Genomic DNA, 144179 nt, shown 5'->3' on the forward strand with positions numbered 1-144179 from the left:
ATTAGGGGTTGAATGAGCCCAAATAATTATCCATTTTTGGGGCTCATCAGTTAGCTTCAACCAACTCTCATTCTCCTAATTTAAGCTTTGATCTAGTTATCATTCAACAAAATCCAGCACAAGCTTGTCTAACCTTAGTAACCTAAAGCTCTGATACCACTTGATCTGTAATTCATCTAAGACAAATAATTAAGGTATTACAGACTCATGTGCATGGATGTGCCTATGTTATTTTATGCAACGGATCGATAAGATTGCGAAATACACAAGCACTGAAGCAATTAGAGAAAACATAATAGGGAAACATGTAAACACAACAAGTTTAATAAGGATCTCACCCAATACTCTTGGGCTACGTCTTCCGATCCAGCCTTCAGTGGTGGCCTCTCTATTATGTTTTCAAAAGCAGAGTTTTTAAAACAGTGAGCTCAATTTGAGTCTCACACAACAGATAGAAATCAGTATAACTGTACTTGGATCTCCCAAGTCTCTGGAGTACACAAACTCTCCTTACTGAAACTCGACCTCTATTGGTCACAGTAGTATGAGCCCAATCTGAGACTCATACATGACAAGCATATACAGAGGAGTTCGCTTGAATCTCTCAAGCCTTCTCTGGAGTACACAGACTCTCTGACTCTCTCTGGCTCTGTCTAGCTCGATGTTTCCTTTGCATGTCAGCTCGACTTCTTCTCTCTGCTCTCAGCTTTCTGCTTCTAACTTGCTTCTTTCTCCGTTAGTTAGTGGCTTTAAAGCCAATCTGCTTTCTGACTGTTCGTTTCCGCTTCCCGGCTTTTTGGTTCCCCTGCCTTTGTTCGTTTGAATCCCTCTGTTCTGCGTAATCATCACTGTATAACGCCTCCTAGGTCTGTGGCCACCTATTTCATAACGAACTGAGTGTCAGTTCTCTTGGACGTTTTCAAAACGACCATTTATTCTATTAACTCCAAGAATGCCCATGAACCCGACCTTCTGCCAACACATCGTCCACGTCGGACTTAAAATCTTATACAACTCTGCGTGTTAACCCTGTCAAGTCCGGTCATCCATCGGAACACTTCTCTGCCATTGATCTGGAGCATCCAGATCCTACGGTCATCGTTCGTATCGGGAGGGTAAGTAACATGTTGTTTACCTGTCCAATGTGAGCGGTTTTCTCTCCCTTCCACCGGACACGTGGCACCCATTGTGTGGCATCGGACGGGACTCAGTTGAAACTGCTTACCACTCGAAGCCCTTCTAATATTCTGCCGGTTTTTGTGGGACCTCGCCTCTAACAAAATCGGCGTGATATCCGTTACATTTTATAACTTTTCGGGTCCGGGTGCTCGGGGCTTTTCCTTCTCAAAGGGGTTTGCCCGACGATATGCGATTAGCGACCTTGTCACATAATCGCATATCAGAAACCACCCCTGTTTCTCGAAAAGGCCTCCCGTTTTGCTAATTTATGACAGCGCACGTTACCATGGGCCGACGGTCTGCGTGCTTGACTGAGGGTCCTCATTGCTCCACGCTTATAACAAATTGCAACTGTTACGAGGATATCTCTAATAAGCTCGATCTTTATAAGACTTTGAAACTTTGGTATAATTTTAAGAGTTCATGAAAACTTAGAGAGTGTTCTAGGATTCAATTCGGATCACTTAAGTGTGGAACCCCTTCGCGATATTCTATGCTCTATTACCTTTCCAACGGTGCAATAATTGCATCAATTAAAGTTTAAACACAAATTTCCTGCCTCTTGGGAGTTTACTAATTGTGATTTACTACCATAATTCGAGAGGATGCTACATTAGCCCCCATTACTCATGAAAACTGGTTATTCATGTGGTCCCTTTGAAGAAAACACTCACTCCCACTCCCTTGTATTATCTCGAGTTGCGGGAGGTGTTACATGTTGATTTGAATCCATCTCTAAGGTTTTTTATGAAGATCAAATTACAAAATACTATTTTTACAATTCTCTCAAAACTCAAAACAAATGGCACAATCATGTTTTTCTTTTCGAGAGATTTCTAGCAATATAAATTTCACCTTAATCCAAATTTGGAATTGAAAGCTAAGCCCATTTTAATTTTAGCCAATCATCTTAGGCCATGTTAGTATTGAGCTGCCACACGGTCCCTGCTTCGAGCATGTGAAATTTCCATATCAACATGACACGGGGTCCACATCATCAATGTGTTACCATGTGGTCCCTTTCTGGACCAAATGGTGTTGCCACATCCCCCACATGGTTTTGCCACATCAACGCAGGAATGGGGCCCGCTGGGTTCGCCTCTTTTGGTGTTTTGCAACATTTTCCCATTATATCCTATTTGCGGGAAATCCAACTTTGCAATGTAGTTTTAACCTTTAACACTTCAGACCCCCAGATCTTTGAATTCCCCTCATTCAATTCTTGAGTGAATGTGTTATGTATCGTTGGAGGAATGAGACTTAGTGACAAAGAATAAAAAATTCCAAGCAAGTCACCCATCCCAGCACTACTCTTGCCCCATCGCACTTAACTGCAAAGTTCTCATGAAATTAGATGCATTAATATTGTTGTGACCCAAGTTATATAAGAAATGCAACTTCATAAGTGACAAAGGAATATATCACAATGCCTCAGAGAAATATTGTAGAAGAAAAATTATAAAAAGAATTGAGAATAGGGCACAATCCGTAAGAGAAATATTGTTGAAAAACATTATAAGTATAACTCACAGTATAGCACCATGGTAAGAGAGACATTGCAGAAAAACAATAAAAACCAACTCAAATATTTATTAAATGGATAATATACCATGAGACTACATTATGAGAAAAAGAATGTTTTCCTCCTAGGGTCCTAGTGAATTCATGTATTTATACTTTATACGAGTCTTTCCACTGAGAGTCATCCCCTTATAAATTTCAAAATACCATGGGTAAATACCATGGTTTACAAAATCCATGGGTGAAGATCAAAAACTCCGATGGTAAAAATTAAATCTTTAACAATGATGGTAAAAATTAAATCATTGTGTGATTCAGACACCATGGGTAAATACCATGGTTAGAAAATTCATGAGCGAATACCATGGGTGAATATGATGGTAAAAAATAAATCATCATGCGATTATATTCTTGTTTCACTATAGTTATTTACTTATTTATTTATTTTCCATGCATATTAATCCATGATTTTAGAAGCATTGATAGAAAAATAATTCGTAACTATGGTAATTATCATTCACGTGAATCATAATGAAACCTAGCCTTCCAAAAATTTGACAACTCTTAACACTTATAGATCATGTATCCCCAAATCTCCATCATCGCTCAAAAGTAATCCAACCCTGGTTGTATTCAATCTTCGCTAGTGGGAACACCCTTTTACCAATCATGTATCCCCAAATCTCCATCATCACTCAAAAGTAATCTAGCCCTAGTTGCATTCGACCTTCACTAGTGGGAACACCCTTTTTACCAATCGTGGATCTCGAATGCTCAGATCCAACTCTCGCTCGAAGTTAATCTAGTCAAGTCACCTCTAGCAAGTCGTAGAAGTGAGTGCCCCACCACACCTTGGATGCCCAAATACCAAATGTGGGCCACATTGATTAAAGGAAATTCGATCGAGATGAAATTTTGCTTGCACACATAGGTGATGGCCCTTGCCACAATCGGATGCCTGAATCACCAGATGTGGGCTGCGTTGAATAAGGGAAATCCATCTTGGATAGGATATAACCTTTGCACATAGTTGGTGGCCCTTGCCATTGCCGGATGCCCAGATCTTTAAATTTCTATAAAAATTGTTAGCTCTGCTACATGTTGCTGATATTCATAGGACAGAAGTGGGCTTGGTTCTTGGTTTTGCTCAAAAGAAGCTCATACCGATCACTTTCACCTTCCCCTCCACCTCTTCCATCCTCCTTCCACCTCCATTTCCCGGGGCTTGCTATCGGAAATCATATGAAAACCTTCATCCTTAAGCCCCAAGCGCTAAAGTTAAAATCATATATAACCTGCGCTCATATACTCGCACGCCTTCATAAACCCTCCTTTCATTCCTCCAAAACTCGGCGTAAATCCCTATTCTTAAAGGCCTAAGCGCTAAGTTTTAAACCCCATAAGACTGCTTCCACACGACCCTGTGCTTCTGTGACCCTTCATCAGTCTTGAAAAACAATTAACTCCTTTATCGGGTCTGGGCCTAATTGTTATCGCAAATCACATGTGTGTAAAGGCTATACCCCTTGACTTCCACCGATGCGATATTGCGATCACTCCTCCACCGTCCGATCAATCCCGACGAGATCGAACAGCCCTTGTCCATCCCGATCCCATATCTCCTGATACCTTCTGCTGAGAGATCTCCACCATCCATTTATTCGATCGGATGACATTCGCTCGTTCCACTCCCGCAAGCCGCCCGTGCGTTAACTCGCGAGCAAAGCGGTTTTTGTCCCGTCACATCCGCCACGCGTCGCTCGATGACTCGCATCGCTCACCCGCATACCTTTACCGCTCACCCACCAAAAGCAGTGCGATACATACCACTTACTGCCCATTTCGCTCTCATATCTCCCGTGTGTCTTTCCTGACTGATGGCCCGTCGGATCTGTCCGATGGAGATCTGACAGCTCACATTTCTTCACTCTCGTTTCCTCTTGATATCTCCTGCCGAGTCATATCCGTCATTCATCTGCGCAATCCAACGGTTGATATTTGTTCCCGTCATACTCACACCTCCGCCATACCATCCGCTTCCATAGCCTGTCTCGTGCACCCGAAAGACGAAGGTGGCCAGTATTTAGCACTCTGCGTAGTTAATCTTCAACCACCGCATTCAATAAATAGGATGGCCGAGAAGGGAAAGGACTAGCCTTGAGCAGATAAACACATTTATCAGTTATGGAGCTTCTTTCATGCAACACTCCACCTATTCAGGGAGGACAACAGAGCAGCGGAAAAGATCAGATTCATTCATTAAAGCAAGAAAATTGTAGTAGAGATGCCATTAGAGCGTTAAAGCGGTTGGTGGTCCATTATGACCCCTCTGCTCATAGAGCAACAGAATATCTTTGTAATCAAACTCTATATATACCCAGAAAATAGATGTAATCAGAGTTGATGGTTGTAGTTTTGATGTAAGGTTCAACTTCTGGACATTGTAACTACTTTGATACATGCAACGTCTGGTCTTCATTTTCAGCTAATACAAGCTTCTTTTGTTGTTGATTGTGTACTTTCCATTTCTACTCTGTTCTAGGCTGTGCCTGTTATGCATTTGTTCATGTGTTCTTGATATTTAGCATTAGAGGGGCTGTCATCCCACCTCCGTGTTGAAGTCTAGTATGTATCATTGAATGTGTTGTGCAGGTTTCTGTTTACTTAGTGCCAGAGAGCTGTCATCCTGTTTGTGCATTAGGAAATAGATTTGCAGACCTCTTTACTGGTTGCAGCCAGCCATCACATGGTCTTGTGCATCTGCTGGGGTGGCTAGTATTCTCCATGTACACCTAATCCTCGAATTGTGAGTAATTGGTGGTCTAAAGCCTTGTAGTCTGGGGGTGTTCACCCATGTCTGGAGGTAAGCATAGTAGAAGTGGTTATTTGGCTTGAACAAGCATCATTCCTTCCATTCATCCATTTCTAACATTTTGTTGAGTTTGTAATGTTCCCGAGCATCTTTGAGATACAACCTAGGAGAGTTTCTTGGGGTGATAACATTAATTGGCGCCGTTGCCGAGGAGAGGAGATTGAAGCTCAGCTTCCTTGGGAAAACGACACAGTTCCAGATTTTGATGATAGACAAAGTCTAGGCACATTTCTGGTTGTAATCATCTATCTGGCGACTCCACTAGAGGAAGACCAACCTTTGGCGACTCCACATTACAGTCCTGGCTCAGTTTGTGAGGCATACTCAAAGAAATCCTCAGAAATCACCAGCTGTCCCAGTGCCTGACCCTGAGAAGATTGTTAAGCCGAAGAAAACTTTGCAGAAAGGAGCATCAGGATCAGGTAAGCCCAAAAAATCCCATGTATCTCTGTTATTTAAGAAATACCTTCAGAGATTCATAGAGCTCCTTGTTCATTTAGTCCCCCTTTGAAACTTAGTCCAAAGAAAGCATCCCATACAGTCCATCACATTCCTTTGTCTCTGTCATCCATTGCATCGCTTCATACCACTCAATCTACCAGTATCATTCCACCTACCTCAGTCATGGTTGGCCAGCAAGCTCTCACAAAGATTGAAAGAATCATAGCTGCTAGGTATGGACCCCTGGTCTTGCCTGTCCCTTTGAATGCCATGCCTGCGGGAGATTATCAGAAATATATGCCTAAGTTTACTGGTACAGAGGGAGTAACAGCTGAAGAGCACCTTGAATCCTTTTATAGTTATGCTGATAACTTAGATATAAGTGAAAATGATGTGTGGATGAGGGTTTTTGTCCAAAGCCTAGATGGGGAAGCTAGGAAATGGTTCAGAGAATTAACCCCTAGGTCTATAGCAGACATTGAGGCCTTAGATGATGTGTTCCTAAAGCATTGGGGGGATAAGAAAGATCTACTCTACTATCATACTGAATTTGGGAACTTGCACAGGGAGAATAGTGAGCTGTTGTCTGATTTCAACATCATATTCAACCATATGTATAGCAGAATACCAGCTGAAGTGAAACCTACCCCTACTTCTGCTATGCTTACTTATGCCAATGCCTTCGATTCTCAGTTCTGGCTGCTGTTAAGAGAAAGAAGATGTGATTATTTGGCTGATACGCAAGATGCAGCCTTTGAAGTAGAATCAAACATCATAGCTGCAGAGAGGCTCGGAGGTGATGCTGATAGGAAAAGACAAAGGGGTGAGCTCTCATCATCCTCAAATCCTAAGATCGATAAATTGGCCAGGATGATAGAGTCATTAGCATCTAGAGTTTCCAGATTAAGAGCTGAGCAGCATTCTGAGGAAGCAGGAGCTCATTGTTCCTTTTCTCTTCCAAATCCAAATCCATATAGAGGAGCAAATGAGCAGTTGCAGATTTTGCAAAGAAATAAGGATGTAAACGAAGACAAAAGGGTGAAGACCCTTTTTCAGAATATATTCATGGAAGAAGAGCAATTCAAAGAGGAGGATGAGGTTCATGGTATGGAAGATAAGGGCAGTGCCCCTTTCTTAACCAGGGTTGTTTATGAGAAAGCATTATCCATAGGCCCTGCTTATGATTTTGTTGTACCTGCAAAACAACAAGCTTGTAAGTAGAAGTAACCAGCAGCGGATCCCACCATCCTCGAAAAGTTCGAGCCCAAAGCCAGCCCATCTTCCCATGACTATGAAAATCCGCAAATTGAACAACCTGCTGTTATCCCCAGCCCAGTGATCAAAAAGGGGGAAGTCAGTTGCCCATCATCTTATGCTTCTCTGTCTGTCCAAGTGACAATCCCTCATAATTTCCCATTAGGCACTGGAGCAAGCCATAATTCAATGCCCAAGGCTGATATGGATAATCTCAGTCTTGATATTCCGAAGCCTGCCCAGTTGGCCTCCACACAGCTTGAAAGGGCAGTTTGCCAGATCACAGAGGAAGAGGGTGCACAGTTTTGGGACACCTCCTTGGATGTGGATTGTTCTAAGAAAGCTACAGAAGCAGGTGAAGTCTTTGTGTCCTCCACACAAGAATACATTGGTTCACCATTTATATTGATTGTGCAGGCCACAGATGACACAGACAAGTACACAACAGCCATTGTTATTCAGCAGGCGTACAAAGGCTTCCACGAAGAACATCCAAGGATGAGAGCATACAAAGAGGGGGTGAAATATAAGCCATCTCTACCTGATAAGGTCAAATGCCCTAAACTCTTTGAGGTAGAAGATCAAATAAATCCAATTTTGCAGATCTTTGATGAACCGGCTGATAGGCCGGCCGAGAGGAGGAGAAACAATTTTGATGGTCCAGTAGATGGCCAGTTTTTGAAGATTTATGTTGTTTAAGGTTTTCGAGCCTTAATGATTGTAAGCATGTTCTTTTATAGGTTTTAGCGTAGACTTAATTAGACTCCATGCCCAATGGAATACTAGGCAATGTTTTTAAGCTTGTTTTGTATGAAGGCATTGGTCTGCAGTTCTTGAGACCTCACAGGGAGGATCTCATCCCTAGAAGGAGCCAGTGTTAGCTCTGCTACATGTTGCTGATATTCAGAGGACAGAAGTGGGCTTGGTTCTTGGTTTTTCTCAAAAGAAGCTCATACCGATCACTTTCACCTTCCCCTCCACCTCTTCCATCCTCCTTCCACCTCCATTTCACGGGGCTTGCTATTGGAAATCATACGAAAACCTTCATCCTTAAGCCCCAAGCTTTAAAGTTAAAATCATATATAACTTGTGCTCATATACTCGCACGCCTTCATAAACCCTCCTTTCATTCCTCCAAAACCCGGTGTAAATCCCTGTTCTTAAAGGCCTAAGCACTAAGTTTTAAACCCCATAAGACCGCTTCCACACGACCCCACGCTTCCACGACCCTTCATCAGTCTTGAAAAACAGTTAACTCCTTTATCGGGTCCAGGCCTAATCGCTATCGCAAATCGCATGTGTGTAAAGGCTATACCCCTTGACTTCCGCCGATGCGATATTGCGATCACTCCTCCGCCGTCCGATCAATCCCGACGAGATCCAACGGCCCTCGTCCATCCCGATCCCATATCTCCCGATACCTTCTGCCGAGAGATCTCCGCCGTCCATTTATTCGATCGAACGACATTCGCTCGTTCCACTCTCGCAAGCCGCCCGCGCGTTAACTCACGAGCAAAGCGGTTTTTGTCCCGTCACATCCACCACGCATCGCCCGATGACTCGCATCGCTCACCCACGTACCTTTACCGCTCACCCACCAAAAGCGGTGTGATACATACCGCTTACCGCCCATTTCGCTCTCATATCTCCCGTGTGTCTTTCCTGACCGATGGCCGTCGGATCTGTCCGTTGGAGATCTGACGGCTCACGTTTGTTCACTCTCGTTTCCTCCTGATATCTCCCATTGAGTCATATCCGTCGTTCATCTGCATGATCCAATGGCTGATATTTGTTCCCGTCATACTCACGCCTTTGCCATGCCATCCGCATCCATAGCCTGTCTCGTGCACTCGAAAGAAGAAGGTGGCCAGTATTCAACACTCTGTGTAGTTAATCTTCAACCACCGCTTTCAATAAATAGGATGGCCGAGAAGGGAAAGGACTAGCCTCGAGTAGATAAACACATTTATCAGTTATGGAGCTTCTTTCATGCAACACTCCACTTGTTCAGGGAGGACAACAAAGCAGCAGAAAAGATGAAATTCATTCATTAAAGCAAGCAGATTGTAGCAGAGACGCCATCAGAGAGTTAAAGCAATTGGTGGTCCATTATGACCCCTCCGCTCATAGAGAAACATAATATCTTTGTAATCAAACTCTATATATACCCAGAAAACAAATGTAATCAGGGTTGATGGTTGTAGTTTTGATGTAAGGTTCAACTTCTGGAGACTATAACTACTTTGATACTTGCAGCGTCTGGTTTTCATTTTCGGCTAATACAAGCTTCTTTTGTTGTTGATTGCTCACTTTCCATTCTACTCTGTTCTAGGCTATGCCTGTTATGCATTTGTTCATGTGCTCTTGATATTTAGCATTAGAGGGGCTATCATCCAACTAACCCCAATGGGGCCCATAAACTCTTAGTGTTACATCTCCTCGGGTTAGGTTTTTGGTTGTTTAGGGTTTGCTCTTATTGTTCAATAATAAAAAGGCCATTGAGCCTCATTGTAACACAGTTCAGAGGCATGTAGCCACCACATCTCTTCTCAGAAATAAGCTACCATTGCCCGAGCTAGTCTTATTTCCATTATGTTTGTAAGCATATTTCATTTGATATTAATGAAATGAAGTGTTATTTCTACTGCATATTTGTATTTATAGTTATATCTATAATTTGTTGCATTCCTGTTTAAATCTGAATCAGTGGTATCATAGTTGTCTTCTCTTTCTCTGTTTTTCTTTGCATGTCCCCAACGAGGTCGTGATTTAAGGAGTTAGGGCTCGAACTAGTCGAACCTTTGCAAGACCAGCCTCGAAAATCCTGACGGCCTCCCATGGCGGATGAAAATAAAGATGAGGGGGCAGGAGATCCTATCAAAATCTTGCTCGAAGAATCCCTCAAGCGACAAAGGAACGCGATGATGGACAACTTTTCCCAGATCCTTCATCGGCTACCCAAGGGCGATGCATCTACTTCTGGCAACTACTATGGAAGCACCACAACCTTTAAGGTACACATTAACTTTGACATTCTCATATTTGAGGGTCAGATAGATGCAGATGTTATAGATAAATGGTTAAATTTGCTAGCAGGATATTTTTCTGTTCATGATTTTTCTAACTGGGAAAAGATCACTTTTACACTTCTCAAAGCAGCCCCCCACATCAAGGACTGGTGCGAAACCTACTGTGAGTAGAAGGATGAAAGTACGAACTCAATGTTTTTAGCCGCACCCACTTGGAACTCATTCTGGGATGTTGTCAAGGAGCAGTACTACCCTGCTGGGAGCTATGAGGATAAATACATAAAGTGGACAATGCTGCAACAAGGAAGGGTCCAAGTTGTGCCAAATTTTACCAATGTTTTTCATACCTTTCATCCGAAGTTGGGTATCAAGGATTCTGAGAATCATTTGGTTCTCAAGTACCGCGACTGCCTGTACTGGTACATCTAGGAAGAGATGGAATTCCTGGACATCTCCTCACTTAGCACAACATACTGATATGTTGTCAAGATTGAGCAAAAGTTTAAACATAAGAAGTGAGATTTTGGATCTGCAAATCTGAAGCAAGGGAAATGTGCCCCCAAACCGCAGAACAAAGAGCAAAGCCAAGGCGGGGCGACCCAAGACAACCTGCTAAAGCTGCAAGCAAAGAAAAACACCGCGAAGTCAAAGAAGGACATGGGAAAGTGGTGTGAGTTCCATAAGAGCTCCACTCACAACACAAGTGAGTGTCGGGCCAAGCAGTCACTAGTGGCCGAGCTAAAGGCTTCGGAATCAGATGCATGTTCTGACTCTGAGTTAGAACTCGATAAGGGGAATGACAAAGGGAAGCAGATTATCGATGCGAAACCCAACACCACTGTTGCCACCACAAAGATCCAGAAGGAGGAACCCGAAGATCCAGAGGAGTAGGAGCGCCTCTTCCACTCCGAGATGTGGGTAAAGGGTTCCCCGCTACAACTCATTGTCGACAAAAGGAGCCAAAAGAACTTCATTTCAGCAGAGGTCGTGAAGCAACTGGGCTTACCGACCACAACATATCCACAACCGTACACCATCGGGTGGCTTCACCAAGGACGGTATCTTCTCGTGAGACAGTAGTGTCGCCTTCCATACAAAATCAAGCCCTTCACAGATGAGGTATTATGTGACATTGCTCCCCTTGATGTTTGTGATGTATTATTAGGAAACCATACTTATGGAAGTGACATGTTGTGTATGAATCAAGGCCTCGTGCTTTTATTGTTACTTTGGGAAATAAGTTGTACAAGATACCAGAGGTAGCACTGCCTACCGCCATCTCTTTGGTTACTGCAAAACAATGCAGTAAGCTCATTTCCAAAATCGAGAAATTTGTTTTCCTAATGATACACCCTCAGGGAAAGAATAAGATGGTGACCATGACCTCCAAACAGGGCCCCTCCACACGACAACAACAAATGGACATGGTCGTGGAGGAGTGCAAGGACATCTTCACCTCCCCCGTAGGGGTGCCTCTACACTGTCAGGTCAAGCACTCCATCGATCTGACCCCAGGTGTGCCACTGTGCAATGGACCAATCTATCGGCACTCTGTTCTAGAGAACGATGAAATCAAGAGGCAGATTCAGAAGCTGTTGCAGAAAGGACACATCCATCCGAGTTCATCGCCCTGTGAGAGCTCGATCATGTTGGTACATAAGAAGGATGGGACTTGGAGACTCTGTATTGACTATCGAGTGTTGAACAAGATCACTGTCTGGAATAGGTACTTGATCACACGGATTGATGACCTTCTAGACCAACTGAAGGGGGCAAAATATTTCAGCAAGATCGACTTGAAAGCAGGATATCACCAGGTACCAATCGAACCCTCCGATGTGTGGAAGACTTCCTTCAAAGACAAGGATGGCCTTTTTGAATGGTTGGTTATGCCTTTCGGGTTGACGAATGCTCCTCCAACCTTCATGAGGCTAATGGATGACATCTTGTGGCCATTCACTAACTCATTTATAGTGGTATACTTGGATGACATCCTGATTTTCAACCAGAGTTGGGAAGAGCACCTCCACCACATCCGACAGTTTTTCCAAACACTGCGGCAACATAAGCTATGTGCCAATTTGGAGAAATGCATATTTGGCATGACCCGAGTTCAGTATCTGGGATACATTATTGATGAATGGGGGGTGCATGTGGATCCAACCAAGATCCAAGTCATTCAGGATTGCCTAGCTCCAACCACTCTGACAGAGCTGCGCAACTTTCTGGGTCTTTCCAATTTCTATCATAGGTTTGTGTTGGGATTCTCTCATATCACTTGGCCCTTAAGTCAAGTCACCAAGGGAGGAGAGAAAGAAATTTTTTTTTGGTATGAATCTCAATAGAAGGCATTCACAAAGTTGAAACATTGCCTCTGCTCTGCACCAGTGCTCACATTACAAGACTTGCAACAACCATTTGAGATCGAGACAGATGCCTCTGACTATGCTATTAGGGCAGTCCTTACTCAAGAGGGGCATTCAATGGCATATCATAGTGAGACACTTTCAGACACAGTCCAGAAGTATCCCACTTATGACAAAGAGATGTATTCCATTGTGCAGGCTTGCCGACAATGAAAGAATTACATTTTGGGGAAGGAAATGGTCATTCACACAAGCCACCGACCCCTGCAATTCATACAGATACAAGGGAAGTTGTAGAATGATCACCATAAAAAGGGCAACACCAATAATGTTGCAGATTGCCTCACCCGACCACCGATCATGGCATTAACCACCGTGCTCAACTCTTGTAGGCACGAGACTTCTGATTGTCCACTTCTCTACAAAAGTGACCTAGAATTCGTCCACACATACCAGACGCTTTTGGAGGGTCAGCAAGTTCCAGATTTTCACCTCCAGGATGCCTTATTATGCCACCTGGGACACCTTTGTGTTCCTTCAAGCAAGCGTGCCAAGATGATTTGGGAAGAACATTATAGTCGGGCCGCTAGGCATTTTGGGGTTGAGAAAATGGTGGCAGTACTGCAGAAGTATTTCTATTGGCCAAATCTTCGACAGGATGTTGAGAAGTACATCAAATCCTGCACTGCCTGTGCCATTGCCAAACCGACCATCAAGAAGCAAGGCCTCTATACTCCGCTACCTACCCATAGTCGATCTTGGGAATCCATCTCCATGGATTACATGTCAGGCCTTCCTTCTACTAAGCATGGCAACGACTGTGTTTTTGTGGTCATCAACAGATTCTCAAAGATGGCCATTATGGTTGCCTGCAAGAAGAATATCAAAGCGGAAGCCACGACTAAACTCTTCTTTGAACGAGTGTGGGTACACTTTGGGATACCATAGTCTATCATCTCATATCGGGACAATAGGTTCCTCACTACATTTTGGTCCAGTCTCTAGTCGATGCTGGACACCAAGCTCACTGAGTCCACAACTTTCCATCCCTAAACTGATGATCCAGACTTAAACAGGAACGCAACAAATTACAGAGATAACCATAAATACAGAGATGAGATAACCATAAATACAGAGATGAGATAACCATAAATACTGAGATGCAGCGGAAATAATACTTAATTTCATTACTGCAAAATACTGAAATATGCTTACAAACAGGTATGGAAAGAAATCAGCTAGGGCGATGGTAGCTTATCTCTGAGAAGAGATGTGGCGGCTACATGCCTCTGAACTGTTCTCTACTGTATTACAATGAGGCTTGAAGGCCTATTTATTGTTGAGAAACAATGGAAAACCCTTCACATCCCAAAATCTAACCCTAGAAGATGAAACACCAAATTGTGGGCCCCGTTTGGGTAAATTGGTACATCAATTTCCGGGGTCGTAACTTTGGCATACGATCTCTGTTTGACGTGTACGATAGCTCGTTAGAAAGATCTATCCGAGTACTACCACTTTGGGAGGCAACATCGATCCATGGACCCATGTTGCCCCAGATTCCCAAAAAAACGTCGTTTAGGGCCTCAAAACGGCTCCGGAAGTTCAGGACCCGAAAAACTGCTAAAAATAGTAAACTGTGCTATAATTTAGGAAACTGAAAAAGCTGAAAGAGACAGTTGTGGGGGTCCAAATGGGATAGGTGGGTGGCCACCAACATCCACCTCGATCATTCCTCCCCCCTTAGGAAGCAATGGTCCCCATTGCGTTGAGTTCCTCCATCTGCTGAACTTGTCCTGCAATCTTTGATGTGTCCAGTAATGGTGGGAAGCATGGTCGACGATGGTCCATATTGAACACTTGGTGCAGGCAAAGGAATGGAGGAATGATGTGCTCCAAAGTATTGTTCCCCATAGCCTTGGTATTGCTATAAGGACCATGTCGGATTGGTCTGAGCTTCTGATGGGTTCTGGTAAGGCGTTCTCTCTGCAGATGCAACCAGACTTTGTTGCCCACCTGAAACTTGTGTGGTATCTCTGTGGGTGAGGAGAAGTTGTTCCTGTGTTCTGTCATGACCGTATCCCTTTGCTGTTGCTGCTGCATGGAGGTAGCAATGATCTTCCCCTTACTTTGGGAGTGAACTAGACAGATAAATTTCTTGGTCTGTGAGATGAGCTTGCTGCCTTTCTTAGCAGTGATCAAAGATGTGGCAGTGGGTGGGGCTACCTCTGGTATCCTATATAATGAATTACTCAAAGAAATAATGACAACATGAGGCCTTGACTCATACACAGCATGTCACCTCCACAAGTATGGTTGGCCTAATAATACATCACAAACATCCAGAGGTGTAACATCACACAATACCTCGTCTGTGAAGGGCTTGATGCTGTAGGGAAGGCGGCACTGCTGGCGAACTTTGAGATCTCGTCCTTCATGAAGCCACCCGATACTGTACGGCTGGGTGTGGTGTAGTCGGTAGGCCCAACCGCTTCATGACCTCAGCTGAAATAAGGTTCTTTTGGTTGCCACTGTCGACAATGAATTGCAGTGGCGAACCCTTCACCCACATCTGTGAGTGGAAAAGATGCTCCCCCTCTTTTGGATTTGCTGGCTCATTTTTCTGGATCTTGGCGGTGGCAACAGTGGCGCTAGGATCCGTATCAATGATTTGCTTCCCCTTTCCATTCCCCTTGTCAGGTTCTGGCTCAGGTTCGAAACATGCATCTGATTCAAAAGCCTTCAACTCGGCCACCAGCGACTGCTTGGTCCAACACTCACTTGTGTTATGAGTGGGACTCTTGTGAAACTCACACCACTTTCCTGTGTCCTTCTTCGGCTTCGTGGTGTTGTTCTTTTCTTGCGGCTTCGACGGGTTGTCTTGGGTCACCCACTTTGGCTTTGTCCTTTGGGCTTCGGATTTGCAAATCCAAAGTCTCGCTTCTTCTGTTTGAACTTTTGCTCGATTTTGACAGCGTATTGGTATGTTGTGTTGAGTGAGGAGATGTTCAAGAACCCCATCTCTTCCTGGATGTATCTGTGTAGGCAGCCGCGGGATTTGAGTACCAGATGCAGCTCAGAATATTTGATACCCAACTGTGTGCGAAGGGTATGAAAAATGTTTGTGAACTCCGGCACATCTTGGTCTCGTCCCTGCCGCAGCGTGGTCCATTTGATGTATTTGTCTTCATAGCTTCCGACAGGGTAGTACTGCTCCTTGATGGCATCCCGGAAGTCATTCCAAGTGGGTGCGGCTGAAAATAATGAGCCTGTACTTTCATCCTTCTGCTCGCAGTAGGTTTCCCACCAGTCCTTGACGTGGGGGGCTGCTTTGAGAAGAGCAAAAACAATCTTTTTCCGACTTGAAAATTCGTGAACAGAAAATACCCATCTAGCAGATTTAACCATTTATCTACGGCATCTGCGTCTATTTGACCCTCGAAGATGGGGATTCAAAATTAACTTGTACCTAGAAGGGTGTGGCATTTCCAGAGTCGTTGTTGGAAGCCGATGCGTCGCCTCTGGGCAGCCGCTGAAGGATCTGCGCAAAGCTATCCATCATCGCGTTCCTTTGCCGCTCGAGCGCTTCTTCGAGAAAGATTTTGATAGGATCTCCTGCCCCCTCGTCTTTCTTCTCATTCGCCATGAGAGGCTGTCAGGATTTGCGAGTCTGGTCTTGCAAAGGTTCGACCAGTTCAAGCCCTAACTCCTTATATCCCAACCTCATTGGGGACATGCAAAGAAAAATAGAGAAAAAGCAGACCGCTCTGATACCACTGATCCGGACTTAAACAAGAACGCAACAAATTACAGAGGTAACCATAAATACAGAGATGAGATAACAATAAATACTGAGATGCAACGGAAATAATACTTCATTTCATTACTGTAAAATACTGAAATATGTTTACAAACAGGAATGGAAAGAAATCAGCTAGGGCGATGGTAGCTTATCTCTGAGAAGAGATGTGGCGGCTACATGCCTCTGAACTGTTCTCTACTGTATTACAATGAGGCTCGAAGGCCTATTTATTGTTGAGAAACAATGGAAAACCCTGCACATCCCGAAACCTAACCCTAGAAGATGAAACGCCAAATTGTGGGCCCCGTTTGGGTAAATTGGTACATCAATTTCCCGGGGTCGTAACATTGGCATACGATCTCCGTTTGACGCGTACGATAGCTCGTTAGAAAGATATATCCGAGTACTACCACTTTAGGGCCTCAAAACGAGTCCGGAAGTTCAGGACCCGAAAAACTGCTAAAAATAGTAAACTGTGCTACAATTTAGGAAAGTGAAAAAGCTGAAAGAGACAGTTGTGGGGGTCCAAATGGGATAGGTGGGTGGCCACCAACATCCACCTAGATCAACTGATGGCCAGACAAAGGTCGTCAATAGGATGATCGTACACATTCTACGCATGTACAACTCAAAGCATCCACGCATGTGGGATGAGAGTCTCACCTATGTCCAACACAACTATAATCGGCCTCTTCACAGCTCGACTGGCCACAACCCTTTTCAGGTAGGCTTGGGATTCTAGCCATTATGTCTCGTTCATGTGGCCATGCCATTTGCAGCTACTCAAGCAGATTTGGCTCATGTCTAGTCCGAAACCGATAAGGCAAACATCTTCATTGAGCACATCCAACATATCTGCCAGCAGGTCCACGACATTCTGGATAAATCAAATTCCAAGTACAAGCAGCAACATGATCAACATCGGGTGCCAAACAAGTTTCAGGTGGGCGACAAAGTCTGGTTGCATTTGAAAAAGGAACACCTTACCGGAGCCTATCGGAAACTTAGACCACTCCGATATGGTCCTTACACCATTACCAAGGATGTGGGAGATAATGCATTTGAGCTCAATGTTCCCCCATTCCTTGGCCTATACCCAGTGATCAATGTGGACCGCCTTCGACCATACTTCCCACTATTGCTAGACACATCAAACATTGTAGAACAACTCACACCTACAGAGTTAAATCTAGATTGTATGGAACAAACCACAACTGATCGGATCATGGACACACAGATCAAGCACACTCGCCAACAGAAGATCCAATTGTATCGAGTTGTCAAAGCAGGCCAACTCCTTCACCAGGGCAAGTGGCTCACTAGGGACCAAGTTCAGCAGAAGTTTCCTCATCTCATGGAGAAACTCAACGCAATGGGGACCATTGTTTCCTAAGGGGGGAGGAATGATCCAGGAGGATATTGGTGGCCACCCACCAATTCCACTTGGAACCCCACCATTGTTTCTTTCGGTTTTTCAGTTTCCTTAATTGTATCACAGTTTACTATATTTAGCAGTTTTTCAGGTCCTAAACTTCATAGCTGTTTTGAGGCCCTAAACAATGTTATTTTGGCAATCTATTGCCAGGGATTTTTTGATAAAATATTCTCTTCTATTGTAGTCCTCATAGATATCTTTCTAACGGGGTATCATGCGCGTCAAACGAAGATAATATGACCAAGTCGCGACCCCAGGAAGTTGGTTGTCTAACTAACCCCAACGGGGCCCATAAAATCTTGGCGTTACATCTCCTCGGGTTAGGGTTTTGGTTGTTTAGGGTTTGATATTATTGTTCAATAATAAAAAGACCCTTGAGCCTCATTGTAACACAGTTCAGAGGCATGTAGTTGCCACATTTCTTCTCAGAGATAAGCTACCATTGCCCGAGCTAGTCTTATTTCCATTCTGTTTGCAAGCATATTTCAGTATTTGATATTAATGAAATGAAGTGTTATTTCTACTGCATCTTTTTATTTATGGTTATATCTATAATTTGTTGCGTTCCTGTTTAAATCCGGATCAGAGAGCCTCATCTTGGCTCTTCTAAGTTTTCCTGAGAGCATAGTTTTGCTCTTTGTTGTTGCCTTTTAAAGGGTCGTCTCTTCAATCTGTGAGGGGAGAAGGCGAATAGGAATTGCTCTCTCCTTCCACTAGCCTAGTCTGATATCATAATTACTATCAGTAAACTCTTTTGACTCCATTTCACCCAAATCGCATCACAAAAAAATATGTTAGGTAATGGCTTCCTAAGTTTGCAAGTAACTTTGGCTTTAAATTTGGCTAGGTTAGGTCATGGATTTTGAAAATAGGCAAGCAAGTTTCTTCTCTCAAACCAAGGATTTGTAAGGTTGTCCCTCCTTCAATGGTTTTTAATTAAATTTTAGTTAAGATTCAACCATTCATGGTTCTCCACGTTGGTATAATAGTCACAATTAATACTACAAAAAACAGGGGTAAAATAAGGGGATGTTAGAAAACCCACTCCTTTAAAGAAACACCATCCTCAATGTTCTATAAGATAGAACAAAAACAAGAACTAAGCTTTATGGCAATAGCCCTTACATCAAAAACATTTTCCCATGTCCTGAAATTTATGTCCATGGCATGTAGTTCATTGTCCTTAAGGATTCCACAAGGAACAAGCTTAGCTCATTTCTTTCTAGGACACACCCAATGCATTTTTTATCCCAATGAGTATGCACGTGAATCTTTGAAAACTAGTTTATTCAGGTCACCCCTTCCTTGCAGTCACACACCTTCCAAGTTAAATCATCCTCTTGTCTTCCTCCCTAGTCCCTCGGGTGATCCATTCCTTAGAAATGCTTCCTCACATAGGAAGAGTCTTGATGGAGTCTCACATCTAAGGCATGCCTCTGGATTTATCTAACAACACAACACATTTGTCACAACATATCTCATGGTGATCAATACATATCACAGGGTTCCAGTGTCATCACTATAACTTAGTACCTAAGGTCTTTAGCTTCCTACGCTTCTGGTGCGCCACTCTGATATTACTTGTAATCAACATCATATATCATTGTTGGACAATTCAATAGTTCGCCTATATCACAAGCATCCAGTTATCACGGGACTAATCAATATAATTTTAAAATCAAATTAAATAAAAATTTCAACAGGTAATTATTTAAATCGATATTTATCTTTATGGTTATTCTTTGTTTCATTTGTCTCCACGGGTAGCAAGTCCAACTCGTTGTCTTCCCTAAGTAGGACCCTTCATACTCACATCCCAGTGAGCCCTTATATTTCTTCTCCCATAAGTTACTCACCCTTCCAAGCCCATATATTAACCCTCATTATGGCTAGTCTACCTATACAAGGGTTTTCCTACACAGGCCTTCATTAGATACTCACCCTTTCGGCCCTAAGAAACCCGCATTCTAAGAAGTCTACCTATACAAGGATTTTCATGCATGGGCCCCCATCAACTACTCACTCTTTTGGGCCTAGGGAACCCTAATTTTGAGTATTCTACATGTCCAAGGGTCTTCCTACATGGGGTTATTGTTAGATTCTTATAGCCAAGTCTCAATCTTGCATGCTCTATTATATTGTGCATGGAGTCTTATGGCCAAGTATCGTTCTCGTGTACTCCACTGCACTGCTCATGGAGTCTTATAATCAAGGTTTCAGTTATGACTTGTTCCCAAGAGGTAATTAGAGGGTCATGGGGCTACCATGTTACCACAACAATCTTCTTCCTGAGCTCCTTGCTCCATCATTTTACCTATGTCACAACATTCAATTCTCATGAAATATACTCAAAATATTCAAATCAAAAAAAAATAATTCTCCAAATGCTCTTCATTAAAAAGCCAAGTCTCATAAACATGAGAATTTTAATCATGTTGTTGGGCTCTGTTGCAGGTGGTGATATTTGGCCATGGTGGCTTCTATCTCACACCTAATTCTACCACTATTCTTGTAATTTGATCTTTCAATCAGCCAAATAACTGCTAGTACTCAGACATGTGACCTTTTTCATTGCAAAGATTCACAATATCCTAAAGTGGTCTTAGAATATTGCACATTTAATAATTCTATAACCTCTATTTGATTTCAAATAGATTGAAATGAAACCTATCATAACATCATATATGTGCATCACACTTATTCTAAACATTTCATAATATAATCGAACTTTTATTCTAGCAACCCAAAGCGTTAGAGTTGAGAGATAAATATTTTTAAATTCATAGGTAATTTAGTTCTCTATTTTGTTTTGCATGCATTATTAAAGTAATTCCAATCTTTCCTATTGAAGGCTGCATGTGTTAAGCATCCCCCTTCTTGAGCATCCATACAATACATGCACTGACTTTGAAGCAAGATATATGAATTTCAAGGCTATGTGTGTTAACCATCCCCCTTCTTGAGCATCCATACCATTTATGCACTGCTTCTGAAGCAAAATATATGAATTTCAGCTTAAAGGAATTCTTACCCAATTCCTTTCCTTTACCATTTTAGCTTATTGCTTGCCTCACTTACTTGGCTACCATTACAAGCACTTTCAGCCAAAACGTTTTGAAGGAGTCCAACTAGCTTGTAACATACATGTTACTACAATATTCAATTGTCCTTGACATTCTCTCAACTTTAAATATTAGTCACATCTCTATCAATTTAGCTGCGTACAATTTTGAATGAAAATTTCCTAAAAGTAATTGCATTAAATACCCACTTTATGAATTCTAACATTGTCCTATCATTTTTAAAGTTAAATTTTAGCCTCAATTGTTTTCAAATATTTACATGATTAGGCTCATGAGCCCAAGCATATCATATGCACAATGATAGTGGTAGTTAATAACAAAATATCATTCTTTCACACTTTCCTCATGGATATTCAAGGTGATATGGAATCTTTTTTGGTAACCTTGTTGCATTACTCAAAAAATAACAAGTACTATACTATTCACACAGTACTAATATTTATAACTATTATTAAGAATATTCTACAATATTTTATGGAGGCTAAATTCTTATTGTTCATCTAATAATTATTATGTGGATATACTTGTCTATTTTGGAATAGGGCATCCAAAATCTTAATTTAATTATCAATAATTATTAGGTAGAATGTAGGGATTTAAGATCAATAAAATATTTTAGAATATTCACAGTAATATACACAAATCAATGTTTGAGATTTATCTCTAAAGTAGTTACGATCTTTTTATCCTTTTAATTAAATTGATTAATTGAAAAAAATGTCATATGAACAAGTGTTATATGGAGTGAGTTATGGCTTTTTGGGCATGTGGTATGCATAAGGTATGGTATTGGCCCATATTATTGTAACAAGGCCTATTTATAGATTAAGAATCTTTATGGTAAAATGGAAGCAAATCTCCATGTCTAAGAATTTTGTTCCATTTGTTTAATATATATATGTTTAACTTATATATTAATTATTTTAATAATAATAATAATAATAAAAAATTATAATTAGTTAGTTTTTATGAATTTTTGTTTAACAACATGAGATGTATCATGAACTAAGTCTTATATATTTATTATGAATTTATGTTTATAAACTAAGTCTTATATATTTATTATGAATTTATGTTTATAAACTAAGTCTTATATATTTATTATGAATTTATGTTTATAGATATTTACCAGTAATTTAACTTATATTACAACATTAATTCATAATTAAATTAAAATTCCAAAAAAACTATTCAAAAACTTATTGATATAATTAATAAAAAAATATAATATTATCACATTTATATTTATTGTTTTTTATAAATAATTTTTAAAATCTATATAATTGATAAAAAAATAAAAATAAAAATATATATATAAATTATTTATCTCAAAAACGTGGTTTAGAATCTCGACATCATATTTAAAAACAAAGACATTGTTTGATACTATAGCAACTTTTTTAAATAAAGAATTCAAGTTACATTTATTAATTTCCTTTTATTGATAAAAAACTCCTAAGAAGAAAAAATAAAAACCTTTGTTAAATACAAAATTTCAAAAAATTATAAGATAGTAACGATTACGGAGTATATTGTTCTAAATTAATACATAAAGTATCATTTGGTAATTACGCCGCAAGGCGTTCCCTCTGAGAGGAACTCCCCTCTGTGTCGTGGTGTCTCGTTATGGGCCCTTAGATCGATTGTTAGACGATGGAATAAACTCCAATCATTAGATCATCGGCCTTTTTAGAAACCAAGCGTCAGCGAAGAGAGGCCAAGCGTCTGTGGATGGATGAGAGAGGACAGCAATCTGAGGCGCCTCGATCCCCTTCGATCTGAACATCAGGGAGCTCTATGAAGCGGATCATGTCCCTTGACAAAGATGGCAGGGTGTGGTGAGGAGAGGCGTCCATCCATTCGGCGGTGAAGAAGGTGACAGAAAAGCCATGGTACATAGTCAGCCGAATATTCACACCAGTTCTTCACTTGATTGCTCTACTTTGTGGTCACTCATTTCATGGCTCCTCGGCATTCTCGTTCTCTGTTGGTGAAAGCTTTCTTATTCTTTATTCTTATTCTTTCCACTACAGCTACCTGGGTGCTTTCAACAGCCATAGCCAAATCAGTGCCCTTGCCCCCTCTCTGGTTTAAGAACACTAATGGGCAGTTCAAAATTTTGCAGGTATACCTACTGCTATGCCATGTTGTTGTTGCAACCATTCTGAAATGTTTACACATTCCTTTTTATTGTTTAATAGGTGTTCAAACAGAAATGCTGTAACATTTCGTATCTCCCTCTCTTTCTTTGATGTATGAATTGCAGTCTGAATTTGGGATATGAATTCCTTTGGGTTTTTTTGGCAGGTGGCAGACATGCATTATGCAGACGGTCAAAGCACGAAATGCTTGGACGTGTTTCCCAGTCAAGTTTCCACATGTTCAGACCTCAATACTACTGCTTTTGTCAAGAGGATGATTAAAGCAGAGCAGCCAGATCTTATTGTTTTCACAGGTATTGATTTTAAATTTTGAATTTATAGCATAGCTCCAGAAGCCCTTGTACTGGAAGAGTTTGCACTCTATTTAGAGTCCAGCTGATAGGATTTTACCGTTCACCTCCTTTTTGGTAGAGGGATTGATTGGGAAAGTTCATTAGGTCACACAACCACGGAGACACCATGATCCCTCAAGTCCTCAGGCTGATTGACCCACGAGGGAAGATCCATTCCAGTCTACCTACTGCTATGCCATGTTGTTGTTGCAACCATTCTGAAATGTTTACACATTCCTTTTTATTGTTTAATAGGTGTTCAAACAGAAATGCTGTAACATTTCGTATCTCGCTCTCTTTCTTTGATGTATGAATTGCAGTCTGAATTTGGGATATGAATTCCTTTGGGTTTTTTTGGTAGGTGCAAGACATGCATTATGCAGACGGTCAAAGCACGAAATGCTTGGACGTGTTTCCCAGTCAAGTTTCCACATGTTCAGACCTCAATACTACTGCTTTTGTCAAGAGGATGATTAAAGCAGAGCAGCCAGATCTTATTGTTTTCACAGGTATTGATTTTAAATTTTGAATTTATAGCATAGCTCCAAAAGCCCTTGTACTGGAAGAGTTTGCACTCTATTTAGAGTCCAACTGATAGGATTTTACCGTTCACCTCCTTTTTGGTGGAGGGATTGATTGGGAAAGTTCATTAGGTCACACAACCACGGAGACACCATGATCCCTCAAGTCCTCAGGCTGATTGACCCACGAGGGAAGATCCATTCCAGTCTTGGTCTGAACCAGCAGCACAACTAGCAACGTCAATAAAAGAATAAAGAGAACCCGAGGTGCCCTTGAAACCCATTTAAGCTTGCAAACAGTCTGTATTCCATCGTTATAGGAGCATGGCTCTTGTTTCTCTGAATCAGTCGTCATTATCTCCTGCCACGCAACATATAAAAACCTGGGTATCTCCATAAAAACATTAGCTAGAAATCACAAATCTCCATAGCTTCTTTGAACGATCAATAAACATGAAACCCATGCAAACAAAATCCCCGTATTGCACTCTATGGTATGATACCCATTCGTCAAACCCCTGTTATTCTGATGGTGCAGAGATGTATTTGTTTGTTTTAAAGGGAAGTTACAATATATTATTTACATTGAAACGGTCTGAATTCATAGCTTGAGACGTGAAGCAAGGCGCTGTCTGCTGAGAACGGAGAGAAATCGAGGCGGGCAGACCAAATTAAGTCCGCAGGTGGCGGGTGCCTATATTGATGTGTTCATTTCCATGAATTTTCAGATTCTTTGAGATTCACTTCTGCATTATCGGTTGCACTTGCTGTTTTATTTGTTGTGATTACGGCTGGTATTGTGATTGTAAAGTTGTTCAGTGGCACTGTCAAAGCACCAATATTGTTACCAGATATTGTGGATTTTACTTCGTTCTTGAAGCTTTTCACTGTGGTACCAGTTATTGTGACTGCTTACATCTGTCATTACAATGGTATGGATTATTTTCCTCCATCTCTGGCCCTGCAGTGTAGTATCATTATGTTATAATGAATTGTGATGTCTTTGTGCCATGCAGTTCATTCCATATACAATAAACTTGAGGACCCTTCAGAAATGCAGTCCATTGTTCCCACATCATTGGCATTGTGCTCAATTGTATACACAAGTACAAGCTTTTTTGGCTTTCTTCTATTTGGAGACCAGACCATGGATGATGTCCTGGCAAATTTTGACACCAACTTGTGAGTTCCCTACAGTGTTGTGCTGAATGACATTGTTCGTGTGACCTATGTTATACATCTGATGGCGTTCTTTCCTCTCATTTTTTTTGCCCTAAGACTTAATCTTGATGGGCTTGTCTTTCCAGCGAAAAAGCATCTTGTTTTGGATAATAAGTGGTTCATTTTGATCACTGCTGGGTTAATTAGAATCGTTTTCCTTGGGCATCATTCATACCAGGTATCTGGGATGCATTTCAATTCACAGGGGCCACAGCAACAGTTTGTATTGGGTTCATCTTCCCAGCTTCCATTGCTCTCAGGTAGAAAAAAAGTTGTTTTTCATTTCTGGTTTCGTCTTTCACCTTGCTTGTATGTAACTTCTAACCTCAATTATTTTTTCATTGCAGAGACACCCATGGAATCTCAACCAGGAAGGACATATTCATCGCATTGTTCATGATTTTTCTGGCAGTAGTTTCAAGTTCAATTGCTATAGTGAGTGACATTAATTCTTTGTTCAACAAAAAGGAGGAAGGCCCTCCACGATCTTGAGAATGATTTTTTATGAGGAGCAGGTGGTGCACATACATATAAAGATTATTTGGAACAGGACAGAGAAAAGAACGCTGATTTGGGAATTTGCTTGTAGAATTGTGAAGAGTGGATAAACTTGTGTAAAGCCTTGTATCATCCTGCCATGGTTGGTCGGCCATCTAGTTAAAGATACTACTGTATTTGTAGTTGTAAACATTGAAAAGGAATATAGTTGATCTCGCATCAATGATTGAGCGATTCAACTAATCATGCATGAATAGTTGAGACCCTGTCAAGCAGAAGATTGAAGGTCTGGTTTCTGTCAATAATACTCAACCGCACATAAGTTTGAGGTGCGCCAAAATGCATCCCACTGTGTGTGATGATCCCATTGCTCTTCAATAACTTATCACAATCTTCATCCTCCCTTCCTTCACATTTTAGCCCTGCAAAAGCTACATTGATACAGACAGCCAGAGTAAGAGTAATTAGTCCATTTTGCCAAGTATTTTCATTTCAACCATTTAAAGTAGAGACATCAACTCAGTTCCACCATTCATTGATGTCTCTACTTCAACAGACAGATAGACTCATTTGAAATATACATACCTTACAGCTATTAGGGATTTACATGTCTAGAAACTGTTGTAATTATATGAGGGGATTCAACATATCTTGGGAATGTCACACACTGATGGCATCTACTTAACGATTTGTATGACTTTTCATGTTGCCCTCTTAGAAATGGCATATGGAATATACATTCAAGGATGTGGATCATGGGTTATTCCTTAGGAGTTGTGATGTTCAAATCTTGATGCCTATATTGATGTGTTCATTTCCATGAATTTGCAGATTCTTTGAGATTCACTTCTGCATTATCAGTTGCACTTGCTGTTGTATTTGTTGTGATTATGGCTGGTATTGTGATTGTAAAGTTGATCAGTGGCACCGTCAAAGCACCAAGATTGTTACCAGATATTGAAGATTTTACTTCGTTCTTGAAGCTTTTCACTGTGGTACCAGTTATTGTGACTGCTTACATCTGTCATTACAATGGTATGGATTATTTTCCTCCATCTCTAGCCCTGCAGTGTAGTATCTTAGAGTTCATTAGTTGAATTTGCATTTAAAATTATGTTATAATGAATTGTGATGTCTTTGCGCCATGCAGTTCATTCCATATACAATGAACTTGAGGACCCTTCAGAAATGCAGCCCATTGTTCGCACATCATTGGCATTGTGCTCAATTGTATACACAAAAGTACAAGCTTTTTTGGCTTTCTTCTATTTGGAGACCAGACCATGGATGATGTCCTGGCCAATTTTGACACCAAGTTGGGAGTTCCCTACAGTGTTGTGCTGAATAACATTGTTCGTGTGACCTATGTTGTACATCCGATGGCGGTCTTTCCTCTCATTTTTTTTGCCCTAATACTTAATATTGATGGGCTTGTCTTTCCAGTGAAAAAGCATCTTGTTTTGGATAATAAGTGGTTCATTTTGATCACTGCTGGGTTAATTGGAATTGTTTTCCTTGGGGCATCATTCATACCAAGTATCTGGGATGCATTTCAATTCACAGGGGCCACAACAACAGTTTGTATTGGGTTCATCTTCCCAGCTTCCATTGCTCTCAGGTAGAAAAAAAGTTGTTTTTCATTTCTGGTTTCGTCTTTCACCTTGCTTGTATGTAACTTCTAACCTCAATTATTTTTTCATTGCAGAGACACCCATGGAATCTCAACCAGGAAGGACATATTCATCGCATAGTTCATGATTTTTCTGGCAGTAGTTTCAAGTTCAATTGCTGTAGTGAGTACCATTAATTCTTTGTTCAACAAAAAGGTGGAAGGCCCTCCACGATCTTGAGAATGATTTTTTATGAGGAGCAGGTGGTGCACATACATATAAAGATTATTTGGAATAGGACCGAGAAAAGAACGCTGATTTGGGAATTTTCTTGTAGAATTGTGAAGAGTGGATAAACTTGTGTAAAGCCTTGTATCATCCTGCCATGGTTGCTCGGCCTTCTAGTTAAAGATACTACTGTATTTGTAGTTGTAAACATTGAAAAGGAATATAGTTGATGTTGCATCAATGATTGAGCGATTCAACTAATCATCCATGAATAGTTGAGAGCCTGTCAAGCAGAAGATTGAAGGTCTGGTTTCTGTCAATAATACTCAACCTCACATAAGTTTGAGGTGCACCAAAATGCATTCCACTGTGTGTGATGATTCCATTGCTCTTCAATAACTTATCACAATCTTCATCCTCCTTTCCTTCACATTTTAGCCCTGCAAAAGCTACATTGATACAGACGGCCAGAGTAAGAGTAATTAGTCCATTTTGCCAAGTATTTTCATTTCAACCATTTAAAGTAGAGACATCAACTCAGTTCCACCATTCATTGATGTCTCTACTTCAACAGACAGATAGACCCATTTGAAATATACAACCTTACAGCTATCAGGGATTTAAATGTCTGGAAACTGTTGTAATTATATGAGGGGATTCAACATATCTTGGGAATGTCACATACTTATGGCATCTGCTTAACGATTTATCTGACTTTTCATGTTGCCCTGTTAGAAATGGCATATGGCATATACATTCAAGGATGTGGATCATGGGTTATTCCTTAGGAGTTGTGATGTTCAAATCTTGATGCCTATATTGTTGTGTTCATTTCCATGAATTTGCAGATTCTTTGAAATTCACTTCTACATTATCAGTTGCACTTGCTGTTATATTTGTTGTGATTACGGCTAGTATTGCGATTGTAAAGTTGTTAAGTGGCACTGTCAAAGCACCAAGATTGTTACCAGATATTGTGGATTTTACTTCGTTCTTGCAGCTTTTCACTGTGGTACCAATTATTGTGACTGCTTACATCTGTCATTACAATGGTATGGATTATTTTCCTCCATCTCTAGTCCTGTAGTGTAGTATCTTAGAGTTCATTAGTTGAATTTGCATTTAAAATTATGTTATAATGAATTGTGATGTCTTTGCGCCATGCAGTTCATTCCATATACAATGAACTTGAAGACCCTTCAGAAATGCAGCCCATTGTTCGCACATCATTGGTATTGTGCTCAATTGTATACATAAGTACAAGCTTTTTTGGCTTTCTTCTATTTGGAGACCAGACCATGGATGATGTCCTGGCCAATTTCGACACCAACTTGGGATTTCCCTACAGTGTTGTGCTGAATGACATTGTTCGTGTGACCTATGTTGTGCATCTGATTCTGGTCTTTCCTCTCATTTTTTTCCCCTGAGACTTAATCTCGATGGGCTTGTCTTTCCAGCGAAAAAGCATCTTGTTTTGGATAATAAGAGGTTCACTTTGATCACTGCTGGGTTAATTGGAATCGTTTTCCTCGGGGCATCATTCATACCAAGTATCTGGGATGCATTTCAATTCACAGGGGCCACAGCAACAGTTTGTATTGGGTTCATCTTCCCAGCTTCCATTGCTCTCAGGTAGAAAAAAAGTTGTTTTTCATTTCTAGTTTTGTCTTTCACCTTGCTTGCATGTAACTTCTAACCTCAATTATTTTTTAATTGCAGAGACACCCATGGAATCTCAACCAGGAAGGACATATTTATCGCATTGTTCATGATTTTTCTGGCAGTAGTTTCAAGTTCAATTGCTATAGTGAGTGACATTAATTCTTTGTTCAGCAAAAAGGTGGAAGGCCCTCCACGATCTTGAGAATGATTTTTTATGAGTAGGTGGTGCACATACATATAAAGATTATTTGGAACAGAACAGAGAAAAGAACGCTGATTTGGGAATTTGCTTGTAGAATTGTGAAGAGTGGATAAACTTTTGTAAAGCCTTGTATCATCCTGCCATGGTTGCTCGGCCTTCTAGTTAAAGATACTACTGTATTTGTAGTTCTAAGCATTGAAAAGGAATATAGTTGACCTCACATCAATGATTGAGCGATTCAGCTTATCATCCATGAATAGTTGAAAGCCTGTCAAGAACAAGATTGAAGGTCTGGATTCTGTCAATAATACTCAACTTCACATAAGTTTGAGGTGCACCAAAATGCATCCCACTGCGTGTGACGATTCCATTGCTCTTTAATAACTTATCACAATCTTCATCCTCCTTTCCTTCACATTTTAGCCCTGCAAGAGCTGCATTGATACAGACGGCCAGAGTAAGAGTAATTAGTCCATTTTGCCAAGTATTTTCATTTCAACCATTTAAAGTAGAGACATCAACTCAGTTCCACCATTCATTGATGTCTCTACTTCAACAGACAGATAAACCGATTTGAAATGTACATACCTTACATGACATGCATAAGTACCAGTCAAACTCCAAGCCATTGAGTACACACATGCACACAAAAACAAGCATACACATACAGACCCAGAGAAACAGAGTACAAGGTCTGCCAACATTCAAGTTACAAGTGAGAAAGAAGAGGTAGCACAGCAAATTGCATATAATTGTAAAAGAATCAACATTACTTACCCAATCCGACTTCCTGCATGACCTGTACTTTTAAATACCGTGAACAGCATAAGATCTTGATCTGCAGGAGCAGTGATAGGGGTGTAATGTGGCCAGTAATAGGCTAAATCGTAGAGAAAAGTGGATGTTGGGTTCAAGCAAGCTAGTAATGGAAGAGAATAACAAAGCTAAAAAGTTGTGAGGTAAGAGACAAATGAATGTAAAAAAAAATAGAACTAATACAAAACTAACTGACCTGAAAGAAATTCAGTGTGAAATCTTAGTGGGAATGCCAAGATCCATGGATTAGATCTGGTGAAGTCTTTTATCGAAAAAAGGGTTTCAAATCAATTCAAAATTGAAATACGGAGGCTGAGGAGAGAGTGCCAGTCTAGATCTAGGTGGGAAGGTATACTCCAGAGGAAGCAAATCTGAACTTCATTAAAAAAAAAAAGTAGTGAGTGATCCATTTAGCTTAAAAATAAATAAAATTCAATGAAGAAACAAGTCTAAATCAATACTCTGAAAAAAAATGATGTATTTCTAATCCTCTCAACAAACGAACCTAGTTGACAAATGCAACAACCTGAAAAGAAATTAAACCAAAAACAAATGATAATTAGAGAATACAATTACATTAAGGGAAAATGACTTACTTTGCTGCAGTGGCCAAATCTGGGTTTAATTTTTTTTATCTCACGTAAGTAACAGAGATTATTTCTCTAAGAAACATTATGGTTTCATTGACAACAAAAAGAGGTTGGTGGAGAAATGTATTATTTACCAATAAACGAGAAACGTGTACAGAATCACATTATTGGTAACTTAACAACCAGGTCGATGCAATGAAATTATATTGAGATCCATGTTTGATATCCAGCACTCATATCGCCTCATTTTTGGTGAGTTTTGTTTTTCCACGAGTCAAAAGTTCCACTCTTTTTTATTCTTTATTTGAAAAGAGATAATCAACTAAAACTCCAAAAATAAATTCCACAGGCAAAGTTCACCTCCAATAAACAGAACTCTGACTTCCGTCATAATTCAAACTAGATTTAAGGCCAAATTTACTCAGGAAAATAGGGCAGTTTGATTACTATTTACCTTGAGCTCAACAAACTATTCCTTGACTTATAACTACCCACTAAATCTATTTAAATATATAAAGGTGGCTTGTGTGTGGTAAGAAATATGAAGAAACATGACATTGGATTGTCTAGAAAATATGTGTAAGGCAATCTAGGAAGAAACATGACATCGGATTTGTCTAAAGAAGATATGTTCGGCACTTATGTAAGACTGAAGAGGTGGCTTGTCTATATGGAAATCTGATTAGATTCAAAGCATTGTGATCAGACTGGATCTTATTAGCCATCCACAGTTTGAAAGTTTGAAAGTCTGAATTGGTTAATATGTAGATATGCATGGCTTAATCTTTCAGGCAAGCATATGACTATTCACAAGATTTAGAGAGATAAAATTCCGAGATTTATGAAAAGCAAATTCATGAAATCATTTGCCAAAGGTGTTTCCATTAATCAAGAACATGATATTGGAAGGCTCGAAGACGATATTAGAATACAATTTAGCAAAAAAAACATGACATTGATTATATCTGGAGAAGATCTGTCCAACAATTTGGGAAGAAATATGAGATTGGATTCGTTTGGAAAAGATTTGTCCAGCAATTCAAGCCCTAGGGGAAAAACAAGATAACTAAGATGTTTCAAGAAGATAAAACGCCAGTAGAGAAATATGTCATCAGACATAGGTTCGAGTCAAGTAGAAGGGAGAGTAGATGTGGTGAACAACGTCAACGAATGTGCCCCCACACAATGTAAAAGCCGAAGAATCAACCAAGAGGAAAGAAACGATACCAAGGTAAGTGAACATATTAATTATGCTACTTTGCTATTTCTATTTGAATAGAATTTATAGAGTTTTAATACCTTTTTATTTATACACTCTATAGTAGTCCTTTTCTTCTTAGCTATTTGAATTTTGTTATTTATATTTTTATAAGTTGAAGGTTGAGTCTAGGTTGGGCTGGTTTCATGTCAGGTTCAGCTTTATGTTGGATGGAAGAATAATCTATTCAATTGTGTGATGTTGTCATTGAAAGTATCTAATGTTTGATCAAGTCTGGATGTTCCATAGGAGAGTTTCAATCCTCAACTCTTCACCAAGAAATTTAAACCTAGAGCTTGATAAATATTAAACCCTACAAACAAACAAAAATAATTTTCACATTTAAATATGTCATGTGTTTTAAATTCACATAGACATGGTGAAGTTTTCCTTCTATTTGTATATTTTTCAACATCACTTGATAGTCACGTAATGCTAAGGAAAATAGAAAACCATTAATCAGCATTAGAAAACCATTAATCAACATTTGTAAAATTCAGTCTGCAATAAAAGAACAGGGTGGTTCCATGAAGATAATGAATGAGGGAACTAAACAATTGTTTAGACAAGTCAGTGCAGCTTGACAAAATGACTTTCCCTGCCCTTGAATGTGGCAGAAGATTGTATATTTTTCAACATCACCTGATAGTCACATGATGTTATGGAAAATAGAATACCATTAATCAACATTTGTAAAAGTCAGCCTACAATAAAAGAACAGGGTGATTCCACGAAAACAACGAATGAGGGAATTAAAAATTTGTCTAGACAATTGAATGCAGCTTGACAAAATGGCTTTCCTTGTTCTTGATTGTGGAAGAAGACACCATAATCAAATTCACCATGAAGTCACTATCCTCTTCAAATACACTTAAAAATGTCTATTATCTGCTGAAACTGGTGATGTGGATGGATTAGAGTACATGCATCACTTCAGAGTAACAGTGTAGCAATCCTCATTTCATACTTCAGAAGATAACTGCTCCCTGTCATCTCTTTCACTATCCTGCCACAAGATTAATCTTGTGAATAAACATCTCTTAATAACATGAGAGGATTAATCTTCTAAACAATAAACATCTCTGTATAATACAAGATATCGCATAGTAAATCATAAAGGGTTTGCTTTATCTACCTTCCTTAAACTGTCTTTGATTGAATCTACTGAACCCCCCCAAAGTTTAATCCGATCTTTAGCTTGTGAAGCCTGCAATTTATGGGTAAAACCAGCGATATACTAAATTATGAAGCCCAGGAAGAATGCTAGTAAAGAGTAGATTTGGAATTACAGGTAAATAACTCTCTGTCCCAGTGAATCCTATACGTGATAAACATAAGAATTAGAGTCTGCAGCACTCTTCCTCCAATCATGCCACCCAAAATACCTCTATACTCACTAGGGATGGGCATTGCCTGCGAGGTCGGCATCAATCCCATGGAGTCACAATATAACCCAAACAATTTTACATAGAGAGGAAGCAGTTTGGGGATGGGACTCTTGGATCACATGCCCATTTCATATGGAACGTCTATTAAGTGGTTTCAGTTAATGGGGCATTGATTTCAGTGTTCAATATATTTTTATTCTTTATCAAAGTATTTTTTTGTTCTATTTGCTTTTTTCAATTTATGCCTTACTGCGTTTCCTTTGCAACATCTGGTGCAAATGCTAGTAAATAATTTCCTGGATTTGTTTTTAGTTTGATTATAATTTAAAATAATCAAATATTTGTTGTGTTCCTTAACGCATTCGAAAGAATGGACACAAGTGTTCTGCATAATCCTGAGGAACCACGTCATCAAATCAGATTCACCAATCAAATTATTTTCACCTTCCCATGTCTTTGCCTTATCTATCTTTCAAGCGCTGTGTTCTCCTACAACGCATAAAGTTATACATCTACAACGCATAAAGTTATAGATCCTCAACGCGCTTTTAAGCGGCCACGTGTATTAGTACGCATAAATCCTTAGGAACTCAACGCGGTTTCTCTCTCTATAAATATATTGCCCTGGAGCTAACACTCTTATCGTTATCAGCAAGCACAGATATTCACTTGCAATACCGCAGAAGCACCTTTATGCGTCCTGAGTTCAAACCCTCTAGGCTTCGCACTCCCTCCTTTTAAAGAGTCCAAATTCGTAAACATTTCGTGAGTTCGATTCCAGAAAACTCAGGAACACGAAATGGCTAAACCCTCGCAAAACCAGAACCACCACAACACACGCCAAAACCGCTCACTGAAGTCGCGACGGTTTAAGGGAATCCGAATGAGAAAATGGGGGAAATGGGTTTCGGAAGTTCGAATGCCCCATTCTACTTGCAGAATTTGGCTGGGCTCCTACGACACCCCGGAAAAGGCTGCCCGCGCCTACGATTTTGCTGCGTATTGCCTGAGAGGATCGAAAGCCAAGCTCAATTTTCCCCTTTCCCCGCCGGAAATCCCCTGCGCCTCTTCTCTATCGCCGCCTCAAATTCAAGCCTCTGCCGCCAAGTTCGCCACAGAAGAATTGCAACTGTGTTCTGAAGCAGCTTTTTCATCTTCTGGTTCGAAAGCGGAACACTGCAATGACCGCCAAGAGATTTGGGTGGAGAAGAGTCCGGCATTTTGGGATTGGGTACTTCTTCAATGTCTGGAGAGCGGCAAGTCTCCAAATTTAAATGAATTCCCGCCGTTGGATGAGTCCATGGAGTACTTTGGGGTTCACTTGTAGCTCAAGGTCTGGCGATTGCAGTAATTTTTAAATTCTTTTCGGCCGCGGGAGAGAGCCGATAGTTAAGTTTACTTGTCGTTTGGGAAATTTATGAGATTGGTATATGAAAGCCCCTCTTCACATTGAGAAGATGAGCCGCAAACAGAAAGTGAGGAGTCACATCTTCATTATTACTTGTACCAAAGTCACGTGAATAATTAGACCAAGTGTTTCATGTCATGGTGGTGTGACGTGTCTTTAGCTCAAATATCTGTGCACCTGAAAGTCATCGTTCAAGGATATATGTATGGTTTTCTTAGAGAAATATGTGTGTGTTTGAGTTATGGTAAAGTCTTCACTATTTGAAGAGACAAATCAATATTGACTTTACAAAAACCTTGCCCTGAGTACTGGATATGGTCGAACTTCAACCCCAATCAACACTGTCATGGTTACTTCCCAAATAGATATATTGTTCATTTTTCTAACAAAACGGGTACTTGCAATGTGATAGGAATGAAACGGAAAGGGCAAGGTATATATTTGCTAATAACCATAAGAAATAAATTATCTGCTAAGTATCTAAATAAATTGGTAAGATAATTAAATTAAAATATAAAAAGAATTAACAAAAAAACATATATATGGTTCAGTTAAAATACTTTTAATTAATATTGTTGACTTATAACTCGATGACAATTTTGATGTTTACAATAGTATTTTCTATATTGAAGTTTATGCAGAGGTGAAAGTATGCTAAAGTTTTTAATTTTTTTGTTTAATTATAATTAAAATTATATTATATAGGAAAATTGTATTGAGTAAAACATTCATCATAGATATAAAAGTTTTAAAATTCAAATTAATGGTTACAAATTATATAACAAGTTTGATATTGTAATATATTCTTAACAAGTCTACTATGTTATATATTATAGTAGTGTAAATTACAAAGTATAGCTCTAATATCCAACAAAATTTAACTTTTATATCATGTTAATTTTATTTATTTTTATATCGAAGGTGTCTATTTTTTAAATTGGTCAGGTTAGGGATTGTCTACCTTTTTCATCTCCATTTGACATCTGTCCGTTTGTTGTTTTTCCCATTAAGTAACATCTACCTACTAATTTAAATAACGATAACCCTAGTTACTTAAAGCATTGAAAAAGTTTTCATCTGTCGACGTCAAGCTCGTAAGCTGCATTGAATCATAGTGCAATTTGACCTTTCGATTTAGGTTTCTATTTCTTCCTACTCTGCTTTCATGCAAACATCTTCACATATGTCTTCACGAAGCTCTCTCCTATTTCTATGTCATTTTATCTCGATTTTTTGTGTACTTAACCAGGATTCTTTCAATTCTTTTGAGGGTTTTTTTCGAGGTTTCAAGGGTTTCAACCAACGACAATGAGGGAGTGCATTTCGATCCACATTGGCCAAGTTGGTAATCATTGTTGGGAGCTTTACTATCTTGAGCATGACATCCAGCTTGATGGATAAATGTCAAGTGACAAGACCTTTGGCGATCGAGATGATGCATTCAACACATTTTTGAATGAGACATGTGATGGTAAGCATGTTCCCTGTGCTGTATTTTTAGATCTGGAGCCAACTGTCATCGATGAAGTCCGAACCGACACATATCGATAGTTTTTTCACCCAGAGCAGCTGATCAGTGGCAAAGAAGATGTCGCCAACAATTTTTCTTGTGGCCATTACACCATTGGTAAGGAAATTGTGGATCTGTGCTTGGATCAAATCTGGAAATTGGCAAACAACTGTACAGGTGTGCAAGGTTTCCTAATCTTCCATGTTGTGGGAGTCAGTACTTGATCTGATTTGGGGTCCCTTTTGTAGGAGAAGCTTTCTGTTGATAATGGAAAAAAATCTCAGTTAGGTTTCACTATGTATCCATCCCCTCAAGTCTCCACATCCGTGGTTGAGCCCTACAACAGAGTGTTGTCAACCCACTCGCTGCTAGAGCATACTGATGTGGCCTTGTTAGATGATGAGGCCATCTATGATATTTTTCGTTGTTCCTCGAACATCGAGAGTCCTACATACACTAACCTTAATAGACATGTATCTCAGGTCATATCTTCCCTGACTGCCTCTCTACATTTTGAATCTCCATGTTTAATTCTATGTTGCAGTAATATGTTGTTGACCTTGTAATCCTCGGTTATGCCTCCAACATTATTTTTGGGTTACTAGCTAATAAGTGTACCAGGCTATGGTTACAACATGTTCAAGTTATTTTCCAGGAAATTATTACACTAAATTAACTGTTAGCTTTAATGTTACTGGTATTGTTGTTGGTACTACTGCTACCTAATTATATATTGCAAGTGGAGACGACACTTACGACAAGGGGTGTTAGGCCCCTATACTACTAGTGTAACCCCTTATTGTTATTAGTACAACCCCCTTATTATATTGTTGTACCCATGTAGCCCACATATTGTTATTATTCTGCCCCATAGAAGCCCACTATTGTTATTATTGTGCCCTTACATTAATATTGTTATGTCGGCTCTGATTATATTATGATCCCTTGGACTCCTATATATAGAAAGGAGGCCTTGTCATTTGTATCATCTAAGAATTGTTCATTTGTGTAATGTAAAGGAGTTTGCCCCCTCAGAGAGGCTTATTTCTAAGGCGTTGATCTATCTTTTCTATCTTTTTGTGAGCTGTTTTCATAACATTTGGTATCAGAGCTTTGGATTCTAGGGTTTTGCTGCTCCAAATAGGTCATTGTGGCATTTTCGCTATAACTTGTTTTCTGCGATGTTTTAGAAGCGAAAAAAAAATACCCATTTTAGATGAACTCGCTCTAAACCTCGGGTACAAATTTCAAAACTTGTCTCGCTATATTTTCGGAGATATGATATGAGGAAGTTAGGGTTTTTGCAAGCTCCAAAATTTCAACTAAAACTGGTCATCATGGGATTTTCACTATAACTATTTTTCTACGAAGTTTCAAAAGCTAAACCAAAAACCCATTTGAGAAGAAAGCGGTCTAAACCTCGACTCCGAATTTTAGATCCTGTCTCGCTACAGTTTCGAAGATATAGTCTAAGGAAGTTAGGGTTTTTGCAGACCCTCGAATTACATTCCAAACAGGTCACCTTGGGAAAATTGTCATAACTGTCTCTATGAACATCAAATTGAAATTTCGTAAGAAGTTACAGAAAGAGGACGGATTGTAGTTTCTTGTGTAGATTTTTCAGATCCAAAGGTCAAAACAGTGACACACGGCACTTCATACAAGTTCGCTCTTCTGAAAAGGTATATAATCAGGTCATCTTGGGAGATTGTGCATAATTCTTCCTTTGAGAATCCAATTTTGATCAAACTTGTGGCATTGGAAAGAGGACACATAGGGCTACTGTAGATCGTAATTTCAGAACTGGAAGAGCCAAAATTATAGAGTTATAGTCATTTCAAGATCGAGCTCCTAAAATCAATAAAACGCGAGATGAGGAAGTTTGATGGCAAGGATCCAGTAAATTGGATAATATAGATGGAAAAATATTTTGATCTAAATGGTGTGCCACTGTTACAAAAGGTACGTATTGCATCTTCATATTTAGAACCAGATCAATTTTTATGGTATAGAGGGCTTTGTTCTCATAAACCACTTGTTACGTGGTCAATTTTCACGAAGGAAATGATAACACATTATGAGGATACAAAGCGAAACACCTTCTTTAGCCAATTGATAAATCTCAAACAAAAGTGTTCAATAGCAGAGCACATTGAGGACTTTCAAAAATTGAATATAATGGTAAATGATATTTTAGAGAAGCAAAGGGTTGATGTCTTCATAGGTACTTTAAAGGATAACATTCAACATGAGGTTTGTCTTTGGGAACTTGATTCATTGGAGAAGGCATTCAGGTGGGCAAGAAAAATTGAAAGCGAAATTATGGAAACAGGGAATCCCACCACTCACGACTATAATTATGGAAGTGTTTCTTCTCCTAGCCTTCCACAACCTACAAGGTTTACACCACAACAATTGGAAGAAAAAAGAGAAAAAGGGCTTTGTTACAATTGTGATAGCAAATGCATTAAAGGTCATAAGTGTGTTGAGAAGAAATTATTTTACATAGAGTATGAAGAGGAGGAAGAAAATGATCAAGAAACATCAAAAGAAGAGGATATACGCCAGGAACCAACCCCAAAGAAAGAAGAAATGAATCCGACCATATCTTGTAAAACATTGGCAAGAATTACCACTCCTCAAACTCTCAAGATAGAAGGACATATCAAGAAGAAAAAGGTTCAAGAAGTGAAAGATCACATCAAGAAAGAAGAAATGAATCCAACCATATCTTGTAATGCATTGGCCGGAATCACCACTCCCCAAACTATCAAGATAAAAGGACATATCAAGAAGAGAAATGTTCAAGAAGTGAAAGATGACATCGAGCATCAAGAAATGAATCTGACCATATCTTGTAAAGCATTGGAAGAAATTACCACTCCTCAAACTCTCAAGATAGAAGGACATATCAAGAAGAAAAATGTTCAAGTAGTGAAAGATCACATCGAGCATCAACAACAATTTCTCCAACTTTTAAAGGACAAGGCCACTTTGGTGCAAAATCGAATGAAACAATAGGGAGATCAACATCGCGGAGAAATTTTTTTTGATGTAGGTGATTGGGTATTTTTACAACTACATCTCAAGCAAGCTATTTATGAGAAGGAAATGTTGGCAATACTATATGCACTTAAGAAATGGCGACCTTACCCAATGGGAAGACACTTCAAGGTAAAAATGGATCATGATAGTCTTAAATACTTTTTAGAACAAATATTATCTTTAGAAGAACGGAAAAAATGGATCACAAATATGTTGGGTTATGACTTTGACATCATCTATAGAAAAGGGAAGAAAATTTTTGCTGCAGATGCACTCTCAAGAAAGGATGAGGACGTGGAAGTATTGTTTTGTGCTATTTCTATTATCCAACTAGATTGGATATACGAAGCAAGGGATGAATGGAAGAAGGACAAAGGAGTGTGGCCACTCATTCAAAAGTTTCAGAATATCCCAATTCAAACAAGATTTCCAGAACTTGAAGAGGAAGGAAAAATCATATTGGAACCTGGAGTAGTCACAAAAACAAGAATCTGACAGCTACGAAATCGATCAATTTCAAAGTATCTCATCAAGTGGAAGAACTTACCCACTGAAGATTCCACATGGAGGACAAGAATTTTATACAGAAGCATCAAAAACTACTCAAGCGTCGAGGACAACACTTTTTGAAGGAGAATGGCATGTTAGGTCCCTATACTACTTGTGTAACCCCTTATTGTTATTAGTACAACCCCCTTATTAAATTGTTGTACCCATGTAGTCCCCATATTGTTATTATTATGCCCCATAGAAGCCCACTATTGTTATTAGTGTGCCCTTACATTATTATTGTTATGTCAGCTCTGATTATATTATGATCCCTTAGACTCCTATATATAGAAAGGAGGTCTTGTCATTTGTATCATCTAAGAATTGTTCATTTGTGTAATGTAAAGGAGGTTGCCCCCTCGAAGAGGCTTATTTCTAAGGCATTGATCTATCTTTTCTATCTTTTTGTGAGCTAGTTTCGTAACAAAGGGCCTTAGCATGAACATGTTCAGATGGCAACCCCATTTTTCTTTAATATATTAACACTTAGTCCAAGAACTGCATCCTAATCCATGTTGTGAAAGTTGGCCATCAAATAAATGAGATTTGAATGAGCTATTAGTCACCCAAGGGAGTTAAGCAGAGCCTTTTTTTTTTTAATCATAGGTATTTTCCAGCCTTATTCCTAGTTCTGGATGCAATTCCCTTCCTAGTTACGGATGCAATTCCAAGTACAAATTGTAGAAGCTTGATTCCCAATTACATTTAGGAGAAAACCTCCTTAGTATGCTTGGTTAGATACTAACAATGTAAACTTTGAAACGAGAACTATAAACTCAAAACGGGAACTCTGGCCCAAAAACCCCAAAAAAACCACAAAAACAGTGCTCAAAACGAAAAGTGTGTATACTGGAACGATGTTTTTTTTTTTAGGTGTCAATTTTGCGGCTGTTTTAAAAATGGCAGTGACTACGAAATTTTCTACGAAATTTTCCTGCAAAATATAGCTTCAGAACGAAAGTGTTGATACTGGAATAATGATTTATTTTTTTAGGGTCAATTTTCATACTTTTTAAACAATGCTAATAAAACCAATTTTTTGTCTCAAACAAAGTTAAATTTTAAGGAAAAACACATTAATGTTTCTGGTAGAATATCATTTTTCTTTCCTAAGTATAAATTTAACATGTTTTCAACCACAAAACTAAAAAAACATGACATTATGAACAAATTATATCACTGAATGAATTCAAAAGTCTTTATTTGTACACTGATTAAAACAGACATTATATCTCTAATTTGATATTGCATTGTAGATATTTAAACAATAAAATTTATCATACTTAAGACATAATCCAACAACATAAAAATGCTTCATAACTTCTCATTTAATAAAATATGGAAAACATTAATTTTATTTGAAGATACGATGCATACATCAGTTATATAAACTGTCTTAAACAATTATTCAAAATCACTCATATTTTCTTGCACACCATCAGAATTCACATCTTCAGATGAGTGACTGGATGCTGACGAAGATGTTCCATATTCTTCTCTGTCATCAACTAGTGCCCCATCTGAGTCCACATGCATGCCCAAGATTCCAGGTTTCAAAAGTCTTCTAGATCTACGACTGGTTTCAGCAGAGTCCCATGTCAACACTGTTCCTTCTGGTAACAACCTTTTCAGAATCTTTGTCGTCTTGAAGCGAAGAGTTCCTCTCTTTGTTAAATTGAAGTCATAAACAAGTATGTCAACATCCTTCAATTGTAATATGTCTGTGCGGCGGCGATTTATATTTGCACCCTTTCTTTTTCTTTTTCCACCATTTTTTTTGTCAACTACCATCTCTGGCTTATACACACCATTGAATGGGTGTGTATTTGTGGCATACCAATGTACTTCAACACCTGTAACATCCTCATTTTCTGTAAAGACCTTTATAACTTTAGCAACCCAAAATGGATAGCCATTGGGATCTCCATCTGCTAGCACTGCAATCATGCAACCCTCCTTAATATCCTGTACTGAACCCCTATAAAGGTCTTCCATGGCTTCACGTTGTGCACGAGATCTTCTGGAACCTATATACATCTCTCTTTCCTCTGCCTGTGAAGAATTAATAATACCTTGAGATTGTTGCTGTTCAACAATGTTTACTTCCTCATGTTCATTCGACACATTTTGTGGCCAAATAAATGGATTTTTCAAAGGTATATCTTCATTTATTGTTGTCGAAATGAGATCACTTTGATTATTGAAAAACGACTCCCACCAAACTGAATCAGCAATGTCAAAGTACTCATATGTATATCTAATACATTTTTTAATTTCTTCCAGGCAATCAGAATAATTTATAGCCCTGTTCTGTCTACGTGCATTCTGAACTTCACCAACTGATTGTAATAACAATATTTTTGATGCAAATATTGGATGATCTGGAATGAACTTCAAAAATTGCAATCCTGATGACGGTGCCCACTCTGTAGTAGTTGAATACTTCTTGCCCCATATTAGTGTTTTCCCATCAATTTTTTTGATACGAAATTGATGTTGGAAGCTAATGTCATTAAGTTGTTCAATGCATTTCCCCTCACCATATGATCCCAGAATAAACCTTCGCATGTCAACAGTTTCTTCCAACACTTCAAAAGCAGGCTCTGGCATGTATGATTTCTTAATACATTCAATTAGTGATGGCAAGCTCCCAACTTCCTTCCTCCTCAATGTGACTGAAAAACGACTGAACATTTGATCAATATGGTCATGAGTGTGCCCAACAAGAAGGAAACCAACCTTTACCTTTTGAAAAATTCTCAATTCAACAAGTATGTTCAGATACCCAAAAACAACCTGATTTTTGTTTTTACGGCAAGTGTTGTCCAATTGTAGATACAAAACTTCAGGAAGATTACCAGACCAATGAGAAATCACATCATGAATTATGGTTATGGTCAGATTTGCATCATTATGAATATTTGGAGCTGTGAAGTACACCCTTGGCAACATTTTCCCATTAAAGACCATACAACCGACCAAGTGAAACTGAATAAAATTTTCCTCTTGTAGATTTTTGGGTGTGCGAACAAAATGTGGTAAAAGTGTTTTCTTCTGGTCCATACCATCAATTATCAAACCCAAATATTTATTTGGATTATCATAACACTTCTTTCGATGCTTGTACAACTTCTTCCTTTCATTTGTTTGTTGTTCGCGATGCTCCTGAAGTTCTTTGACAATTAAATCTACACAACATAAAAGAAATTCATTAAGAAATATGTTTTCATAGTTGATGACTATACAATTTTAAAAGTAAAAGTTATGAACACTTACCTCTTTCTGAGCCTTCACATTTGTCCCTTTTTGATTTAAGAGAAGCACATGTACTGCAAATCCCCATCCTTGTCTTCTTAGGAATACGAACATTATTGAATTCTTTCTTCCATATCTTCACAAAATATTGATATGTAATAAAGTGGCCCTGTCCCTCAGCACTTTCTGCATATTCTTTGTATAAGTTGTAGATTTCTCGTCTTGAAAAATTATCTGGAATATGTATTGTCTCTCTATTTGGCATACACTCTCCATGCTTTGAAAAGAAATCTTTCATCCATGACATTGCAGTATTTGATAATGGCCCAAACTGTCTTTTATAACGTACTTCTGAATAAAATGTGGGATCCTTTTCCAAATTTTCTTGAACGAGAGACGAAAATTCCCAATTGAATGAAACATTTTGAAAGCTTTTCTACACAATAAAAAATTCCTAATATGATAATCATAACCTGACAATTTAGATTGCATGCGGCCAACTAAATATGAGTTTTGCATGCTTTTATTCATTGACAAATATCTCTTCCTGCTTTCTAATGCAAATGTGAAATCCATACGTTTCAAGCAATTTTTTTGGCAACATTCACTTGAAATGAGAGCGCTGATAGAACTTCTTCTCGTCAGATATTCTGCTCTACCCCTTGTATAACTAGAATAGCTTGCATTGATACGAAAAGGTCTGCTCCTACTCATCGATACAATATTTCTTGGCAACATCTCCATCATTGGATCATCATTTTTATAAGGATTTTCATCATCATTAAGAGGAATGTTATCCACACTATGATCATCATCACTGCTGCTCTCATCACTGCTGCTCTCATAGTCCTTAGAATCAGGACTAAGAGGACATTGTGATATTCCAATGTTTTGAAAATCATCATCCCACGCTTCATCACCGCTGCTCTCATAGTCCTTAGAATCAGAACTAAGAGGACATTGTGATACTCCAATGTTTTGAAAATCATCATCCCGCGCTTCATCACCGCTGCTCTCATAGTCCTTAGAATCAGGACTAAGATGACATTGTGATACTCCAATGTTTTGAAAATCATCATCCCGCGCTTCATCACCGCTGCTCTCATAGTCCTTAGAATCAGGACTAAGAGGACATTGTGATACTCCAATCTTTTGAAAATCATCATCTCGCGCTTCATCACCGCTGCTCTCATAGTCCTTAGAATCAGGACTAAGAGGACATTGTGATACTCCAATCTTTTGAAAATCATCATCCCGCGCTTCATCACCGCTGCTCTCATAGTCCTTAGAATCAGGACTAACTGGACACTGTGGCACTCCATACTTTTGAAATTCATCATCATGCTCTTCATCACTGCTGCTCTCATAGTCCTTAGAATTAGGACTAAGTGGACACTTTGACACTCCATTTTTTTTAAATTCATTATCACATTCATCATCACTGCTGCTCTCATAGTCCTTAGAATTAGGACTAAGTGGACACTTTGACACTCCATTATTTTGAAATTCGCCATCATGCATGTCAAAACTGCTGCTCTCATAGTCTTCAGAATTAGGACTAAGTGGACATCGTGACCCTCCATTCTTTTGAACTCCACCATCACACTCTTCAAAACTGCTACTCTTATAGTCCTCAGAATTAGGACTAAGTGGACATTGTGACACCCCATTCTTTTGAACTTCACCATCATGCTCCTCATCACTGCTGCTTTCATAGTCCTTAGAATTTGGACTAAGTGGAATCTGTGACTCTTTATTAATTTGAAATTCTCCATCCCCTCTTTCATCAGTGCTGCTCTCGTAGTCTTTAGAATCGAGACTAAGTGGAAGAATTGACTTTCTATTCATAGTGGAAGAATTCCCGCTATATTCATCAATATGAATAGAGTTGTTACGCGATGAAGATGTTGATGGTGTATAAACCGAAACTTCACCATCAGAGCAATCCATCACTTTCAAATAGAAAATGTTGAATGATACAAATGGAGTCTCCTAAGAATATTATATAGCTTAAAGAATGAAATATTCCCTCCAAAAATTTTCGTGAAAATATTTCCCTCCAAAAGTTTGTTAGATTTATTTACCTTTATTATTTTATTCTACAATTGATTGAAAAACGTAAACTAAATTTTTTTTATGAAATAAATCACTAAAATTCAAATTGTAAATCACAACTTGTACATTAATTATTCTAATAGTTAAAGTATATAATATTTACTTAACAATTTTTTTTTTTTTAATTTTTATAATATATTCTCAAACAAATTAATCCCACATTCAATCCGTTGTAAAACAACTCTACAATATTCGCTCTATAATAATGTAAAACAAACTATCCCACATTAATCGTATGGAAAAACATCTTCGTAATTTCACTTATATAATAAATTTCGCTATCACTATTACTCGCCTCACATCTAGGTTTTCTGAAGTCCCTTGAAAGACTCGTGAATTTGTGGAGCAGCGATATTGCTATCAACAATATATACAACGAAGAATTGTCGCAATTGAAAGGTAAGTACAATTATTTTTTCGAAATTTTCATATTAAATTATTTTAATGAAGAATATTTTTTTTTTTAAATTAAAAAATTTTCCAAGCCAAATTTTAATATTGCTATCTACCCCACCCCGCCCGCCACACCTCCCCCCTTCTCCAACCCCCTCCCCCCTAACTCCCTCCCCCCCCTATATTTTTTTTTTAAATTAAAAAATTTTCGGCACCCGCCCGCACCCCGGCACCCCCGCCTACCCCGCCCGCACCCCGGGCCCACCCGGCACCCCCGCCTACCCCGCCCGCCCTCCACCTGGCGCACGGCCCACCAGGCGTCCGCCCCCGCCCCGGCCCACCGGGCAGCCCCACCCCCGGCACCCTCCCTCCCCCGGCCGGGCCGCCCCACCTCCCTCCCCCTCCCTCCCCCGGTCGGGCCCGCCCTCCCCGGCCGGGCCGCCCCACCCCCCTCCCCCTCCCCCTCCCTCCCCCGGCCGGGCCGGCCCCCCCACCCCCCCCGGCCACCCCCGCCCGGACCGCCCCACCCCCCTCCCCCTCCCTCCCCCGGCCGGGCCGGCCCCCTCCACCCCCCCCGGCCACCCCCGCCCGGACCGCCCCACCCCCCTCCCCCTCCCTCCCCCGGCCGGGCCGGCCCCCTCCACCCCCCCCCCCCGGGCCACCCCCGGCCGGGCCGCCCCACCCCCCTCCCTCCCCCGGTCGGGCCGGCCCCCCCACCCCCGCCCGGGCCGCCCCATCCCCCTCCCTCCCCCGCCCGGCACCTCCCGCCCGCGCCGCCCCACCCCCCTCCCGCCCCTCCCCCTCCCCGGCCCCGCCGCCCACCCCGCCTGCATAGGGCCACCCCCGGGCCGCCCCGCCCCGCCCGAGGGGCGGAGCGTCGATTCCCGCGCCTGCACAGGGCCACCCCCGGGCTGCCCCGCCCTGCCCGAGGGGCGGAGCGGGGCGGCCCGGGGGTGGCCCTGTGCAGGCGGGGTGGGCTGCGGGGCCGGGGAGGGGGCGCGGGAGGGGGAGGGGCGGGAGGGGGGTGGGGCGGCGCGGGCGGGAGGGCCCGGGCGGGGGAGGGAGGGGGAGGCCCAGGCGGGGGAGGGAGGGGGAGGGGGAGGGGGGTGGGGCAGCCCGGGCGGGGGTGGCCGGGGGGGGTGGAGGGGGCCGGGGGAGGGAGGGGGAGGGGGGTGGGGCGGCCCGGGCGGGGGTGGCCGGGTGGAGGGGGCTGGCCCGGCTGGGGGAGGGAGGGGGATGGGGAGGGGGAGGGGGATGGGGCGGCCCGAGCGGGGGTGGCCGAGGGGGGGTGGGGGGGCCAGCCCGGCCGGGGGAGGGGGGTGGGGCGGCCCAGGCGGGGGTGGCCGGGGGGGGGGGGGTGGAGGGGGAGGGGGAGGGGGGTAGGGCGGCCCGGGGGGGGTGGCCGGGGGGGTGTGGGGCGGCCCGACCGGGGGAGGGAGGGGGAGAGGGAGGGGAAGGGGGGTGCGGGGGCCCGAGCGGGAGTGGCCGGGGGGGTTGGGGCGGCCCGGGGGGGAAGGGAGGGAGGGAGGGTGGGGGAAGGGGGCGGGGCGGCCCGGGGGGCTGGAGGGGGAGGGGAGTGCGGCGGCCCGGGAGGGGGAGGGGGCGGCGGTTGGGGGGGCCCGGCCGGGGGAGGGAGAGGGAGGGGAAGGGGGAGGGGGCCGGGGCGGCCCGGGGGGCCGGAGGGGGAGGGGGGTGGGGCGGCCCGGGCGGGGGGCCCGGGGGTGGGCTAGGGGGCGGGTCGGCGGAGGAGGAGGGCAATTTTGATTATATAAATAAAAATTTTATGGTATATTTTTGTTGTTAATTTAAGTTAATATGTTTTTTTATTTACTAATTTATGTGTTTTTTTTTAGGAAAATGGCATCAAGGAAAATTTCTGTGAATCTTTCTGGACCAAGGAGTGTTAAAGGTGTATCTTCAAAAAACATTGGTGAACGAACTCCACCTGAGCTCATACCTACAAATATTTCAAGTGCTTTAAGTGATAAGAAGCTAATCTCAGATTGGAAAAGTTCAAAAGAGGTGAAATTTGCATCAAGAGCCTGGTATGTGAAAGAAAGAGAGAGCACAACTGTGAATATATATCTATACATTGATACACCCAATAATAATGAAAATTTGGAGGTGATGGGAAAAGTCATAGATATGTGTTCGGTACCAAACACTGAAGTTGTTTACGTACTTACAAAAGCTGCCAAGTCACATGAAAGGATTAAATACCGACTATCATATTCATTATATGACAGGAGAGAGGTATCTACAAAGTTGTGTAAACAAATCGTAAATGATATGACACAAAACATGGTAAGTATTGTTATTTGTATTTTTATTTTGCGTTTTGAAAATGTCTCGCTATATTTTTTAACTTTGTTTATATTAACATATGATATTTTGTTTGGCAGAATTTTGTTGAAAGCTGTTCAATTATGTTGGGAGGCATTCATTTCATAGAGCATGATATCATGAAAGTTGTCAGCCATTTTTACTCAGTGTCAGAAGAAGATATGCAAAACATGGAAAATGTAGTAATTGATGATGCTACAAAACTACATCCAAAGAATCAGAAAAAAATGCCTCTGGTGGATAAATCTAGCAAGGGTAAACAAGTTACTTTTGAGGACGATGAAGTTGAAATTGACAATGAAGCATATGTTGCCATTACTGAAGATGACATTGAAATTGCGGAAGGTCGTAAAAGACCAAAAGTAACAATGCCCAAGAATAGATCTCTTGAGAATGTTAAGACGAAAAAAAGTAGAGTTGAAGATCTTGAAGTAGTCATTACCAGCAGTCAAGAACGTAGTGAAACTTCAAAAGAAAGCAGAGAAATCATTACACCAGGAGCTGATTTAGGTGATGGCATTATCAAAACAAAACAAAATGCCATTCGACAGAATTTGACAAAGAGTAACTTAATTGATGGTGGTCGTACATTTCAGTTAAATGTCAGACAAACCTATAAGGAAAATGAAGGGCAATGCCAATATCAAGTCATAAAGCCACATCATCTGCATGTTCACAACTTGAAGACATTGATGAGGTACAATCCATATGCTCATGTGGTTAGTTATGTGCTTCTTGTTGATCCACTTCAAGTTCTCAACAAAGAAGCATTTGATAAGTCAAAATGTTTTGAATACAATTATTATGTGCTTGGGGGGAACCATTCTGTTGAAGCTCAAAGACAATTGATGGAGGAATATCCTAATAACCCACGTTTTGAAACAATGAAATGTATCATTTATGCTGGTTTAAATGAAACAGAAGCAAAGTTAGTGGCATGGGATCATAATTCAGATAATGAATATAGGATGTCTATGACTTTGATCCAAAAGGTTAGATTTATTCATAGTGAATTCCTAGAAAAATGTGGTGGGGATAAGATCAATATTACTGCAGATTTCCGAAAGGAATGTTGTATGGAAATAGGCTATCAAATTGAAGATAAAGGCAGTTCAAAAAGTGGAAAAGACATCAGATCTAGCGATTTATTCAGAGGTGTTGATAACATTTTCCAATTGGCATTTAGAACTGGAGATATTTGGAATTTGATTGATGACATTTTTAGCATGTGGGAAGACATTCGCATTAAAAACCAGAGGGTCAGAAAGTCTAAGCCATTGATATGTAGCAACAATAAATCAGCGCCTGAACTGAAGCAACTTCCAGACGATATGACCATCACGCCTTGGAGGGCGATGCAAGGAGTGAAAGATGAAAAAATTGTCAAAACAATATTATCTCGTGTGAAGTCGGGGGAATTATCATTGGAAGAAATGTCTGAAGAATTTCAAAAGTAAGTTTGCTGAATTATTTTTACTTATTTCCAGGATTATAGTTATCTTTTAAATAAAACATGTTGTTATTGGTAGTATTTGTTATACATATCATTATATTAACTTTTTCTTACTTTATCTATGCAGTCACAAAGTTTACATGAAAATTCAGGAACAAATGGTTAAATTGTTGAATGAAGATAGTTGGGATGATGTTGTACGCAACTATCCAGATTCAAGTTCTAAATCAACATTGAAAGCTTTTTATCTTGCATTTAAAAAGGTAACTTGATTTATACATTCAGTTTTAATCATCTGTGCACTATTTTTAATTTAAAACTTACACATACATTTGTTTTTTTGGTAAAAGATGAAGAAAGAAGATAATGGAGCACCAGACAGTTTCAAGACTTTTATTGAAAAAATAAAGATTGAAAGACTAAGAAAGCAACGTATTAAGAATTTTGAACTTGATCCAACTCTTAATCATTTCATTTGGAATGGGCTAGACACTATTCAATATCAAGTAATACAAGGCGACTATGAAGACATTGCGAAACTCGTACCAAAAAGGGATTATGCCCTGGTTATTGCAGATATTCCCCATGGTTTCAATATTCCAAACATTTGCTATGATATTGACCCTTATACTTATCAAGCTTTTAATAAAGTGGTGGCGGGATTTAAGGAAGTGACGTCATCACCATTATGGAGATTTGTGACATTTCATTCAGACACACAATTGGCAATGTTATTGTCAAGCTTCAAGGGGAAAACAAATTCAAGGATGCAGCTTACATGGTAAGATGTTTAAAGGTATATTTGATTAATGTTGAAAAATTAATTTATGTACAAGTTAATTGAACTTTTACTATTTTATGTTACAGGCAAAAGTCAAATCTTCTTGACAATGAAGATCAACAATTTATAAATGACTGTGAGTTCATTCATATTGATAGTTGGGCAAAAGATGATAACCATATGTCTATGATTTTTAATCGGGTGGACAAAAAGAGTCATAGCCAAATACTGACTTATGATGCTGTTGTGAGAAAACTAACATATGAAGACAAAGAAATGAAAGGAGAGATAGTTAACATTTATCAGAAACCACAATTATTGATTAACTATCTTATAGACATATGTTCAAATGAAGGAGATTGGGTTCTGGATTTATTTTCTGGCTCAGGTACGTTTTGCCACATGGAATTGAATTTCAATATGTTCTTTTTTTTAATTAATATGTCATTGTACTAATTTACTTCATTATTTTTTTGTGCTTGATAATTAGGTACAACACTAGCATACTGCCTTCAAAAAGGAAGAAATTGCATTGCAATTGAGAAAGATCCATTACAATGCAATTTTATTCAGCAAAGAATTAATGCTCTTCAATTTCTTCCAGATGCACTGCAAGAAATTGGGTTGAAGAAAGGGGACTTTAGTGAATCACGTGTGGCAAAAAAGGCAAAGGAACCCCAACCACCATTACATGGAATGTATGGAAAGACATATATTGGGGGATTTGCAGACATGAAAGACCCATTAGAAGAGGAAAATGAGCAAAATGAAACAGAAAATATTGTGGAAGAGGACAATGATGAAACTCTAGAGGATGAAGAGTTTGGATTACGTGACATTGTTGATTAAATTTAAGTTATGCTTGTAACTCAAGCTTTGCAATGTTTTGACTTTGACATTTTATGAGAAGAATAAACACTCAATTAGGGTTGTTATACGTTCAATATTGGTAATATGTGATTTTTGCATTGATTTTAAAGTTAATCATTATTTTTTGAAAAAAAAGGTAGTTATTATTATCTTTTTGACATGAAATTCATAAAAAAAAACTATTATTTGACCATTTTTAGTTAATATTTTTGTATAAAAATTGTGATTTTGACATGTTAATTCTAGCGAAAAATTATCAAAACGTTTAGTTTTTTTGTTATATTTATGTTAAAAATGGTTATTTTTTATGTCCATTGTTAAAAAATGTTGTTTTTTAGAAACAATTATTTCATGTGGATTGAAAAATTAATTAAGGATGTCTAAATATGTAGATTATCTAAAATTCAAACTATCGACTTTCTAATTTAAAAACGCAAAACAATAAAAACCCCACTAAAAAAAAAAATTAAGATAGAGAACAAGAAAATATGAATACAATGACGACTTCAAAAACTATCAAATTTAGAAAATAATTTTTTACATTTCACACACTAGAAAATTTAAAGTAAAAAAATAGGTCTTTTAAAAAAAGGGTGTGATGCAGAATACCCACTTTTTAAAATCAGGATGAAAATCACTACCATTCACTACCATTCTAAAACTTAATGCACATGAAAAAAATTAAAGTTCCAAAAACCATGTTCTTAAAAAAACATGTGTATTCTGCATCAACACTTTTGAAAATCGGGTCATTTTTTTGCCACCTCTACAAAACGGGTAACAGTATCAGTGCCCGTTTCAAAGTTTACATTGTTTACTCTAGGGATTCACAAATTTGGTATTGATTCCACATCCTTGACAAAGCTAACATTTCCTTAGAAACCGTTGCATCTAGTGGAGAGTTGGACAATCTCAAGGTAACGAGAAGGTTTTTTGAACCATCGACTTGGTTTTGTAGACTATTGACTTTTCTGCATTACAATTAAACAAGTTGAGGTCTTTCCCATGCTTCAAATCTCTCGATATAGGTGTGCTCCAATAATGGTGATTTGTCCTTCAGGTGTGCTTCTCTTGTACTGTTCTAAACACCCTAGAAATTGTAATCCTAAATTTTTTTCTTCCTAAATAAGGTATTTATTTTTGAGTGATTTTTTCTTTACTATATCTGTTGCTTTATTCCCAACTAGTATTTCCCTGCAAACAATAAAATCTCAACATGCCCATGCCTTTTATAGCTTGCTTCACTGAATGTCGTTGTTAACCCCTCCAGTGACACTACCCATCCTTGACGCAATGGTCAGTCATCGTAGTAGTTAGGTTGGAGCATTTTCAATAATTCGAACAATCATTATAGAAAACACCTTAATAGCATAATTTTGGAGCAACATAAGACAACCCTCATTTTGGAACTTGGAGCAACTTTTCATTGAATAAATGCATTTCAGGTGGATGAAGAACGTGGAATACACAAATTTTCAAACTATTTTGGTAGATATCTCTTTATTCGTTCTGTTGTGAATTTAATCCATTTTTTCAATGAATATAATAGAAAGTTTCTTAAGCAATTACTCAGTGATTTGGTTAAATGATGATTATTTTCATCTTTGACTATGCTAGCAGAAAAATGAAAAAAACTGATTTGGAAACAGGTTAAATGACAAGAGGGAACAACAAGATTATGTCTAGTTATTATTCTGTCCTTTTTCTTTATTTTTGTGATATGTATTTGTAGTGCTTCCATAGCTACAACTGCAAGAATTAATTTTGTAGAGTCACATGCATGCTAAGAAAAGGATTTCCACTTCTGTGTTCTGAAAACAATCCTTTTTCTATTCCTTTATTGATTTCCAGACTAATACTTTCTAAGTGTTTATGATGATGATGATGATGGTTAACGTCCGCTGAGACCAAATAATGATCTATCGGACCTAAAAAGACAAATTATTTATTTTGATTTAAGATTTTATTCCTATGCTCAAAAAGCTTGGAGAGAAGCCTTCCGAGTTCACTATAATTTTGGCATTGTAAAAGGCTAGGAAGGTCAGTATTGTAACAAAGGTTGTGAAATTGAGATCTAATGTGGTTGTATGCAGGGCACTCTAAGAGGAAGTGGTTTTCATCCTCGATGCTCCTATTCTCACAAATATGGCAGATCCTTTCTATCCATGGCGTTTTAGGAACTGCCCAACGACCAATTTCACTATGGAGCTCATGAGAATTCGTTCTAATCTTTGCTATATTAATTTTCTTCTTTGAGCTAGTTAAAATAGAGAGATACTTTTGATCTTCAAGGGTGGGGTTGATGACCCTCTTATAATAACTTAATTTTCTTTTAGACGCTAAATCTTTCTCAAACCACAAATTTTCTTTGAACTTAGAAGTAACAATATCTTTAATGTTATTTATGTTTTGCAAAGCATCATTCTCATTGATCTCCCAATAGTTTAACCAGGCCCTTGTGTCCTTATGCCATCCTCGGTTAAGCCTCAGGTGGTTTTGGCTGGAATTTAAAGCTAGCTTAGGAAGTCTATGATTGTCTATGTTATTGAGCTTGTGCTTGTACACCAGAAACCTGAGCATAGCTAGGCTCTCAATAGAAGAAAGACCTGCTTCTATAAGGAGAATAGGATAGGGTGTATTACTTTTAATTTTCAGGTTATAAATTATAAAACGCTTTTGGATTTGCTCAATCTTTCTCCATGATTCTCTGGAGATGCTGCAGCCCCAAACTTCACAGCCATATAAGATAACAGGAATGACTAAAGTTTCAAAGAGGAACTTCTTTTTATCCCACATTACGAGGTTTGCAGTTTTACAATTATTTTCAAGACCAAAATAAGCTTTCCATCCCTCATTGATCCTTTTCTCAATGCTATGGTTCCAGTTGAGCTTGTGATGGATATCAATTCCTAGGTACTTGTAAGAATACACTTCCTCCAAGTTATTATTGTCATACATAAAATTAGCGCAAGTGTCCTTCTTGGATTTGATAATCATAGCTTTTGTTTTGTCAGTGTTAACAGTCATACCCATGGTAGAGCAGAAATCCTTAAGAAGCTTGAGTTGCTTATCAAGATCAGAAGGGCACCTTGCCAAAAGAACAATATCGTCAGCGTAGAGAAGAAGGATAACGACTATCCCAGCTAAGATTGTGCCACCACATCCTGCTTCTTCTAAATAACCTTCAAGATTATCGATGTAAATGCCAAATAGGGTAGGGGAGAGGGGGCAGCCTTGCTTAACTCCGATGTTACACTTAATATCTTTTGACCACCCCTCATTGTTCTTTAGCTTGGCAATTACATTCTCGTATAGCCTTATAGCAACAGCTCTCAACTCAAGAGGAACCTTTAGCTCTTCTAACCTATTCCAAAGGTTGTATCTAAGAACCGTATCGAAAGCCTTTCTAAAGTCTACAAAGCAGCAAAATAAATTGGATTTATCATTACGACATTCCTCCGCAATGATCCTAAGCGTAACAAGGTGGTCTGTTGTTGAGTGATGCCTTCTGAAACCTGCTTGGCCTTTAGCCCGCTTACCTTCACTTTCAAGCCATATGCTTAACTTTTTTTCCAGAATACTACCGTACAACTTGGCTAAGAGAGGGCTGATCATAATTGTCCGATAATTAGAGGGGTTATTTGTATCTCCACTTTTAAAAATAGGGATAATGAGGCTCTCAGTCCAAGGCTTAGGGAACCCTTGCTTAACAGCTTGGTTGAAAAGCTTGTGGATGTGGGGGATGAGGACAGGGCCTCCAATTTTTAAGATTTCTGCTTGGTAACCTTCAATGTCCTTAGCTTTCCCATTCACGAGGCGATTAACCCCAAACTTAATGTCTTCTAAAGAGAAGACTTCTTTCGTTGTGAGCAGGGTTTCCAAATTATCCATGACATTAGGAGATTCATAAAGCTTTTTAAGATAAGAATTCCAATCGTGAAGAGCAATTTTATTATTATCCTTAGTCTTCCTAGTCAGAATCTGCCTCCAAAATTTCTTAGGAGCGACCTTAGAGAGGTGTAAGAGATTCTCCTGTCTTTGACGAATGTACTGCCTCTTTTTCCTTTTAATTAGGGCTTTGTATATTCTTATCTTGTCCATTTTAAGAGAATCATCAACAGCTTCCTTAATTGCTCTCCTCGCATTTTTACAATCTTTGTCATACCAAGGATTGGTTTTGCTATTTCTTTTATTATTTGAGACTTCAATTGAGAACTTTTCAATAGAATATGAGAGGGTTGTAGTAAAATTATGATATAGGTCTTCTATGTTGTCTATACTAGATAAAGGAGGCAAATTATTTTTTAATTCATTTAGAAAGAGGTCCTTTTCATTTTTATCAAATATTAAGTTCTTTTGGTTGTAAGTATCATTTTCTATGGGAACTCTATGCATGACAAAATTGAGGGTTATAAGTAAAGGCCTATGATCGGAGTCAGGCTCGTGGTCGTTTAAGATGTCAAAGTTTATCATTTTGTTGTATAATGGAAGATCAGAAATAACGTAGTCTACCACGCTGCTACCAAGTCCATGGATGCAGGTCATCTTGCTGGAATTGGGCCACTTTTTTAGACTGTTGCAAATTATGAGATCCTGAGCACTACAAAGCTTGATTAGCTCTGACCCAAACAAATTTTCCCCGAGGTCTTCAGAGCTCCTTTTGTATCTACTAGCCAGGGTAGGGTCTTCGTCTAACCAAAGAGGATTAGGGTTGGAACGATTGCTTAAAATAATAGCTTGGTTGTTTGAAGTTCGAGCATTGAAGTCACCTATTAAAATGATATTACCCTCATTCCTTAGGCTAGAAATATCGTTCTCTAAACTATTGTAAGGGTTAGTTTTATCTAGATTCTTCTTCTTATAGAAGTTAGAATTAAAGGGGGGGAAATAACATATTGCTATGTAGGACTTTTTATTATTAATGTCTCTGATCTCTATCCAACTAAATTGGTTGTGAGGGTCGTTTTTATAAATCCTAACATAGGGGGAGATGTTCTTCTTAATGTAACAAGCTATTCCCCCAATGCCTCTACGAGAGGATCGCTTGTTCCACGTAGACCATAACGTAAAGCCATCTATGTTAGGGACCTTAGATTCTTCGTGCTCCCAAGTTTCAACAAGCAAAATAATATCAACATCATTTGAGATCCAACTTAGCTTGGGGCCTTTGTTCCATGGGAAGCCCCGACAGTTCCAAGAAAGGATCCGGAGCATGTTTAATTGCTATTTATTACTATCTTTTTGGTTTTTGTCTCGAATAAAGGCTTTTCTATTTCTGATTATTGCCCATTTTCCTTCCTTTCTAGCTTCTTTTACCTTTTGAACCTCCTTTCTTAATTCTGCTTGATCTTCTGGAATGAGATCTTCATTTATGAATATTCCCGTTCCTTTCAGACTTGAGGTTTTACTAAGTATGTTGTGCTTATGGTCAGTAGAGCTCACCTTTATGCGGATTAATCTTCCTTTATTCTCGGTTAATTTCCCCAACCTTGTTGCTTCTGTGAGACACACTGTTTCAATTTGTAATCTATTATGTAATTCTGTCTGGACTAAGGCTAAAGTATCCTCATCTTCTTCCTCTTTTAAACCGAAGATTATAAGGTTTAAGGTCCTTTTGTTACGCTCGTGGTCTAATTCTATTAATTTTTTCATTGCGTCTTTAATTGGTTTAATATCTAACTTATCTACTGCACTACTTAGGGTGAGGCGGCTGTTAACTTTTTCTTCTAATTCTTTAATCATGTCTTTCATTTTAAGACCCTCTAAGGTATCAGTGTCTCCTTGCTGGGGTCGTTGGTTAGTATCTTGGTTTTGTTTTTCTATAACATGCAATCTAGTTTCCATTGCCTCCATTTTATTCTCCAGTAGTTCTATTTTATTTTCTATTTGTTTTTGGATAGTGTTTTCAAGAGATGCAAATTTATTTTCCAGCACAGCTTCTAACTCTTTTTGTAACTTGGCTTCTCTTTCTTCTCTACGTTTCTCTAAAGACTCTATATACTCATAGAGGCCTTGTAGAGTAACTGTGCTAGGTCTGCCCTTGGTAATCTTTGGTAACTGTGGTGAAAGATTCATACTTGACATTATATGAGCAAATATGTAATTAGAAAAGAAAGAGGTAAGGAATGTGTGCACCTGGAACTAGCAAACCTGACTGCAGATCGTCTGTGTCCACCGTAGCCCGCAGACCAAAGATATGTGAGTTCAGAACCAGAGCGAGGAGTGCGGAAGGTATATCAGAGATATATATAATGTTTGACTGCGAGCCTCAGAATCGGAGCCTCAAATCACTTTCGTTCAAATATGAGAGAATGCCTCAGAATATATGCTCACAGGGTTCAGATATGCTCACAGAGTTCTAATATGCTAGTATAATGCCTCGGAACAGAGCCTTGCATTCAAATATGAGAGCACCGAAGAGATATATGCCTCAGAACCGAAGCCTCAAATCCCTTGCGTTCAAATGTGAAAATATGCAAGGATTAGAATGTCCAGAACCGGAGCGAGGATTAGAATGATAGAATGCGAGTTCAAATGCGAGTTAAAAATGCTGGATGGATTCAAAAGCTGGATATATATGCGAGTTCAAAGTGCTGGATATATATGCGAGTTCATATATAATGTTTGACTGCCCAGAATGCGAGTTCTTAATGGATATATGAACTTGCATTCTGGGCAGTCAAACATTATATATGAACTCGCATCTATGAACTCGCATATGGGTATGACTGTATATGACTGTAAACGGATTTCTGCTTCTTAATGGATATATGAACTCGCATTCTGGACATTCTGAACTCGGTTCTGGGCATTCTGAACTCGCATTCTATGGCAGATTATATATGAACTCGCATATATATATGAACTCGCATATATATCCAGTACTTTGAGAGTGAAGAAAAGAGAAGAGATTAAGCTCCATTGTTTTAATTAGAAACATTGTTAATGTAGTTTCTAGTTCCGGTTTTTGTGTCTAATTGTTAATGATTTTTTATTATCCAAATGCATGCTCATGGCTTCCTCTGATTTTTTATTATCTAAAAATGGTTGTAGATAAAAGGCTAGTTCAAGTGTGAAATATCTATATATCCATCGTAAATAGGGTTCAAATTGTTTACTAGCACAAAATCTCCCTTAATGGTCTTGTGAGATGTTCAATTCAACCTTCTCATTTAGGGGTAGAACAATAGCTCACGTGAACCAATAGATTGACAAGTTCATGAAATCAAATTTTATATACTTTATACAATTTGTATACTTCTGGATTTGGATTTGCACCTTATCATGCTTTTTCTTTTGCATGATAAATAATCCCACAAATCCTTGAGCTTAGCCTCACATCCAGTAAACATCCTTAAATATTCTCCCCAGGATCCAACCGAAGACTATTGGGTCGCACAAGCCTAGACTTTCCCTCTTGTACTTACCATTCCCCTTCAACACCTTATGCCACTAACAGGTGTTCACAGTTGGTATGATATTTTTGGCAATAGTCTTTGTAAGAGAATCATGCGTGCCAACATAATTCCCAAGTTACAATACTCAATTTGAGCAACATTTTCAGGAAAAGTTGCATCAACAAACTACAAGCTCTAGAATGGAAAAATGCTACAAAAAAGTTTAAAATAAAATTGGTACTTAAAGACAAACTTTGTAAAGTTATAATTTCAAAGACTAACAAAGCAATAATTGAACCTTACAAAGGAAGGCTAAGATAAGTGGCAAAAGTTGTGAGAGTGGAGAATTCCCATCCCTTGTAAGTAGTGCCTCATAAGAGAGGCTTTTTATTATATACCTAGGGGGGATAATATGGGGTACTAAGGGAGGTACCCAAGGTAATAATGTAATAATAGGATGGGCCATAGTAATAAATAAGGTGGTTAACCCATATCATGTAAGGGACCACTAGTAGTTAGTAATAATGTAATGGACCCATGGTATTAGTTTGAAGGTATGAGGGAACCATGGTAATGACCCATGGTATTGTATGTATGAGACTTATATAGAGGCTAGAGACTCCACATGGAGGGAGGTCAATGAATATTGTCAAAGATTATTGTATGAACAAGAATATGGCTTGTGGAGTGCTCTCCTTCCTTAAGGAGTGAATGTATGGTGCTGCCCTACCTTAAGGATTTTGATAAATAAAGAAGCATTTCATATTATTTCTGGGTTTATTTGCATTATCTTATATTTTCATATCAGATCTATAGTATTTCCGGGTTAGTTCTATAACAAGTGGTATCGGAGCACTTTCTTGGGCAAAAAAGTGGAGAATTCTTTTTTCTTTTTGCAGGATTTTGGGGGCAGCGAGTTTGAAGATCAGATTTGTAGGTTTTGGTGCAAGATATGCAAAATCTAATTGCAAATCTAGATTCTATGTGAAAAATTGCCGGATTTCAAAAAAAAAATCGATCGAATCGGAGTCCGGATGAAGGAGATATCGCTGATCTAAAAATCAGTGGGGTTGCAGACAATTTTTTGGGGCAGCGAATTTGCGACACAGACCTGGACGTCTTGGTGCAAGATCTGCAAAATCTAATTGTAGATCTGGATTCTTTGTGAAAAAAACTCAATTTAAAAAAAAAAAAAAATCAGTCGAATCGGAGTACAGATAAGAGAGATATCACTGATTTAAAATCAGCTCGTTTTTCAGAATTTTTGGGTGACGACGGGAGAGTTGCAGCGCAGATCTGAAATTCTAGTGCTTGGATCAGGATTTCTATCACATGGGCAGATGCAGAATGATTGTTCCATTTCTGAAAATAGGTCATAATAGGGATTCTGAGCTATATTGACTAAACTGTGACAATTTCAAATTTTCGCCAAGTAAGTGAATTTTTTCAAAACCCTCTTCATGGCTTCTAGCAAGGTTCTATATTTTACAGGAAAAGATAATGGTCCTACTATTGAAGAATACATAAAAAAACAAAAGTGGTTATGGAATAACCATTGGAAATGGTGGGTAGTGGAGCAATTTAGAGATGAGGCGGCCACATGGTGGGGATTACTTAACAAAACAAAGTGTTACAACCTGCCTGATGAAGCATTTGAAAAATTCCTTTTAGACAGATGGTCTCATGCTAGAAAACAAGATAATGAGAAACATGTGTTATTTTCTACTGGTATCTCCTTATTGCAGGTTCATGGATTGATTCAGAAGGAGAAAGTCATTGTGTCTATAAATCCGAGTTGCAAGCAAAATCTCATAAATGTCAACTTGGCAAAAAAATTGCAAATTCCAGCAAAACACATTGAAAACACACAAGTGGATGATGAGGATGTTCAAGTGTACAAGGATTTGAAGATTTCTATGGATAAGTATGTGTTGCATGGTGATTTTTATGCTTCAAATATGGATAACATGGATGTTGTTTTGGGATACCCTTGGATGGAATCAGTGGGTACTATCAATATTAATGTACAGAAGAAATTCCTGAAGCTCTGGTATAAAAAGAAGAAAATTACATTACAGGATATTTCCATTAATAAACAGGTAGAGTCTAAAGAGGGTGAAACAGAAGATGTTCCAGGGTCTGACATATTAGATGATGAGCCACTGATGATAGACAATCAAACACAAACAGAGGCTGAAGCAGAAAAGGTTATAGGTGCTGATACATCATAGGAGGGCTCAGTGGTTGAAGTAATATTGAAAGATAAGACACCACAACAGGCACCACAACATGCACCACAACATGCACCAGATAACAGTCAGGCTCCCATAAGGGGTGAATTAAAGGAAAAGCCATCGTGGGTTAAAACTTCAACATATCATCACCCATATCACCCCGCAAGAAAACCATCAAGATGGCAACCAATTAGCCACGCGGACAACAACCCCCGTAGGACAGATAGTAAAAGGGAGAGAAGATCCACCTACTACACATCAACACAGAAGAGCTACCACGGTCAACTTCCATCTCAAGCGAGCGAGGCACCAGCGAGACCGAGGGTTCACCTCTCTTTTGGATGGCCAGATGCACGTGCATGGTACCAGTGGACTACTCTTTTGAGTAGATCTTATTATTTGTGTTCTTCCTATGTTTCGGGGACAAAACATGCTAAGGGGGGTGAAATGTTATATACATAGGGGGGATAATATGGGGTACCAAGGGAGGTACCCAAGGTAATAATATAATAATGGGATGGGCCATAGTAATAAATAAGGTGGTTAACTCATATCATGTAAGGGACCACAAGTAGTTAGTAATTAGGTAGTGGGCCCATGGTATTAGTTTGATGGTATGAGGGAACCATGGTAATGACCCATGGTATTATATGTATGAGGCCTATATAGAGGCTAGAGACTCCGTGTCAAGGACGAGTGTCAAGGATTATTGTATGAACAAGCATATGGCTTGTGGAGTGTTCTCCTTCCTTAAGGAGTGAATGTATGGTGTTGCCCTACCTTAAGGGTTTTGATTAATAAAGTGAATCATTTCTATCTATTTCTATATTATTATTTCTAGGTATATTTGTGTTTCCATATATTTTTGGATAAGATCTATAACAAGTGGTATCATATAAGGGGGGTGGAATGTTATATACATAGGGGGAAATGCTATATACTTAGATGGTGCCTGAAATGTTATATACCTGGGGGGGATAATATGGGGTACAAAGGGAGGTACCCAAGGTAATAATGTAATAATGGGATGGGCCATAGTAATCAATAAGGTCGTTAACCCATATCATGTAAGGGACCACTACTAATAATGTAATGGGCCCATGGTATTAGTTCGATGGTATGAGGGAACCATGGTAATGATCCATGGTATTGTATGTATGAGGCCTATATAGAGGCTAGAGACTCCACACGGAGGGATGTCAAGGAAATGTTATATACCTAGGGGGGATAATATGGATAATATGAAATGTTATATACCTAGGGGGAATGCTATATACCTAGATGGTGCCTGAAATGTTATATACCTAGGGGGGATAATATGGGGTACCAAGGGAGGTACCCAAGGTAATAATATAATAATGGAATGGGCCATAGTAATAAATAAGGTGGTTAACCCATATCATGTAAGGACCACCAGTAGTTAGTATTAATGTAATGGGCCCATGGTATTAGTTTGATGGTATGAGGAAACCATGGTAATGACCCATGGTATTGTATGTATGAAGCCTATATAGAGGCTAGAGACTCCACATGGAGGGAGGTCAAGGAATATTGTCAAAGATTATTGTATGAACAAGCATATGGCTTGTGGAGTGTTCTCCTTCCTTAAGGAGTGAATGTATGGTGTTGCCCTACCTTAAGGGTTTTGATCAATAAAGAAGAATTTCATATTATTTCTGGGTTTATTTGCATTATCCTATATTTTCATATCAGATCTATAGTATTTCCGGGTTAGATCTATAACACTTTTGCTGCAACTAGATCTGTTAGTACTAGCTCTCGATCTCAAATTGGTTTTCACCACAATGCATCCTTTTAAGCTTGCATTGCAATCGCCCAACACCCTTCTAAGGATTTCTACTTTGGCCATAATGCAAAAGACCTTATTATTGTTGGAACAATAACAAACATAGCAACAAAAGGACATTATAAACATTTTGCATAACAAAAACATACTGCCACCAAACACTCTTTGGTCAAATCCATGGTAGTCTGAATTCTTGGGTGATTTTTGGTATAAGGTGTTTGAAAGTGTGAAATGTTTTCTCCACACTATTGATAATAGTCCAATTAACATACAATGCTTTCTCATTTGCAGTGGGAGCAAGTTCATATTCATAGAAACCCATTTAGCTTTCAGATACTATTAGAAGTTTATTACAAAAACCTATGTTGTTGCTCCTTCATTTTCATCTGATTGAAGTGCAGGCATCAGTGATTAAATCTTTGTCAATCTTAGAAATGTTGCACTAATTTAAATTTCCATGTTTAATTCTATGTTCCAGTAATATGTTGTTGACCTTGTAATCCTTGGCTAGTGATTCTTTATGAACATAACACCAACTAAATTTGATTTCCTTGTAATGATTCTTTCTTCCCTTGCTCTGCATGGTGGAATGATTGTTTGAAGACACTGAAACTAAACAAGATACTTATCAAAACAACTAGAAAATCAAGGCATGAACACACCTTACAAATCTCTCTTGATTCATTCTGTTGTCAATTTATCCTTTTTTTTTAATGAATATAACATAAAGTTTCTTAAGCAAGTACTCAATGATTTGGTCAAATGAGAAATTTTTTTGTTTGTTTGTCCATATCCAAGTCCATTTTATTGTTTCTCCATGTCCTTCGAGCATTATTGCTTCAATTGAGAGCCAAGCAACATGCATTGATGCATCCCTTGCAAATACCAAAATTATTCTGTGTTCATAAAATTTATCGTGATCCTCCACTGCCCAAGCTAACTAAATGCATTTTGTATAATCCCTCACAAAATATTTGTATTATTTCCCTAGGTTAACCAGGTTTGTTGTTACCATGATTATTTTGTGTGATCAGGGACAAGTTGGAATTTACATGTACCAGGATTCAACATTAGTTGGTTTGTTCCTTACACTTCAGGCTTAGGACTTCATTTCTATCATTTTTTCACCATAATAGGATTTGTTGTTCGCAATCTGAGCCACTCTACACTTTCTATAGAGAAGATTAGGGGAAAGAATAGATGGTGAAACATGTAATCTAGATACGTTGATCTTTGAGCTTTTTTTTGAGTCCAGATTTTAGTTGTTCACAATGGCGTGTATTGTACTTGAAAATTTTGCAACCAAAGATTTATGTTCTTGGGGTTTTTCATTGTGTTCAAACTATCCTCGAGATGCACCAAGTAATGCTGCCACTAGTGATCGTGTCATGGATTCTAGCCCCCAAAACTTGAGCTCAGCATAGTGAACCAGACAAAAACAACATGTTGTAAGTAAAGTTCCAGAAAAAAGACTCGTGCTTAAACTCAGTTAAGTCACTTCAAATATGACATGAACTTACTGCTTTGCAACTCTTCTGATTTAATCACTAGTGATCATGTCATGGATTCTAGCCCTTAAAGCTTGAGCTCAGCATAGTGAACCAAGGTAAAAACAACATGTTGTAAGTAAAGTTCCAAAAACAAAATTGTGCTTAAACTTAACTAAATCACTTTAAATATAACATGGACTTGCTACTTTGCAACTTTTCTAATTTAATCAAAATTAAACATAAATTTATCAATTTAATTTTATTAACACAATTTAAAGAAAAACATAAATATTAAAATGATAATATTTTTCACTTTTATAAATATATAACATTTTATATAATGCCATATTACTTTAATATTTCAAACAAATTTTCTAAAAATTATAGAATATTGACGATTGCGGAGTATCTGGTTATAAACTAATATATAAATATCTTTAAGTGCAACTAAAGGCATGTGGTGTAATGGAACAGTCTCATATTCATATATATATATAAGAAATATCTCAAAATAATATACATATATACTAATAAATGTTTTAAAATTTTATATATATATATAATCTACAAATTAGTCTAAAAATTAATGGAAATTTCAGTGAGATTATAATAAAATTTAGTAGATTTTTTTGAAACTCTTGATTACAATAGTCAGAATTTTGGGTGCCCAGGATTTTTTAATGATGTTGAATCCATTTTTACCATAAAAAAAATTCAAACATTCCAACGGTCTGACTTTTTAAATTTCTTTTTACAAATTCTAACACATAAACTATCGTAAAAATGAATGTGTGATGTCCCTGGACAACGCCTATATATTAAGTCATTATATTGAATCAGATATGCATGTACACATTTCAATAAGGTGTCACTTTCCACGTCCTACAATTTATTTTAACTGGAAAAATATGTTAAACAAGTAATTCTAAAAACAAAATATGTCAGGTGGAGACGTCAAATTGAAGGGCATTTTTTACCTTCTGTCTCTAGATGCGTGAAACTAAACATAGATGCTACTCCGTCTATAATTCCACTTTCCATTTAATGCTCTTCTCGTCAACTTACCACTGGGTAATCATATATTTTTATGTTCCTTAAACCACCACAAAAATTGTTCCGCTTCTTCCCTGAGGAACCACGTCACCCAATCAGATTCACCAATCAAATTATTTTCACCTTTCCCATGTCTTTGCCTATATCAATCTTTCAAGCGCTGATTTGTAATACTACACATACATTTATAGATCCTCAACGCGGTTTTAAAGCGCCCACATGTACTACTACGCATAAATCCTTAGGAACTTAACGCGGTTTCTCTCTCTATATATGTTTCCCCGCAGCTAACACTCTTATCGTCATCAAGTAGCACAAATATTCACTTGCAAAATTGTAGAAGCACCTTTATGTGTCCTGAGTCCAAACCCTCTCACCCTCCAAGTTCCTAAGAAATTCGTTAGTTCGACTCCAGAAAAACCAACAAAACGACATGGTTAAACTCTCGCAAAACCATAACCAACTCAAGGGAATATGAATGAGAAAATGGGAGAAACGGGTGTCGGAAATTCGAATGCCCAAATTTATAAGAAGAATTGGGCTCGGCTCCTACGACACCCTAGAAAATGCTACTTGCGGCCACGATTTTGTCGCGTATTACCTGAGAGGATCGAAAGCAAAGCTCAATTTCCCCCTTTCCCCATCGGAAATTCCCTACGCCTCTTCTCTATCACCCCCTCAAATTTGTTAGAATTAATGGAGAAAGTTCCTTTGTTATTTAGTTACGTGAGTTTCTTTCATTCGGATTTAGATCCTATTTTTTAGGATGATTAGTTTCATGTTCCTAATTACTTGTAAACTATTAATTATTGAGATCAATGTGAATTTGAGTAGAGCGTTCTCCAAGAGGTGGTCTCCAGGTGAGGGATTCACCTGGAGACTACCTCCTGCAAAACGCTCTACTCAAATTCACATTGATCTCAATAATAAATCCCTCACCCGTGAGCTCCTCACAGTTTCTCAATAATTTGTTTGTCTTCCATTATGTTTAACATGGTATCAAAGCTGCAGGTTTTTGAGGGCCTGCGAATCCTTGAGTGGGGAGTTGGTGGAAGATCGCAGTTGGTGGATGATCGAAGCGAGCAAGCAAGTGCATATCGAATGTTGGTGGCTGCAGATCGAGTAATCTGGTTGTTGGTGCATGCAGATCAAGTGATTTAGTCGCATGTTTGAGAGTCATTATTTTTAAGATTATTCACATCCATCATCGATTTTCTGGAAGGAAGAAGAGTGCTGACCATTGCAAATTCCGGAGGGAAAAACGAGCTGATCACTCATTCCCTTAAAGCGATCTTCATCATCTTCTTCATCATCGCGCCCGAAAATCGCGGATCTACCTTTCAAGGTCGAGCTGATTCGTTGACTGTGGTATTGATGCTCGGTGGCTGAACAACGAGCCAACCTATGTGCAGTGTCATGGAGATCTGCAGTGGTGTGGAGATCATGGTCAATCGACAAGCGTGGAAGCTACTGGGAGGCCGAGCGAAGGAGCTCGCGTGTGGTGTGGTGAATTGCAGAGGCAGCCCTGCTCCTGGGTGGGTGCATGCATTTGTTGCAACAGAAATACCACTGAGGTATTGTGCGAAGAATTGAGATCCGAAGGGATTATCGCGTAACAGAACGCTATGGTAACGTTCTTGCGCATGACAACAAACCATGCTTTGATCGAAAGGGTCCTCTAGGTATCCAATTACGCATTCAAAAAGCTTGTTCAGAATCGCACAACTTGCTGATATCCTCCTCGGCTGTTGCTTTCTTATTCTTCTGCGAATTTATTGCTTGACGAACCGATGATGTAGATAAAAATTGAAGGAAAAAACCTCTTTGCTTGGTGTGGTGAAAAAAACGTCTTTGCCTTACAGTATCGGTGATGTTGGGAGGCCGAAAGTAGGGGTAATGCCTCATTATTATTTTTATTTTTTTTTAAATTATTGGGGTTATAATATTTATAAAAAAAATATCGTGGGTGCATATGAAATAAGGGAGTCAATTTTTTTTTTCAAAGAAGTAAGGGTTCCATTTAAAAAGAAAAACAAAGAAAAATTTTGTCTTTTTTGGCATCCAATTGGAGAAGTTGGTTTTTATTAAGAGAGAGCACCTATTTTTTTTAGATTGCTCTTCGGATGCGAAGATAGATCTATCTTTTAATCGTTGGAGGTCAATTTTTTTTTCTTGAGGGAGATCTTTCAAGATGAACAACCAGATGGCAGAGGCTTATCTGAACGAGAGCAATAAGCTCGACGGTTCCAATTACTCCAATTGGAAATTTAAGTTGTAGACCCTATTGGAGGGGCAAAACGCATGGGCGATTGCAACCGGTGATGAGTTGAAGCTGACCCTAGCTACAGGTGGAACAACAACAACAATCCAAGACTAGGAAAAAAGGGAGAATAAGGCAAAGGTGCTGCTCAAATTGTCTATGAAATATTGCATTATTCCCCATATTCGAGAATGTAAATCTGCAACAGACATCTAGACAACTCTCAAAGACTTGTACGAGATCAAGAACACAAATCACCTACTATTTCTAAAGAGAAAGATTCTCTCCATTAAAATGGAGGAGAATGAATCAGTAGCAGCGTTCATCTCTCGTATCAAGGAGCTTAAGAATAAGCTAGGTGACATTGGCGAAACAATATCAGACACTGATTTGGTCATGATTACCATGAATGGTATGACTGATGACTATCAGATGTTCATCACTGGGTTGAATGCGAGAGAAAAATCCCCCAAGTTTGAAGAATTGACAAGGATCCTAATGCAGGAGGAGGAAAGGCAGATGACCCTGAAACCCCAGAGCTCAGATCTTTCCCTAATGGCAAATAAGAATCCCTTTAGAGGAAAGAAAAATGTAGCACACAAAAGCAGAGGAACCCCACAAAGAAAGCCACCTCCATCTCGAGGTACGTCTTCAAATAGCAATAATTTTGGATCAATATGTTTTTATTGCGGTAGAGTTGGTCATATAGTTAAACATTGCTGAAAGAAGAAGTTTGATGAAGGTCAACAGAGACACAAGAAGCATGCAGGTCATCTGGCTGATGCAAATCAGAATTCAAATATTAGATTGTTCGTATTTGATTCTGCGCCATTGATTGAAGAGGATGAAGCAAAAATCTAGTTCATGGACTCAGGAGCCTCCTCCCATATGACAGGTAAGAGGCAATGGTTTAAAAATTTCAGAGAATCCAACACTGGTACGAAGGTCTACCTTGGAGATGATAGAGGGTATGAAATCAAGGGATATGGTGATGTCCCTGTCGTACTATCTGATGGAAACATTAGGCATATTCATGATGTTATATATGTACCCGGGATAAAAAAGAACCTAATTTATGTATCTAGAATAACAGATTAGGATCTTAAGGTAGAGTTCTTTAGATCTTATTGTGTATTTAAAAACTTGTTGAATCGGATGAAGTCCATTGCAACAGGTGTACATGTAGGAGGATTGTATAAACTGGATGTCAGGAGTGTGTCACATCAAGCGTTGGCATCATCAGCCATGTATGTAGAGAATCTATGGCATCATAGATTTGGGCATATAAATTTCAGTGACCTACCACTTCTTCAAAAAAAAGGTATGGTGAATGGCCTTTCTCTTTTGAAGAGTATGCATGTTGACTATGAAGCATGTTCCCTTGGTAAATTACATAGAGATGAATTTCCTGCTATTGTTGATAGGAAGCAGAAGGATATACTTGAACTTGTACACACTGATCTATGTGGGCCAATGCAGACAAGGTCGTTAGGAGGGGCCTACTATTTTCTTATTTTTGTTGATGAATGTACAAGGTTCACCTGGGTGTATTTCCTCAAGCAGAAAAGTCATTCTTTTGAGTACTTCAAGCAATTCAGAAGTATGATTGAGAAGCAAACAGGAAAGTTCATCAAAATTATTCGCTCAAACTAAGGTGGAGAATTCAAGAAGGGTGACTTCATCAAATACTGCAAAGAACACAGAATACAACAACAATTCACAACACCTTACACTCCTCAGCAAAACAAGGTTGCAGAAAGGAAAAACAGAACCCTCATGGAGTGTGCCCGTAGTATGTTGAAAGGTAAGAATATGACCAATGGTTTTTGGGCAGAAGCTGTAAACATTGTAGTGTACCTTAAGAATAGGAGTCCTACTAAGTGTTTGGATTATAAAACTCCTTTCGAAGCATTGTTTGGCTTCAAGTCTGTAGTAAGTCATCTTAGAGTCTTTGGATGTAAGGATTTTGCTCATGTCCTGAAAGAAGATAGGAAGAAGTTAGATTCAAAAGCCATTAAGTGTATTTTTATTAGATACCGCAGTGAGTTTAAGGCTTATAATCTTTTTAATCCTTCTACTGACAAGGTATTTGCAAGTAGAGACGTGGTATTCCATGAATAGGTAGATGATGGGAACCTTGTTCGGAGTGATGAAGAATGGCTCGTGCCTTTACTGTTAGAATAAGGTGATGAAACAAGGGTTGGTGAGAAGCAACAATAGCAACAACATCAGCAGGAGAAAAATGAAGTGGTTGATCAAATCAGGTTTGAAACCAGTCCGCAAAGGGGAGATCAAAATAGATTTGAGGCCACACCACCACTCAGAATATCGAGTAGGAAAATTTAGTTGCCAACCAGATATAGGGATCATGCACTCATAACTAGTATGTTAACTATTGTTGAACCCTCTAATTATAATGAGGCAAGTAAATGTAGTGAATGGAGGGGAACAATGGAGGAATATGATTCAATCATTAAAAATAATACCTGGGATTTAGTTGAACTTCTTGTTGGCAAACAACCCATAGGATGCAAATGGTTGTATAAATTAAAGTTTAAGGCAGATGGAACTATAGATAAGCATAAAGCTAGGCTAGTTGCAAAGGGGTATTCTCAGAAAGAAGGTATTGATTATGAAGAAACCTTCGCCCTGGTAGCTAAGTTAAACACAATCAGAATGATAATTGCATTAGCTACTAAATATCATTGGAAAATACACCAGCTAGATGTCAAATCTGCATTCTTAAATGGAGATTTAAAAGAAGAAGTATACCTAATGCAACCAGAGGGATTTGTCAAAAAGGGGGAGGAACATTTAGTCTGCAGATTAAAGAAATCTTTGTACGGACTAAAACAGGCCCCCAGGTCATGGTATGACAAAATTGATTCATTTTTTCTTAAGCATGGTTATATCAGGAGTAAAAATGACCCTAATCTGTACACTGTGTATGATGATAAGGGGCAGATTGTGTTGATTTCTTTGTATGTAGATGATCTCATCATGACAGGAAATGCAAACAAACTCATTGAAGAAATCAAGCAGCAATTGTCACAAGTGTTCGAAATGAAAGACCTTGGAGAGCTACATTATTGTTTGGGTCTAGAAGTCTGGAGGGATTTTGGCCAGAATTTTCTATCCCAAGGTAAGTATGTCAGAAATTTGTTGAACATGTTTAGAATGGATCAGTGTAAGGCTGCATCAGTACCATTACAACAGAACAACAAGTTACAGGTTGATGATGGTTCCAAAGAGGCAGATGCAACATTGTACAGACAACTGGTTGGTAGCCTTATTTATTTGACTACAACTAGGCCTGATCTGGCTTATGCAGTTAGTGTATTAAGCTAATTTATGTCAAAGCCTCATGAGAACCACTGGGTTGCAGCAAAAGGAGTCCTAAGGTATCTGCAAGGAACCTTAGATTTTGGCATTGTATATTCTGATTCATTTGATGTTAGACTGGCAGGTTTCACAGACTCTGAGTGGGCGAGAAATTTAGATGATCGGAGATCCATTACAGGATATGCTTTCAACATTGGATTCGAGGTCATTTCATGGTGCAGTAAGAAGCAAAATATTGTAGCCTTATCCTCAGCAGAAGCAGAATATCAAGCTATGTGTGTAGCAATGTGCGAAGCAGTTTGGTTAAGAAGACTTCTCCAGGATGCAGGAGAAGAGCAAAGAGAGGCCACGGTTATCAGATGTGATAATCAAAGTTCCATCAAACTTTCTTACAATCCGGTGTTCCACAAAAACACCAAGCACATTGACACACAATTCCATTTTGTTAGGGAAAAGGTGCAGACAAAAGAAATATGTGTTGAATACTGTAGTACTTGTGATAATGTAGCTGATATATTTACAAAGCCTCTAGGAAGAATAAAGTTTGAGTCATTTAGGGACATGTTAGGTGTGTTGCAGAATCCTTTCTCCATTAAGGGGGAGTGTTAGAATTAATGGAGAAAGTTCCTTTGTTATTTAGTTACGTGAGTTTCTTTCATTAGGATTTAGATCCTATTTTTTTAGGATGATTAGTTTCATGTTCCTAATTACTTGTAAACTATTTATTATTGAGATCAATGTGAATTTGAGTAGAGCGTTCTGCAGGAGGTAGTCTCTAGGTGAATCCCTCACCTGTGAGCTCCTCACAGTTTCTCAATAATTTGTTTGTCTTCCATTCTGTTTAACAAAATCCAAGCCTCTACCGCCAAGTTCGTCACAGAAGAATTGCAACTGTTTTCTAAAGTAACGTTTTCATCATCTGCTTCGAAAGAGGAACACTGCATTGATGGCCAATAGATTTGGGCGCAGAACAATCCAACATTTTGGGATTGGGTACATCTTGAATGTTTTAAGAGCGGCAAGGCTCCAAATTTAAATGAATTCTCGCCATTGGATAAGTCCGTGGAGTACTTTGGGGTTCAATTGTAGCCCAGGGAAGGCAAGGCAATTAATTTTTAAATTCTTTTCGGCTAAGTTTACTTGTTGTTTGATAAATTTTTGAGATTGGTGGATGAAATCCCCTCTTCACGTTGTGAAGATGAGCCACAAACAAAAAATGAGGTCATAATATTCATTATTATTTGTACCCAATCAAATTTAAACCAAAAAATGGTAAAAAGATGATAGAATTGCAATCCATTTTGAGTTCCATTCACCAGCAGAGTTTAATGGGCATATGAAAGAATTGCAAAAATAATATGACAATACAATGCTGGTACGTTGAAAAACAAGTTGATGTAGTATGATATTTTGGTTATGGACATACATTACTCCAAACTCACCTAAATAATTACACCAAGATTTTCATGTTATCATGTGTCCAGCTCAAATATCTTTACACCTGAAAGTTCCCTTTCACATATATAATTGGTTTTCTTACCGAACCTTTGGTATAGAGTATTGAAATATTCTAGAATAGAAACAATATGACTATTCGAAATAATATGGTTTAAATGAATAACATCCCTCAACTCTGATTTTGCAATAAACATAATAAAATTTAACTTGAGCAACACTCTCATAGTTACTTTCAAAATAGATATTAAATTATCCATTTTTCAAACGAAATGAGTACTCGTACTTGCAGTATGATAGCCATGACGCTGAATCTTAAAGGGCAAGGTGCAGTATGATAGCCATGACGATGAAGTTGAAAGGGAAAGGTGTATATGCACGAAGAACTACCAAGAAATAAATTATCTCCACTAAGTATCATGATAACTTTATAAGATAATTAAATTAAAATATAAAAAACAATATATATGGTTATTTTAAAAGATTTTTAATTAATATTGTTGACCTACAAATTAATGACATTTTTTATATTTCCAATAGAATCTTCTACATTGAAGTTTTTGTAGAGGTGAACGTGTGCTAATGTTTTTAACTTTTTGTATATGGAAAAATATGTGTTTAGGAGTACAACATGACATTATAGATACAAAAGCTTTAGAATTTAAGTTAATGACTACTCATTATTCAACAAGTTTGATATCGTAATATATTTTTAACAAATTTACTATGTTATGTATTACAGTAGTATTAATTGTCTAATATAGCTTTAATATTTAACAAAATTTAACTTCCACACAATGCTAACTCTATTTATTTTGATATTCTTTCATTTGGACTACTTTCATTGAAGTAACAACAACATTCAAATTAGGTACTAACAAATCAACATTACTTATAGAAATTTCTAGTGGATGTAGAACTCTATGGGCCTTGAGCCGAGTCATGTCAATGGTTTTCTGTCTATCTCGTCTTCTACCTACTAGAGTTGTACTCACTAATCCACCAAGATTGCCATAATTGAAGTCAACCCAGTTGTCAATTGATTATATCTTAATTGTACCCGAAGCATTGCGTCTTGAAGCTCTTTTATTTTTTTCTCCAACATTGGATGATTATTTCGTCTAAACATGTTTCCTTTACTAGTCAACCTAAAGTCCCAATGCTTCATAGAATTGCCCACAAAATGAATGCTTCACTGCTTGTTATCCGTTGTTTCCTCGTGGGACATTGTTGAATTATGGTTCCTATCTTCTTGGACATTTATTTCCATTTTCACATGGATCATAATAACACCAATTCACATGGGCCTATACTTTTCCACCTCGCCATTTGAGTTCTGCCTCCATCTTCTTCGCACATTATCAAATAGCTATAGAATTCTCACTGTAGATTAAATTGATTATGCAATGTACTAAATAAAAATACTTAATCTACTTCTACAATCAAACTTGCGGAAGCTTAATTGATTTGAGCAAGATCAAACAGAACACATATAACAAATAAGAAGAAACAATCACACATGAAACACAGAAGAATACTCTGGGGAAAGCCTCAGCTAAAAACCCCGCTATCTGTATTATCATACAAGTGGAAAAATCTCGGGATTACACAAAGCTTTAGCTCTCAAGCTATCCAGCTCTTAGTACAATCTCTCACTGCTACTCATAGACAAAATAGACAACACATATGCCTGCTCCTATGTCCTCGAAGCCTCCTATTCCTTTGTGCAGTTTTCCCTGGGTCCTCCAGCTGTAACCTGTGTGATTCTCACCTCACACACTGCTCTGACCTTTATAGAAACTGCGCAATCCTCAAGGAATGAATTCCTTCTGCATGCAAGAGATATTATCATAGGAATATTCTTGCAACTGATAGTACATTGTCCCTGCCTTTAATCTCAACCTGGTCTTTGTCTAAACTGACATGCATGAGTTATTTATGAGAGAATATTCAGTTATCTGGAGAACGATAGTTGCATGCATGCATGCATTAACTAATTGAACTCACAATTAGTTCCACAAACTGTTTGGAACTAATTTAACTGGACTTAACTCAGTTAACTGAGCTAACTAATTACAACTCATCCTTATCTCCTTAATTAAGGGATAACTTCCTCAGTCAAAGGGATAATTGTTTCATGTCTTCACAAAGACTCCATGTTTGAATTTCACCAACTAATTAACTCAAGATGAATTAATTAATTATTTTTCAAACAGTTGGTGAGATTAAATTCGAATTTTTAATTCTTAATTTTAATTCAAGGACAAATTAAAATTGGAATATATCCTGAAATGCTATCTATAGCAATGCTATTTTTAGCATTTCTATTTTTAGCATTTCTTGTTGCTATTTTCAACAATAGCATCCAAGTTTCCCTATAAAATTGATACTTATTCCAAAAACTTCCATTATTTCATAAGACTTTGTGTTTATCCACATTCAAATCCACTACAAAAGAGTTGTTGCACTTGCCAAATCCCTCCCACCCGAGGGGAATTTTAAATGACATATCTCCCCTATCATCACTTAGAGGATTTTGGCGTTGATAAGGTGTGTTCCTACCAATAACACAAGCTCCTATTGTGGCTAAAATTATACTAGTATACCCGGATATTCATATCAATTACATATCCACTTGATCCTCCCGCATTTGCTATCATATAAGAGTGCACAAAGCCATAATTGAGAGGCCTTCCAATCCCACATGCCGCCAAGTTTCTCCAAATTTCTCTTGAACATTCTTCCCATTGAAGCAAAATTTTCCTAACTAAATTTTCTAGCCACCTTCAAACCCCTCCACCACATTTCATTATGTCATGGAATAGAAAAGTGAATCACCCTCTCATTGGCAAGAAGGGTGCCAAGTTCCAAAGTTGTGGCTTAGCTCCATTTAACAAATAAAGCCACAACTTTGGAACTTGGCACTATAACCCCTTGGTCTGATATAATAGTCCATAAACCATAATAGGCGGTTTAGCCAAGATCCAAATTTAGGTGGGCGACATTGACACCATTGATCCCAACCACTCAAGCTACCCATTACTAGCTAATATATTTATTTTTTAATAAGCATGTGATGTTCTAGAATAAAAGTTAAGGCTACAACTTCAATGACATCGTGAAATTATTTTAATGTTCATTCCATGAACCATCATGCAGGAGGCTAGAGCTTCAATCCTCTTGATCTGGATTGGATCATTATATTTTTTTTATCCATATCAATGCTTTCGAGGTGGAAAAATGAGATATCAACTTATAGGAGCAGTTTTAACGATGGGACCCAATTTGGAGAATTGAGGTCAGAAACATTTTGAGGCAAGTTTGAGGCCTTCAATGGTGTTTTTTGGGGGAGAAAACTTTTCCTCGCAAGTTTGGAACCTCTTGGTGCTACTCTATGCTCTAATCCCTTTCCAACAGTGCAATAATTGCATCAATCAAAGCTTGAACACGCACATTATGCCTACTAGAAGTTGACCTATCTTTATTAACTACCATAATTCGATATTGTAACACCCTCCTCCCACATTTACCCACGCTAACCAGTCCACCGGGGTAAAAATTTGATGAAGAGCTACTATGATGTGATTCGACCTCCTAGATCATAATAAGGAAGTGGAACCGATGGACCAACACTTTCAAGACTTCCTGAGGGGTTATAGAACCTTCAGGAGTCAACCAACCCCTCCAAGTGTCCAACACCTAAGAGAACTTGCTTCTTGATTGAACTAGACTCCTAGTCACTCCCATGACAAGCCTTCCATGTGACCGAGACCCTCCAATTGCCCCCACATCAAGGCCTCCATGTGATTGCAGCCTTTTTTAGGCAGTTTCGTGCCAATGACCCCAGATTCTGATCCACGTTTTTAGGGCCAGGACTCAAGACTCTACCCAGAACTTCATGAAACTTCTAGAAATAATCAATAACAAGATTACAAGGCCTATAATGCAAAAAATGAACAAGGATTTGGCCTAACAAGGCCTAGTCATGACAAACATTCCTTCAAACACATCATGAACATGTAATCTACAAATCATAACAACATATATGGACATAGGGGTCTCATACTTATATGAGATTTGTTAAGAAGGTCTGATGCCCTCTCACAATAACTGAATTATTGTCTATTAGGTCATACATTCATTAGCAATTCATTTACTAATCAAAACATAATGAGATCCATAACCAAAGTTTGTCATAAACCATGCTTATAACCAACATATAACCAACAAAATAGTAATGATAGAACAACCATTAAAGCCACATATTAACAAGTATATTTACACATAGAACACAAGAGAAAAATATCTCTTATTAGCATATGTAAATGCCAACCAAGCCAGGGACTTCCATGTACCACCCGACCATAGATTGGGCCGAACCAAATCTTTCTTTCAACCAATCACCCCCGTGTCATATTCCAAGCATGAATGTGGGACTTACAATAAAACAACCAGGGCTTCCTCAGGATTTACCGCAATCCACCAAGGGATTCCTAGGCCCAAGCCCTCATCTATACAACCAGGCTTTACTGCAATCCCGCCAAGGGATTCCTAGGCCCAAACAAGAAACATACACTATCAGGCTTTACCACAATCCCACCATATACCGTTCTCGGGGTCACTAGGCTTATACAAGCATGGATGCCTCCCGATATCTCCACCTAAACCGTGAGGAAATTGTCCATCTTCACCCTCTAGGATTTACCGTATATCCCACCATTCACTAGTTGAGGATTCCTAGGCCCAACGAGGGTATACACAATCAGGCTTTACCACAATCCCACCTTCACCGGTCTAGGGATTCCTAGGCCTTGTGTTTATCACTGAGACCACCCCACTTAGTTTCAAAACCATCTGGCAATCCAACTCAACCAAGTAAGAGAAACCCCATCACACCATGGTTATCCGGAAATGGCAAGGCAAGGCTGAAAACTACGGTTTCACCTAGCAAAACCCATGCCAATGACAACAAGAGAACCAAAAACACGCATGCACCATGCATGCCAAAACTAGCAAGGAAATCATACATGCAACTCAATACCTTCAAGTAATCTCGCTATAGCCACGTGATCCTACTCTTCCTTGCTTGATCTTTGCTTTCCTTTTCTTTCTTGTTATAAATCCTAAGTATGCCACACTCTTCCAAGAGTGCTCCAAGAAAACTCTAAGTGTCCAAGAGTATGAGAGAGAGAGAATAAAGAGAGAGCTCCAAGCTAAAAAAAAAATTGTGAATTGATCCTCAGAAGCCTTTTTATCATTGAGGCCTCTATTTACTTCAATTTCAATTATTTTCCTTCAATTTCCTCCTCACATGAAAATTGTGACCTTTCACCTTCCTTTTCTCCTAATTTCCTTTATTTTCATAAATAAAATGCCAATAAATGCCTCTTTGCCTTTTCAATGCCTTTGCCATTGCCATTTTCAATTTCCTTAGCCATAATAAACCAAATGAACACCCATTAGAATCTTTTTCCCAACATTCATTTTGGAATATGTGTCCCATGACCTTGGTTTTATTTTTCCTTTATTAACTTTATTACATGGATTTTTAACCTAGGGTTGTTATAAACCCCTCCCCCTTAGGGGAACATCGTCCTCGGTGTTCAATGACACCTACAACTAGCAAGACCGCTGAAAAGAAAAACATACTTCCCATGGAGCTTTATAACTTAGCTCGATGCAATATTTACAATGATCAACTTGTTGAAAAGAAAACCAACATGACAACATAACAACATGACTCCCATACCGCTTATTAGAGCTTTATAACACAACTCATGGCAGTATTTACATCCATATACATATATACATATACCAAAATTACTTGGCCTCAACCGACAAACAAGGAAGGATACATAGCCCGCATCTGATCAACCATCTCCCATGTAGCTTCATTGGGCCTAAAGTGCTTCCACTGCAGTTTAACTTGCTTGATTGATCATTTTGGTAGCATGAGCATATTTCTCTGCAAAATACACTGAGGTTCCAACTAGAATTCTCGTTTTGGCTCCACCTGCAATACAAACCAATCAATAGCATGATCAACATCCTTTACATATATTTTAAGCAATGAAACATGGAAAACATCATAAACTTTCATTGTCAGAGGCAGTGCAAGTTTGTAGGCCACTAGTCCAATCCTCTCAAGGATCTTGAAAGGCCCACAATACCGAGGTTCTAACTTCGCACATGACCCAATCCTCAAGGAGCTCTTCTTGGGCTTGATGTGCAAGTACACATTCCCCAACCTGAAACTCCTTAAACAACCTGAGCTGATCTACATACTTTTCTGCCTATCCCATGTTGCCTTTAAATTCTTCTTAATTACCTACATTTACTGTTCTATCTTTGCCAACATGTTCGATCCTATCAATACCCAGTTCACTGGATCACTCCAACTGATGGGAGTATTACAACTTCGCCCATAGAGTGCCTCAAATAGACTCATCCTCAGAGACTCCTGATACCTATTGTTGTAAGTAAACTCAACCAGTGGAAGACACTCTTCCCACTTCCGTTGTTGATGCATCACATACATCCTCAACATGTCCTCTAAAATCTTGTTGACCCTCTTTGTCTGTCCATCTGTCTGTAGATGATACGCTGTGCTGAAGGCCAACTATGTACCCAAACCTGTAAATAAATATTTCAAGAACCTAGAAGTGAACTTGACATCCCTGTTCGACACAATCTTCTTCGAAACACCATGCAACCTCACTATATCCCTAATGAAGATCTGTTCTACGTCACTAGATGAATACATAGACTTCATTGGAATGAAGTGTGCTACCTTTGTCAACCTGTCCACCACGACCATAATGGAATAATGTTATCTAGATGTCCTCGGAAAAACTATAACGAAATCCATGAAAATGACCTTTGATTTCCACTCTAGAATCAGAATTGGCTGTAGTAATCCACTTGGATGCTTGCACTTTGCTTTACCTATTGATAGTCTTAACATCTAGCCACAAACTCTGCCACTTCCTTATTTAGATTTGGCTAATAATGGAACTTCTCTACTGCTGTCAATGTCTTTTGATATCCTGGGTGACCTTAACAAAGTTTAGCATGAAATTCCCTCAAGATAAGCTAATCTTGAGGGAATCATAAAGAAGTAAATCATAAGCTAATGATAAGGAAGTAAATCTCAATTTCAAGAATTTAGTTCTATTTTTTTAATGTATATATGTTTAACTTTTATATTAATTCTTTTAATAATAATAATAATAAAAGAAGTTATAATTTAGATAGTTCTTATGTTTTTTTTTTGTATTTTAGCAATATGAGATGTATTATAAAATAAATGTTTTATACTTATTATAAATTAATGTTTATAAATATGTACCAGTCATTTAATTTATATAATTACATTAATTCATAATTAAATAAAAATTCGGAAAAAACTTATTTCAAAATAAACAAACTTATTAACCTAATTAATAAAAAATCAAATTTATATATATATATATATATATTTAACCATTTCTTTAAAAAATAAAAATTATTTATTTCATTTCAAAGACATGTTTGAAGATCTTAACATCATAATTTTTTTTTAATAAAGACATTGTTCGAAATACTATACCTAACTTTTTAAAATAAAAAATTCAACTTAGATTTATTAATTTCCTTTTATTGATAGACAGAAATTATATACTTCTCGGGGGAGGGAAAAAATATAAGACGAGTTAAATACAAAGTTTCTAAAAATTATAAAATATTCTAAAGTGATACTTAAAATATCTTAAAGTGTAAAGACTACAGTGTAATGGAACAGTCTCATTTTGTAACCAATCATTTAAAATAATCTCCATATCCATATCTATATCTATATACATACGCGTACATATTGATTCAATATATTGAATCAGATCTACATGTATACATTTCAATAAAGTGTCACTTTCCACGTCCTAGAATTTATTTTTACTGGAAAAATAGTTAAAAAAATAAAATCTAAAAAGAAAACATGTCTGGTGGAGACGTCAAATAAGCATACGACCTATCAATCACATATTTTGTGTTCCTTAACCCACTACAAAAAATGGACAAAAGTGTTCCACATATTCCCTAGGAACCACGTCACCCATCAAATTATTTTCACCTTCCCATGTCTCTGCCTATATCGATCTTTCAAGTGCTGTGTTCCACTACTACCCATAAAGTTATACATCCTCAACGCGGTTTCAAGAGGCCACGTGTACTACTACGCATAATTCCTTGGGAACTCAACGCGGTTTCTCTCTCTGTAGATATGTTGCCCTGCAGCGAATCGTCATCAGTCGCACACATATTCACTTGCAACAGAGGAGAAGCACCTTAATCCTCTCTAACCTCAAACCCTCTCACCTCGTTTTAAAGAGTGCAAGCTTCGTAAGCATTTCGTGAGTTCGACTCAAGAACATCCAGCAACACGACATGGCTAAACCCTCGCAATACCAGAACCACCACAACGGACGCGAAAAGCGCTCACTCAAGTCGCGGCAGTTCAAGGGAATTCGAATGAGAAAATGGGGAAATGGGTGTCGGAAATTCAAATGCCTCATTCTACTCGCAGAATTTGGCTGGGCTCCTACGACACCCCTGAAAGGGCTGCCCGCGCTTACGATTTTGCCGCGTATTGCCTGAGAGGATCGAAAGCCAAGCTCAATTTCCCCTTTCCCCGCCGGAAATCCCCTGCGCCTCTGCTCTATCGCCGCCTCAGATTCAAGCCATTGCCGCCAAATTCGCCACAGAGGAATTGCAGCTGTCTTCTGAAGCAGCATGTTCATCTTCTGCTTCGAAAGCGGAACACTGCATTGACGGCCAAGAGAATTGGGCGGAGAAGAGCCCGGCATTTTGGGATTGGGTACTTCCTGAATGTCTGGAGAGCGGCAAGTCTCCAAATTTAAATGAATTCCCTCCTTTGGATGAATCCATGGAGTACTTTGGGGTGAAGTTGTAGGAAGGCAACGCTGTTTAATTTTACTTCTGATTTGAGAAATATTTATGGCATTGGTGGATGAAAGCTCCTCTTCACATTGAGAAGGTGAGCCGCCAACAGAAAATGAGGAGTAACATTTTTGTTATTACTCGTACCAAACTCAGGTGAATAATTAGACCAAGTTATTAGCTCAAATATCTATGTACCTCAAAGTTCTCTTTCAACGATATATGTATGGTTTTCTTAGAGAAATATGTGTGTATGAGTTATGGTAAAGTCTTGACTATTGGAAGAGCCAAAACATGGTTTAAATCATATTTTCGAACCCAGATCCATCTTTGGACCTTGTTTAAATGATATGTTCGAACCCATTTTTCACATTATTCACATTAGAACCTTTGGTATTGAAATATTGTTGAATAGAAATACAAATTTGAACATGAGCAACACTCTCATGGAAATATTTCCGAACTCCAACTCCAATCTGTGATAAATATTTAAAACCTAAGTAACACTCTCATGATTATTCTTGGGTAAACAATTTTCACAAAATCTTGTACCAACAATGTTTGAATTATGTTTTTAAAAGTGGAAATGGATTCAACACCATCACAAACTTTTAAGGCACTCAAAACCTTGAAATTTAATAGCTATAACATGGATTTAAAAAAATCCCTGCTAAATTTTATCAAAATTTTACCAAAATTTCCATGATTTTCAAGACAAAAAATCAATTTCATTAGACTATGAACTTTCGTCATATGCTCCTGTGATCTCTGCCGAGAAGACATATCATGAACAATTGTCGGTCGCCAAGATCACCAAGAATGCTTTGGAGCCATCGTTCATGATGGCTAAATGTGACCCATGTCAGTACATGGCCTGCTGTCTCATGTATCGAGGGGATGTTATGCCCAAGGATGTGAACGCGATAGTGGCCACCATTGAGACGAAGAGGACCATTCAGTTCGTGGATTGGTGTCCCACCGGGTTCATGTGCGATATCAATTATCAACCCCCCATTGTGGTTCCTGGTGGGGACCTTGCCAAGGTTCAGAGGGTCGTCTGTATGATTTCCAACTCGACTAGTGTAGCAGAGGTCTTAGGTTTTCTCTCGTATTGATCACAAGTTCGATCTCATGTACACAAAGCATGCCTTCGTGCTAATATGTGGGTGAGGGTATGGAGGAAGGAGAGTTCTCTGAGGCCTGTGACGACTTGGCTGCTCTTGAGAAGGACTATGAAGAGGTCAAAGTAGAGTCTATCGAGGGTGACGAGGATGAGGGCAAAGAGTACTGATCAACTACTAATTTTTATAGTAAATGTTTGCTGCTACTATACATTTATGTTAATGTTTGGATTTGGAACAGGTGTTGGTTTTGAGGAATGGTAACCAATACTCATTGGTTTGATCTCTCTAGTACTCGTGGGCTAGTTTTCTTTTTTGTTATTTTATGATATCTATGATGATATTTCGTGCTTTATATTGTTGGAAAAAAAAAAGCAGCGTTGAATCTCATTCTGATTTTCCTCTGACACATAAGGGCAATGTTTATATGATTCCCTAGACGTCCCGCTGAGCAACTTGTCTAAATGATTTTAGTTGAACCAAATGTTTTTCCCTTTCTCTTTTAAGATGACTACGAAGAACACAATCATATCTTTTTCCTTCTTTATCAAATTATATGTAGTCTTCTACAATATACTAGTGTGAATTTTACCTAATGTTTGAAAGGTCCAATGGTCACATATAGATTCATGTCTTTCAGTGAGCCTTGAGACATTTTATGGGTAGTGAGTTAATACTTTAGACACAGGGATTTGTTTTTTTTATAATGATAATATCAAAATTTTAGTGAGATGTAGGATTTAATTTTTTGATATATTATAAATTAATTTTTTAAGAGTTTTGGTTGGTTTAAGAAGTTTTAGAAGTGCCCACCAAGACCTATGGTAATGTTTCTCCTCATGACCCTACATGTTATATCTTGGATATATATATGTATATAAGATTTTGACATAGTGGTATGATTGGAAAAAATGATTTACCTAGGAACGAAGGTTTAAGCAACATCTATCAAACATACATCAACACAAGTGTGACACTGTTGCAAGCCAGAACACATTTCCTCCCATCCATCCTCCGCCCTTTAGGTTGTTATCTTTCCTTTGCTGCAATGAAGTAACATCATAGGAATGTTCTATTCCTTCGGTGTATCTTTGCACCTTTAGGGGCAATTTCTAGTGATATTCTTCCATTTGGAGTACTTCCATTGAAGTAACAACAACATTGCAATCAAGTACTAACAAATCAACGTTACTTACAAAAAATTCCAGTGGACGGAGAACTCTATGGACCTTGAGTTGAGTCGTGTTAAAGGTTATTTGTCTATCCCTTGAGGCAAATTTTCTTGTCTTGTCCCTGCAAAGTTGTACTCACCAATCCACCAAGATTACCATAGTTGAAGTCAACCCAGTTCTCAATTGATTATATCTTAATTGTATCTGAAGCATTGTGTCTTGAAGCTCTTTAATTTTTTGCTCCAACATGGTATGATTATTTCATCTAAACATGTTTCCTCTACTATTCAGGCTTCAAAATCCTAACGCTTCACATAATTTTCCACGAAATGAATGTAGCTCAATAGAAAACCTTTTCCATAGTAAGCATTTTTCACTACTTGTTATCCTTTGTTTTCCCATGGCATATTGAATTACAGTTCCTATCTTCTTGGACATTTATTTCCTATGTTGTCTTCTAAAGGGTTGTATCTTCAATCTGTGAGGGGAGAAGGCAAATGGGCACTGTCCTCTTCTTCTACCAACCCAGTCCGATCTCATAATGACTATCAGTAAACTCTTCTAACTCCATTTCCCCCCAATTGCATCACAACAAAATATGTTAGGCAATGGCTTCCTGAGTTTGCAAGTAACTTTGACATTAAATTTGGCTAAGTTAGGTCATGAATTTTGAAAATAGGCAAGAAAGTGTCTTCCCTCAAACCAAGGATCCGTAAGGTTGTCCCTCCTTCAATTTTTTTTAATAAATGTTTAGTTAAATATTCAACCAGTCATGGTTCTCCACACTAGTATAGTAGTCACAATTAATATTACAAAAAGTAGGGGTAAAATAGGGGGATGTTAGAAACCCCACCCCTTTAAAGAAACACCATCATCAATGTTTTATATAACAGAGAACAAAAACAATAACTATGCTTTATAGCTATAGCTCTTACAGCAACAACGTTTTACCATGTCCTGAATTTTTATGTCCAACCATGTCATTCATTGTCCTTAAGGCTTCCACAAGGAACAAACTTAGCTCATTACTTTCTAGGACACACCCAATGTATTTTTTATCCCAATGGGTATGCACATGACTCTTTGAAAACTAGTTCATTCAAGTCACACCTTCCTTGCACTCATACACCTTCCAAGTTCAAGCATCCCCTTGTCTGCCTCCCTAGTCCCTTGGATGATCCATTTCTTAGCAATGCTTCCTCACATAGGAAGATTCATGATGGAGTCTCACAGGCAAGGCATCCCTCTGTATTTCTCTAACAAAACAACACATTTTTCACAACATATATCATGGTGATCAATACATATAACTTGTGTTAATCATCCCCCTTCCTGAGCATCCATAAAATACATGCACTAACTTTGGAGCAAAAGATATCAATTTCATCTTAAAGGAATTTTTACCCAATTCCTTTCCTTTATTTTTACCTTTACTTACTGCTTGCCTCACTTACTTGGCTACCATTACAAGCACTTTCAGCCAAAACCTTTTGAAGGAGTCCAACTGGCTTGCAACATACATGTTACTTCAATATTCAATTGTCCTTGACATTCTTCAACTTCACATATTAGTCATATCTCTTTCAATTTAGTTGTATACAAGTTTGCATGAAATTTTCCTAAAGGTATTTGCATTAGGTATCCACTTTATGAATTTTAACATTGTCCTATCATAAAGTTAAATCTTAGCCTCTATTGTTTTCAAATATTTACATGACTAGGCTCATGAGCCCAAGCATATTCAAATTTCCTTGACATTCTCTCAACTTCACATATTAGTCACATCTCTATCAATTTAGTTGCATACAAATTTGAATGAAATTTTCCCAAAGGCACTTGTATTAGGTATCCACTTTATGAATTCAAACATTGTCCTATCATTTTAAAAGTTAAATTTAAGCCTCTATTTATTTCAAATATATACATGACTAGGCTCATTAGCCCAAGCATATCATAGTGGTACTTAATAGCAAGAAATCATTATTTCACACTTTCCTTATGGATATTCCACGTGACATGGAATCCTATTAGATAACCTCACTACATTACGCAAAAAATAGCAAGTACTATACCATTCGCTCAACACTAATATGTATGACTACTCCTAAGAATATTCTACAATATTTTATAGAGGCTAAATTCTTATTGCTCATTTAATAGTTATACGCTGATATGCTTGTCTATTGTCTATTTTGAAATAGGGCTTCCAAAATTTTAATTTAATTGTCAATATTATTAGGTGGATGGTAGGGATTTAACATCAATGAAATATTGTAGAATATTCATAGTAATATACACAAATCAATGTTTGATATTTATTTCCAAATTAGTTATGTAATTTTTACCCTTTTAATTAAATTGATTAATTGAAAAAAAAAATCATATGAACAAGTGTCATATGGAGTGAGCTATGGTTTTTTGGGCATGCGGTATTCATACGCTATAGTATTATAATGTTGACAGTGTTGGACCCGCCAACATTCGGGGGATATCCCCGGTATGAAGTCCCAACTAGACCTCATACTGTTTGGTGTAGGATTCCCATTCGGTATGATGACCCGATTTCCATTATCTTAGAGATTTTCCTTAGCTCTTATTGTTTAACACATGATAGTGTTATGCTTGTAACTTCAAGAAAGCAAGGTGAGTATGCCTGGTGAGTGCATAATGTAACTTTGTGTCTAGGTTCTCTTACTGTAAGGGAGAGAGTAAAAGTGACCCTCTAGATGAGAGGTAGTAGTACCACCTAGGGAGAGACACACGTAAAAACAACAAGGGTCTATCCAACATCCAGCGGAATAGTCCACAGCGGATGCGACAATCGTTAAAACTAAAGTACGAGGGAAAACATGTACACCGTCCAATGGAGTAGTCCACACAGGGGTGACGGTCATTATAACCAAGAAAACACAAGGATGGTCTATCTAATGTCTGGTGGAGTAATCCACACGGACAAGACAATAGTGATAAATAAAACAACACATTTTCAATAATGTAAGTACTAAAATAACCGAAGTAGTTCAACTATCTTAGTACAGGTTAAGCAAACATGCATTACGAACGTTTAAAGAATAGTCTTACAAACGGATGCAAAAAATGCGTGAAAAACGTGCTAGCCTTAGACAAGCTTATGAATTAAGTAAAAGTTTCAAGACACATATGTACACCACACATCACTAGCCCTAGTAGTGGGACATTGGAGCCACTCATCGCTCCTCAAATAACAGACTACAAACTCTCAAGGCTATGCGGGAGGAGCCAAGGTGAAAATTCCTTTTCTCATAAAATGAGGGGGTATATATAGCCAAGGGGGATACTTGACCCTTGTGACTCCTCAACTTCCCTCATGATTTTTTGACTTCTTGTTGACAGTGCTGGACCCTCCAACATTCAGGGGATCTCCCCAGTATGAAGTCCCAATTAGACCTCACACTGTTTTGTGTAGGATTATCATCCGGTACGATGGCCCGATTGCCATTATCTTAAAGATATGCCTTCACTCTTACTTGTTTTCCATTATCTTAAAGATATGCCTTATCTCTGCACCTAAAAGTTGTCTTTTAAGGATATATGTATGGTTTTCTTGGAGAAATATGTGTGTGTATGTGTTATGGTAAAGTCTTCATTTTTGGAAGAGCCAAAACATGGTTTAAATCAAATTTTCGAACCCAGATCCATCTTTGGACATTACTTAAATGATATGTTCGAACCTATTTTTCACATTAGAACCTTTGGTATTGAAATATTCTTGAATAGAAATAAAAATTTGAACATGACCAACACTCTCATGGTTACTTGCCAAAAAGATATATTGTTCACTTTTCTAACCAAATGGATTCTTGTACTTGTAATGTGATAGCAATGACGACGAAGCCTAAAGGGCAAAGTATATATATGCTAAGAAACATAAGAAATAAATGATCTCTAATAGGTATTTGAATACTTTTTAAAGATAATTAAATTAAAATATAAAAAAGAATTAACAAAAAATATATATATATAGAGTTGGTTTAAAAGATTTTTCATTAATATTTTTTATTTATAAATTAGTGACAGTTTTTAGATTTCCAATAACATTTTTTACATTGAAGTTTTTATAGAAGTGAAATTATACTAATATTTTTATTTTTTTGTAAATCTATGTTTGGGAGTACAACATTACATCATAGATACAAAAGTTTTAGCATTTAGGTCAATGATTGTCAACTATTCAACAAGCCTATATCATGTAATATTCATAATGGAAAAATTTATAGTGATAACAAAGACATGTAAGACAATATAGCATAAAAAAATTCAATAAACACCAACCCAGAAATGCTCCCAAACATGCCAAAAAAGGGCAATTTTATGATATAAACGGTTGGAGTACAATGTGAAATAGAAAGAGTGCACCTGGGCTTGCACAAGGCAAGCTACAAGCCTCAAGTGATCGATATGCCAATTCCCAACTACTGCTGGAGTTTATCTTTCAAAAAAATTGTGTTTGCCCAATAATTCTGCACTGTTCGTTGTCTTGAGACCCTGACTTGAACCCTCAAATATGCCCAGAAAATTCTGCAAAATTAGATTTGAGGTCCTTGCCAAAAACCCACAAAACCCCAGAAAGGGTTTTAACAGATTCTACCGATCACTAAGGACCCAATTTTTAAGCTCACCCCTCCTAACTCACTGCTTAAGAATCCTTCTGTTCTGGGGCACCAAAACTCCTCCAAAAATTATGAAAAATTAGGAGCAAACTCCTAGAGGCTAGTCCAAAAAAACCCAAAAATGATTTGGGTTAATTCCAACCTCTTGGAATTACCCAAATTTGGTGCTACGCCCTCCTTGATAGTTTCTACGTCCCCCATAATTCAAACTACTGGATATGTCACCAATTCCCTCTCAATTAGCTGTAGGATTGTCCTACAAATTTCCTCTAGAGGATGTAAGTGAAATTCCTTCCAAAATCCGACACAAATAAGATGAATCTAGCCCCACAAATTATGCCCAACAATACTTCTACGCATGCCCTAAAATGGTGAGTTTGGCTCTCTTTGCAACATCAACTTCCAACCCCGAAATTATCCACAAATGCTAGTCCACCCTCAATGAAATTTATCCTAAATTCGCTGGCCAGAATTCCCCTTGAAACTCCCTCAACTTAGTGGTTCGATTTCTATCCCTGTGTCCTCCTGGAAGTTCGAACTAGCTGAAGCAAGAGTTAATGTGTTCCACGAACTCCAGCAAATCTCGCCCCACTAAGTTCTGAAATACCCTCTTTGGGCGAAACTCAAAGTTCACTGAAGGTAGACGTGGAATTCTCGCTTGGGAATTCCTTGTGCTAAACAACACTGCTTTACTTGGCTAAACAGCTAAAGAAAACTTGTGTTCAAAAGTTAGATTGTCAAAAGATACCAAATGGAGGCCTCCTTACCTTATTTATAGAAGTTGGCCCTCTTTCTCTTGGTGGACCCCATTTTCGACTAGCTCGCAACCCCTTTATTTCTCTCTCTTCCTCCACAAGTGTGAATTATCTCCAAGGGTCGAATTGCCTCCTTTTTGTGGTCCCCACATTCCACCAAGGCTGAAATTTCTCTTATTCACCTAAGTCATTTATGCCTCCCATATCAAAATTGCCTCCAATGCATGAATTTCAAAATTGTGCTATTCTTAGTACCACCCACAAAATCTTCATTGACCTCCTCAAATGGAAAAAATTGAAATTGGGGACACTACAGTCCTCCACGCCAAAAAGTACTTGTCCTTAAGCAATGCTCGAACAAGCTCTCTCTCCCTGCTGAACCAACTAAGATTAGGAATATTACAATGCTATTACAGCATGGTCTTGGCTAGCTATGGGGAGGGACTAGCAATATCATGGAGGAGTTGATGAGGCAGAGTCAACAATTGGTGAGGCAGAACCAACAAATTCTAGAGGGGATGCAACGAATGATACATAACCAACACAAAAGCCAAGCACATACATGCACATCCCCGCAGTACAACACCCACACGTATGGCCAGTATGACTGTCCTACCATGCCTCATTCCTTGGATGAACAAGAGAATGAGAAGTATATTTCAAGGGTCGGATCATCATGTAGAGGTGGGAAGTTAGAGGATGAGACCAGGAGGCATTTCTGTTGGTGGAGATCGGGATTTAGATGTCAAAAGCTTGAGGAGGAGGTTGAGCAAGAGGACACGTAGGATGGTGAGGGGCACATCGATATCCTTAGTGTAGCACATGAGTCACCATTGTTGGAGACCTCTTTGATAGCACCAGTTGACACATTGACGAAGAAATAGGAGCATAGATCCATAGAGGCATCTGATGATGTGGTGTCTGTCATTGATGAGCTGCCATCCATTATTGAGGTATCCAATGATGAGGTGTCGAGGAATGTGTCCGAATTTTCAGGTGATGGCATCCCACAACAGATTAGGGAGGTGTCGAGAAACACATCCATTAGTGACGTGTTGATGGGCATAGAGGCACCCAGAGCCGTGATGGATTTCTCAGACGACAACTACATACAACAACATGGGAGCACCTTGAGGAGCATGAGCTAGATGACGATGTTATGCTTGATGAGCTACTTGTGGAGGGACAACTTGGGAATCTTGTTGTGCCCATGGTAGGGGAAGATGAGAAACCATTTATCGGACCTTCCGTCAACGGGGAGCAGATAAATGCATAGGCAGTTAACAGAGCTGCAGTACTTCCAAACAGCAGCTCTTTTCAGGCCTACGTAGATGGGGCCTGGAATATTGTTAGGTTACCTCTGCACGTTGGAGGGAGACTGGTTGGGTTACCTATACAGGTTGTATATGATGACTGGGCCAGTGAGACGAGGCGACATGAGTTGCATAGGGCACAACACTCGCATGATGGACTTGCTATGTACTCGCGGACTCTTACACTTGATCCCTCTCATGGGGTTGGGTGGAAAGAGGTATTGAGTTGGTACCTGATAGGGATGACTAGGTTTTTGGATACATCCATGGTCAAGAACATAGTTCAGCAGGGGTGGTGGTTTTCTAGAGGGGCTCAACGGTTGGATCATCGTTGGGACCCAGGTGGGACTCCCCACCACTGCATGGATTAGGTCAGCATGGTATTAACAGGATGGTGGATCCAGTGATTGGACTCACCCCCGTTTTCATATTCCCACCATATTTTTGGATAGCACCTGTGACATGTCGAGCTAATAGAGGAGCAGGAAGACTCCATGAGTTGTCTTGGCATGTTGGGCGTGTGTGGTGGCATAGTATGATCAACGTACCTTGGCAAGAGGTTGTCAGAGGAGGTGGCATCAAAAGACCACTAGATAGTTCCTTGTATGGAGAGGAGGATTTCCCATGGATATATGGGGCACGGGGGTTATCGAGGAACAGTACCTTAGGGACACCCCCACAGTCACATAGGGATATTTGCATGTTAGATATCTCAGGGAGGATCAAGAGGGGAGGTCCAACTATTTGAGGTTATGGAGATCATAGAGTGGATACAATGATACTACTAAGATGTAGACTAATACTTATTGACTTTGTTTTATATCATGGTATCCAAGGATGTATAGGGGCATGCAACGGTGTGCATCGATATGCAGAGGGGCATGATGGTGCACAATGGCGCGTATTGGTGTGTAGGGTTGCACTGGGGTGCAGGAGGAGTGGTTCTCATCGCACTCCATTTCCTTATAGTGTGATAGACGCATCGACAGAGGAGGGATACCAGTTGATCCGGGGTGATGCGACAACATGCAACAGGGTCCAGCGGTACACGGAGATGTTCAACATGGTGTAATTGCATGTCAGGGGGAATGAGGATAAATGGTCATATGCAGCAGCGTGCAGGGCTGCACTACGGACTAGAAGAGTGTTGCTAGTAGGGAGAATACTTGACAAGAGCCTTAGGCATGTCATTGAGGGGGACATACCCAAGTTCATAGAGCGGTTCAGTCATGAGGCCCAGGAGTGTCCACACGGGTTCTCGACCATACCCACCGAAGCCCAGGCATCTCTCACTCACTAGCCTTGTAGGTAGTTATGGGGAACCTTGTTGTGTCTGATCAAGGCCTACATTTTGGGTAGCGAGACTTGGGATACTTTCTTGAGACGACTCTATGAGATTCAGTGCATTAGGGGCACGATATGGATTTCTTGATGGAGGAGTATGGTCGGTATGCGAGTTGGCAACCACAAGCTAGGGGATGAGATGATCTTCTACAGGGGTGGTATAGCCCTTACCTCTGAGCCCACACTTGGGGAGCTGATCACGGAGGAAACATGTGCCTCTACTTCAGTAGGGCTTGTTGGGATCCTACATGAGCACGGGATACCATGTATAGATGAGGCAGTTTTCCAATGGGTATTCAGGCTTCAGATAATGTATTGGCACATTATCAAGGGTGTGGATAGTAGACTTAGTGGTGATGACTAGATGGAGCAGGAAAAATCTGCATACACTAAGACAGTCGCGAGCATTAGAAATATGTCTATTAGCAGCATTTATGGATTAGTTGTATTGTACATGGGGTTCCCAGTGGACATCGATACTACACAGTGGCAGGCGATAATAATTGGAAGCGATGGGATTTCAATTTGGCTTTGGGTTTCAAGGATACATTGGGGCAGAGACCACCTTTCTCTGGAGGGATCACAGAGATGACAACGACAGGATGACATCTCCCTTGGGAGGTCAGCTTGGGGGTCATTAGGATTATTACTCTGGGCCGAGGAGGAATTTACCTACTATTGTTTCGGCCAGAGATTGGATGAGGATCGGTAAATGATGGCTTTGATGGGATGGCCTGGCAGGATCATCTTAAAAAATATAGAGTTGTCCTTTATTAGGGTTGTGATAGAGGATTACGGGAGTAGATGGATCTGCAGGATCATGAGGGGGTCGTAGTCATGCCCAGACTAGCACAATGCTACATGTTGACCTCACTTTGAGATTAGTATGGGGCCATGGAGCTATAGGGCAAAGCAGTTGGGTCACAGACTTAGGAGAGAGGATTACCACCATGGAACTTAGGACATCCATGTATTTTGTTGGGTCTCAGTTTGGCAGTAGGCATAATACCTCTCAGGGACTTCCCAAGATGGGATAACACTTCACATCGGTGGTATTATGACCAAAGGAATTTTCTTGGCCCCACATATACTACGCCATCAAGTTACAGGCAGGGATGATACGATATGAGTACTATGGGAAGTTGACCATAGTCAGAGTGGTGCAGTGTCGACATGGTGGTATCCTTTTGAGATTAGCATGGGACTCCGATATTACAAGGTTTGGCAGTTCAACCACCTTTAGGGACGAGTTAGTCCCTACAAGGGGAGGTCATGCAGATCTTCCATTGGGGTTCAGTTCTATGGAGAGTATTTGGTCCCCTAGAGATTAGCTGATGACTCAATGACACATTTGGGACCCTGGTATTGTTTGTAGTGATGGTTGGGTCAACAGGGAGAGACAACTTGTTCGAGCATTACTTGAGGACAAGCAATTTTTTGCTGGGAGGATTGTAATGTCCCCAATTTCGATTTTTCCATTTGAAGAGGTCAACAAAGATTTTGTGGGTGGTTCTAATCATAACACGATTTTGAAATTCAGGCATTGGAGGAAATTTTGATATGGGAGGCATATAGGACTTAGGAGAATAAGAGAAATTTAAGACCTGGTGGAATGTGGGAACCACAAAAAGGAGGCAATTCGACCCCTGGAGATAATTCTCACTTGTGGAGGAAGAGAGAAAAAGAAAGGGGGTGAGAGTTAGTGGAAAATGGAGTCCACCAAGAGAAAGAGGGCCAACTTCTATAAATAAGGCAAGGAGGTCTCCATTTGGTAGCTTTTGACAATCTAAATTTTGAACACAAGTTTTCTTGAATTGTTTAGCCAAGTAAACCAATGTTGTTTAGCACAAGGAATTCCCAAGAAGGAATTCCACCTCTACCTTCGGTGAAATTTGAGTGTCACCCTAGGAGAGTATTTCAGAACTTAGTGGGGATATATTTGTTGGAGTTTGTGGGACACATCAACTCCTTCTTCAGCTAGTTCGAACTTCCGAGAGGATACACGGACATAAATTGAACCACTGAGTTGAGGGAGTTTCAAGGGGAATTCTCGCCAGCAAATTTAGGAGAAATTTCATTAAGGGTGGACCATCATTTATGGAGAATTTCAGGGCTAGAAGTTGATGATGTCGAGAGAGCCAAACTCACCATTTTAGGGCCTGCACAAAAGTATTATTGGGCATAATTTGTGGAGCTAGATTCATCTTATTTGTGTCGGGTTTCGGAAGGAATTTCACTCACATACTAAAGAAGAATTTTGCGGGGAAATCCTATATCTAATTGAAAGGGAATTGGTGACATATCCCACAGTTTGAATTGTGGGGGACAGAGAAACTATCAAGGAGGGCGTAGCACCAAATTTGGGTAATTCTGGGAGGTTTGAATTCGCCCAAATCATTTCTGGGTTTTGTTGGACTAGCATAAAGGATTACGCTCCTAATTTTGCATAAATTTTGGAAGATTTTAGTGCCCCAAAATAGTAGGATTCTTTAGTAACGAGTTAGGAGGGGAGAGCTTAAAAATTGGGTCCCTTGTGGTCCGTAGAATTTGCGAAAACCCTTTCTAGTTTTTTTTTCGGTTTTTGGCAAGGACCTCAAATCTAATTTTGTAAAATTTTATGGGCAGGTTTGAGGGGTCAAGTCAGGGTCTCAACACAACAAACAATGAAAAATTATTGGGCCAACGCATATTTTCTGACAGATAAACTCCAGCAGCAGTTGGGAATTGAGATATCGATCACCTAAGGCTTGTAGCTATCCTTGTGCAAGCTCAGGTGCACTCTTTCTATTTCACATTGTACTCCAATAGTTTATATAATAAAATTGCCCATTTTTGTCGTGTTTGGGAGCATTTCTGCGTTGTTAGTGTTTATTGAAATTTTTTATGCTATATTGTCTTGCATGTCTTTGTTATCACTGTAAATTTGTCCATTAGAAATATTACATATCATAACATATTTTTAACAAGTATACTATGTTATAGATTCTAGTAGCGTAAATTGTCTAGTATAACTCTAATATCCAACCAAATTTAACTTCCATACAATACTAAGTCTACTTATTTTGATATTCTTCCATTTGGGCTAGTTTCATTGAAGTAACAACAATATCCAAATAAGCTACTAACAAATCAACATTACTAACAAAATTTCCTTTGGAAAAAGAAATTTATGGGACTTGAGCCAAGTCATGTTAAATGTTCTTTGTCTATCCTTGGAGGCAACTTATTTTGCCTTCTTCCTACTAGAGTTGTACTCACAAATCCACCAAGATTGCCAAAGTTGAAGTCAACCCAATTGTCAAATGATCATATCTTAATTGTACTTGAAGCATTGTGTCTTGAAGCTCTTTAATATTTTGCTCCACCATGGGATGATTATTTCGTCTAAATAAGTTTCCTCTACTAATCAGGCTTTAAAGTCCTAATGCTTCACATAATTGTCCACAAAATGAATGCAACTCAATAGAAAACCTTATTTCCCTAGTAAGGATTTTCACTACTTGTTATCCTTTGTTTCTCCATGGCATATTGAATTATGGTTCCTATCTTCTTGGACATTTATCTCCATTTTCATATGGATCATAATAACACCAATTCACATGGGCCTATACTTTTCCACCTCACCACTTGAGTTCTGCCTCCATCTTCTTTGCACATTATTAAGTAGCATCCAAGCTTCCCTATCAAATTGATACTTATCTACAACCAAATAGGTAATTTGTGCCATCTTTGGAGCCGATTTTAGTGCATTTTTTTTCTTCGAATTGGGATGAGCAACCTAGCGCTAAATCTGGTGCTATCGTACATTTTTTAAATCATCCCTTTTTGCACAAGATCTGGCATCCTTTTTTACGCCATATTTTGCATCCTTTTTTTGCATCAAATTTTGCATCTGGGTTTATGACAAATTTTGCTTCTAGTTTTGCGCCATTTTTTGCATCTGTTTTTTCGTCATTTTTTACTTCATGTTTTGTGCCATTCTTTGCTCCCAGTTTTTCAACATCATTTGCATCAAGTTTTACAACATCTTTTGCATCTGATTTAGCACCTTTTTTTGCATCTTGTTTGTGATAGCTTTTGTATCTAGTCTTATGTTATCACTCAGGTTGTTCCCTTTGACTCCCAAGGGAATATGGCCGAGGTAACCACAAACCAATCTTTGGACTGCAGGTTCTAGCCCACCTGCAATCAGAGAGGGCTCTCTCTTTATGATTTAGCTTTGTTGATGATGATTCTAGGCTAGTTATTGAGTTCAAGGGGTTTTGTTTGAGTTTTGGTGGGAAGGATGAAGCTTTCAAGTAGAGAGGCAATGCATAGTATGATAAGTTCAAACCATTGGGCATGGAGTCATAGAGTAGGATTGCTGGTGCGTTTTCTTGGTCACAAGAGGAATATGGAGCAAGATAGATACACATGAAACAACTTTCAAGCTAAATGGAGATGGATTGAAGGCTAAGGAATGAGAGGCAATTAAGAATCTCTTATTCAGCTTAAAAGAGGGAAGGTGAATGAGCTCTATCTAGGATCAGTAAAGAATCCCTAGATAACTGTCAAACATGGGTGAATTAGGAGAAATATGAGCCAAAGGGAATTCATATTCATTACCAATTCAGAGGAAAACATAAAGAAACAACAGAAATTGAGCATAGAGTGCAATCAAGCAAGTTCTAAGCTAATCTTTTTATCTGCTATTTAGATGGCGACATATGTATGATATGAGCATATATCAATGGAAAACAGAGGTAGAAATCACTTATTGAGTCGTGTTTCAGCGCAAGAGTTCCATATTCATTCTTTAAAACATTAATAACACAGCAGACAGTCCATCCTCCAAGCTTTTCAGCAGTCTTTGATTAATGAAAACATCAAGTATATAGAGCGAGTCTCTAGTGGAGCAAATCAACCAACCAACCCTCTAAACAGTAAATTAGGGTGGTTTTATAAGCAAAATATCTACAAGAATCAGATCTGAGACAGATCTGATGTAATAAGTGTCTTTAACCTAACATATGCCTGAAATAAATGCAAGAAAATATCTTCGAGCTGCGCTGGGGGCAGCTGTATCAAAAAGAGTTAATGTGTTGTCTTTATGGCTCTGTGCTGATCATTTAGTCATAACTGTGCTTTGGGTTTTGATCCCCTGCTCTTGAGTGGTTTTGAGGTGCATTAACTGTGATTTGAGAGTTTTGAAATAGCTTCACTGCTTTCTTTGACTTTGCTTGGGGGCCTTCAATGTCTGCCTGCTTTGGAAATACGGATTTCCACCAAAAATACTAACTGATAATCTTCGCCGCTTCCTCTGATACACTTTCACTGAACCTGGGCTCCTTGTTGTCTTCTGACTGCTTTAAACTGTCCCATCGACATTTTATGGCTGCTGCTCGGCCCTCTGTTTTCCTTTAGAACTGTCTTTGCCCCTTTTCCGAACCTATGTGAAGAAATTCCATGTGAATTTGCGAATTTCGGGCCCTGCTGGTAACTGTGCCATGAGAGGGCTTCCATTTTGGCCTATTTCCCTTAGCGATGCGCGATTACTACCTCGGTTTTCATTCCGGGCATCCGTTGCTGCAGATTTCGTGCTTCGCGCCCTTTTTGATGATGACGTCAGCATGACGTCAATGGTGGGTCCCAGTACGGTGGTGACGTGGCAGGGTGACGTTAGCAAGGTGACATCAGCAGTACGGCCGGGTGACGTGGCGGTACGGTAGGGGTGATGACGTGGCAGTACAATGGCAGCGATGTGGCAAGGACACGGTGGCAGGAGGCCGACGCAGGATGATGACGTCATGATGACGTGGTGCTGACGTAGAAGGGCGGAAGGCGGTATCCAGTTTTCCCCGCACCACCTTTTGGCACAGGCGGTATTGGGGGAGGGGCCTCCAAACACACTGGGAGACTAACACATGGCGTGGGTACGACGGGGAAACCGCCCATCCCCCGGATGTTTACCTCCGGCGGATCGGCATATGAAAACACCCGCCCACCATTGATCTCAGGCACTGGCCATCGGATGGCTGGCAGGGTAGGTGAGGTAGCGGGAGGTTAGGGACGGGACCCGCCCGTTTTATTTAATCAAAAATGCGCGACGGGGGGGGGGGGGGGGGGGGGGGTCCAAAACTTTGGAAATGTGGGTTTTATGGGTTAGTTTTAAGTAGGGGGGAAACGACAATTTAATGTTTAATAAAACATTTAAACATTAATTTTGGGAAGATGATTGTGGAGGGGTAGGAATATGAGGTTTTATGGGTAAAGGGGTGGATATAAGTTATTGGCCTAACCAGAGGTTTAGACCAATCCCAGAGTTATGACACGGATGGGTTCATAATAGTCCCAGGTGGACTATTATATCCCAGAACTGTATGTACATAGCTATAGTGCTATAGGGGGGGATATGTAATATTTTTGGGGTTTTTATATAGTTTTTTGTGTAATAGGGGATAAGGAGATGATCTAGGGAGCTAGATAGTAGAGTTAGGAGTTAATATGAGTTTGTGAAATGGAAATGTAAGGGGAATGATGCCAAGTTTATGATCTGAAACTTAGACATGAGATTTGAATGGGATATGGAGAAATGAGTTTACACAAGAAATGTGGCTTCTTTTCACTGAAGAAAGTCAAAGCTTGACTTGGTATTTTACAAAAATGAAGTAATAACAGGACTGGTTGGGCAGATTCCAAGGTCCTCAAGGGGATGTTAGTAAGTGATTTGGGGATTTAGAAGAAAGGGGAATTTAGACATGCCTTGCTTCTTCCAAAGGGGAATTGCCTTATACCTGTGATCTGAATAGTTATAGCATTAAAAAGCATGAAATGGATCACCTAGCTTGATTCTGCAACCACAAAACTACTTACCCAGCCTACTTACCTAACATTTTTTCTTCTTTTTGCATGGGTGCACTTGGACTTGCAGACCCTGATTATCCTTTTTTCTTTTTGCTCTCCTCCTATCTGAATCTACACTTATTTCTTCCAAGGGCCCAGATTAAGCAGTTAGGCTCCTTTGTTTCTCTACCTACCTACAAATCTGCCAAGATTAAACTGTTTGGACAGATTTTCATTCTCTACATTCTAGAACAAGAAATTGGAACCTAGGGAAGCCAAGATTAAGCTGTTTGGCTTTCCCTTAACAGAAAATTCTTAAAAAGGGAATAACCCATCAAAATTGGAATACAGTAGTGGCATTTAGACTGGCACACTTTCATGGCCTCTTCTTTGGCCTCTTTTGGAAATATGGAGCATTGCAACATGCAAAGTATGAAATATTTGGCACTTTCAACTGTCAATCATGAAAGATGAACACCTGTTGCAACAGGAGGCTAACAATGGCTCCACTTGGGGATGGCTTTTCCTTGTGAAAAGCCAAGAACAACAAGTCAGACTGCCTTGATCTTCTATTGTTGCTGTAGACTGAAACTTCCCTTGTGCTGGCTGTCGAATGACTTGAAAATTTGAAACCTGAACACAACATCCTCATAACCTGAATTTTTATACAATAGCAGCACTGCCTGCTTTCTTTTGCGTGCTCCATTATTACATGCACCTCTGCCTAAGAACCTGCCTTTGAAATAAACACAACATAGGGGAACAAAACTGGAGCACTTCCCTTGATTCTGTCTTCAAAAAGGGTATTGATGTAAACTGAAAATCCTCCTTTCTTTTAATACTATTGACTGAAAAACTGCCTGCTCTTTTGCTGAGATTAATGCAATGACAGAGATGGCTTCAATCCATTTAGTGAAATAGTCGGTGGCTGTTAGAATCCACTTATGCTGGCCTGAGGAAGAGGGGTGGATTTCTCCAATGGAGTCAAGACCCCATTGTTGAAAAGGCTTCTCGGTTGAGATGGGCTTAAGAGGCAAAGGTAACAACTTTCTTTTGCCCTCAAAGATTTGGCATTTATGACATGAGATAGCAAACTTCTTTACATCTGCAAACAAAGAGGGCCAATAGAAACCAGCCCTTAAGATTTTATCAACAGTGGACTTCCAATATAGATGTCCTCCACAGTCCCCTGCATGGAATTCTTTCATGACATTGTTAGTTTCATTCATGGTTAAACAATTAAGCAGTATGCCTTCATGATTTTTCCAAAATAAAGCACCATCTATGACACAAAACTTTGAAGCTTTCATCTTTAAAAATCTTTTCTTGGTTCTAGACAATCCTAGGGGAGCAAACAGGTTTAACAATACAAGGTATATATCAGCATACCATGGGGATTGCAAAAAGGTTTCACTGATCTGTGGAGTCGCCAGCTCCTGTTCATTGTCCAGTTGGTTAATGTCTAAGGCTTGGAAGTTTGTTTCGGACATCAGTTTGGCTAAACCTTGTCCCTCTATGAGCTTGGTTGGTTTTATTTCTATGTCATACTCAAGAATGTTAGCAATCCACTTGCATCTTTTGCCCTCTAACCCCTCTTGGGTTAATATGTCTTTTACAACAGCATTTGGGACATAGGCAATCAAATGTGAATATAAAATGTAAACTCGGAAATCTTTGATTGCTTTAACAAGGGCATAGGCCCGCTTCTCCATGGTTTGGTACTCCAAAGGGGCATCTCTTAAGGCTGGGCTGAAAAATGCAATTGGCTTTTCAGCTCCTTGATCATCCTTTTACAAAAGGACAACAGCTATGGTGTGCTCAGATGCAAATGAGAATATGATGAAGTCCCTATCAAATTGAGGACTTGTGAGGACTGGAGCTTGAGTTAAGGTAGATTTGATACTTTCAAAGGCTTGCTTGGTTTCAAGAGACCATTTTATATTGGCATCCTTTTTAACATGCTGCTTAACAGTCTTATCAGCTCGGCTAGATTTGGGATAAATCTCCTTAGGAAATTGATCTTTCCAAGGAATGCTTGCAAATCTTTTATGTTTCTTGGAAATGGGATTTGAAGGATGGCTTGAATTCTTTCAAGATCAATTCTAATTCCATATTTTGAGATGATATGGCCTAGAAATTTACCTTCTTTAAAGCCAAAGAGAGACTTCTTGGGGTTCAAGGAAATGCCATATTTCCTACATGTCATGAATATTTGCCTTAGGTGTTTGAGGTTCTCTTGATCAGATTTGGAGAAAGGGGTAAGGTCATCAAGATAGACAACCAAGAAATCATGGATTTCTTTGGCAAATTCAATGTCCATGGCCCTTTGAAAGGTAGCACTAGCGTTTTTAAGTCCAAAAGGCATCTTCACATATTTAAATGTTCCCCACGATGTGGTAAAGGCTATCTTGTCTTGGTCATCCGGGTGAACCAGTATTTAATTAAAACCTGAAAAGCCATCTAGCAAAGAGATTCTAGATGACCCCACTACTCTTTGTAGGATGTGGTCCATTTTTGGCAATGGGTAGTGGTCTTTTAGGGAGACTTGGTTTAAATTTCTTAAATCTACACATAGCCTAATCTCACCTGTTTTCTTTCTTGTGGGAACAAGATTGGATACCCATTCAGAAAATCTGATGGGTGCTATGATACCCGCTTCAAACATTCTTTTCACTTCCATTTCAATCAAAGGGAGAAGCACAGGATTGATTCTCCTTAGTTTCTGTTTGAAGGGCTTTTGATTTGGTTTTAAGGGAATGGTGTGTTGGATCACTGAGGTGTCATAGGACTTCAAGTCCTCATAACTCCAAGAAAATACATATTGGAATTCTTTAAACAAATCAACATATTTGGGCTTTTGATCGTGTGGCAAAGATTGAGATAGTTTGACCATTTTGGGCTTCTCTGCTGTCCCAATGTTGTGTTCTTCTATAGCAGCGTTTAAGGGCTGCATTTTTGGCTTTTTGGGAACATCATTTGCATCAAACATATCTTCTAACGGAGTGAGGCCAACAGGGAGAAAGTTATCTTTTAGATCAACGATCTCGGCCTCTGTTTCGGCTATTTCCTCCAAATGCATCTGTTTCAACTCTTCTATGTTTGTATTGTCAAAAACAGTTGGGTTTAACATTTGTTTGGCTGTTACAGTTGTTACAGCCTGCTGATTTTCATTTGTTTGTTGTTGTTCATCCGTCATAGCATCCATGTCAATGTTAATATTTGAAAACTCATGCTCAAGAGTGAGGAAATTGTTAATCTGGGCATCATTTTCAAACACTTGCCAATCTTTAACATTATTTGGGATAGCATGCCTATATTTTATCTCAGCAGTGAAATGGTGATTTGGCTCAAAGGGAAGCTTGCATGTACTAGCAAAAGTGGCTAGGCTGTGTGCATGAATGTTATGATCTCTTGAGATCTTGGCAAGTTTGGGTTCAGTGAATGCATTGAGTATATTGGTGGCAGCAGTACTATAGGCCCTCATTCTATTATCATTAGTAACAAAGTTGCCTTTCATTTGCTGTATTACTAAATCTGAGTCACCTAGAATGGATACTTTTGCAGCTCCTAGAGCTTTGAGCAGTTTAAGGCCTAAAATGAGAGCCTCATACTCTGCCATGTTGTTGGTGCATTTGAAGTTTAGTCTGTAGGCATGGCCTTCTGCATGATTGTTGTGTGTATTGTGAATCCTTACACCTACCCCTGCTCCTAACTTGTTGACAGATCCATCAAACTCTAAATACCATGTGATTTCCCGCTTGTGGTTAGTATCAAGAGTTTCAGTCATTCTTGCAGTGGGCAGATTTGAATTTTCTATTTGGGGAGGTTCTTGTTGTATGCTGGTTGCCTTGATTGTTTTGACAGTTTCATCAGTATGGGAAACCGATTCTTCATTGATGTGCGTGTCCAGTTCTAAAGCCAACGGCTTATCATTAGTGGGAGGACTTGTTTCCTCATTAAATAAAATAAAAGAATCCATATCAGAATGGATTGAATAAATAGGAAAATTTTGGGGCTTGTCCTCACTAGTTACCACATATTTCAACAGTGTTTCTCTATACAGACTCTTTGTTTGCCCAAAGACAGATATAGTGGCATAAAAGAGGTCTAGTTGGAGAGATCCTTGGAGTTTTTCTCCCCAAGATCTTGACAATAGCATGCCATACTTTGGTGGAATGTCAGCAACGACCACATCCATGAGGATTGTCTTGTTTGGGTATTGGACTAAGGAGACTCATAAGTCTTTGATTAAGCCTAAACACTTGATCTGACTTGAGTCAAAGGAAAATAAGTCTTTGTAGGGTCTTTTAAGATCAAGGTTTAGCTTCTCCATTACAGCTTTGGGCATAAGGTTGTGTGAGGCACCTGAGTCAAACATAGCATTATGCAATACTTTATCATGAATGTGCAAACTGACATAGAATGGTAACACAGCTCCATGTCCCATTTTACCATTGACTTCAGGACCGAAAAGGAGCTCAGGCTGATCATCTAATACATTCACGTCATCCCTATTTTCTGGCATTTGCAGCGATCTTTTGATTTGCTGCCTATAAATATCATGTTTGGCAAGTTCAGATAAAGGGATGGATATCTTCAGTTTACCTATTTCTGCCTCTAAATCAAAAGGTTTTTTTTACTGTGATTTAGTATTGTGACTGGCAGATTTTCCCTTTTCAATTGCACTTTCAGCGGTTTTTTCTTGTTCTTCGTTGATTTCTTGAACTATTTCTGATTTGGAAAGTTTTTTAGGATAGTTGTTCAAATCTTCTTTTGAGGAAGAAGGTGGCAGAGGGTGATCATTAGAGGGATGCATGTCTGTGACATCCTCTATGTTGACATCCTTTGGATTTGGAACTGTTTTATCAGCAGTTTCTATGAGGGAAGCCTTTTCTTTGATCTTCTTAGGCTGTTTGGTATCACTTGGTTTAACCTTTTCGGGCACATCTATGGTTCTTGTCCTCAGCTTATACTGTTTGTGGACCTCATAAACAACTGAATCATAACCTTGCTTAAAATCAAAAGACTCACCAGACTTAGTTTGAAATTGATTAAAGTCATGCTCATCTTGGTCTGCTTGGGTTAGGAAAATTTGTTGCTCAGCCTTCAAATCCACCAAGTTCATGTGAGTGTCCTCTATGGGCTCACTAGATGTAGATGCTTCAGCATAATTTTCATGAAAAGGAGGCCTTACATCATGGTCTGGGATAGACCTACCAGCATTTGTGTTCTGAGTTTTCCGGAAATTTGGGTTCCTTATGGTATTAGGTTCTTGTCCTTCCCATGATGATTTCCTCTCAACACTCTCTACTCTGTCTCCTAGCCTGTGCATGCCACTGATAATAGCATCCAGCTTTTGGTCTAAGGCTGAGGGTTCTTCCTTAAAGGTGGTTCTTCTCTCAGTTCTAGCTCTGTTTCTTTTGGCAATTAGATTTGCCTCTACGCTAACAACAACATTTTGCATGTCTGCAAGGGTTTGAGGGGCTCTTTCCCTTAACTGATAAGCCATGTCAGTATCAAAACCATCAGGGAATTTATACAAAGCAAGATCAGGTGGAGGTCTTAAGTTCTGTGGTATTGCGTTATAAACATTATTGAATCTTGCACAATAGTCCAAGACAGACTCTTGAGGGCCTCTTTTGATGGTGTCATATTCAGATAATATGTGCAAGGGGTCTTTCTTTTTCTCCCATCTGTTGATAAATGACTGGTATAAGGCTTCTGGGTCTGCTATGGAATTGGTTGTGAGTGCTCTAAACTAAGTCCTGACATCACCTGTCAAACTTTAGACAAAAATCTTCATTCTCACGGTAGCATCATCAATCTCGTAGTTCTCAAAATTGTCTTGCATTTTCTTGGTATGCTGAAGGGCTGTGCAAGAACCAGTACCATCGAAATATGTGATTTTAGTTTGGTAATCCTGAGGCATAGCCCCTGGATTAGCAGGCAACTGTAACGGAGCATATCTATTCGCCATATTCACAGGGATAAGTGGAACAACAGGGATTAATGGAACGACTGGAACAATGGTAATAATAGTGGTAATGGGAGTATGTGCAGTGAATGGAGGTGTGGAAGGAGTGCTTTGAGAGGTGGATGATGAACAAGGGGAAGTAGGGGTTGAACGAAATAAAACTTTGACAGGGGTTGGAACACAGCTTGGCTGGACTGTTTCAGGACTAGAATCAGCAAAATCTTCTCTTCGCTCTAGCTTCCTGAGGTTCCTTGGGATTAAATTGGGATTTTCAAAAATAGCTGGGGGATTTGGGTCTGGATTTGACCTTGTATAACGTGAGTTCCTTTTGGGAGCCAGATTCTGAACTTGTTTTGGTATTTTCTGTGAATGTTTTTAGAATTAGCAAGGGACTGATCAAATTTTGGAATAGCTATCTATAACTTAAAACTAGCATGAAGATTGACTGAAGCAACTTTTATTTACTCCTGTAAATGCAAAGCAAGAACAGTTTCAAAGGCTCCCTAGCTGACATATAGGCTTCATCTGTAGTTTTAAGGAATATACAACAATTAGAAAATTCATTGGTTCCCTAGTGGAGTCGCCATTATGTTATCACTCAGGTTGTTCCCTTTGACTCACAAGGGAATATGGCTGAGGTAACCACAAACCAATCTTTGGACTGCAGGTTCTAGCCCACCTGCAATCAGAGAGGGCTCTCTCTTTATGATTTAGCTTTGTTGATGATGATTCTAGGCTAGTTATTGAGTTGAAGGGGCTTTGTTTGAGTTTTGGTGGGAAGGATGAAGCTTTCAAGTAGAGAGGTAATGCATAGTATGATAAGTTCAAACCATTGGGCATGGAGTCATAGAGTAGGACTACTGGTGCGTTTTCTTGGTCACAAGAGGAATATGGAGCAAGATAGATACACATGAAACAACTTTCAAGCTAAATGGAGATGGATTGAAGGCTAAGGAATGAGAGGCAATTAAGAATCTCTTATTCAGCTTAACAGAGGGAAGGTGAATGAGCTCTATCTAGGAGCAGTAAAGAATCCCTAGATAACTGTCAAACATGGGTGAATTAGGAGAAATATGAGCCAAAGGGAATTCATATTCATTACCAATTCAGAGGAAAACATAAAGAAACAACAGAAATTGAGCATAGAGTGCAATCAAGCAAGTTCTAAGCTAGTCTTTTTATTTGCTATTTAGATGGCGACATATGTATGATATGAGCATATATCAATGGAAAATAGAGGTAGAAATCACTTATTGAGTCGTGTTGCAGCGCAAGAATTCCATATTCATTCTTTAAAACATTAATAACACAGCAGACAGTCCATCCTCCAAGCATTTCAGCAGTCTTTGATTAATGAAAACATCAAGTATACAGAGCGAGTCTCTAGTGGAGCAAATCAACCAACTAACCCTCTAAACAGTAAATTAGGGTGGTTTTATAAGCAAAATATCTACAAGAATCATATCTGAGACAGATCTGATGTAATAAGTGTCTTTAACCTAACATATGCTTGAAATAAATGCAAGAGAATATCTTCGAGCTGCGCTGGGGGCAACTGTATCAAAAAGAGTTAATGTGTTGTCTTTATGGCTCTGTGCTAATCATTTAGTCACAACTGTGCTTTGGGTTTTGATCCCCTGCTCTTGAATGGTTTTGAGGTGCATTAACTGTGATTTGAGAGTTTTGAAATAGCTTCACCGCTTTCTTTGACTTTGCTTGGGGGCCTTCAATGTCTGCCTGCTTTGGAAATACGGATTTCCACCAAAAATACTAACTGATAATCTTCGCCGCTTCCTCTGATACACTTTCACTGAACCTAGGCTCCTTGTTGTCTTCTGACTGCTTTAAACTGTCCCATCGACATTTTATGGCTGCTGATCGGTCCTCTGTTTGTCTTTAGAACTGTCTTTGCCCCTTTTCCGAACTTATCTGAAGAAATTGCCTGTGAATTTGCGAATTTCGGGCCCTGCTGGTAACCGCGCCATGAAAGGGTTTCCATTTTGGCCTATTTCCCTTAGCGATGTGCAATTACTGCCTTGATTTTTCATTCCGGGCATCCGTTGCTGCAGATTTCGCGCTTCACGCCCTTTTTGATGATGACGTCAGCGGTGGGTCCCAGTACGGTGGTGACGTGGCAGGGTGATGTTAGCAGGGTGATGTCAGCAGTATGGCCGGGTGATGTGGCGGTACAGTAGGGGTGATGACGTGGCAGTACGATGGCAGCGACGTGGCAAGGACACGGTGGCAGGAGGCTGACGCAGGATGATGACGTCATGATGACGTGGTGCTGACGTAGGAGGGCGGAAGGCGGTATCCGGTTTTCCCCGCACCACCTTTCGGCATAGGCGGTATTGGGGGAGGGGCCTCCAAACACACCGGGAGGCTGACACGTGGCGGGGGTACAACGGGGAAACCGCCCATCCCCCGGACGTTAACCTCCGGTGGATCGGCATATGAAAACACCCGCCCACCATTGATCTCGGGCGCTGGCCATCGGACGGCTGGCGGGGTAGGTGAGGTAGCGGGAGGTTAGGGACGGGACCCGCCCATTTTATTTAATCAAAAATGCGCGATGGGGGGGGTCCAAAACTTTGGAAATGTGGGTTTTATGGGTTAGTTTTAAGCGGGGGGAAACGACAATTTAATGTTTAATAAAACATTTAAACATTAATTTTGGGAAAATGACTGTGGAGGGGTAGGAATATGAGGTTTTATGGGTAAAGGGGTGGATATAGGTTATTGGCCTAACCAGAGGTTTAGACCAATCCCAGAGTTATGACACGGATGGGTTCATAATAGTCCCAGGTGGACTATTATATCCCACAACTGTATGTACATAGCTATAGTGCAATAGGGGGGATATGTAATATTTTTGGGGTTTTTATATAATTTTTTGTGTAATAGGGGATAAGGAGATGATCTAGGGAGCTAGATAGTAGAGTTAGGAGTTAATATGAGTTTGTAAAATGGAAATGTAAGGGGAATGATGCCAAGTTTATGATCTGAAACTTAGACATGAGATTTGAATGGGATATGGAGAAATGAGTTTACACAAGAAATGTGGCTTCTTTTCACTGAAGAAAGTCAAAGCTTGACTTGGTATTTTACAAAAATGAAGTAATAACAGGACTGGTTGGGCAGATCCCAAGGTCCTCAAGGGGATGTTAGTAAGTGATTTGGGGATTTAGAAGAAAGGGGAATTAGACATGCCTCGCTTGAGCTCTTCCAAAGGGGAATTGCCTTATACCTGTGATCTGAATAGTTATAGCATTAAAAAGCATGAAATGGATCACCTAGCTTGATTCTGCAACCACAAAACTACTTACCCAGCCTACTTACCTAACATTTTTTCTTCTTTTTGCATGGGTGCACTTGGACTTGCAGACCCTGATTATCCTTTTTTCTTTTTTCTCTCCTCCTATCTGAATCTACACTTATTTCTTCCAAGGGCCCAGATTAAGCAGTTAGGCTCCTTTGTTTCTCTACCTACCTACAAATCTGCCAAGATTAAACTGTTTGGACAGATTTTCATTCTCTACATTCTAGAACAAGAAATTGAAACCTAGGGAAGCCAAGATTAAGCTGTTTGGCCTTCCCTTAACAAAAAATTCTTAAAAAATGAATAACCCATCAAAATTGGAATACAGTAGTGGCATTTAGACTGGCACACTTTCATGGCCTCTTCTTTGGCCTCTTTTGGAAATATGGAGCATTGCAGCATGGAAAGTATGACATATTTGGCACTTTCAAATGTCAATCATGAAAGATTAACACCTGTTGCAACAGAAGGCTAACAGTGGCTCCACTTGGGGATGACTTTTCCTTGTGAAAAGCTAAGAACAGCAGGTCAGACTGCCTTGATCTTCTATTGTTGCTGTAGACTGAAACTTCCCTTGTGCTGGCTGTCAAATGATTTGAAAATTTGAAACCTGAACACAACATTCTCATAACCTGAATTTTTATACAATAGCAGCACTGCCTGCTTTCTTCTGCGTGCTCCATTATTACATGCACCTGTGCCTGAGAACCTGCCTTTGAAATAAACACAACATAGGGGAACAAAACTGGAGCACTTCCCTTGATTCTGTCTTGAAAAAGGGTGCTGATGTAAATTGAAAATCCTCCTTTCTTTTAATACTATTGATTGAAAAACTGCCTGGTCTTTTGTTGAGATTAATGCAATGACAGAGATCTGAATGGAGGACTTGCTTTGGTTCTGCCTTTAAAAACTTTGCTGCACTGTTCCATTATTCGGCCTGCTAAAGAAACAAAGTGCTGAAAATACAAGTATTTATGTACAAATATAATACAGTTGCGTTGTGTTCAACAACAGGGATCATAATAATGCTTTAGCATTCGGCCATTGTCAGGGCCTTCTTCAGTTATGCCGTCCTCTACGGATTTGACGAAATATGTGTTATTGCCCTGCAAAACGCTGATAACAAATGGACCCTTCCATAAAAGATCAAATTTTGCATGTTTGCCCTTGTCTTCTCTTTGTGAGTCTCACCTTAGAACTTTGTTGCCAACATCGAAATCTTCAGCGTTAGCTCTCTTATCAAACATCTTTTTGAGCTTCTCTTGCAAAATTTGAGCTCTGTTATAGACCTGTTCTCTTGTTTGCTGAAGATGAATGGTCTGGTTTATTCTTCGTTGAATATCATTTGGTTCAGCTTGGATCTCTTGTAACAACTTGATGATAGGAATGCCCAAGGAAGATGGAAATTTGGCCTCCATGCCATACACCAGCTCATAAGGGCTCATCCCAATGGATTTTTTCGTTGAAAGTCTGTCTGCCCATAGGGCATTTGTGAGATTTTTATGCCAGTTCTTCTTGTTTTCTTCTAGCACTTTCTTTATGATGTTGATGAGGCTTTTGTTGGATGATTCAGCCAAGCCATTACCTTGAGGGTAATAGGCTGTGGAGTGGCCCAAGGTAATGTGAAATTTATGGCAAAAATTGATCATCTTTTTGGATTTGAAGGCAGCGGCGTTGTCAGTAATGATCTTCTCAGGGCATCCAAATCTAGAAAGGATGTTGGTCTCAAGGAATTGGATAATGATGGAGTCATTGGCCTGTCTACATGGGATGGCTTCAATCCATTTAGTGAAATAGTTGGTGGCTGTTAGAATCCACTTATGCTGGCCTGAGGAAGAGGGGTGGATTTCTCCAATGAAGTCAAGACCCCATTGTTGAAAAGGCTTCTCGGTTGAGATGGGCTTAAGAGGCAAAGGTAACAGCTTTCTTTTGCCCTCAAAGATTTGGCATTTATGACATGAGATAGCAAACTTATTTACATCTGCAAACAAAGAGGGCCAATAGAAACCAGCCCTTAAAATTTTATCAGCAGTGGAATTCCAATATAGATGTCCTCCACAGTCCCCTGCATGGAATTCTTTCATGACATTGTTAGTTTCATTCATGGTTAAACAATTAAGCAGTATGCCTTCATGATTTTTCCAAAATAAAGCACCATCAATGACACAAAACTTTGAAGCTTTCATCTTTAAAAATATTTTCTTGGTTCTGGACAATCCTGGGGAGCAAACAGGTTTAACAATACAAAGCATATATCATCATACCATGGGGATTGCAAAAAGGTTTCACTGATCTGTGGAGTCGCCAGCTCCTGTTCATTGTCCAATTGGTTAATGTCTAAGGCTTGGAAGTTTGTTTCCGACATCAGTTTGGCTAAACCTTGTCCCTTTATGAGCTTGGTTGTTTTTATTTCTATGTCATACTCAAGGATGTTAGCAATCCACTTGCCTCTTTTGCCCTCTAACCCCTCTTGGGTTAATATGTCTTTTACAACAGCATTTGGGACATAGGCAATCACATGTGAATATAAAATGTAAACTCGGAAATCTTTGATTGCTTTAACAAGGGCATAGGCCTGCTTCTCCATGATTTGGTACTTCAAAGGGGCATCTCTTAAGGTTCGGCTTAAAAATGCAATTGGCTTCTCAACTCCTTGATCATCCTTTTGCAAAAGGACAACAACTATGGTGAACTCAGATGCAAATGAGAATATGATGAAGTCCCTATCAAATTGAGGACTTGTGAGGACTGGAGCTTGGGTTAAGGCAGATTTGATACTTTCAAAGGCTTGCTTGGTTTCAAGAGACCATTTTATCTTGGCATCCTTTTTTAACATGTTGCTTAACAGTCTTATCAGCTCGACTAGATTTGGGATAAATCTCCTTAGGAAATTGATCTTTCCAAGGAATGCTTGCAACTCTTTTATGTTTCTTGGAAATGGGATTTGAAGGATGGCTTGAATTCTTTCAGGATCAATTCTAATTCCATCTTTTGAGATGATATGGCCTAGAAATTTACCTTCTTTAAGGCCAAAGAGAGACTTCTTGGGGTTCAAGGAAATGCCATATTTCCTACATGTCATGAATATTTTCCTTAGGTGTTTGAGGTGCTCTTGATCAGATTTGGAGAAAGGGGTAAGGTCATCAAGATAGACAACCAAGAAATCATGGATTTCCTTGGCAAATGCAATGTCCATGGCCCTTTGAAAGGTAGCACCAGCGTTTTTAAGTCCGAAAGGCATCTTCACATATTTAAATGTTCCCCACATGTGGTAAAGGCTATCTTGTCTTGGTCATCCGGGTGAACCAGTATTTGATTAAAACCTGAAAAGCCATCTAGCAAAGAGATTCTAGATGACCCCACTACTCTTTGTAGGATGTGGTCCATTTTTGGCAATGGGTAGTGGTCTTTTAGGGAGACTTGGTTTAAATTTCTTAAATCTACACATAGCCTAATCTCACCTGTTTTCTTTCTTGTGGGAACAAGATTGGATACCCATTCAGAAAATCTGATGGGTGCTATGATACCTGCTTCAAACATTCTTTTCACTTCCTTTTCAATCAAAGGGAGAAGCACAGGATTGATTCTCCTTAGTTTCTGTTTGAAGGGCTTTTGATTTGGTTTTAAGGGAATGGTGTGTTGGATCACTGAGGTGTCATAGGACTTCAAGTCCTCATAACTCCAAGCAAATACATCTTGGAATTCTTTAAACAAATCAACATATTTGGGCTTTTGATCGTGTGGCAAAGATTGAGATAGTTTGACCATTTTGGGCTTCTCTGCTGTCCCAATGTTGTGTTCTTCTATAGCAGCGTTTAAGGGCTGCATTTTTGGCTTTTTGGGAACATCATTTGCATCAAACATATCTTCTAATGGAGTGAGGCCAGCAGGGAGAAAGTTATCTTTTAGATCAATGATCTCAGCCTCTGTTTCGGCTATTTCCTCCAAATGCATCTGTTTCAGCTCTTCTATGTTTGTATTGTCAAAAACAGTTGGGTTTAACATTTGTTTGGTTGTTACAGCTGTTACAGCCTGCTGATTTTCATTTGTTTGTTGTTGTTCATCCGTCATAGCATCCATGTCAATGTTAATATTTGAAAACTCATGCTCAAGAGTAAGGAAATTGTTAATCTGGGCATCATTTTCAAACACTTGCCAATCTTTAACATTATTTGGGATAGCACACCTATGTTTTATCTCAGCAGTGAAATGGTGATTTGGCTCAAAGGGAAGCTTGCATGTACTAGCAAAAGTGGCTAGGCTGTGTGCATGAATGTTATGATCTCTTGAGATCTTGGCAAGCTTGGATTCAGTGAATGCATTGAGTATATTGATGGCAACAGTCCTATAGGCCCTCATTCTATTGTCATTAGTAACAAAGTTGCCTTTCATTTGCTGTATGACTAAATCTGAGTCACCTAGAATGGATACTTTTGCAGCTCCTAGAGCTTTGAGCAGTTTAAGGCCTAAAAGGAGAGCCTCATACTCTGCCATGTTGTTGGTGCATTTGAAGTTTAGTATGTAGGCATGGCCTTCTGCATGATTTTTGTGTGTATTGTGAATCCATACACCTGCCCCTGCTCCTAACTTGTTGACAGAGTCATCAAAGTCTAAATACCATGTGATTTCTTGCTTGTGGTTAGTATCAAGAGTTTCAGTCATTCTTGCAGTGGGCAAATTTGAATTTTCTATTTTGGGAGGTTCTTGTTGTATGCTGGTTGCCTTGATTGTTTTGACAGTTTCATCAGTATGGGCAACCGATTCTTCATTGATGTGCGTGTCCAGTTCTAAAGCCAATGGCTTATCATTAGTGGGAGGACTTGTTTCCTCATTAAATAAAATAAAAGAATCCATATCAGAATGGATTGAATAAATAGGAAAATTTTGGGTCTTGTCCTCACTAGTTACCACATATTTCAACAGTGTTTCTCTATACAGTCTCTTTGGTTGCCCAAAGACAGATATAGTGGCATAAGAGAGGTCTAGTTAGAGATATTCTTGGAGTTTTGCTCCCCAAGATCTTGACAATAGCATGCCATACTTTGGTGGAATGTCAGCAACGACCACATCCATGAGGATTGTCTTGTTTGGGTGTTGGACTAAAGAGACACATAAGTCTTTGATTAAGCCTAAACACTTGACCTGACTTGAGTCAAAGGAAAATAAGTCTTTGTAGGGTCTTGTGACATCAAGGTTAGCTTCTCCATTACAGCTTTGGGCATAAGGTTGTGTGAGGCACCTGAGTCAAACATAGCATTATGCAATACTTTATCATGAATGTGCAAACTGACATAGAATGGTAACACAGCTCCATCTCCTGTTTTACCATTGACTTCAGGATCGAAAAGGAGCTCAGGTTGATCATCTAATACATTCACATCATCCCTATTTTCTGGAATTTGCAGCGATATTTTGATTTGCTGCCTATAGATATCATGTTTGGCAAGTTCAGATAAAGGGATGGATATCTTCAGTTTACCTATTTCTGCCTCTAAATCAAAAGGTTTTTCTGACTGTGATTTAGTATTGTGACTGGTAGATTTTCCCTTTTCAATTGCACTTTCAGCGGTTTTTTCTTGTTCTTCGTTGATTTCTTGAACTATTTCTGATTTGGAAAGTTTTTTAGGATAGTTGTTCAAATCTTCTTTTGAGGAAGAAGGTGGCAGAGGGTGATCATTAGAGGGTTGCATGTCTGTGACATCCTCTATGGTGACATCCTTTGGATTTGGAACTGTTTTATCAGCAGTTTCTATGAGGGCAGCCTTTTCTTTGATCTTCTTAGGCTGTTTGGTATCACTTGGTTTAACCTTTTCGGGCACATCTATGGTTCTTGTCCTCAACTTATACTATTTGTGGACCTCATAAACAGCTGAATCATAACCTTGCTTAAAATCAAAAGACTCACCAGACTTAGTTTGAAATTGATTAAAGTCATGCTCATCTTGGTCTGCTTGGGTTAGGAAAATTTGTTGCTCAGCCTTCAAATCCACCAAGTTCATGTGAGTGTCCTCTGTGGGCTCACTAGATGTAGATGCTTCAGCATAATTTTCATGAAAAGGAGGCCTTACATCATGGTCTGGGCTAGAACTACCAGCATTTGTGTTCTAAGTTTTCCAGAAATTTCGGTTCCTTATGGTATTAGGTTGTTGTCCTTCCCATGATGATTTCCTCTCAACACTCTCTACTCTGTCTCCCAGCCTGTGCATCCCACTGATAATAGCATCCATCTTTTGGTCTAAGGCTGAGCGTTCTTCCTTAAAGGTGGTTCTTCTCTCAGTTCTAGCTCTGTTTCTTTTGGCAATTAGATTTGCCTCTACGCTAACAACAACATTTTGCATGTCTACAAGGGTTTGAGGGGCTCTTTCCCTTAACTGATAAGCCATGTCAGTATCAAAACCATCAGGGAATTTATACAAAGCAAGATCAGGTGGAGGTCTTAAGTTCTGCGGTATTGCGTTATAAACATTATTGAATCTTGCACAATAGTCCAAGACAGACTCTTGAGGGCCTCTTTTGATGGTGTCATATTCATATAATATGTGCAAGGGGTCTTTCTTTTTCTCCCATCTGTTGATAAATGACTGGTATAAGGCTTCTGGGTCTGTTATGGAATTGGCTGTGAGTGCTCTAAACCAAGTCCTGACATCACATGTCAAACTTTGGACAAAAAGCTTCATTCTCACGCTACCATCATCAATCTCGTAGTTCTCAAAATAGTCTTGCATTTTCTTGGTATGTTGAAGGGTTGTGCAAGAACCAGTGCCATCGAAATATGTGATTTTAGTTTGGTAATCCTGAGGCATAGCCCCTGGATTAGCAGGCAACTGTAACGGAGCATATCTATTCACCATATTCAAAGGGATAAGTGGAACAACAAGGATTAATGGAACGACTGGAACAACGGTAATAATAGTGGTAATGGGAGTATGTGTATTGAATGGAGGTGTGGAAGGAGTGCTTTGAGAGGTGGATGATGAATAAGGGGAAGTAGGGGTTGAACGAAATAAAACTTTGACAGGGGTTGGAACACAGCTTGGCTGGACTGTTTCAGGACTAGAGTCAGCAAAATCTTCTCTTCGCTCTAGCTTCCTGAGGTTCCTTGGGATTAAATTGGGATTTTCAAAAATAGCTGGGGGATTTGGGTCTAGATTTGACCTTGTATAATGTAAATTCCTTTTGGGAGCTAGATTCTAAACTTGTTTTGGTATTTTCTGTGAATGTTTTTAGAATTAGCAAGGGACTGATCAAATTTTGGAATAACTATCTATAACTTAAAACTAGCATGAATATTGACTGAAGCAGCTTTTATTTAATCCTGTAAATGCAAAGCAAGAACAGTTTCAAGGCTCCCTGGCTGACATACAGGCTTCATCTGTAGTTTTAAGGAATATACAACAATTAGAAAATTCATTGGTTCCCCAATGGAGTCGCCATTATGTTATCACTCAGGTTGTTCCCTTTGACTCCCAAGGGAATACGGCCGAGGTAACCACAAACCAATCTTTGGACTGCAGGTTCTAGCCCACCTGCAATCAGAGAGGGCTCTCTTTATGATTTAGCTTTGTTGATGATGATTCTAGGCTAGTTATTGAGTTCAAGGGGTTTGTTTGAGTTTTGGTGGGAAGGATGAAGCTTTCAAGTAGAGAGGTAATGCATAGTATGATAAGTTCAAACCATTGGGCATGGAGTCATAGAGTAGGACTACTGGTGCGTTTTCTTGGTCACAAGAGGAATATGGAGCAAGATAGATACACATGAAACAACTTTCAAGCTAAATGGAGATGGATTGAAGGCTAAGGAATGAGAGGCAATTAAGAATCTCTTATTCAACTTAACAGAGGGAAGGTGAATGAGCTCTATCTAGGAGCAGTAAAGAATCCCTAGATAACTGTCAAACATGGGTGAATTAGGAGAAATATGAGCCAAAGGGAATTCATATTCATTACCAATTCAGAGGAAAACATAAAGAAACAACAGAAATTGAGCATAGAGTGCAATCAAGCAAGTTCTAAGCTAATCTTTTTATCTGCTATTTAGATGGTGACATATGTATGATATGAGCATATATCAATGGAAAACAGAGGTAGAAATCACTTATTGAGTCGTGTTGCAGCACAAGAATTCCATATTCATTCTTTAAAACATTAATAACACAGCAGACAGTCCATCCTCCAAGCTTTTCAGCAGTCTTTGATTAATGAAAACATCAAGTATACAGAGCGAGTCTCTAGTGGAGCAAATCAACCAACCAACCCTCTAAACAGTAAATTAGGGTGGTTTTATAAGCAAAATATCTACAAGAATCAGATCTGAGACAGATCTGATGTAATAAGTGTCTTTAACCTAACATATGCTTGAAATAAATGCAAGAAAATATCTTCGAGCTGCGCTGGGGGCAACTGTATCAAAAAGAGTTAATGTGTTGTCTTTATGGCTCTGTGCTGATCATTTAGTCATAACTGTGCTTTGGGTTTTGATCCCCTGCTCTTGAGTGGTTTTGAGGTGCATTAACTGTGATTTGAGAGTTTTGAAATAGCTTCACCGCTTTCTTTGACTTTGCTTGGGGCCTTCAATGTCTTCCTGCTTTGGAAATACAGATTTCCACCAAAAATACTAACTGATAATCTTCGCCGCTTCCTCTGATACACTTTCACTGAACCTGGGCTCCTTGTTGTCTTCTGACTGCTTTAAACTGTCCCATCGACATTTTATGGCTGCTGCTCGGTCCTCTGTTTGCCTTTAGAACTGTCTTTGCCCCTTTTCCGAACCTATGTGAAGAAATTCCTGTGAATTTGCGAATTTTGGGCCCTGCTGGTAACCGCGCCATGAAAGGGCTTCCATTTTGGCCTATTTCCCTTAGCGATGCGCAATTACTGCCTTGATTTTTCATTCCGGGCATCCGTTGCTGCAGATTTCGCGCTTCACGCCCTTTTTGATGATGACATCAGCGATGGGTCCCAGTACGGTGGTGACGTGGCAGGGTGATGTTAGCAGTGTGATGTCAGCAGTATGGCCGGGTGATGTGGCGGTACAGTAGGGGTGATGATGTGGCAGTACGATGGCAGCGACGTGGCAAGGACATGGTGGCAGGAGGCCGACGCAGGATGATGACGTCATGATGACGTGGTGCTGACGTAGGAGGGCGGAAGGCGGTATCCGGTTTTCCCCGCACCACCTTTCGGCATAGGTGGTATTGGGGGAGGGGCCTCCGAACACACCGGGAGGCTGACACGTGGCGGGGGTACGACGGGGAAACCGCCCATCCCCCGGACGTTAACCTCCGGCGGATCGGCATATGAAAACACCCGCCCACCGTTGATCTCGGGCGCTGGCCATCGGACGGCTGGCGGGGTAGGTGAGGTAGCGGGAGGTTAGGGACGGGACCCGCCCGTTTTATTTAATCAAAAATGCGCGACAGGGGGGGGGGGGGGGGGGTCCAAAACATTGGAAACGTGGGTTTCATGGGTTAGTTTTAAGCGGGGGAAATGACAATTTAATGTTTAATAAAACATTTAAACATTAATTTTGGGAAAATGACTGTGGAGGGGTAGGAATATGAGGTTTTATGGGTAAAGGGGTGGATATAGGTTATTGGCCTAACCAGAGGTTTAGACCAATCCCAGAGTTATGACACGGATGGGTTCATAATAGTCCCAGGTGGACTATTATATCCCAGAACTGTATGTACATAGCTATAGTGCTATAGGGGGGATATGTAATATTTTTGGGGTTTTTATATAGTTTTTTGTGTAATAGGGGATAAGGAGATGATCTAGGGAGCTAGATAGTAGAGTTAGGAGTTAATATGAGTTTGTGAAATGGAAATGTAAGGGGAATGATGCCAAGTTTATGATCTGAAACTTAGACATGAGATTTGAATGGGATATGGAGAAATGAGTTTACACAAGAAATGTGGCTTCTTTTCACTGAAGAAAGTCAAAGATTGACTTAGTATTTTACAAAAATGAAGTAATAACAGAACTGGTTGGGCAGATCCCAAGGTCCTCAAGGGGATGTTAGTAAGTGATTTGGGGATTTAGAAGAAAGGGGAATTAGACATGCCTCGCTTGAGCTCTTCCAAAGGGGAATTGCCTTATACCTGTGATCTGAATAGTTATAGCATTAAAAAGCATGAAATGGATCACCTAGCTTGATTCTGCAACCACAAAACTACTTACCCAGCCTACTTACCTAACATTTTTTCTTCTTTTTGCATGGGTGCACTTGGACTTGCAGACCCTGATTATCCTTTTTTTTTCCTGTCCTCCTATCTGAATCTACACTTATTTCTTCCAAAGGCCCAGATTAAGCAGTTACGCTCCTTTGTTTCTCTACCTACCTACAAATCTGCCAAGATTAAACTGTTTGGACAGATTTTCATTCTCTACATTCTAGAACAAGAAATTGAAACCTAGGGAAGCCAAAATTAAGCTGTTTGGCCTTCCCTTAACAGAAAATTCTTAAAAAAGGAATAACTCATCAAAATTGGAATACAGTAGTGGCATTTAGACTGGCACACTTTCATGGCCTCTTCTTTGGCCTCTTTTGGAAATATGGAGCATTGCAACATGCAAAGTATGACATATTTGGCACTTTCAAATGTCAATCATGAAAGATGAACACCTGTTGCAACAGGAGGCTAACAGTGGCTCCACTTGGGGATGGATTTTCCTTGTGAAAAGCCAAGAACAACAGGTCAGACTGCCTTGATCTTCTATTGTTGCTGTAGACTGAAACTTCCCTTGTGCTGGCTGTCGAATGACTTGAAAATTTGAAACCTGAACACAGCATTCTCATAACTTGAATTTTTATACAATAGGAGCACTGCCTGCTTTCTTCTGCGTGCTCCATTATTACATGCAACTCTGCTTGAGAACCTGCCTTTGAAATAAACACAACATAGGGGAACAAAACTCGAGCACTTCCCTTGATTCTATCTTGAAAAATGGTGCTGATGTAAATTGAAAATCCTCCTTTCTTTTAATACTATTGACTGAAAAACTGTCTGCTCTTTTGCTGAGATTAATGCAATGACAGAGATCTGAATGGAGGACTTGATTTGGTTCTGCCTTTAAAAACATTGGTGTACTGTTCCATTATTCGGCTTGCTAAAGAAACAAAGTGCTGAAAATACAAGTATTTATGTACAAATATAATACAGCTGCGTTGTGTTCAACAACAGGGATCTTAATAATGCTTTAGCATTCGACCATTGACAGGGCCTTCTTCAGTTATGTTGTCCTCTACGATTTGAGGAAATATGTGTTATTGCCCTGCACAGCGTTGATAACAAATGGACCCTTCCATAAAAGATCAAATTTTGCATGTTTGCCCTTGTCTTCTCTTCGTGAGTCCCACCTTAGAACTTTGTTGCCAACACAGAAATCTTCAGCCTTAGCTCTCTTATCAAACATCTTTTTGAGCTTCTCTTGCAAAATTTGAGCTTTGCTATAGACCTGTTCTCTTGTTTGTTGAAGATGAATGGTCTGGTTTATTCTTCGTAGAATATCATTTGGTTCAGCTTGGATCTCTTGTAACAGCTTGATGATAGGAATGCCCAAGGAAGATGGAAATCTGGCCTCCATGCCATACACCATCTCATAAGGGCTCATCCCAATGGATTTCTTCATTGAAAGTCTGTCTGCCCATAGGGCATTTGTGAGCTTTTTATGCCCGTTCTTCTTGTTTTCTTCTAGCACTTTCTTTATGATGTTGATGAGTCTTTTGTTGGATGATTCAGCCAAGCCATTACCTTGAGGGTCATAGGCTGTGGAGTGGCCCAAGGTAATGTGAAATTTATGGCAAAAATTGATCATCTTTTTGGATTTGAAGGCAGCGGCATTGTCAGTAATGATCTTCTCAGGGCATCCAAATATAGAAAGGATGTTGGTCTCAAGGAATTGGATAATGATGGAGTCATTGGCCTGTCTACATGGGATGGCTTCAATCCATTTAGTGAAATAGTCGGTGGCTGTTAGAATCCACTTATGCTGGCCTGAGGAAGAGGGGTGGATTTCTCCAACGAAGTCAAGACCCCATTGTTGAAAAGGCTTCTCGGTTGAGATGGGCTTAAGAGGCAAAGGTAACAGTTTTCTTTTGCCCTTAAAGATTTGGCATTTATGGCATGAGATAGCAAACTTATTTACATCTGCAAACAAAGAGGGCCAATAGAAACCAGCCCTTAAAATTTTATCAGCAGTGGACTTCCAATATAGATGTCCTCCACAGTCCCCTGCATGGAATTCTTTCATGACATTGTTAGTTTTATTCATGGTTAAACAATTAAGCAGTATGCCTTCATGATTTTTCCAAAATAAAGCACCATCTATGACATAAAACTTTGAAGCTTTCATCTTTAAAAATATTTTCTTGGTTCTAGACAATCCTGGGGGAGCAAACAGGTTTAACAATACAAGGCATATATCAACATACCATGGGGATTGCAAAAAGGTTTCACTGATCTGTGGAGTCGCCAGCTCCTGTTCATTGTCCAGTTGGTTAATGTCTAAGGCTTGGAAGTTTGTTTCGGACATCAGTTTGGCTAAACCTTGTCCCTTTATGAGCTTGGTTGGTTTTATTTCTATGTCATACTCAAGGATGTTAGCAATCCACTTGCCTCTTTTGCCCTCTAACCCCTCTTGGGTTAATATGTATTTTACAACAGCATTTGGGACATAGGCAATCACATGTGAATATAAAATGTAAACTCGGAAATCTTTGATTGCTTTAACAAGGGCATAGGCCTACTTCTCCATGAATTGGTACTTCAAAGGGGCATCTCTTAAGGCTAGGCTGAAAAATGCAATTGGCTTTTCAGCTCCTTGATCATCCTTTTGCAAAAGGACAGCAGCTATGGTGTGCTCAGATGCAAATGAGAATATGATGAAGTCCCTATCAAACTGAGGACTTGTGAGGACTGGAGCATGGGTTAAGGCAGATTTGATACTTTCAAAGGCTTGCTTGGTTTCAAGAGACCATTTTATCTTGGCATCCTTTTTTAACATGTTGCTTAACAGTCTTATCAGCTCGGCTAGATTTGGGATAAATCTCCTTAGGAAATTGATCTTTCCAAGGAATGCTTGCAACTCTTTTATGTTTCTTGGAAATGGGATTTGAAGGATGACTTGAATTCTTTCAGGATCAATTCTAATTCCATCTTTTGAGATGATATGGCTTAGAAATTTACCTTCTTTAAGGCCAAAGAGAGACTTCTTGGGGTTCAAGGAAATGCCATATTTCCTACATGTCATGAATATTTTCCTTAGGTGTTTGAGGTGCTCTTGATCAGATTTGGAGAAAGGGGTAAGGTCATCAAGATAGACAACCAAGAAATCATGGATTTCCTTGGCAAATGCAATGTCCATGGCCCTTTGAAAGGTAGCACCAGCGTTTTTAAGTCCGAAAGGCATCTTCACATATTTAAATGTTCCCCACGGTGTGGTAAAGGCTGTCTTGTCTTGGTCATCCAGGTGAACCAGTATTTGATTAAAACCTGAAAAGCCATCTAGCAAAGAGATTCTAGATGACCCCACTACTCTTTGTAGGATGTGGTCCATTTTTGGCAATGGGTAGTGGTCTTTTAGGGAGACTTGGTTTAAATTTCTTAAATCTACACATAGCCTAATCTCCCCTGTTTTCTTTCTTGTGGGAACAAGATTGGATACCCATTCATAAAATCTGATGGGTGCTATGATACCTGCTTCAAACATTCTTTTCACTTCCTTTTCAATCAAAGGGAGAAGCACAGGATTGATTCTCCTTAGTTTCTGTTTGAAGGGCTTTTGATTTGGTTTTAAGGGAATGGTGTGTTGGATCATTGAGGTTTCATAGGACTTCAAGTCCTCATAACTCCAAGCAAATACATCTTAGAATTCTTTAAACAAATCAACATATTTGGGCTTTTGATCGTGTGGCAAAGATTGAGATAGTTTGACCATTTTGGGCTTCTCTGCTGTCAACAATGTAAACTTTGAAACGGGAACTATAAACTCAAAACGGGAACTCTGGCCAAAAAACCCCAAAAAAACATCAAAAACAGTGCTAAAAACGAAAAGTGTTGATGCTGGAATAACACATTTGTTTTTTTGGTAAATTTTCAACATGTTTTAAAAATGGCGGTCAAAATCAATTTTTTGCGCAAAAATTATCTAAAAAACACCCTCAAAACGAAAAGTGTTAATGTTGGGAGAACATTTTTTTTATCATGACCCCAAAAAACATTAAATTTAAAAAAATAATGAAAACATAAAATAAAATAAAAAATAAAAAAGAATTAAAACAATGAAAAAACACTTAAAAAAAAAGTTAAAAAAAAAAATACAAAACATAAATTAAAATATATACTAAAAACAAAACGTAAAATAAAAATGAAAAATGAAAAATGAAAAAAAAAAAAAATATATATATATATATATATATATATATAAAAGAAAATCAATCATAAAAATGTCAAAAAAGAAAACAAAATTAATGATAAGAATTAAAAAACTAAAAAAAAAATACATTAAACAAATAAATAGTAAAAAAAAATATTTAAAAAAAATGGGAAAAAAAAAGGTTATCTTCTAAACCATAAAAAAAAATTGGCAAAAGAAAAAAAAAATATAAAAAATGGAAAATAAAAAAAACAAACATTAAAAATAAAATAAAATTAAGTAAGTAAAAATAGAAAAATTAAAAATAAAAATTAAAAACAAACTAGATAAAAAAAAAATAGAAAAATTAACAAAAAAAATTAAAAACTACTAAATTAAGATTAAAATGTTGATTATTTAAAAAACAAATATAAAAATATATACAAAAGACAAAAATAAAAAATAAAAAAACAAAAAATGTTAAAAAAAATTATCTCACAAACCATAAAAGAAATTGGAAAAAAAAATTAAAAAATTAAAAAATATATATTTATATATAAAATTAAGTAAAAATAGATAAATTAAAAAAAAAAACACTAGAAAAAACTGGGAAAAAAATAAAAACAAACTAGTTTAAAAAAAATAAATAAATTGAAAGTTGTTTAGAAAATCTTCGGCAAAATCACATAATCAATCTTTTGTCGACGCGTTTCGAACCAACCAGTGTGGTTCATTGTCAGGACAAGTTGAAGGACTGATCTGGCTAAGCTTGATTAAATAGAGTGTGCAGAGATCCCAACGGTTATATTGCAACGGCTAATTTTGACTTAGTCAAACTAATAATTTTATTATTAACCGAAACCTACTATTATTAGTTAATTGAATATAATAAATATAATGTTTAAATATAATGGTCATTATATTTATTAAAAATCTATATTTATTATTATTCTTAAATTAATTAATTCCAAATAAATAGTATTAAAATACTATTAATCTTTAGAATTTAGTTACAATGGTAATTGGTATTTAAAAATTGTTTATACCTAAGGATCCAATGGTAAAGATATAAAAGTTAATAAATTATGGTAAATTCATAATGGTAAACTACCTATAATGGTCATTAATAAATTATATTAATATTCCCAAATTATTTAACTCTAAATGGTAATAAATTACTATTGTTTTTAGAATCAAGTTATAATAGGTAAAAGTTTAAACCAAAAAATCATTTTAATTTAAAATTTTTTAATTGTAAAGGCCCATTCGAAATTAAATTAATAAGTACTAACCACTAATCTATATTTTCCTAATAATTTCTAGTTCTAATAATATTAAAAAACAATAAATAGTATTTTAGTTAAATTAATATTCCTAGAATGTAGTTTACCTAAAGTAAATGCCCTAATTAACATACATGTTTATTAATAATAGTATATTCATTAACCTAATATTATTGGTATACCATATACTTTTCTAATAACTTCTTGTTTATCATTTAACCTTAAGGGTCATTAGGTAAAATTGGATTACCTCTTATCATTAATTATATTCAATAATTTATCAATAATAATTTACTAAAATTCTTATTAGAATTAATTATGTTATTAGTTATTAATCTTATTACTTATAAGGTTTAATAAAGGAAGGCCTTTATTAATTCAATATAAGGAAATCAGTTAAAAGTAAAAATCAATGAAACAATCTAATCTAATTTAAAATACCCCTTGGAATAAGGTTAATACTAACAAACTAAAACCTCAAGCACTCCAGATTAATAAGGCAACCCGCCAAAACCAGAACTTGAGGAGAGAGAAGACAGAAACCCTAAGAAGGAACAAAGAGGGAAGGGTGGAGGCTAGGAAGACAACGCTGGGACCCAGCAACTGCTAATCTTCCAGCCATCATCCCTATTAAGATTGTTCGGCCTTTTCTCAATCTCCAGGGCCTCTCTAAATTTACGATGGTGAAACTGCGCAACTTTGGCAATGACTTAGCCAGATCAGTCCTTCAACTTGTCCTGACGATGAACCACACTGGTTGGTTCGAAATGCGTCGACAAAAGATTGATTATGTGATTTTGCCGAAGATTTTCTAAACAATGTTATGGATCACAGAAGTCTAAATTCCTTAATAAATTGAAAGTTAACGAAAAAATTAAAAAACATGTAAAATTAATATTAAAAAAAAAACAAAAATAAATTTAAATTATAAAAAAAAAAAAAAAAAACCAAAAAAATGTGTATTTTATATTAAAAAAAAAGTGTAATTATTTTTATTAAATATACATATTTTATTTACAAATAAAAAGTTAAAAATTAAAATCTATTTTTTTTTTTTTCAACAAGCTCTTTTTTTTATTAAAAAAAATTATGATTTTTTTTTTAAACAATTTTTATTATTGTTATTTTTTTATTTAAAAATACAAATGATTAAACTTACATTTTATACTTTTAAAAAAAATAAAAAAATTAAACCTACATTTTATACTTAAAAAAAAAAAAAAAAATATTAAAATTAAAATTTACATTTTTTTTTTGTTAAAAAAAATTATTATAAAATCACAAACCAATTTAAAACAAACTTATTTTTTTTTAATTTAAAATTAAAAAAATTATTATAAAAAAAAATTTTAAAGTCAATATTTTTTTGTTTGTTTTTTTTTTTTAATTAAAAAAAAAAAAAAAAAAAAAATCGGTGGCCATCTGCCCCCGGGCCGCCAGTGGTGGCGCGGCGGTGGGCGGAGGGCCTACATCCGCTTCCGTACTAAAAATTAAAAGCCAAACGTTGAGGACATACGATCAATCAACGATGCGGAGATGAGGTGGTTGCAGGTCGAGCCAATGTGGAGATTTGCCCTTTACTAAAACGCGGCAAATCAAAGATCCTGTTTTAATAGAATTTCCTGCGGCTCCTCATTCTGAAAAAGGTAACTGCGAATGGAAGTCCACATGCATTGGTTTCCACAAAACGTGTGGTATTGGAGTTGTATGGATTAATAATGTCCACTTATAGTCTACAATTACGCCTTAATAATATGCATTTGACTTTCATTTGTCTCTGTCCATTGATTGCATTTTCACGGGACTTTGGGATTCGGTCTTTGCATTTAGATTTGGTAAATTTGACCATTTAAATTTACAATCTTTTCATTTTTCTATTACCAATTAAATCTAAAGTAAAATTTATCTATTTAAAAAATAAAAAAATCAAATCAATAAAAATCGTCCGCATCAAATTTTCTGGTATGGGGTGAAGCTGGGTTCAAACATCAGAATCTCCATCACAGAAGTCAAAATCAATATTAATCTCTCATAATTCACTTGAAGCTGACCACAAAAGTCCCATCTTTACTTCCTTGGCAAGTTATTGCAACTTGGAACGAAATTTAATTAACATGATTTTGATAAGGTTAACTCCGTACCTGCGTTTTTTTTTAAATAGTTCTGAAGCATTAGAAGTCTAACCATGATATGTGATGGTTATTATCAGAAGTTTAACCATGTTAACCTTAATTCTTCTATATTTTCAATACATTTATAAATTACATAAAAAAATCATTCTATTTTCATATTCATATTTAACTCTTTTTTTTAATTAGTGAATAATTTATATTTACAAAATTTTAAAATTTTATTTTTATAAATTTTAATTTTAGAAAGATGTTAAAATTTTATGTTTTATATTTATTTATTATTTTTTAATTAAATATGTATGAATACTAAAATTTTATAAAATATATTCATGTTTTCAATTTTTTTTTTAACAATATATTTATATATTATTAATTTTTTTTTTAACAATATATTTATATATTATTAATTTCTATATTATAGTTATTAATTTTAATTTTTTATTTTTTTTAAAAGTATAAAATGTAGGTTTAATTTTTTTAATTTTTTTTAAAACTATAAAGGTAGGTTTAATCATTTGTATTTTTAAATAAAAATAATAATAATAATTGTTTAAAAAAAAATCATAATTTTTTTTATTATTTGTATTTTTAAATAAAAATAATAATAATAATAATAATGGTTTAAAAAAAATCATAATTTTTTTAATAAAAAAAAAGCTTGTTGAAAAAAAAAAATTAGATTTTAATTTTTAATTTTTTATTTGTAAATAAAATATGTATGTTTAATAAAAAATAATTACACTTTTTTTTTAAAATATAAAATACACATTTTTTTGATTTTTTTTTTTATAATTTAAATTTATTTTTGTTTTTTTTTTTAATATTAATTTTACCAATTTTTTAATTTTTTTCGTTAATTTTTATTTATTTATTTTTTTAAATTAGTTTGTTTTTATTTTTTTTCCCAGTTTTTTCTAATGTTTTTTTTTTTTTTTTTTTTTTTAATTTCTCTATTTTTACTTAATTTTATATATAACTATATATTTTTTAATTTTGTTTTTTTTTTGTTTTTTTTTTTCCAATTTCTTTTATGGTTTGTGAGATAATTTTTTTTTAACATTTTTTGTTTTTTTTAATATTAATTTTACTAGTTTTTTTAATTTTTTTCGTTAATTTTTTTTTTTTTTTTTTTAAACTAATTTGCTTTTAATTTTTTTGTTTTTTTTTTTTTTTTTTCCTAGTTTTTGCTAATGTTTTTTTTTTTTTTATTTCTCAATTTTTACTTAATTTTTTATATATATTTTTTCAATTTTTTTTTTTTTTTTTTTTTTTTTTTTTTCCAAATTCTTTTATGGTTTATGAGATAAATTTTTTTTAACATTTTTTATCTTTTATTTTTGTTATTTCATGTGGATTGAAAATTTAATTAACGATGTATAAATATGTAGAATATCGAAAATAAAAAATATCGACCTTCTTCTTTAAATATGCAAATCAATAAAAACCTCACTACAAAAAAAAATTAAAAAAAAAATAAAAACAAGAAAATATGAAGAAGAAGATCACTTCCAAAATTATTAAATTTACAAAATAATTATTTACATTTCATACATCAGAAAATTTAAAGTCAAAAAATAGGTCTTTTAAAAAAAGGGTGTGATGCAGAATAACCACTTTTTAAAATCAGCATGAAAATCACTACCATTCACTACCATTCTAAAACGTAATGTACATAAAAAAAATTAAAGTGCCAAAAACTATGCTCTAAACAAAACATGTGTGTTCTGCATCACCCCTTTTCAAAATCGGGTCACTTTTTTGCTATCTCTACAAAACGGGTAACAGTATCAGTTCCCGTTTCAAAGTTTACATTGTTTGTCCCAATGTTGTGTTCTTCTATAGCATCTTTTAAGGGCTGCATTTTTGGCTTTTTGGGAACATCATTTGCATCAAACATATCTTCTAACGGAGTGAGGCCAGCAGGGAGAAATTTATCTTTTAGATCAACGATCTTGGCCTATGTTTCGGCTATTTCCTCCAAATGCATCTGTTTCAACTCTTCTATGTTTGTATTGTCAAAAACAGTTGGGTTTAACATTTGTTTGGTTGTTATAGCTGTTACAACCTGCTGATTTTCATTTGTTTGCTGTTGTTCATCCGTCATAGCATCCATGTCAATGTTAATATTTGAAAACTCATGCTCAAGAGTGAGGAAATTGTTAATCTGGGCATCATTTTCAAACACTTGCCAGTCTTTAACATTATTTGGGATAGCAGGCCTATGTTTTATCTCAGCAATGAAATGGTGATTTGGCTCAAAGGGAAGCTTGCATGTACTAGCAAAAGTGGCTAGGCTGTGTGCATGAATGTTATGATCTCTTGAGATCTTGGCAAGATTGGATTCTGTGAATGCATTGAGTATATTGGTGGCAGCTATCCTATAGGCCCTCATTCGGGCGATGGTAGCTTATCTCCTCCTGGATCAGTGATACATTTACTTGAGAATCACCTTCATCAGATCTATGAATCCTTCCTCTTGATACGAGCCTTGATTCTTCTTGAGTACAATTTTCCCATAGTTCAACAAATTTTGGAGCATCCATTCTAGCACATATTCAAGCAACAAAAGAATCCGATGATTCAGGTAGACCATTGAGTGTTGTAGTTGTTAATTTCTTATTAGAAATAGCTTCATCAATTACTTGTAGTTGATCTCTTAGTTGAAATATCCTCATGAAATATGAGGCTATAGTATCATTCTTCATCATTCTAATGTTGCAAATTTCATTCTTCAAACACAGATTTTCCAATATTATTGATGGTAAATAAGTTGTTTAGGGCATCATAAATCTACTTTGAAGATTGAAGACTTGAAACATAGGGAATCAAGTGATCTTTGATAGAGTCCACAATGACGCTCATGGATGTAATATCATCCTTCTCACATTTCGCTTTCTCTTCATCTTTCTCTGATTTGGTGACCTTGCCTTTTACAATGCCCAAGAGACCTTCTTTTGCAAGGAGAAGATCAATCCTAGTCTTCCAAACCCTAAAGTTTGTGGCTCCTTCGAACTTTTTCCCTTCCTTCATGTGGGAACCCATAGTTATAAATAATAAAATAGCTTATTGATCTAGGGTTTCAATAGTGATCAATTACCAAAGAGTGGGAGATTCTCCAAGAGTGATCTCAATTTCTTCTTCGTTACCAAAGCTTTGAAACCATTTTGATTTTTCAAGTGAAATAATTTAATACAAGCACAATATTTTTGAACTATTGGTAATTACTTTGAATGATATATATCTTATTTTAATAATTCCAGTTTATCATTAAACAATTACACTTTTGAAATTCAACCATAAACCATAAAGAAAGTAGAGATCATGATACAAAGAGAGAACACAATATTTACCCTGGGAAAAACATAACTACCTTTTCCTTAGTCACTGACTTTCAGTTCAACAAAAGATACATCTAATGCGGTTAGTAAAAAACTATGCTTATGGTCAAACTGGGTCCACAACCCTTAAGGCAAACCTCTAGCAACTCACTCTGATCAAATTTTCCCTTGGCCTAAATTCAACCTCCATAATATGTTCAAAAAAATATTAGCCTCCTAGAATTTCGACCTTTCCAGAATATGCTTCCCAACAACTGTCCAAAAATGTGTCTCGCCTAAAAACTGCTTGATCCAGGTGGATATTGGTGGCCACCTGCCAAGTCCACCTGGACCCCCACCATTGTCTTTCTCAGCATTTTCAGTTTCCTTAATTGTAGCACAGCTTACTATTTTTAGCAGTTTTTCGGGTCCTGAACTTCCGGAGCCGTTTTGAGGCCCAACAATGATAGTGCTCGGATAGATCTTTCTAATGAGCTATTGTACGCGTCAAACGGAGATCATATGCCAAAGTTACGACCCCGGGAAGTTGATGTACCAATTTACCCCAAACGGGGCCCACAGTTTGGCGTTTCATCTCCTAGGGTTAGGTTTTGGAATGTTAAGGGTTTTCCATTGTTTCTCAACAATAAATAGGCCTTCGAGCCTCATTGTAACAGAGTTCAGAGGCATGTAGCCATCACATCTCTTCTCAGAGATAAGCTACCATCGCCCTAGCTGGTTTATTTCCATCTCTGGTTGTAAGCATATTTCAGTATTTTCCATTAATGAAATGAAGTATTATTTCCGCTGCATCTTTGTGTATATGGTTATCTCTGTAATTTGTTGCGTTCCTGTTTAAATCTGGATCAGTGGTATCAGAGCGGTCTGCTTTTTCTCTGTTTTTCTTTGCATGTCCCCAACAAGGTCGGGATATAAGGAGTTAGGGCTTGAACTGGTCGAACCTTTGCAAGACCAGCCTCACAATCCCGATGGCCTCCCATGGCGGACGAGAAGAAAGACGAGGGGGCAGGATATCCCATCAAAATCTTGCTCGAAGAAGCCCTCGAGCGACAACGGAACGTGATGATGGACAGCTTTGCCCAGATCCTTCAGCGGCTACCCAGAAGCGACGCATCGGCTTCCAGCAGCTACTCTGGAAACGCCACACCCTTTAAGGTACAAGTTAATTTTGAAATCCCCATATTCGAGAGTCAGATAGACACAGATGCCGTAGATAAATGGTTAAATCTGCTAGAGGGTTATTTTTCTGTTCATGAATTTTCGAGTCGGGAAAAGATTGTTTTTGCTCTTCTCAAAGCAGCCCCCCACGTCAAGGACTGGTGGGAAACCTACTGCGAGCAGAAGGATGAAAGTACTGGCTCACTATTTTCAGCCGCACCCACCTGGGATTCGTTTCGGGATGCCATCAAGGAGCAGTACTACCCTGTTGGAAGCTATGAGGATGAATACATAAAGTGGACCACGCTGCGGTAGGGAAGGGACCAAGACGTGCCGGAGTTCACCAATCTTTTCCATACCCTTCGCACAAAGTTGGGTATCAAGGATTCGGAGCAACATTTGATACTCAAATACCGTGGCTGCCTGCACAAGTACATCCAGGAAGAAATACAATTCCTAAACATCCCCTCGCTCGGCGCAGCATACCGATATGCCGTCAAGGTCGAGCAGAAGTTTAAACAAACGAAGCGAGACTTTGGATCTGCGAATCCAAAGCAGGGGAAAGGTGCCCCTAAACCACAGAACAAAGGACAAAGCCAAGGCGGGACAGCCCAAGACAACCAGCCGAAGCTGCAAGCAAAGAACAGCACCGCGAAGCCGAGAAAGGACACTGGAAAATGGTGCGAGTTCCATAAGAGCTCCACTCACAACACAAGTGAGTGTCGAGCCAAGCAGTCACTGGTGGCTGAGCTAAAGGTTTCAGAATCAGATGCATGTTCCGACTCTGAGTCAGAACCCGATAAGGGGTATGAAAAAGGGAAGCAGATCATTGATGCGGATCTCAGCGCCACTGTTGCTACCGCAAAGATCCAGAAAAATGAACCCGAAGATCCAGAGGAGGAGGAGCGTCTCTTCCACTCCCAGATGTGGGTAAAGGGCTCCCCGATACAGTTCATTGTTGATAGCGAGAGTCAAAAGAACCTCATTTCGGCAGAGGTCGTGAAGCGGTTGGGCTTACCGACCACAGCACATCCACAACCATACACCATTGGGTGGCTTCACCAAGGACGAGATCTTCGCGTGAGCCAGCAGTGTCGCCTTCCATACAACATCAAGCCCTTCACGGATGAGGTATTGTGTGACATTGCTCCCCTTGAATTTTGTGATGTATTACTAGGACAACCATACTTGTGGAAGCGACATGTTGTGTATGAATCAAGGCCCCGTGCTGTTATTATTACATTGGGAAATAAGTTGTTCAGGATACCAGAGGTAGCACCACCTGCCGCCATCTCTTTGATTACTGCAAAACAATGCAGTAAGATCATTTCCAAAACCAGGAAATTTGTTTTCCTGATGATATGCCCTCAAGGAAAGAAGAAGACAGTGGCCGCGGCCTCCAAACGGGGTCCCTCTGCACGACAACTACAGATGGACAAGATTGTGGAGGAGTACGAGGACATCTTCACCTCCCCGGCAGGGGTTCCTTTGCACTGTCAAGTCAAGCACTCCATCGATCTGACCCCAGGTGCGCCGCTACCCAATGGACCAATTTATCGGCGCTCCGTTCTGGAGAACAATGAAATCAAGAGGCAGATTCAGGAGCTCATGCAGAAAGGTCACATCCGTCCGAGTTCATCGCCCTGTGGGAGCCCGATCGTGTTGGTACAGAAGAAGGATGGGACGTGGAGACTCTGTATTGACTATCGGGCACTGAACAAGATCACTGTCTGTAATAGGTACCCGATCCCGCGGATTGATGACCTCCTAGACCAACTAAAGGGGGCGAAATATTTCAGCAAGATCGATCTGAAGTCAGGATATCACCAGGTACTAATCGAACCCTCAGATGTGTGGAAGACTGCCTTCAAATCCAAGGAGGGCCTCTTCGAATGGTTGGTCATGCCTTTCGGATTGACGAATGCTCCTGCAACCTTTATGAGGCTAATGGATGACATCTTGCGGCCATTCACCAACTCCTTTGTAGTAGTATACTTGGATGACATTCTGATCTTCAGCCAAAGTTGGGAAGAGCACCTCCACCACATCCGACAGGTTCTCCAAACACTGCAGCAACACAAGCTATGTGCCAATTTGGAGAAATGCACTTTTGGCATGACCCAGGTTCAGTATCTGGGATACATCATTGATGAACAGGGGGTGCATGTCGATCCAGCCAAGATCCAAGTCATTCGGGATTGGCCCTCTCCAACCACTCTAACAGAGCTCCGCAGCTTTCTAGGTCTTGCCAACTTCTACCGCAGGTTTGTGTTGGGGTTTTCTCATATTTCTTGGCCCTTGAGTCAAGTCACCAAGGGAGGGGCGAAAGCAAAATTCTTTTGGTCTGAATCTCAACAGAAGGCATTCAGGGAGTTGAAGGATCGCCTCTGCACGGCACCAGTGCTCGCGTTACCAGATTTACAACAACCATTTGAGGTCGAGACAGATGCCTCTGACTATGCTATTGGGGCAGTCCTTACTCAACATGGACATCCAGTGGCATATCACAGTGAAACACTTTCAGACACAGTCTGGAAGTACCCCACTTATGATAAAGAGATGTATTCCATTGTACAGGCTTGCCGACAATGGAAGCATTACATATTGGGGAAGGAAACGGTCATCCACACAGACCACCAACCCCTGCAGTTCATACAGACCCAAGGGAAATTGCAGAATGATCGCCATCAGAAGTGGTCTACATACCTGCAACAGTTTCACTTGAATATCAAGTATAAAAAGGGCAGCACCAATAATGTTGCAGATTGCCTCAGTCGACCACCGATCATGGCGCTAACCACCATGCTTAACTCTTGTGGGCACGAGACTTCTGATTGGCCACTTCTCTACAAAAGCGACCCAGAATTCGGCCACACATACTAGACACTCTTGGAGGGTCGGCATGTTGCAGATTTTCACCTCCAGGATGCCCTATTATGCCACCTCGGTCACCTTTGTGTTCCTTCAAGCGAGCGTGCCAAGATGATTTGGGAAGCGCACTACAGTTGGGCTGCTGGGCATTTCGTGGTCGAGAAAATAGTGGCAGTACTGCAAAATTATTTCTATTGGCCGAATCTTCGACAGGATGTTGGGAAGTACATCCGATCATGTACTGCCTGTGCCATTGCCAAACCGACCATTAAGAAGCACGGCCTCTATACCCCGTTGCCTACCCCTAGTCGACCTTGGGAATCCATCTCCATGGATTACATGTCAGGCCTTCCTTCCACTAAGCATGGAAATGACTGTGTTTTTGTGGTCGTCGACAGGTTCTCGAAGATGGCCATTATGGTGGCCTGCAAGAAGAATATCACAACAGAAGCCACTGCTAAACTCTTCTTTGAACGAGTGTGGGTGCACTTTGGGATCCCACAATCTATCATCTCAGATCGGGACAGTCGGTTTCTCAGCACATTTTGGTCCAGTCTCTGGTCAATGCTGGACACCAAACTCACGAAGTCCACAGCCTTCCATCCACAAACTGATAGCCAGACAGAGGTTGTCAATAGGATGATTGTGCACATTCTGCGCATGTATAACTCAAAGCATCCACGCACATGGGACGAGAGCCTCCCCTATGTTCAGCACAGCTACAACCGAGCTCTTCACAGCTCCACTGGCCATAGCCCTTTTCAAGTGGGGTTGGGATTCCAGCCACTATGCCCCATTGATGTGGCCATGCCACTTGCAGCTACTCACATGAATTCAGCTCATGTCCAGTCCGAAACAGATAAGGCCACCAGCTTCATTGAGCGCATCCAACATATTCGCCAGCAGGTCCATGACATTCTTGAGAAATCAAATGCCAAGTACAAGCAGCGACATGATCAACATCGGGTGCCACACAAGTTTCAGGTGGGCGACAAAGTCTGGTTGCATTTGCAAAAGGAACGCCTTACTGGAGCCTATCGGAAATTGAGACCACTCCGATATGGTCCTTACACCATTACTAAGGCTATGGGAGACAATGCATTTGAGCTCAGCATTCCCCCATTCCTTGGCCTGCACCCAGTGTTCAATGTGGACCGCCTTCGGCCATACTTTCCACCATTGCTAGACACATCCGACATTGCAGAACAGCTCAAACCCACAGAATTAAATCCAGATTGCATGGAACAAGCTGCAACTGATCGGATCATGGACACACAGATCAAGAACACTCGCCAACAGAATATCCAACTGTATCGAGTTGTCAAAGCAGGCCAACTCCTTCAGCAGGGCAAGTGGCTCACCAGGGAACAAGTTCAGCAGAAGTTTCCTCATCTCATGGAGGAGCTCAACGCAATGGGGACCATTGCTTCCTAAGGGGGGAGGAATGATCCAAGTGGATATTGGTGGCCACCTGCCAAGTCCACCTGGACCCCCACCATTGTCTTTCTCAGCATTTTCAATTTCCTTAATTGTATCACAACTTACTATTTTTAGCAGTTTTTCGGGTCCTGAACTTCCGGAGCCGTTTTGAGGCCCTAAACGACGTTTTTTGGGCGTTCCAACAATGATAGTGCTCGGATAGATCTTTCTAATGAGCTATTGTACGCGTCAAACGGAGATCATATGCCAAAGTTACGACCCCGGGAAGTTGATGTACCAATTTACCCCAAATGGGGCCCACAGTTTGGCGTTTCATCTCCTAGGGTTAGGTTTTGGAATGTTAAGGGTTTTCCATTGTTTCTCAACAATAAATAGGCCTTTGAGCCTCATTGTAACAGAGTTCAGAGGCATGTAGCCATCACATCTCTTCTCAGAGATAAGCTACCATCGCCCTAGCTGGTTTATTTCCATCTCTGGTTGTAAGCATATTTCAGTATTTTCCATTAATGAAATGAAGTATTATTTCCGCTGCATATTTGTGTATATGGTTATCTCTGTAATTTGTTGCGTTCCTATTTAAATCCAGATCACTGCTACCCAAAGAAAGGTCACACGTGCGATTTTTAGAGAGAGAGATGCGAGATAAACCTTCTATTTTTCCTTTTTCTTCCCCTTTATCCTTCGCTTGGATGCCCAAAAAATATCTTCTTGTGATGAGATCAAAAAGTGCTCTTGTGGAGGAGGTCGAATGCCTTTATATAGATGTTCTTCCTTCGCAAATGGGTGTGTCTCTTCACTGGGGTCGACTTTACAAGATTGGAGCCAAAAGTTCTATTTTCAAATTTCGAAATTTTCTCTTTTAAATCTGACATGAAGAACATGTCTTACAACAAATCTTTCAAGGTCTAAATAATCAAAATTACCTGGATAACATGAAGCTACAAATTATTTTCACATTACAATGACAAAAACATAATTATGAAGACCAAGCATACCTACAAAAATTCAACAATTAGCACCTAGAGAAAACAATGCATGTTGGTTATGGATGATGACTTGAGGTCACTTCTAAATATTATGTCATCTAATGAGTTTACTCAAGGGCAAGTCAATCATAGAGAAAAGTTTGTTAGCACTCATAAATCACATTTACTTACGCATGATTTATATATTAGTTGGCGCATTTGCGTTGTGCTTAATAAGTGCATGCGAGGTTTTGTGTGGGTTACATGGTTCCTTTTTGTGCATAGATTTAAGTCACATTAACAATGTAGACCATTATTATACATGTCTTATTAGTTTGAAGATTTATAAAGACTTCATTTATAAAGTTACTTTTAAAAATAATGTGAACATTAGTCATTGACACAATGAATTGTTATTTATACTACTAATAGGACACTAGGTGTTGGCATAAGGACTCAGTAATGTGTGCTTTATTTAGGCATGAGGAGATACTACCTCTATTACAAAGATGATATATACTAATACAATTATATAACTTTAACGGCTGGCATCAAAACATTTAACTTACCATACATCTCACATTACCAAGATTAAAAATAATCATAAAAATTAACTAAATTATAGCTTTATTTTAGTTTGTTGTTATTATTATTATTATTAATTATAAAAAGACTTAATATATGAGTTAAACATATATACATTGTAAAAAATATGTAACAATAATTTTAACCATGGAGATTCACTCGCTTTACCATAGAGATTGTTAATTTGTAAATAGAATTTGTTACAGTACTATGGGCCAATGCCATGGCTTACTAATACCACACCCCCAAAAAACCATACCTCATGTTCATATGACAATTTTTTGAATTAATCAATTTATTTAAAAGAACAAAATGGATATGACTATTTTTTAAATAAATTTCAATCTTTGATAGATAAGTATTACTAAGAATATTCTACAATATTCTATGGATAATAAATCCTTACCACATATCTAATAAATATGTGGATGACAAGGATTTAACGTCCATGAAATATTCTAGAATATTCATAGTAGTATACACAAATTAGTGATTAAAATTTATTTCCAAAGTATTTATGCTATTTTTTACACTTTTAATTAAATTGATTAATTGACAAATTTGTCATATGAACAAGTAACATATGGAGTGAATTATGATATTTGGGTATGTGGTATCCATAATTTATAGTATTGGCTCATAATATTATAGCAAGATCTATTTATAGATTAAGAATTTTCATAGTAAAGTGGAAGTAAATCTCAATTTTAAAAATTGAGTTCCATTTTTTTTAAATGTATATATGTTTAACTTACATATTAATTCTTTTTATGATGATGATAGTGGTTAACGTCCACTGAGACCAAATTGGTCTATCGGACCTATAATTTTCTTAGTTTTTAATTGTCTGGCTCCTCGTCTTTCTTGGCGAGATTGATGCTGTAGCTTTCTTTTTTTTCTCTACGGTCTTCCAACTTCCTGTATCTTGCATCTCCTTCATCTCTTCTGGTTCTTGGGACATTGGTGTCTTAGCTTCGCAATCTATTGTGTTCGTCCTCTTGAAGATAGATGGAGAAGTTTGGTCTAGGAGATCTGCTTTGCTATTAAATGAAGATTTATTTTGTGCGGTATCCGAATCCTCATAACTGTTGATGCTTGAGGGGTTGTCGAGTTCACTTTTTTGTTGCTGGGCGGGGCTTTCTCCCTGCTTGTCTTGAGAGTTGTTTCTTTCTTGTGATTCAGAGTTTTCTCTAGAGTATTCTTCTTTGATGACAGTGTAGTGTTCTTTTTGTGCTCCTTCCCACCATGTAGATCTGTGGTGGTTTTTTCTAGCAGAATTTTTCTGGGAGGCTTTTGGGCAATTTTTGGCTAGATGGCCCGTCTCAAAGCAGGATCGACATCTGAAGAGGACACTTTCATAATCGAGTTTCTGGTTCCACACATAGTCTTTACTTGTTAGGTTTATTTCAGCTGGGAATCTGGCGCTGAAGTCCATTTCCACACAAATGCGTGCATAGGTGGTTCTGGCATATTCCTCTGTTTCTGGGCACCTGCAGTAAAATTTCCCAATTGTATTTCCAATGGCTTTTAGCGAAGAAAGATTCCAGAGATGCATGGGTAGGCTTGGCAATCTCACCCAAATTGGTGCTGAGGTTATGACTGTTGTTGAGGGATCGAATGATGGGTTCCATGGCTTCATGAATAGGCTTGAGTTTTCCCAAAACCAAGGGCCGGAATCTAGAATACATTGTCTGCTTTCAGGATTTTTAAAATCTACTATAAAGAAACCCCTAGCACAGGGGTAGATATTAATTTCATTAGAAATGACAGGCTTCCATACCTTCGAGATCCAATTGTGGAGAGCTGTCAACCGCGGCCAAAAGCCATTGAACCGGCAGATTAGGGCACTTTCAGAAAACTTCAAAGCCTCATCGAGTGAGGCCTGGACCACCTGGACAGTGGGAGCTGGGGCTTCACTGACGATATGGGCAGGAGCTTGCCCTCCAGAAGCGGACGGAACTGAGCCAGCAGCTATTTTCGCGAAGCTGGGAGCCATATTTGCCAGTAGAAAGCCGAGACCCAGCCGCAGAGAAATAAGGCAGAAGATTAGATCTAGATCTAGCCACAGAAGATTAGATCTAGAACCCAGCAGGAAAAAATAAATCACCGACTTTCGCTTCATGAACCACTCGATCCGGAGATGCCCACGTAAAGGAAGACTTGCTCACAGATCTATTTTCGCAGATTATAAAAAATATAAAAAAAATAACGCAGATCTAAGAACCGCAGCTGCAGATGGAAGAACGCAGCTGCAAAGATAATCTTATGCCGATGTTTGTTAAAGTCAAGAAACCGCAGAGATAATATGCTGGAAGAACACAGCCGCAGAGATAAACAAAAATATGATGAAACTTCGGATCAATAGCCGCAGACGGAAGACGACGAAACCCCGTGTTAAATTAACGCAGCCGCAGAAATACTATGCCGGAAGAACGTAGCCGCAAGAACGCAGCCGCAGAGATAAACAAAAATATGATGAAACTTCGGATCAATAGTCGCAAACGGAAGACGAGGAAACCCCGTGTTAAAGTAACGCAGCCACAAGGATAATTAATAATCATAATAATAATAAAAATTATAATTTAGTTAGTTTTTTTTGTAACATTAAATTTATCATGAAGTAAATATTTTATAGTTCTTATAAATTAATGTTTATAAATATATACTAGTGATTAACTTATATAACTACATTAATTCATAATTAAATAAAAATTCCAAATATTCTATTTCAAAATAAACAAGTATATTAACATAATTAAAAAAATCAAATATTTTATATTTTATATAAAATTTATATTTTTATTTTTTTGGTTAAAAAAAAAAATTTATTTCAAAGACATGGTTGAGAATCTTAACCTCGTAATATTGTTTTTAAAATAAAGACATTGTTCCAAATACTATAGCCAACTTTTTTAAATAAAAAATTCAACTTAGATTTATTAATTTCCTTTTATTGATAAAAAGTTTAGAAGACAGAAATTATATTCTCGGGGAGGGAAAAAATATAAAACTGGTTAAATACAAAGTTCCTAAAAATGATAAAATATTGACAATTAGCATATTGTTATAAAGTAATACCTAAAATATCTTAAAGTGTAAAGGCTACACTGTAATGGAACAGTCTCATTTTATAACCCATAATTTAAAATAATTTTTGGTATCCATATCTATATCTATATAGATACACGTACACATTGAATCAGATCTACATGTACACATTTCAATAAAGTGTCACTTTCCACGGCCTAGAAAAAATGGACAAAAGTGTTCCGCATATTCCCTGAAGAACCATGTCACCAATCAAATTATTTTCACCTTCCCATGTCTTTGCCTATATCGATCTTTCAAACAGTGTTTCACTACGACCATAAAGTTATGGGAAATGCTATTTCCAACTTTATAGTAAAGTTAATGTGGTTTGACATGGTCCCTTGATATCTAGATATAATTTGTTTTTTTTCCTAATCATTACCACATGTGTGTTATATCTAGATATCGAGCGGCCATGGCGCATTAACTTTGCTATAAGATTGAATATAAGAGTCGCCTAAAGGTATACATCCTCAATGCGGTTTCAAGCGGCCACGTGTACTACTACGCATAAATCGTTAGGAACTCAACGCGGTTTCTCTCTCTCTATATATATTGTCCTGCAGCTAACACTCTATCGTCATCAGTAGAAGCACCTTAATCCACCCTAAGCTCAAACCCTTTCACCTTTAAGCATTTCATGAGTTCGACTCAACAACATCTAGTAACACGACATGGCTAAACCCTCGCAATACCAGAACCACCACAACGGACGCGAAAAGCGCTCACTCAAGTCGCGGCAGTTCAAGGGAATTCGAATGAGAAAATGGGGAAATGGGTGTCGGAAATTCGAATGCCCAATTGCACTGGAAGAATTTGGCTCGGCCCCTACAACACCCCGGAAAGGGCTGCCCGCGCCTACGATTTTTCCGCGTATTGCCTGAGAGGATCGAAAGCCAAGCTCAATTTCCCCCTTTCCCTGCCGGAAATCCCCTGCGCCTCTGCTCTATCATCGCCTCAGATTCAAGCCACTGCCGCCAAATTCGCCACAGAGGAATTGCAGCTGTCTTCTGAAGCAGCGTTTTCATCTTCTGCTTCGAAAGCGGAACACTGCATTGACGGCCAAGAGATTTGGGCGGAGAAGAGTCCGGCATTTTGGGATTGGGTACTTCTTGAATGTCTGGAGAGCGGCAAGTCTCCAAATTTAAATGAATTCCCTCCCTTGGACGAATCCATGGAGTACTTTGGGGTGAAGTTGTAGCTTATGGAAGGCAACGCTGTTAATTTTTAAATTATTTTCGGCCGCGGGAGAAAACCAATAGTTAAGTTTACTTCTGATTTGATTTGAGAAATATTTATGGCATTGGTGGATGAAAGCTCCTCTTCACATTGAGAAGGTGAGCCGCCAACAGAAAATGAGGAGTCACATTTTCATTATTACTTGTACCAAACTCACGTGAATAGTTAGACCAAGTTTTTCATGTCATGGTGGTGTCTTTACCTCAAATATCTGTGCACCTGAAAGTTCTGTTTCAACGGTATATGCATGGTTTTCTTAGAGAAATATGTGTGTATGAGTTAGGGTAAAGTCTCGACTATTTGAAGAGCCAAATCAATATTGACTTTTCCAAAAACTTGCCCTGAGTACTGGATCCATCAGGTTTAAATCATATTTTCGAACCCAGATCCATATTTTGACATTGTTTAAATGATATGTTCGAATCCAACTCCAATCTGAGATAAATATTTAAAAAAATGAACCTAAGCAACACTCATGGCTACTTCAATGATATGTTCGAATCCAACTCCAATCTGAGATAAATATTTAAATAACGATAATCTCAGTTACTTAAAGCGTTGGAAAAGTTTTCATTTTTCGACATTAGACTCGTAAACTGCATTGAATCATAGTGCAATTTGACCTTTCGATTTAGGTTTTTATTTCTTCCTGCTCCGCTTTTGTGTAGACGTCTTTGCATACATCTTCATGAAGCTCTCTCCTGTTTTTGTGTCATTTTATCTCGGCCATACGATTTTTTTGTGCACTTAACCGGAATTCTTTCAATTCTTTTGAGCTTTTTTTCGAGGTTTCAAGGGTTTCAACCAAGGACAACGAAGGAGTGCATTTTGATCCACATTGGCCAGGTCGGTGTTCAGGTCGACAATGCCTGTTGGGAGCTTTACTATCTCGAGCACAACATCCAAACTAATGGATAAATGTCGAGTGACAAGATCGTTGGCGGTGGAGATAATGCATTCAACACATTTTTGAACAAGACAAGTGCTGGTAAGCATGTTCAAACAGGCACATATTGGTAGCTTTTTCACCCGGAGCAGCTGATTAATGGCAAAGATGATGCCGCCAAAAAATTTGCTCGTGGCATTATACCATTGGTAAGGAAATTGTGCATTTGTGCTTGGATAGAATCCGGAAGTTTACAGACAACTGTGCAGGCATGTAAGGATTCCTAGCCTTCCATGCTATGGGAGGCGGTACAGATCTGGTTTGGGGTCCCTTTTGTTGGAGATGCTTTCTGTTGATTATGGAAAAACATCCAAGTTTGGTTTCACTGTGTACCGATCCCAGATGTCTTCGCATCTGTGGTCGAGCCCTATAACATCGTGTTGTCAACCCACTCGCTGCTAGAGCATACCGATGCGGTTGTGTTGTTAGATAATGAGGCCATCTATGACATTTTTCGTTGTTCCTTGAACATCGAGCGTCCTACATACACTAACCTTAATAGAATTGTATCTCCGGTCATATCTTCTCTGACTGCCTCTCTGTGTTTTGTTGGTGCTCTGAACGTTGATGTGACTGAGTTCCAGACAAACTTGGTCTTGTATCCTCGTATTCATTTCATGCTTTCCTCATATGCTCTTGTGATTTATGCCGAGAAGGCCTACCACGGACAATTTCCGGTCACCAAGATCACCAATAGTGCTTTCGAACCATCGTTCATGACGGCTAAATATGATCCATGTCATCGAAAGTACATAGCTTGTTGTCTCATGTACTGATGGGGTGTTTGCCCAAGGATGTGAAAGCGATAGTGGCTACTATTAAGACGAAAAGGACCATTTAGTTCGTGGATTAGTGTCCCACTGGGTTCAAGTGTGGTATCAATTATCAACCCCCCACTGTGGTTCCTATTAAGGACCTTGCTAAGTTCCGTAGGGTCGTCTGTATGATTTCCAACTCAACCAGTGTAGCAGAGGTCTTCTCTCGTATTAGATCACAAGTTCGATCTCATGTACGCAAAGTGTTCCTTTGTGAACTAGTATGTGGGTGAGGGTATAGAGGAAGTAGAGTTCTCTGAGGCCTGTGAGGACTTGGATGCTCTGGAGAAGGACTATGAAGACATTGGAGTGGAGTCTTTTGAGGGCGACGAGGATGACGGCGAATAGTACGTATTAATTACTGATTGCTATAGTAAATGTTTGTTGCTACTATACATTTATGTTGTTTGGATTTGGGACATGGATTGGTTTTGAGGAATGGTAGCCAATATTCATTGGTTTGATATTTTTAGTATTGGTGGGGGTAGCTTTCTGGTTTTTTGTTATTCTATGACATCTATGATTATATTTCGTGCTTTACATTGTTCGAAAAAAAAAAAAAAAAAAAAAAAAAAAAAAAAAAAAACCTGCATTGAATCCCATTCCGATTTTCGTCTGAAACATAAGGGAAAGGTTTATATGATTTCGTAGATATCCCGCTGAGCAACTTTTCTAAATGATTTTAGTTGAACCAGATATTTGGCACTTACCCTTTCAAGATGACTATGAAGAACACAATCATATCTTTTTCCTTCTTTATCAGATTATATGTAGTCTTCTACAATATACAATTTACAATATACTAGTGCGACTTTTCCCTAATGTTTGAAAGGTTCAACCGTCACTTGAAGATTCATGTCTTTCAGTGAGCCTTAAGACATTTTATGGGTAGTGGGTTAATACTTTAGACACACGTAGTTGTGTTTTTTAAATGATAACATCAAAATTTTAGTGAGAAGTAGGATTTAAATTTTTGATATATTATAAATTAATGTTTTAAGAGTCTTAGTTGGTTTTAGAAGTTTTAGAAGTGCCCACGAGGACCTATCTTAATGTTTCTCCTCATTACCCTGTATGTTATTGTTAAAAACAGAAGAATCAAATTTATTGAATTAAACCTGAGCAACTCACAGGTGTGGAACACCACCTGGAGACTGCCTCTACAGAACACGCTCTACCATTACAATCATTACAAGAGAAATATATAATTTACACACAATTAGGGAAGTTGAAACAACACCCTATAAATCAGGAACAAACTCCTAATCTAAGGTTCAGTTGAACCGTCACTCCATTAATACATTTCATCATTAATTTCAACACTCCCCCTTAATGGAGAAATGGATTCACACATATGCCTAACACTTCCCTAAACAATTCAAACTTGATTCTACCAAGAGGTTTGGTAAAAATATCAGCAACATTGTCACAACTATTACAATACTCAATATGGATTTCTTTTGACTGAACTTTCTCCCTGACAAAATGAAACTGTGTATCGATATGCTTTGTGTTCTTATGAAACACTGGATTATTTGCAAGTTTGATGGAGCTCTAGTTGTTGCATTTGATCATTGTTGCAACCTTTTGTTCTTCTCCAACATCAAGGAGAAGTCTCCTCAACCAAACTGCTTCACATGTTGCTGCACACATAGCTTGATATTTAGCTTCCGCAGAAGACAAGGATATTGTGTTCTTCTTTTTGCTGCTCCATGTAATGACCCCAAATCCAATGCTAAATGCATAGCCTATTATGGATTGTCTGTCATCTACATTTCCAACCCAATCAGAGTCTGAAAAACCTGTCAATTTAACATCACATGAATCAGTATAAACAATACCAAAATCTAAGGTTCCTTGGAGATACCTTAAAACACTTTTTGCTGCAACCCGATGGCTCTCAAGGGGCTTTGACATAAATTGGCTCAATGCACTGACTGCATAAGCCAAATATGGCCTAGTTGTAGTCAAGTAGATTAGACTCCCAACCAGTTGTCTATACAAAGTCGCATCTGCCTCCTTAGATCCATCATCATTCTGAAGTTTTATATTATGCTGTAAAGGTACTGTTGCAGCTTTGCACTGATCCATTATGAACTTTTCCAGTAAGCTCCTGACATACTTACTCTGTGACAGAAAAGTTTGTCCAGAATCCCTCCAGACTTCCAAACCCAAACAGTAATGTAGCTCTCCAAGGTCTTTCATCTCAAAGACTTGTGACATCTGCTCCTTGATTTCTTTAATGAGATTATCAACATTCCCTGTAATGATTAGGTCATCTACATATAAAGAAATCAAAAGAAGCCTTCCCTCTTTATCCCCTCTTTATC

General features: G+C 38.7%; 1 protein-coding gene and 6 pseudogenes across 1 annotated transcript; all 7 read left to right on the top strand.

Moving 5' to 3' along the window:
• Positions 1-23846: 23846 nt before the first annotated feature.
• Positions 23847-25864, top strand: LOC149176344 (amino acid transporter AVT6A-like; annotated as a pseudogene).
• Positions 25865-26534: 670 nt separating this feature from the next.
• LOC149176345 (amino acid transporter AVT6A pseudogene) lies at positions 26535-27566 on the top strand (annotated as a pseudogene).
• Positions 27567-28291: 725 nt separating this feature from the next.
• On the top strand, positions 28292-29369 carry LOC149176346 (amino acid transporter AVT6A-like). The gene is made up of 4 exons (XM_089421444.1): positions 28292-28319; positions 28403-28606; positions 28722-28954; positions 29274-29369. Exons 1-4 carry the CDS (start codon positions 28292-28294, stop codon positions 29367-29369), a joined length of 561 nt encoding a protein of 186 aa, XP_089277570.1.
• Positions 29370-34133: 4764 nt separating this feature from the next.
• On the top strand, positions 34134-35171 carry LOC149176347 (ethylene-responsive transcription factor ERF018 pseudogene; annotated as a pseudogene).
• A 1015-nt stretch (positions 35172-36186) lies between these two features.
• On the top strand, positions 36187-82455 carry LOC149176348 (tubulin alpha chain-like; annotated as a pseudogene).
• Positions 82456-139478: 57023 nt separating this feature from the next.
• Positions 139479-140154, top strand: LOC149176349 (ethylene-responsive transcription factor ERF016-like; annotated as a pseudogene).
• Positions 140155-140274: 120 nt separating this feature from the next.
• On the top strand, positions 140275-142197 carry LOC149176350 (tubulin alpha chain pseudogene; annotated as a pseudogene).
• The last annotated feature ends 1982 nt before the right edge of the window (positions 142198-144179 follow it).

Source organism: Pinus tabuliformis, chromosome 4_1 (genome assembly GCF_031772625.1).
Source record: "Pinus tabuliformis cultivar Carrire ecotype Pingquan chromosome 4_1, CPIR1, whole genome shotgun sequence".
NCBI classification, from domain to species: domain Eukaryota; kingdom Viridiplantae; phylum Streptophyta; class Pinopsida; order Pinales; family Pinaceae; genus Pinus; species Pinus tabuliformis.

What these genes read in the sequence shown, in the direction of transcription:
- LOC149176346 (XM_089421444.1), top strand. Translation starts at nt 28,292, where the DNA reads ATGGCATATGGCATATACATTCAAGGAT. An exon ending in TTACATCTGTCATTACAATG is followed by an intron (nt 28,607 to 28,721) that starts GTATGGATTATT and finishes TGCGCCATGCAG; the next exon opens with TTCATTCCATATACAATGAA. An exon ending in ATGTTGTGCATCTGATTCTG is followed by an intron (nt 28,955 to 29,273) that starts GTCTTTCCTCTC and finishes TTTTAATTGCAG; the next exon opens with AGACACCCATGGAATCTCAA.